Source organism: Dipodomys merriami, unplaced genomic scaffold, assembly GCF_024711535.1.
Source record: "Dipodomys merriami isolate MVZ:Mamm:240054 unplaced genomic scaffold, mDipMer1.0.p SCAF_265, whole genome shotgun sequence".
In the NCBI taxonomy this organism is placed as follows: Eukaryota; Metazoa; Chordata; class Mammalia; order Rodentia; family Heteromyidae; genus Dipodomys; species Dipodomys merriami.
In genome coordinates, this window is record NW_027204104.1 from 1157752 (window position 1) to 1301930 (window position 144179).

General features: G+C 37.1%; 1 protein-coding gene and 1 pseudogene across 1 annotated transcript in view; one reads left to right on the top strand and one right to left on the bottom strand.

Moving 5' to 3' along the window:
• The window catches only part of LOC138837178 (protein FAM114A2-like), a 49981-nt gene extending 48541 nt beyond the window's left edge, over window positions 1-1440 (top strand). The window contains exon 9 of the mRNA XM_070035955.1: window positions 504-1440. The gene's annotated coding sequence lies outside the window, so the exon portion shown is untranslated. The remainder of the gene's footprint in view (window positions 1-503) is intronic.
• Window positions 1441-40336: 38896 nt separating this feature from the next.
• LOC138837179 (zinc finger protein ZFP2-like) lies at window positions 40337-79345 on the bottom strand (annotated as a pseudogene).
• Window positions 79346-144179: the final 64834 nt, after the last annotated feature.

Here is a 144179-nt window from a genome sequence, read left to right on the forward strand (position 1 = left end):
CAGACTTTGCTTCTTTCAAAAGAGAATTTACTGGAAGTATTCAGAGTCTCTGATTCTTGCTGCATGGCATTAATAAATTGGAAGAGAGAGAGAGAACTAGACAGGATGAGGATTTTCAGGGAGAGATTCTAGGCCTCTTTGGCATGATCACAAGGAGACCCGTGAGTGAAAGTAACACATGCACAAAATTATAAAAATTCAATACCTAAGCCTATATGAAATAACACTGCAAAAATCACAGATCATGCTGTCCACATGTTCTTTTTCTTTTTCTTTTGTCACTCATGGGGCTTGAACTCTGGGCCATGTGCTGTACCTCAGCTCTTCAGTTCAAGCTAGCGCCCTACCACTTGAGACATAGCATCACTTCCAGCTTTATCTGCTTATACGGTGCAGAGAAATCAAACCCAGGGCCTCATGCATGCAAAGCAAGCACTCTACCACTGAGCCACCTTCCCAGCCCCTGTCCACATGTTCTTAATAATCTTTTATATTTACTGCAGAATGGCAAAGGAAGAATTCAAAATGGAAGATGATTTGGATGACTATGGACAATCAGCGCAACTTATTAATAAATTGTGATCGATGCACAGAAGCAATGTGAGATAGACACACTGACTGTCAGACAACCAATTTCCCCACAGAGACACATCACCGTATTCAGGTTACCTGGAAGACTTCTAAGATTTCTGTTGAGCATGTGAGTCCATGCGAGCAGAAGAGCCAGCAGCAGGACTCTCATGCTGTGGGGCTTTCTGTCTTCAGCTTCATGGTTTTGGAGGATGGTGGCTCCTTGGTTTTTATGAGAGTCTCCTGTGGGTCAATCTCCTGGATGAACCAATCAGTGCTCACCATCCAGAGGTGTTAACTCTCCCCCCTCCACACCCCATGCCAAAAAAAACGTCCTGCTTGGGACAGGTGGTCTGGAGGGAATTCCAGCTCTCTAAGCAGATGAGCAGCAAGAACATGGTGAGCTGAGTACACTTGTGTTCACTGGGAGCAGTGAACTGATTATCACTTCCATGTACACAAGTATTTATTTTCTTCAACTTGGCACTTAGTGAAATGGATGGAAGGGAAACCAAGTCTCCATTCTGGCTGAAGGTGAAATGGCAAAGCTTCCTTGCAACTGAGGTTGATTTAGCTATCAGGTGGAAGAAGTGAAGTCCTGGGGGCAGATAGCATCAGAATCAGATGGAACGTTCCAAACCAGCCCAGGCCATGTGAAAGTTCTGGACTCTTTCCTCCAGCTGACCACCCAAAGGACACAGGTACATATGTGGCTCAAGTAGTAGGGTGTTAGCAGGGAGAAAAATAATATCTAAGACACAGTATCCCAGCCCTGAGTCCATGTCCCAGGACATGTCCTAAATTAAAGGAAACCATGAACTCAATGTCTTTCTATGTCCTTTAGAGAAACAGTGATTTCTATAAATGTCTCACAGGATATTCTTTATTAGACATTCCTATGAACTGGCCACATTCCTCAAATTATAGTTGAAGGGAAATGCACCTGGTGACATTACATTTCTAACCATGGGATGAAGTTCACAGTCAACCCCAGGTAGCAGAGTCTGTAGTCCATATATGGATTATATGGGCAGAAGCAGAGGCACTGGCAGAGTGGATGTGTGCTTTTGACACAACAGGAAGAACAGCATGCACTGATGACCTTTGCACATGATTTTCTGACTGAAGAGCTTCACAGTGATATGATGGGAAGTAATAGAGTGGAGTTTTCAGATCTAAGTCACAGAAGGGCAACTCCTCTTCCTTTCCAGGAGGAATCCATCAACTACTCAGAAAAAGCCAGAAGTGGTGTTCTGTCTCAAGGGATGGAGCACCCGCCTGGAGCAAAAAGAGACTCATTGATGCAGTCCAGGCCTAAGTTCAAGTCCCACGAATGGTCAAAAAAATAATTGGGACGTGGGAATGGAATAGAGATATAGATAATTGGACTGCTGGATTGATTCACAGAAACAAGTCAATGGGGCCAAGTCTGGTCCTGTAAAAGATTAGCGGACCAGACTGGAGCAAAAAAAAACCAAGATCCACTCATGTGTTTTCTATAATACACTCAAATCATAGTCACAGATCAACACAAGTCTGAGCAAAGGGATGGAAATGAATCTTCCAGGAAAATTCATCCTGTGAGAAGGCAGGAGTATCCACCCTGTCATCTGATAAAACAGAGTTCTGATTAAAACCAATTAGAACAGACAAGATCATTACAGATAAAGGGAGTGATCAATGAAGAAACAATCACATAGGTTAATATATAGTCCCCAAACACGAAGCACTTAAACATGAAATAAATGTTTTCAGCCTCACAGAAAATGACAGACCCCAACACTCATGTTCAGGTATTCCAATACTATTGGAAGCTCTACTTCCTGACCTTCACTTTCATCGTATGGTTATTTGATGGATGAGGAGTGGAGAGATGATGATTTGGCTGGGGTGGGGGTAGTTTAATTCAAAATGAGATCATGAGATCCCCTCCTCCTGATAATAACTAGGAGCCACCAATACCTCGTCTCATAATTATATTCTTTAGCAACTTGAGAACAGTCAGCTAGTCAAAGGGTAGAATAGAGTGAAATCTCCAGCCAGTCTTGGTGTCAACTCCTACTGTGTGGAAAAATAGGGCTGTGGTTTGAAGTGGTAAATGCAGGAAAATAGGAATCCACTCCACATATCCCTTTTCCTCTCAATTGACTGGGGAAAGGAAATCCACAGTACATAACTCTGGAAAATTCAAAATACTATGACATCATAACGACTAATCCCCAAAGAAAGGTTTTTGACATCTAAAGGTGAGGACACAGAATCTCTACAAATGAGTAAACCCCAGAATAGGAAATGTCAAATACTGGATTCCTCAGGGATGGAAATGATTTTGTTTTATCATTGTTCAACTCATGGTAATATTTTTTTGTCTCAGTCTCAGTCTTATCCTCCTGGAGCATAATTTTATTTTTCAGGAGTGCTTAGGAAAAGAAAGAATTTTCTGGAAGGAATCAGTCTCAGGAACCTTAGTTGGTCCATTTGCCCACGATCCTCAACTTCATGTCTTGCACGGGGCAAGGGTGGGGGGAGATCTGTGTATGAATTCTGCCCATCCATCCCTCCTGCTCACAGATGTCTCCTGGATAATTTCAGATCTGTCCTTCAAGTCCCATCTGAGAGGTTGACAACTCATGGCTTCCTCTGTGACCAAAGATGGTCCAAGGAAATCCATGTCCACTTTGAGTAAGAATTCTATTATTATTATATTATCTATATATCTAATAGATATATCTATACATCTATTGTCTATTATATTCCTTCTTTCATTCTTTCAACAATTATGGCTGAGGGGCATCTGCATAGGTCTCACAGCTCTCTTGGCCCATTGGCCATGCTGCCGCCCAGGGTCTCTGCCCAGCTATCTCCACCCAGAGAATCTCATCAGAATCTTATCCGTATCTCCATTCTTGAGTTGTTCTCAGCCAGATGCCCTCTGCCCTCTGGCCTCATCTGTGTTATATTGAAATTCATTTGTAAGATCCAGATTGGACATATTTTGAGAGGTCAGATTAGGAGTCTTTATTAGAGTGTTCATTATTAGTCAGTAACTGCAGGCAGATACATGTCCTCAGAAAACTTGCAGCCTTGAATGCACTTTGTACCATCAGGAAACTGAGCCATGAGGATAATGAAGAACAGAAAAGCAATGTCCAACTCCAGTGAAAAGCCCAAGTGAGATGCCATGGTGATCTGAGGAGACGCAGGAAACATGAAGCATGGTGAAAAATGGTGCGTGTAATTGTTGGGGCCTAAATAGGGTCAAGATAAGGGTCACAGGAAGCTCAAGATTCAAGTTCAAGACACAGGACTGGGATGAAACTATTGTCCAAGTTCCTCTAGGAACTCAGGCACACACATCACATGGGGGTGGGACTTCCTTCTTCTAGGAACTCAGGCATGCACATCATCTGGGGGTGAGATTTCCTTTCCTCTGGGGATTCAAGCAGAGCCATCACCTGGAGGTGGCCTCTACCTTCATCCAACAAGAAGGCAAGATAGTGCCAGGTAGATCCAGTATCCTCATTTCACCTGCTTATAGACGCTTCTGATTCAAAATTGCAAATCCCCATGTCTCATACCCTACTGTATTTAAACCCTGATCCGCCTGTGCCTCCAGGCTGATGCTCCTCTCCAGCAATGATTAACTCCTAACCCCATCTATAGGAGGTATCTGCCTTTTTCTTTCCTTTTGTCTCCTTGATCTTTCCTAACAAAGTAGGGCTAGCTATATCTCTTGTTTACATTAACTTATTCCATTGTCATTATGGAGGTGATGCCCAGAGCAATTCCCATGACCTAAGTCAGGTAAGAATACATTTCCTAACTTAACCAAAGAAGTGAAGGACCTCTATATGAAAACTTGAAAAACTTGAAAAAGGATATCAAAACAGAACTTAGAAAATGGCAAAAAAAAAAATCCCAGGCTCCTGTATTGGAAAGATCAACATCATGAAAATGGCAATACATCCCAAGGCTATCTAAAAATTCAATATGATACCTATCAAAATTCCAACCTCATTCTTTAAGGAAATAGAAGAGGCAATCCAAAAATTCAGATGGAACAATAAAAGACCCCAAATAGCAAAAACGCTCCTCAACGGAAAGAACACTGATGGTGGAATATCAATACCAAATTTCAAACTCTAATATAAAGCCATAGAAATCAAAAGAGCTTGGTACTGGCACAAGAACAGACCTCAGGACCAATGGAATAGAATTGAAAACCCAGAAATGAACCTACAAACCTATAGCCATCTAATCTTCGATAAGGGAGCTAAAAAAATAGAGTGGAAGAAAGACAGCCTCTTCAGTAAATGGTGCTGGCAATATTGGTTAACTACATGTAGAAAACTAACGCTAGATCCTTATATTTCACCCTGCACCAGAATCAACTCCAAATGGTTCAAAGACCTCGGGGTCAAAGCAGACACTCTGAAAACATTAAAGGATGGAATAGGAGAAACCCTGGGTCTCCTTGGCACAGGCCGAAATTTTCTTAATAGAGACCCAGAAACACAACGAATCAAAGAAAGGTTGGGCAAATGGGATTGCATGAAGTTGCAGAGCTTCTGCATGGCAAAGAATATAGCTAGCAAGATCAATAGAAAGCCCACGGATTGGGAGATGATCTTCACTAGCCATACAATGGACAGGGGTCTCATATCTAAAATATACTTGGAAATCAAAAAATTAAATCCCCTAAAAACAAATCCTCAAAGAAACAACTGCCCAATAAATAAGTGGGCTAAAGACTTAAAGAGAAACTTCTCTGAAGGAGAAAGAAGGATGGCCAATAGACACATGAAGAAATGCTCAACCTCCCTAGTCATTAAAGAAATGCAAATCAAAACAACATTTAGATACCACCTCACCCCAGTTAGAATGGCAAAAATCAAGAACTCTAATAACAACAGATGCTACAGGGGATGTTGACAGAAGGGAACCTTACTGCATTGTTGGCAGGAGTGTAAACTTGTTCAACCATATTGTAAAGCAGTATGGAGGTTCCTGAAAAGACTTCACATAGAGCTCCCCTATGACCCAGCAATCCCACTTTTGGGCATTTACCCAAATGTTTATAAACAAGACCACACTAAAGGTACCAGCACAACTACACAACTATGTTTATTGCTGCATTATTTACTATACCTAAGATATGTAACCAACCCAGATGCCCCTCAGTAGATGAATGGATCAAGAAAATGTGGTATATATACACAATGGAATTCTATGCCTCCATCAGAAAGAATGACATTGTCTCCTTTGTTAGGAAATGCAAAAGCTTGGAAAAAATTATATTAATTGAAGCAAGCCAATCCCAAAGAAACATAGGTCCCATGGCTTCCCTTATTTGCAATATCTAGTATATGTCTATGTTAAGCAGGAAAGGTCAGATAAGGTGATGTTAGGGAAATGAACCCTAAGATATGTATTCAAATTTTTTTTCTTTCATGCGATTGTTTCTAACGCATATATAAGATTATTTCTTTTTTGCTATATATGTCCCTCCCCCATAGTATAACCCCTACTTTCACTGTATTCTATGTCGGTATAATTTTTGGAGGGGAAGGGGAAAAACAAGTCGTTTAAATAAGGATACAGGTGGACCCGTTTCAATGAGATGTACAAGTCGTTATGTCAAAAATGAATTTTACAACTTTGGTGGGAGGGGTCGGGAGGATTGGGTGGGGGGTCGTGGGTAGGATGGGAAGGGATGGGAAAGGGAAACAAAGGAGGAGGCTACAATGCTTGATAAGAAATATACTCATTATCTTGCCCATGTAATTTTAAACCCTCTGTACAGTATTTCCACAATAAAAAATAAATAAAAATTAAAATAAAATAAAAGCATACATTTCCTTTGGCACAGTGTTTTCTCTTCCCTCACTCTCTCCCTGTCCCTCCCTCCTGTCTCCACCAGAGAGTTGCAGACTTCACCTATACGTGTGCTCTTGAGCTCCACTACTGCACTTAGTCACCCTTTTTCCCTTAAGTTCTGTGCTTTCCCCCTACCAACCCAAGGATATCCACGTGGATACACAGTAAATGAGGAAAATGACGCAGAATCACTCAAAAATAAAAACATAAATCTTTAAAAATAAAAGAAAAAAGAAAAGAGTTCTCTTGTTTCCATATCTGAGAATTTCTTTATATAGGAAGGGTATGTAGGTGTCTGTGTGGTCTCTTATTCTGTAATCAAAAATGGTGGCCTGCAATAAACATAGTTGTCCTGGCAGCTTTAGTGTGGTCTTGTTTGTTAACATTTGGGTAAATGCCCAAAAGTGGGATTGCTGGGTCATAGGGGAGCTATATGTGAAGTCTTTTTAGGAACCTCCATACTGCTTTCCAAAGTGGTTGAACAAGTTTACATTCCCACCAACAATGAAGTAAGGTTCCTTTCTGTCCACATCCGCTTCAGCATCTGTTGTTGTTAGAGTTCTTGATTTTTGCCATTCTAACTGGACTGAGGTATTAACTCAATGTTGTTTTGATTTGCATTTCTTTTATGGCTAGGGATGTTGAGCATTTCTTCATGCGTCTATAGGCCATCCTTCTTTCTTCTTCAGAGAAGTTTCTCTTTAAGTCTTTAGCCTACTTAATTACATTTCCCCATTTGTTAGGAAATGGAAATTTTTGGAAAAAATTATATTAAGTGAAGTAAGCCAGGCCCAAAGAAACATAGGTCCCATGGTTTCCCTTATTTGCAATATCTAGTATATGTATGAGTCAAGCGGAAAAGGTCCGATTATGTGATGTTAAGAAAATGAACCCTTAGATATGTATTTTAATGTTTTTTCTTTAATGCATTTGTTTCTAACGCATTTAAAAGATTATCTCTTTGTTCCTTTGTATGTCCCTCCCAGCAGTATAAACCCTGCTTTCACTATATTTGATGTCAGTATAACTTGTGGGCGAGATGGGGAAAAACAAGTCGTTTAAGGATACAGTTGGACCTGTTGCAGCAATGAGAAGTACAAGTTGTCATGTTCGAAAAGACCTTTACAACGTTGGTGCTGGGGCGGGGGTGGATTGGGTGGGTGGGGGGGAGGCTGAGAAGGGATGTGAAGGGTAAACAAAGGAGGAGGCTGCAATGCTTGATAAGAAATGTACGCATTATCCTGCCCATGTAATTGTAACCCCTCTGTATGTATGTTCACAAAATAAATTAAATTAAATTAAAAAAATGGTGTCCTGTGGCTACACCTAAAGATCTCTCTGTCCGTCTGTCTGTCTGTCTATTTATCTATCCATCTATCTATCTATCTATCTATCTATCTAATATAAATATACTTCATATTAACTAGATATACATATATGTATACACATATGTATATCTAGTAAATCAATTATATATATGAATATGTATTTATATATTCATATATGTATATGCATATATATATTCATATGCATATGTATATATTCATTGACATCCTCATTCTCTCTGGCAATCCACTCTCTGTCATTTCACAGGAGTAATGACACCAGGATTCCAAATAGAAAACAAAACAAACCATACAAAATAAAACAAGAACACGAATACCTCTAACCCCTCCCCAAAACAAAACTACCAACAACACATTGTTTTCTTTCATGTATTTTGTTTTGTTTTCTATTTGGAATTCTGGTGTCATTTCTCCTGTGAAATGACCTGCAGATGCACAATGGATTGCCTGGGAGAATGAGCATTTGAATCAACAATAATATATATATATATATGTACATATATATATATATATATGTGTGTGTGTGTGTGTGTGTGTGTGTGTGTGTGTGTGTGTGTGTGTGTGTGTGTGCACGTGTATATATATGTTGGATTTTCTAAATATGCATACATGTATATATATTTATCTAGTAAATATAGTTTATATATCAGGTAAGAAGTCATTTTGTGTATTTTTTAATAATAATTTCTTAAACCGAACTGCATCTGACAGAAGTCCTGAAATCTGTGATTTGTCATAGCCCCCAATGAGGTGGAATTCTGGAAATATGGATTTGGCACCCATCTCCTCCTGCAGTGACTGGAGATGGAAGGGACAGAGCTACTGCAGGCTTTGGCCCAGAATTCCACCTTTGTGCTTGCAATGCCAGTAGGAAGGTCACTCAGATCCACCTAATTTCCCCTGCATAACTAATCCCCTTGTCAAATGTACCAGATGTCAGACACCACCCATCACCCACAACCCAAGATGTCTGAAGACACTCAGATGACAAAAGGACTTCAGACTTGCAAGAGTGGCTGCATTATGCACCAGGCCACCTAGACATAACATAAAAGGAAGGATCCACTTGGATCCTACTCACCACAGCTGTCCTTGCTCCGAGCATCTGCAGTACAGGGAGAAGCAGCAGCAGCGGCACATGCCGGATGAAGGCTCTGTTTATTGTCCTGCTATTCTGCATGGTCTATGTTGGCCCCAAGGTGCAGCAGGCTGAGGTACCATGAACAAGTTTTGCTGGCATGTTCCTCTTGCATGACTTGTGGGTGTATGTGTGTGTGTGTTTGTGTATGTGTGTATGTGTGTGTGTGTGTGTGTGTGTGTGTGTGTGAGAGAGAGAGAGAGAGAGAGAGAGAGAGAGAGACAGACAGACAGACAGACAGACAGACAGACAGACAGACAGACAGACAGACAGACAAAACAGAGAGAGAGACAGAGTCGGGTGTGTGCATGTGTGTTTATTTTTAATAAAATGTAGATTTGCATGCCTTGTTAAACAAGAAAATACCCTTGCACCTTTGAACTCCCTGTCAGGTCCTGATTGTTTCCTCTTCAGCGCAAAAGCTAAAGGCAACTAACTGCATCATGGGTCATATCAGCACTGCATTTCCTTCCTACTAAGTCTGAAGATGCAATAGTTTTCACGCAAAAGATGAGAAAGTTGCTGAGGCGTGCAATAGTCCTTTAGGTGGATGAGGAGTGGCACACCCTGGTCCTTCTCACAGACAAACTGGTGAAGATCCAGAAAGGAGGACCCTGAGACTCCTCATGTGACATCTCATAGCTATGAAGATGGTCAAGTCCTAATACCTTTTATATCATGTAAGAAAAACTCCCTCCCCTACCTCTGACCCTCAAGATAACACAGAACCATGGGCTTCTCACAGCCATGGAGACTTTGGTCTGGAAGCACCCATCTAAATGTTTATAAAAGAACATGATGAATGGTTTCCATTCATCGATTGATGATTACTGGCTATGTTGAGATCACAGAACCAGAAATTCTACACAAGCCCTCCTGTGTTCATTCCTCCACTGAATACATAGCTCATCATGGAGTGGACCATGACCACAGACCCTCCATCCACGGGGAAACTGTGTGCCTATGGTGTTTTTAATGCCAGCATCTAGTTTGATCCTTCGCTAGCTCCATGTGTGTGGCAAATGAATTTGACTTAGTTAGATTGACAAACAGCTTCCATGGAAAGCCCTCTGGATGAATCCTCTTGTCTCAACATGAACATAAAAATATTCAACCCACGGGCGGTTCCGGGAAGATGGCGGAGGAGAAGCTGGAATCTGAACAAGCTCTCGCATAGAAAGCAGTTTTAGAGTTCCAGTGAACAGTCATAAGCCAAAGAATCAAACCAAGTGTGCCATCACAGGACAGAGAGTTAGTTAAGAGAGGGGAAGCCAAGGAGACACATCTGAGCGCCTGCCAGGAGCTGCCGCTGGCAGCAGGGACGCGGCGGCGACCACCGCCGCGGGGTCATACCTGAGAAACAGAGAGTCTGGGACGAAGGAGCCAGACGCAGTGGAAGAGCGGATTCTACTCAACACCAACAAGAACCGACAAGGAGCGGACATCTTCATCCTGCAGTTTGCAGACCAGAGACGACCCAGGATCCAAGGCTCGGCGTGAGTACAAGCCCGATGTCCTCACTCCTTCTCAGGGAGCAGAGGAGGGAAGGCCACCCCTCCCCCCCCCAGCACCGGTGATCTCCATCTTGGATACCGACAAAGCTCGGAGGAGCTGCTAGCTCCAGCTCAGGCCTTGGAATAAAACGAGTCATTTAGCAGGTCACAAGAACTTAACGGCGAAGTGACCTGCCAGACTCAGCTTCATGAGGGAAAAGTCACCCAGCTCAAGTGCCAGCAATTGGAGTGGCTTGACTCACTGGGTAACCAGATCCAGAGGCTGCCCCTCCCTCTAGCAGCCACCACAATCAATTGAAAAACATAAACCCTGAGAATGGCTCCAGGCTGGGTGCTGTGAAATTTATCACAAAATAGCCCCAGGGAAAAGTTACTGTTTGTTGAAAGGCCTCAACTCTACCCAGAACCTAGCCTCATCACCGCATCCCCCTCTTTTGTGATTCTGAAAGCAGATCACCCTCCCAGAAAACTAACCTGGGAGGGGTAAAGCAGAGCATTTTTCTGCCTGTTCGAACAAACTGACTTAAGAAACCAATCAAGCCACAGGACCTCAAGCTGAGCAGAGACTCCAACAAGAGACTGGTTACAGACAAAAGGGCGATACAGGATTCTTCCAACCCCTCCCCCCCAAAAAAAAACAAAAGATTTTTTTTTCTTCTTCTTCTTTTCTTTTTTATTTGTTTTTTGTTTTTTGTTACCTTATATATATATAAAAATTTTTTTCTCTTCTAAAACTATAATTAATCTTTAATTTTTGCCTCTTCTGAAAAAATAATTGTTTTCCAGTAACTTTTTTTTCTTCTCTTATAATTTTTATTTTAGGAATATGTGAATGAGCGATTTCCTTTCTTTTTTTGTCTTCTTTCTCTTTTTCTTTCTTTCTTAATTATCTTTTTGTTTTTTGTCTAGCTCTACTGAACTTCTGATCTTTTCTTCTCCCTTTCCCATCCTTAAAGTTTTTCACATCTCCTCTATGTCCCTCCCTTTCTCTCAACATATTCACATTCCTCTCTAAATAGACGGTATTTTAATATCTATAATAACATTAATCTTCATGTTTCTATTTTTTGCTGGTCTCTTTTCATTCCCCTTTCCCTCTCTTCTTTTTCTCTTTCTCTCTACTTGCATCCTACCCAACCCATTTCCTGAATTGTGACTAGGACATAGTTAACTCTCCCTGTGCCTCCCCACACCAATCTATTCCTATTTTTTACCCACATCTCTCCCTAATCCTAATAATTTCTGGTTTTCCAAATTATTTTCTGCAGTTCGAAGTCCTTTAACATATAGTTGTTTGATGTTGAATAGATGTATCTGTTGAACTAGATTGTGTCTGTAGACTATTGACTGTACAAATGCAAACTTTGGTTGATGGTTGCCTTAAGATAGTGTTCTAGCACAAAACTGGTGCTATCTTCATCTCAATTGGGCAGAGTAAGCCAGAAAAACCCAAGAAAGATGGCAAATTCGGGTACCTCAATTCCCAATCTTGATAATCAGGGGACAGAACAGATAATGAGTAATCCAGAGGAGAGTTCCCAAATACCTCTACAAACACTACTAGCAAAAATGATAAATGAGAAGTTTGACAATGTACAAAGGACGCTGTATGAGCGTGATAGGGAGAGAGAGGAGGCATCCCAGAAGTTTATACAGGAATATCATAAGCGTTATGAAGCTACTCAAAAACTAATAGTGGATTTGTGTGAACAACTTGAGAATACTCAAAGAGAAAGGGAGGAATGGCATGAGCAGGCTGAGAACACTCAAAGAGAACTGCAGGAATCCCACGAACGCTAGGAAGCTAATCAAAGAGTAATACAGGAATTGAGAGACCAGGTAGAGAACACACAAAGATCACTAAAGGTACCCATAGAATCCATTAACAAAGAGCTGAAGGAAGTCAGGGAGACCACAAAAGGAAAGCTGAATGGAACCCAACAGAAGGAATGGGAGTCCAAAGAAACCATAACCAATCAACTAAGTGATTTGAGGACAAACACTGAACACCAAATTAAGGAAGTAAAGAGATTCATACAAGACCTAAAACAGAGCTTCAACAAAGAACTTGAAGCCATCAAAGCTGACCAATTAGAAGGAAAAGAGATAAAAAACAAAGTAGAGAGTCTTGACAGCAGGTTAGACCATGCAGAAGATCGAATCTCAGGGATTGAAGACAGCCTAGATATTATAGAGAAAGAACATACAACCATCCAAGACAATTCCAAGAAATATGAGAGATCTATTCAACACATGGAAGACACCATCAGAAGGCCTAACTTAAGGATAATGGGTGTAGAGGAGCACCTAGAAACAGAAGTTAATGGTCTAGGAAATTTGTTTAACAGGATCCTAGCAGAGAACTTCCCAAACATGCAAAAAGATAAGCCTATTCAGAAACAAGATGCCTTTAGAACCCCAAATAGACCAGACCAGAATAGGACATCCCACCATCACATTATAATCCACACAGGATCAACTCAGACCAAGGAAAAGATCCTTAAAGCTGTCAGGGAGAAAAAGGTAATCACCTATAAAGGGAAACCAATTAGAATCACCTCAGATTTCTCAGCAGAGACAATCAAAGCAAGAAGAGCCTGGAATGATGTATGCCATGCCTTAAAAAAAAAAAAAAACTATCAACCAAGAATACTGTACCCCGCTAAACTCTCCTTCATAACTGAAGGCCAAATAAAAACCTTCCATAGCAAAGAAAAATTGAAACAATACATCTCCACCAAACCAGCCCTACAAAAGATTCTTAAAGATGTCCTAGACATAGAAAACCAACAATAAATGCCAAGAAACTGCACCCAAACTGAGAATGCAAGAACCATAGGAAGAACCCAGTTTTCACAGCCCCCAAGAAGGTGGATAACATGGCAGGAACTCCCAAATACCTCTCAGTCCTATCTCTTAACGTTATCGGACTGAACTCTCCAATTAAGCGACATAGACTGTCTACTTTGATTAAAAAACAAGACCCTTCTATCTGCTGCCTGCAGGAGTCACATCTTGCCCGTAAAAACAAACACATTTTCAATGTTAAAGGCTGGAACAAAATCTACCAAGCAAACGGCCCCCATAAACAGGCGGGAGTTGCAATCCTAATATCAGATAAAATAGACTTCAAATTAAAATTCGTGAGAAGAGATAAAGAAGGTCGCTACATACTAATTAAAGGATCTCTCCTTCAGGAGGATATTACAATTCTAAATATCTATTCGACAAACAATGGAGCACCCAAATTTATCAAAGAAACACTACTTTCCCTCAAATCCCATATAGATCCAAAGACATTAATTGTTGGGAATTTTAACACACTAATCTCCCCACTAGATAGATCAACTCGGCAAAACTCAACAGAGAAACCGCAGATCTAAACAGTTGCATAGATCAACTAGACTTAACAGACATTTACTGCACATTTCACCCAGCAGCATCAGAATACACGTTCTTCTCAGCAGCACATGGAACGTTTCCTAAAATAGACCACATTTTAGGCCACAAAGCAAACTTGTCTAAATTCAGAAACATTGAAGTTATACCTTGCATTCTCTCTGACCACAAGGGAATAAAATTAGAACTCAACACCAAATGCCACTAAAGAAAGTCCGGTATCACATGGAGGCTGAACAACACACTGGTGAATCATGAGTGGGTCATGGAAAAGATTAGAAAGGAAATTCAAATGTTCATACTATTCAACAAAAATGAACACACAAATTACCAGCTCCTCTGGGACACAGCAAAGGCAGTACTTAGAGGCAAGTTTATAGCTCTGAGCTCCTACATCAACAAATTGGAGAGATCTGAAACTAACAATTTAATGACACATCTAAACCTCCTTGAAAAAGATCAGCAAGATAAACCCCAATCCAGTAGACGGAAAGAAATAATCAAAATTAAATCAGAATTAAATGAATTAGAATCCAAAAAAACTATAGAAAGAATCAACAAAACAAAGAGTTGGTTCTTTGAAAAACTTAACAAAATTGACAGACCCTTAGCAAATCTTATAAGAAAAAGAAGAGAACACACCCAAATTAATAAACTCAGAGATGAGAATGGAAACATCACCATGGAAATAACCAAGATTCAGAACGTTGTAAGGGAATACTTCTCAAAACTTTGTGCTAATAAGTTTGACAACTTGACAGAAATAGACCTCTTCCTAGCAAATATTGACATGCCAAAACTAAACCAAGATGAGTTAAACTATCTTAACAGGCCGATATCAAGCATTGAAATAGAAACAGCAATAAGAGACCTCCCAGCTAAGAAAAGTCCAGGACCAGATGGTTTTACAGCGGAATTTTACAAGGCCTGCTCACACCAATACTCCTCCAGCTCTTCCATGAAATTGAAAGAGAAAGCTCACTACCGAACACATTCTATGAAGCCATCAAAACACTCATCCCAAAACCAGGCAGGGACTCATCAAAGAAAGAGAACTATAGACCAATTTCTTTGATGAACTTTGATGCAAAACTTCTCAACAAAATTTTGGCCAATCAACTTCAACAATTGATCTATAAATCATACACCACGATCAAACAGGATTCATTTCAAGGATGCAAAGCTGGTTCAATATACGCAAATCAATTAATACTATTCATCACATAAACAGGAGCAAGGATAAGAACCACATGGTTATCTCAATAGACGCAGAAAAAGCATTCGACAAGATCCAACACCCCTTTATGATGAAGGTTTTGGAAAAATTAGGAATCCATGGAACATTCCTCAATACAATAAAGGCTGTATATGACAAACCTACAGCCAGCATTATACTCAATGGTGAAAAACTACAGCCATTTCCTCTTAACTCAGGAACAAGACAAGGATGCCAATCTCTCCACTTCTCTGCTATCTAGTATTAGAATGCCTAGCAACAGCAATAAGACAAGATGCAGACATAAATGTGATCCAAACAGGGAAAGAAGAAATAAAACTCTCCCTCTTTGCAGATGACATGATCTTGTATTTAAAGAATCCCATAGACTCCACTCCCAAATTACTCAAGTTGATTCAAAACTTTGGCATAGTAGCAGGTTATAAAATTAACCCCCCAAAATCAATGGCTTTTCTGTATGCCAACAATGAGAAAAGTGGGGCTGAAATTAGGAAATCAAATCCATTTGTAATAGCCCCACAAAAAATAAAATACCTAGGAATTAACTTAACCAAAGAAGTGAAGGACTTCTATGATGAAAACTTTAAAACCTTGGAAAAGGAAATCAACACAGAACTTAAAAAATGGCAAAACTTCCCATTCTCCTGGATTGGAAAGAATAACATCGTGAAAATGGCAATACTTCCCAAGGCTATCTTCAAATTCAAAGCAATACCTATCAAAATTCCAACCTCATTCTTCAAGGAAATAGAAGAGGCAATCCAAAAATTCATATGAAACAATAAAAGACCCCAAATAACAAAAATGCTACTCAACGGAAAGAACACTGCTGGAGGAATATCAATACCAAATTTCATACTCTACTATAAAGCCATAGTAATCAAAACAGCTGGGTATTGGCATAAGAACAGACCTCAGGACCAATGGAATAGAATTGAAAACCCAGAAATGAACCTACAGACCTATAGCCATCTAATCTTCGATAAGGAAGCTAAAACAATAGAATGGAAGAAAGACAGCCTCTTCAGTAAATGGTGCTGGCAAAATTGGTTAACTACATGTAGAAAACTAAAGCTCGATCCTTATATTTCACCCTGCACCAGAATAAACTCCAAATGGATCAAAGACCTTGAAGTCAAAGCAGACACTCTGAAAACATTACAGGATGGAATAGGAGAAACCACAGGTCTCCTTGGTTCAGGCCGAAATTTTCTGAATAGAGACCTGGAAACAGAACAAATCAAAGAAATGTTGGACAAATGGGATTGCATATAGTTGCAGAGCTTCTGCAGGGCCAAACAATGGACAAGGGTCTCATATCTAAAATATACTTGGAACTCAAAAAATTAAACCCTCCAACAACAAATCCTCAAAGAAAAAACTGCCCAATAAATATGTGGGTGAAAGCCTGAAAGAGAAACTTCTCTGAAGAAGAAAGAAGCATGGCCAATAGACACATGAAGAAATGTTCAACATCCCTAGCCATAAAAGAAATGCAAATCAAAACAACTTTGAGATATCTCCTCACTCCAGTTAGAATGGCAAAAATCAAGAACTCTAACAACAACAGATGCTGGAGGGGATGTGGACAGAAAGGAACCTTACTTCATTGTTGGTGAGAATGTAAACTTGTTCAACCACTTTGGAAAGCAGTATGGAGGTTCTTCAAATGACTTCATATAGAGCTCCCCTATGACCCAGCAATCCCACTTTTGGGCATTTTCCCAAATGTTTACAAACAAGACCACACTAAATCTACCAGCACAACTATGTTTATTGCAGCATTATTTACCATAGCTAAGATATGGAACCAACCTAGATGCCCCTCAGGAGATGAATGGATCAAGAAAATGTTTTATATATACACAATGGTATTTTATGCATCCATCAGAAAGAATGACATTGCCCCATTTGTTAGGAATTGGAAAAACTTGGAAAAAATTATATTAAGTGAAGTAAGCCAGGCCCAAAGAAACATAGGTCCCATGGTTTCCTTTATTTGCAATATCTAGTATATGTATGAGTCAAGCGGAAAAGGTCAGATAATGTGATGTCAGGAAAATGAACCTTTAGATATGTATTTTAATGTTTTTTTTCTATCATGCATGTGTTTCCAACGCATTTATAAGATTATCTCTTTGTTGCATTGTATGTCCCTCCCCCACAGTATAAACCCTGTTTCACTATATTTGATGTCAGTATAACTTGTGGAGGAGATGGGGAAAAACCAGTTGTTTAAGGATACAGGTGGACCTGTTGCAACAATGAGAAGTACAAGTTGTCATGTCCAAAACGAGCTTTACAACGTCGGTTTGGTGGGGGGGATAGGGGGGAAGGAGAAGGATTGGGATTGGGTGGGGGAGGGGAAGGCTGGGAAGGGATGTTAAGTGTAAACAAAGGAGGAGGCTGCAATGCTTGGTAAGAAATGTCCGCATTATCCTGCCCATGTAATTGTAACCCCTCTGTACAGTATGTTCACATATAAAATAAAATAAAATAAATGTACTCACTATCTTGCCCATGTAATTGTCACCCCTCTGTACAGTATTTTCACAATAAATAAAAAGAATCTGTGGTATATATACACAAAAAAAATTCTTTAGTACATTTGACTTGTATGCACTGAAGCAAAGTACACTGACAATGTTGAACATTGTGGCTTCTTGTCTGTTGATCTTATAGTAAAAGATACAGCCCCTGCCCTGATGTACTGTTAGTATAAGAGTGATGTGTTGAGTAATAAATAAGTAGTGCAGACTTTTTCTAGAAAAATTTGGTAGTATAGCAGCACTTCTATACTATTTCTGTCATGGAGGAGATGGGATAAGTACTGGTTTTTGGAGAAAGTCACAGTCAGGTGATATGAACTAAATGCTACAGAGGGTAGAACAAGCCAAGTACAGAAGTGAGCATCTAGAAGGAATTTAGGTAGACACACTTGAGTGACTGTCCGACTAAGTGATGGATTAAGACAGGCAGAGCTCAGGTTGTGAGATCCCAAGATGCTAGGTTTAGTCATTTGAAGTCTGCAGAGAATGAGGGAGACATTAACAAGGTCTCAAGGAGGAAAGCATGTCTGTGTCAGTCTCACTTAGGAATCAGTCTCAGTAGTCGCAAAGGCATTGGAGTCAGGGCCAGGTTCATGGTAGTGAGAATAGAGGCGATAAAATATGATGTATAAAGCAGAGTCCAAATCAAGTTGGAGATGCCATGGAGTAAGGAAGAGGCAAGAGCAGCCTGTCTCGTGCCTTTAATTCCCTCTTACTCCCTTGTCACATTGTCTTCTGATCATTCTGCAGTGCTTGCTAGCAGAGGCACCAACAGATGCTTAACTCATGTCAAAAGAGAGTCATGGGAGAAATCTCACAAATCTACCCGGGGGCTTTTGTTTGCCAAACAGCAATCATGCTAGGAACTGATTTTTGCAGTATGACATTGTCCAGGAGCTCTTTGCTGAGAATATAATTTTTTTAATAATTGTATTGTTATTATTAAGTTGTTAAGGGGTTATCATTTCATGAAAATGTCATTTATGCACTCAGTTATCAGGACAGAGCTAACTGGTCCCCAGAAGATATGTGTGGACTCTGCCCTCCTGAACAATAGATGGGAGCAGCTGTAGTGTTTGGATTGATTTTTGTGGCCCTTCTCCAAGCATTCTGTTCCATCCACTTCACACTGATCATTTCTGTCTAGGTGGAGTGAAGCCTGAAGGCCATGGAGATGACCATAAAATGTTCAACATGGAGTTTACCTGTGACCACTGCCAGGGTCACAGGCCGAAGAATGAACTGCAATGTGTGTGATGACTTTGATCTTTGATATGGATGCTATGCAGCAAGGAAATATTCCTATGGGTATGTCTCAGATGACTTGCACACACTTCACATCTTCTTGATGTATATCTTTGCTTAGTAAGAAGCCTGCTGTTCAGGCACCAGTGGCTCATGCCTGTAATCCTAACTACTCTGGAGACTAAGATCTGAGGATCATGGTTAGAAGCCAGACCTGGCAGGGAAGTCCATGAGACTCTTAATTCCAAAAAAAATCTAGAACTATGGCTCAAGTGGTAGAGTACTAGCTTTGAGCAAAAAGGCCCAGGCCTCTGCTGGCTGCTGGTGGCTCACATCTACAATCCTAGTTATTCAAGGAGGATGAGATCTGAAGATCATGGTTCAAAGCCAGCCCAGGAGGAAAGTCCGTGAGACTCTTACCTCAATTTCTCAAGAAAAAGCCAGAAGCGGTGCTGTGGCTCAAGTGATAGAGGGCTAGCATTGAGCAAAAGGAACTGAGACAGTGCCCCAGGCTGACAAAAAGAAAAACGAAAGAAAGGAAAAAAGCCCAGGTCTTGAATTCAAACCCCATGACCAGCACACATATGTGCACACACACACACACACACACAAACACACACACACACACACACACACACACACACACACACACACACACACACGCACGCACATGCACTAGATTTTTTTTTAAAAAGCCAAGTTCTGACCTCCACTGTCAGTTCACTTTTTCTGGGGTCTCCTATAATCCACATACCCGCACTGCACCAGTTGCTAGTGAAAAATTGTGTTTAACATGCAAATATGTTCGAAGGTGCCCCATCCTTCTTCCAGAAGCCTGTAATTTGGGTAAGCAGGCCTCAGACAAGAGTCTCACAAATTAGAGAACAGCCAGGGACATTGACTCCTGGAATACAAATCCTGAATCATTCATTCATACAACTATTCATCTTATATTTTCTGTATACCAGGCTTGGGACAAGGAGCTAGAAGAAAGAACAGTGAACCAAAAAGAAAGTCCCTGCTCTCAAGAGCCAAGAATCAACAAATAATACGAACTTTAGTATTAGGCCACGCATGGTCACATAAAGTCTATCAGGAGACAGAGGAAAAGAGGATCATGATTTGAGGCTAACTCGGGCAAAAAGCTAATGAGATTGCATCTCCAACAATAAGGTTGGTATCATGGTACACATTTGTGATCACAGTTATGTAAGAGGCTTTTAGGTAGGAAGATCACATCAGCAAAAGATGTGAGAAAAACTAAAGAAAAGAGATCTGGGGATATGGCTCAAATGGAAAAGCCCAGCAAGCATGAAGCTCTGGGTTCAAATACCAAATACTGCAAAAAATAATAATAATTAAAAAATATAGCTCTGTGGTTTCTTTTTTTCCCCCAATGATAAGAATCATACCCAGGGCCTCACATGCTACACATGTATTCTACCACTTAGTTATACACTAAGCCCTTCCTTTATTAAAGTAAGTTTTTGTTTTTAAAAAAATTTAAACCTAGCCAAAACTAGAGAGACCAGTTCACTGTCCCAATACCCAGATTCAGCAATTAGGAAGATTTTGTTATATGTTCTTAAGTTTATTTGAGTCTTTTTCCTCCATAAAGTTTTTTTTGTTTTGCTTTGCTTTTTTGGGGGGGGTACGGTTGTGGGGCCTGAACTCTGGGCCTGAGCACTGGCCCTCAGCTCTTCAGCTTAAGGCTAGCACTCTATCACTTGAACCACAGCACCACTTCCAGCTTTTTTCTTTTTGCTTATGTGGTGCTGAGGAATCGAACCTAGGGCCTCAGGCATGCAAGGCAAGTGCTCTACCACTGAGCCACCTTCCCAGCCCTTTGCTTTGCTTTTTTAAGAGAAGGTCTCATTATGTTGCCCAGTTCAACCTTGAACTCAAAATCCTCCCGCTTGAGCCTTCCAAGAACATAATTCCTTTCACTCTAGTCTCCCAAGTGCTGGGATTACAGGCTTACGCTGCTACACCTAGCTTGTTAAAAGATTTTAAACAAATTTAATATCTTAAATCATTTTGTGCTGTGTACTTTATATTTACCTCTAAGTTATGAGCATTATCTCATATTACCAAAACACTATTTGCACATCTTGCAAAATTCACAATAAGGAGTTTTTACTTAGCCTGATTTCCACAGGCAGTTTTCTATGGGGTTATGAAATCCAGAAATGGTATGCCAGTGTTGGTTCTTTGTTTCCAAGGTGCAAATCCATATCTCCCCTTAAATTTTCAATAGCAACAACTTACAGGTATTAATGTTCAGTGGCAGCCAAGCCTGGGTTCCTGTTTGGAGTGACAAATCATAATAATGTCTTGCCTTTGCAGCCATTTTCCTACCCATAGCATCACAGCCTATCCCATGGTGACCATCCAGATCAGTGGCCACCAGAGGCTCATCCAGCCATATATCCACAACTACTCCTGGCTGCTCTGTGCTGCCTTGGCTCTCTATAGTGCCCATGTGACCAGCACAGAGGACATGGATGGGGAAAAACTGGGTCCTCAGGCCTGCAGCAGTGTCGCCATCCTTCAGAGCCAGTGCATGCAGCTCGTCGGGGACTGTCTGGTGAAGGCTCACCAGGGCAAAGGAGATTGTTCTTCATGCACAGAGTAGACCCCAGCTAGTGGTGGAGGCAAAGCCCAGGCATCAGTGAAAGATGATGCTAGTCTCAGAAGCAGCAGGGTCTTGTGGCCTACAAGAGGGATTCACCCCAGCCTAGAATTTAAATCTCAGGCTCACTTGAGAGGACTATTGGTATAAAGTAACATTTAGTTTCTCAAAATGTTTACATGATGTTACAAAAATAATAAGTAGAATTCTTGAAGTCTGTGGATAGAATATTTAGTACTTGAATGTTCATAACTTTGCTTAGGAAAGCCAGATAGATATTGTTAACCTAGAGGGCAAATCTATTTCCATATGCCAGATAAGAGTTATCTATAAAGTAATTTAGCAGGCTTTGGTGTTGCACATCTGTAATCCCCACATCCCAGAGGGAGCTTCTCCTTTTCTATTTCTAAATACCCTATGTGGTTAAAATGTATCCTTCCTCCAATCTATTTAGCAAACACTGAAACTGCCCTGGAAAGGACTGAAAAACCCCTGGTAAGTATTGTACTATAGGAATGCCTATTGCAGGTAACCATAATTCCACAATCAAACACTGGAATCCAGGGATTAAAAAAAAATCTTCACTAGCTATACAACAGAAAAGGACCTCATATCTAAAATATACTTAGAGATCCAAACATACCCCCAAAACAAATCCTCAAAAAACAACCACCCCATTAATAAGTGGACTAAAGAATTAAAAAGAACTTCTCTGAAGGGGAAATAAAAATGGGCAATAGACACATGAAAAAATGTTCAACATCTCTGGCCATGAAAGAAATGCAAATCAAAACTACATTGAGATTCTACCTCACCCCAGTTAGCATGGACCATTATCAAGAAAACTAATTTGAACAGATCCTGGAGAGGGTGTGGCCAAAAGAGAACACTACTACACTGTTGGTGGGAATGTAAACTTGTTCAACCACTCTGGAAAGCAGTATGGAGGTTTCTTAAAATACTAAACATGGAGCTCCCCTATGATCCAGCAATCGCACCCCTGGACATTTACCCAAAAGACCATAAACAGCACCTATGTTTACTACATCATTATTTACCATTGCTCAGATACTGAATCAACCAAGATGCCCCTCAGTAGATTCATGGATCAAGAAAATGTAGTATATATACACAATGGAATTCTATGCTTCCATCATAAAAAATGGCATCGCTCCATTTCCATTTCCAAATGGAAAGACATGGAAGCAATCATATGAAGTGAACTAAGTCAGACCCAAAGAACATAGTCTCCATGGTTTCTCTCATTTTTAATAGTTAGTGTGTATCTAGGATAATCCTAGCAGAGGGTCGCAATAGCTCAATAGCTATGTACATATGATGCTAATCAAAATGAACTCCAAGATATGGAAATGAGGGTTTTGTTTTGTTTGTCATTTTAGTGTACTGTTTGCAGTTATTTCTTTTTTCTTTCATTTTTCCCCCCTTTGGTTTATTCCATATGGTCACTGTCTTTGATTTCATTACCCTTTGTCTTGTATATAAGTTTACCTGATTTTGTGAAGGGAAGGGAACCATAGAAACAGTGGGACAAGGGTAAACCAATGCAACATTACATGCTATGTTGGAAATGAACTTTACAACTTGGGAGGAGGGAAAGCAGGAGAAAACAAGAGAGAGAATAACACTGTTTGAAAGAAATGTACTCATTACTTTACTTATATAACTAACTCCTCTGTACATCACCATGAAAATAAAATAAATAAATTTAATTAAAAAAATAAAAATGTACTTGTAGAGTTGGGTGCCAGTGGCTCATGCCCATAATCCTAGCTAATCAGGGAGGCTGAGATCTGAGGATTTAGGTTCAAATCCAGCCAGGCAGGAAAGTCCATAAAACTCTATATCTCCAAATAATCACCAAAAACCCACAAGTGGAGCTGAGGCTCAAATGGCAGAGTACTATTCTTGAGTGGTCAAGCTAAGGGAGAGTGCCTAGGCCCTGAGTTCAAGCCCCAATTCTGACACAAAAAAATGATGAATCATGGTTGGGCGCCGGTGGCTTACACCTGTAATCCTAGCTACTCAGGAGGCTGAGATCTGAGGATCACAGTTCAAAGTCTGCCTGGCCAGGAATGTCTGTGAGACTCTTATCTCCAATAAACGACTGGAAAACTGGAAGTGCTCCTGTGGCTCAAGTGGTAGAGCGCTTGCCTTGAGTTGAAGACCTCAGGGACAGCACCCAAGCCCAGAGTTCAAGCCCATGACTAACAACAACAACAAAAAAAGATGAATCTGTGTGAAAGTCAGGCTTGGTGGCCATATCTTTTAGGAGACTGTAATAGGGAGGATTGCAGTTCTAGGCCAGCCTGACAGAATAGTTTTCTAAGGTAGTGGGCTGTAGTGGAAAATACTTGTAATTCCAGCAACAATAGGAATCCTAAAGTAAAATCTCAGCTCAAACACATACCTGGGTGAAAAATGAGAGTCTAGACTTGAGGTAACCATTGAAAAATGGTATGCTCCAGCAGTAAGGACACCTGTCTTGTCAGTACCAGGCCCTGAATTCAAATGATGGTATTATGAAAAAAGAAAGTATTAGCCATGCTTTGAGGCAAATAAAGTATCTCCAGACATAGTGGTCTTCAGATATTTTTTTCACTTGAGATATAAAGAAATGGCAACTAATGATGGTTTTTATTAAAACATGTTGGAGGGAGAAGCAAGGTCTAAAACAGGGTTTAAAACATGACACATAAAAATGGTCTCCCTTCTTATGTTCTGATGGCTAATGTCTTCAAGGTTTGTATACTCAGCACATTGGCTTCTTGTCATGTATTACCTTCTTCTTTGGAGGTGAATAGAACTACAGTACTCTTTTTAGAAGTCATTAGAATAAATCTGAATATATAGTTCAGAAAACAATTCACTTTCGGGGCTGGAAAGGTGGCTCAGTGTTAGAGCACTTGCCTTGCATGCATGAGGCCCTGGTGTCAATTCCTCAGCACCACATAAGCAAAAAGAAAAAGACGGAAGTGGTACTGTGGCTCAAGTGGTAGAGTGCTAGCCTTGAGCTGAAGAAATGAGGGACAGTGCCCAGGTCCAGAGTTCAGGCCACACGACAGGACCTTCCCCCCCAAAAAAAGAATTAACTTTCAAGAACAGCTAACATTTTAAAAAATTAACATATTGGCATATATAGTTTGTGCCAAGGAGTTTTCCAGTTTAAAGAGCTGACTGTGATCAAGTTTTGTGAACTGACAAGTCCTTCGTACACTACTTAAAGATAATAAAAAAATATTTCAAAAATCCCCCCACAAGGTCTCCCTTAACTCAAGAACAATGGATATTTAAACGTTACAGAACTCTAGACTAGGAAAACAGAAACCTGAATTTGAGACCTGATTGTAGCATGTTATCTTTTGATCTTGATAAGATCCATTCATCTCTTTAAATATCAGTGAATGAATCTCATAAATTCAAATAATAACACCTGCTTTGCCCCACTTCTCTGAATTGTCACGTGCCTATTGTAAGATGATAACATTTAAAGAAACTGAAACCGAAAAATCTTGCCAAAAGTAAATATTCTATAGATTTGTGTAATAGGAGAAACCCTAGGTCTCCTTGGCTCAGGCTGAAATTTTCTGAATAGAGACCCGGAAACACAACAAATCAAAGAAAGGTTGGACAAATGGGATTGCATAAAGTTGCAGAGCTTCTGCAGGGCAAAGGACATAGCTAGCAAGATCAATAGAAAGCCCACGGATTGGGAGAAGATCTTTACTAGCCATACAACAGACATGGTCTCATATCTAAAATATACTTGGAACTCAAAAAATTAAACTCCCCAACAACAAATCCTCAAAGAAACAACTTCCAAATAAATAAGTGGGCGAAAGACTTAAAGAGAAACTTCTCTGAAGAAGAAAGAAGGATGGTCAATAGACACATGAAGAAATGTTCAACATCCCTAGCCATAAAAGAAATGCAAATCAAAACAACATTGAGATATCACCTCACTCCAGTTAGAATGGCAAAAATCAAGAACTCTAACAACAACAGATGCTGGAGGGGATGTGGACAGAAGGGAACCTTACTTCATTGTTGGTGGGAATGTAAACTTGTTCAACCACTTTGGAAAGCAGTATGGAGGTTCCTCAAAAGACTTCACATAGAACTCCCCTATGACCCAGCAATCCCACGTTTGGGATTTACCCAAATGTTTACAAACAAGACCACACTAAAGCTACCAGCACAACTATGTTTATTGCAGCATTATTTACCATAGTTAAGATATGGAACCAACCCAGATGCCCCTCAGTAGATGAATGGATCAAGAAAATGTGGTATATATACAAAATGGAATTCTATGCCTCCATCAGAGAGAATGACATTGCCCCATTTGTTAGGAAATGGAAAAAATTATACTAAGTGAAGCAAGCCAGGCCCAAAGAAACATAGGTCCCATGGTTTCCTTATTTGTAATATCTATTAGATGTATGAGTCAAGTGGAAAAGGTCAGATAATGTGATGTCAGGAAAATGAACCTTTAGATATGTATTTTAATATTTTTTTTCTTTTATGCATGTGTTTCTAACGCATTTATAAGATTATCTCTTTGTTGCTTTGTATGTCCATCCCCCACAGTATAACCCCTGCTTTCACTATATTTGATGTCAGTATAACTTGTGGAGGAGATGGGGGAAAACCAGTTGTTTAAGGATACAGGTGGACCTGTTGCAACAATGAGAAGTACAAGTTGTCATGTCCAAAACGAACTTTACAAAGTCGTTGCGGGGGGGGCAGAAGGGGTGGAAGGAGAAGGATTAGGATTGGGATTTGGGGGGGAGGGGGGAGGCTGGGAAGGGATGTGAAGGGTAAACAAAGGAGGAGGCTGCAATGCTTGGTAAGAAATGTTCGCATTATCCTGCCCATGTAATTGTAACTCCTCAGTACAGTATGTTCACAAATAAAATAAAATAAAATTTAAAATATATATATAAGGCATGAGTTTTCTATTTTCCATATTCTAATGTATCAATGACAAACTATGAATGTGACTGAAAGCACGAAAGTGGAGATTCATGGCTCAGGGAAGGACCTTCCCCTGAGTGCTAACCAAATCATACTCCATCAACACGCTTTGGCAAGATGCTCTACACATCATTTTAGTGAGAGTTTTTCATTATTCTTTTTGCTTTTAGCATCTGTTTAACTTACGTTTCTCCCATAAGTTCCTTAATTAAATAATACATTCCTGCTTGCATAAGAAAACTGAAATGACAAGAAAAGTAACTCTGAGATATTGAATCTACTTATGGCAAAATAGAAATCATTCAGAGCACATCAGAAAGAAGTGAGAAAAATAAAGCAATGCAATAATACTAGGAGAACAAAAGAATAGACAGAAACTAAAAAGAAGGTGGGGCCAGTTGTTTTGTTTGTATAGTAACTAGAGAAATCAGCTAATAAAAGCAAATGAAGATGATCTCTGGTAGCTCATGCCTATAATCCCAGATACTCAGGATCAGAGGGATAGAGGGATGAAGTTCAAAGCTTCACCAGGCAGATAAATCTGAGACTCTTATGTTTAATTAACCACCAGAAGACCAGAAGTGGAGATTCAGCTCAAGTGATGTGGCACCAGCCTTGAGTGAAAAAAATCTAAGCTAAAGAATAAAAGCCAAACAATAGTAGAAGTCCATGATTTTGAGCCCCAATACACACACACACACACACACACACACACACACACACACACACACACACACACACACACACACACACATCAACTGAGAAAGAACAAAGGTGAAAATAAACTACGTTAGAAAACTGCAATCATTGGCTAGAATAGCCAATGTTTCCAAGGAAAAATAACTGAAAACAAGTCTTGGGGACCAAAATTTTTTTAAAAATCTAAATAGAGTCTCACATTTTAAGGCTTAAGAAAAAAAGCCCATGCACCGCCTCAATCCTATAAGGCAGGGCAGTTGTCAGGCTCTTATCTCCAATTAACCACCAGAAAACCAGAAGTGGCGCTGTGGCTTAAGTGATAGGGCACTAGCCTTAAGCTGAAGAACTCAGTGACAGTGCCCACGCCCATAGTTCAAGCCCCAATGACTGATGAAAACAAAACAAAAAAAAGAAGAAACCTCAAAATGCTATTGTTCCTATTCTCTACTCTTTATTCATAGCCTCCCTACATGCCTGGTGGGTACATTTATTTTTGGTCACTAGACACCAATCAAGTAATTCAGCTGCTGAATTCCACTAGCTGTCCTTTCATTGGCTTCACTGCTGATCATATTGATCTAGAGATAGTGTCAGATCTCCAGGTTGAGGATTTAGTCAACCCCCCAAAAGAAACTATATATATTATATATATACATATATATACATATACATGTACATATATGCACCAATACACACACACACACACACACACACACACACACACACACACACACACACACACACACACACACACACACAACGCTATTTGCAAGCCTCAGGTTATGATAACTAATTTCAGCCAAACAACTATAAATTGTGGTTTCATTGATTTATCGTTTGGCTGCTTTGCTAGAGCAACCCACAGTACTTGAGTATACACCTCACTTATGATTACATATTTATAAGAAAGGATATGACAAATGAACAGCCAAATTTAATATGGAGTGCATGAGGCAAGCTATAGTAGAAGGGTCGGGAGCTTCCATATCATTTTTCAGTATGCTCCCATCCAGGAACATCCACACAGCCATCTAGAATCTCCCTAGCAAACACTCTGTAAATTAAAGAGGCAGGGTTCACTAAGTCATAGGCTATTAGTAATCAACTCTATGTTCAACTCCTCCCACCTCCAGAGTTCAAAGTATGAAGCTGAACGTGAAATAGGCAACTTGAAAGATGCTTTTGCTGGAACATCTGAATTAACTAAACTCCCTCAACTTTGTATCTGTGCACTATGATCGGAGTTATTCCCTGCTGCAGTCACTTTACCATGCCCACCTTGCAATCTAGGAAATAGAACATTCACTGTTAAGTGTCGTGTGGAAGGCAAACTACTCCACAAGACACCCAAAAGCAAGATTCCCCAATGAGAATGAGATAACAATTCTCCAGAACTTCTCCAGAGACCTTGCTGGTGACTCAAGTCTTGGGTTAATTCTGCATTCCCCTGCCACTAGTTCTCTTTTTAACCTGAAGCCAACCTCTTTTCCTCCTAAAGATGCCTGATGATACACTTAAGTGCTTTCTTCTCATGGCTGCTATATAATAAGTATCTTTTCTCTGGTCTTCTTCATTTCTCTTTACTTGGCATATCGAACATAATTTGGGACTTCTAAATTTGGAAGAGGGAGCTTTTAGAAGACTTGAACCCCTCCCAGAAGTCATTCATTAGCATAAAAAACACTTATGAGCTGGGGATCAGTGGCTCACAGTTCCTGTTATCCTAGCCACTTAGGGGGCTGAGATCTGAGGATCAGCCTGGGCAGGAAAGTTTGTGACACTTTTATCTGCAATAAACCAGAAGAAAACTGAAAGTGGCATTGTGGCTCAAAGTGCTAGCGTGCCAGCTAGCCTTGAGTGAAAAAGCTCAGGGACAACACCCAAGCCATGAGTTCAAGCCCCACAACTGACAAAAACAAAAACAAAAACAAACAAAAAATCAAGACACTCATCACTCCAGAGTCTTCAAAGGCTTAGGGAAATGATTATAATATCTAAGTACATAATTCATAATATCATACATGGTTGAATAGAAATATCTGGATTTATTAGACACCTCATTTCAGGAAAGAATAATAATTGGAAGAAGTAAAAAAAAAAAAGGGAAAATTGCAAGTTAAAGTAATGTGCTAGTTATAAAGGTTTCCTGCAGGATACGAGTGACAGAATAGGCTAAACATTAGGACTCAAACAGACGTAAGTAATGAAGCCTCTTCCTCTTCTCTATTGAGCTATACTCATTCCTGAGACTAATGCTTTTGAAAAACTCACTTTATTCAATGACACCTTTTTAGAAAATTCACAGAATCGTTAACAGCTAGATACTTCAGGGTTTATTTGGCCATGGACTTGAATCCATTACACAGTATTACAGCTGAGGGCCAGTGGCTCACATCTGTAATGCCACACACTCAGAGGCTGAGATCTGAGGACCAAGGCTCAAAACTAGCCAGGCAGAGAAGTCAGTGAGACTCTTATCTTCAATTAAACATGAAAAAGCCAGAAGTCAAGCTGTCGCTCAGGTGTTAAGAGTGACAGCCTGGAGCAAAAATGCTAAGGGATGGTGCGCGGGCTCTAAGCTCAAGCTTGAGAACCAGCACAAAACAAAACAAAAGACAATAGCATTAAAGCCAACTAGGTGCTAAGCTTTACTAAAACACATCTAGAAGTAATATATTCACTACTTCCTGAAGAAACATAAGCTACACCTGGTGAACTCTGAATATGAGAAAAATCTTCCCTGGGTTTCAAGGTTGCTGCCCATCTAAGTGTTGTATTCTTTACTTTCTCATTCTAATATATTGAGCAAATATGAATAGAGACATCACATACTAATCTTCTAGAAACTCATCTCCCTGTTGTCCCTCATAGTAGTAACAAGAGTTCCTCATCAAGTTCCATGTACTGACATCACCACAAGTCCTGGTTTCTGTAACAAGCATGCTCCTTTCATTTTTCATCAGGAAGTAGTAAAGTAGGAATGGGATAAAGACATCCCTCAGCTTCCCAGTGTCGATGCAATTAACAAGAATTTGAGATCCAGGACCTCCCCCCCAAAATCTGTATTAATAGCTGAGAGAGAGAGAGAGAGAGAGAGAGAGAGAGAGAGAGAGAGAGAGAGAGAGAGAGAGAGAGAGAGAGAGAGAGAGAGAGAGAGAGAGAGAGAGAGAGAGAGAGAGAGAGAGAGAGAGAGAGAAAGAGAGAGAGAGAGAGAGAGAGAGCGACTCTAACAAAGTAGTTCAGCAACCATTTATTTTAGTGTAATAGGATAAAGTGCAGAAAACTAGGACAGGGAAATGAGAGTAAAGAAGACTCCAAATGTAGGTTAGTGTCTAGAGAATTTATCTGGGGGATATCATGTTGAATTCCTATCTACACACCTGCTCATCACCTAGCAACTCTTAATCATTAGAGACAATACGTTCTGGGTAGGTTTATTACATAAAACACAGCCAAAATGTTTCTTAATATACAGAAGCTGAAGATGTGGTCTCAGCTCATGAAAAACACATCAGCAAAATAGGTGCAAATTTCAGAACTTCAACTTTCAAAACTAGTCCTTCAATTTCCTGGCTATTTAAAGATTTGGCAGTTTCTTCCTATAAGTCTGTAAGGAAGCCAACTTGTCCTTTATTGTATTCTTCCTACTCTAATAACTTCCTAACATCTAAAAGGGGTGGTGAACATCAGGCTGGTGGGATATATTACATGTCTGAAATCATCTGGTACATGGCTGCCCAAGCCATCACATATATAGATAATTCTGGTTGGCCTGCAAATTCTGGATGTTACAAATATCCAAATGTGTTTGTGACTTTAACTAAGTATCACTATCCCACAATACTGTGAAATTTGTGAAATTTATATAATCACAATAAAAAATTGCAAAAAAAAGAAAGAAAGGAAAAGAACTGTCTGGATCTCCAATTCTAACGTTCAAGTTATTTTGTATATGTATGTGTTTCTGTTTCTCTCTATCTCTCTCTTTTTCTGAGTGTGTGTGTGTGTGTGTGTGTGTGTGTGTGTGTGTGTGTGTGTGTGTGTGTGTGTGTGTGTGTGTGTGTGTGTGATGTCTCCCCTGGGATTTTAAGCTCATGGAAGGCAGGAAGCATTCTTAGTTATGCCAACCCTGTCAGAACTTATCACATATTTTTACATGCAGGAGCCTGAGAATGGAGCATACAAGGTAGAGGCCAGCCAACATAGAAATGTTCAGGGACTCTATCTCAGTGGAAGAACCATGGTACATTAGTGCACATCCATCATATTATTAAGAGTAAGAATCATGAAGTAGGAGGATCCCAAATATAACCATTGCCCAAAAGGGCTTGTCATGTGCTTGAATGCCTGCCTACCATGTGCAAGGCCCTGAGTTTGAACTGTCAAAAAGGAAAACACTTGTGTGTGTGTGTGTGTGTGTAAGTGTGTGTGTATTTGTGTGTGTGTGTGATGCTTCACTTGGACTTTAGGCTCATGGAAGGCAGTTAGAATTTTTGGTTCTATTGTCACTCCCATGGCTTAACATGGTTTTACATTTAGAAAGGACAGTTAAATTTTCCACTACCATGTAACAAGCCCAAGCAAAATTTAGTGAGTTAAAACAACAGCAGGAAACATCAGTTCTCATGGTTCTGACTTTTGAGTTGTCGTTAGCTGTTCAGTTTAGCATCTGCTGAGGTCACATCTTCTAGGGTCTGCTGTGTTGCTGGCCAATTTGACTATGGTGGCATGACTTCTCTTTTTTCCTCTTCTCCCCCTCCTCCTCCTCCTTTTCTTACTTTCCTTTTCCTCCTCCTCCTCTTCCCTTCCCCTCCCTTCCTTCTTCCCTCCCTCTACCTTTCTTCTTCTCTCTACATCTCTTCTCTCTTCATTTAGCCTTCTAACCAAAAGCCTTTACATTCTGACCATTAGCATTCAAGAGCAAAACTAGAAGCTGCCATATTTTTTTACAAGTTACACTCAAAATGTCACAGCTTTGTTTCTGTCAATTTCTACTGGTCACAGAAAGATTAAAAAAAATATACAAATGGCTTTCAACTGAAAATAAGGTGTCCTACTCTTGAAAAGGTGATGGTGTCACCATCATGTTGGATCCTCAGCTTCCAACTCTCCACACAGAAATTCCAGGCACAGGCTGGCAAGGTGGCTTCGTGGTAGAGTGCTTGCATAGCATGCATGAAACCCTGGGTTCCATTCATCCATACCACATAAACAGAAAAAGCCAGAAGTGGTGCTGTGGCTCATGTGTAGAATGCTAGCCTTGAGCAAAAAGAAGCTCAAGGACAGCATCTAGGCCCTGAGTTCAAGCCCCAGGACAGGCAAAAAAAATCCAGATCCACTCATAAAAAGCAATTCAGGGCTTCACACGCATATGAGGTTGATAGGGAATTTTGACCCACACAACTTGCAGCCAAGATAAGTTGATACACCCAACCTGCCTGATGACAAAATGGGGGCAGGAGGCTGCAAAAGAAAGAAAAACGGGGAAGTAAGAAGGACAAAAGAATGAGAAAGTAAGACAGTAAATCTTTGGCATTTCAACCTCACACAAAACACAAAAGAGACCCATAAATCAGAAAGCCATCCAATTCTCAATTTAACCTGAGGCCAAACTCTGTAAGGAGGAAGACAGAACAAGACATAGGAAGACAGCTGAAGACTGTTCAAGATGGCAGATTTAGGATGAAATACTGTCTTGCCAGTGGCATAGACATGCTTCCTGCCTGCTCTCTTTCTTTATCACATTCTCTTCCAATCATTTTTTTTAATCATACTTACATACGTTTGCATCTTGCCTGAATTGTTAATTAGTTAGCTGCCCTAAAGTTTCTGGTAACAACTTTGGTGAGTTAGCCTGGAAGTTAGGAATGAAGTAAGTATGTGTCTTTTTCTATCTTGGACTCAAGAATCTCACAAAGTGGAAGTTCTGGCATGGATTTGTTTTAGTGTACCAGGATAAACCAGGAAGAAAGAAAAATAATATTGCTTCTTCTAACACAGGAAATGGGAGCTCCGGACTCAATGGTTTCTCCTGTTTGTATAGCTTTCTACTTTCTGAGCTAGTGGAACATAGGTAAAGTTCTCTAGCAAATCCTAATCCTTAGATAGTTCCTGGGTGGGTGAGACCTAACCAAAACACCAGTAAACCTCAAAACTTCTTTTGCCAGACAGGGCCTCTCTTTCATTTGGTTCCATTCATTCCTTGAATTTCCAGCTGTTTTCTATTTCAAACGGAGAAGGCAGATGTAGATAGTCCCATTTCTGTGTGTGTGTGTGTGTGTGTGTGTGTGTGTGTGTGTGTGTGTGTGTGTGTGTGTGTGTTGGGCAACCAGGTAGCAGAGAACATAATGGACTGCTTGGCAGTACCTGTCAGAGCTACTATAAATACAAATAGCAGCGAACAAAGCAAGACTGTAACTTTCTACCCACTAACAAGTTAGACATGTATGGATATTAGGTGGGTGAGCAACTATTTCTCTTCATCTCCCAGCTCTGATTAATTTTGAAAGAGCAAGCATAAAGTAACTCCATTTAGTAAGTAATCTCTTCTTACTCCTCTCCATAGTTTTCCATTTTCAGGACTAAAATTGTTCTGGTGGTCTCAATGTCTGTTGCTGGGATAGGTTGTCGTAGTTGGCATTGACTGGGTTTGAACTCAAGGTCTGGGCACTTTTCCTGAGCACTTCTGCTCAAGGCTAATGCTCTATCACCAAAGAGTTCCTTGGAGGTGAGATTCTCTTGAGCTATGTCTCCAGACTGGCTCTTGGCTGATTAGCTGGGAAATACAGTTTTAGACAGATTCTTTGTGCCCAGGATGGCTTTGAACTGTGGCAAAAGGAGTCTTTGCCATAAAAGCCCTTTATATTTCCAATTCAAGAAACAAGGAGATCAATGAGATTGAGGATACCTATAACTTGTTAATAATTAACTAACAATTTAAAACCCAGTAGATATTTTAAATTACAACTGATTGACATTCTAAGTACTGGCCCTTGCCTCTGTGCAGCTTGTTAAAAGTCATATAGCATTTAACCTTTAACAAATATACAGACCCTTTCTTGGGCTATAGCAGTATATCTTGTTTAACATTTTGGTTTGTAAACGCGTTTTTCTGGTTGACTGAGGAGCCTGATCTGTAGTGGTCCCAAAAATGCCTGCCCCTGTAGGCCTTTAGACAAATCTCACTAGTGACATAGTGTCAGGTCACAACCACTTTTCCTTAACATATAAATGAATGTGGCTGGGCCAGCTCAAAAGTCACTGCCATTTAGGACTTTGAAGCAGATACAGGGCGTTTGGGATTTCAATTATTCCTCACATTTTACAACTTTAGCTTTTAAAACCCAGTACCATAGATGACTGGCAAGTCCCTGCCACGTCAGACAGACATGGGCATTAGGCATGCCGACAAATTATCTTCCCATGACTTCTGGACTCTGATCAAGCTTTGAAGGGCCACGCAGAAGTGACTCCAGGATCTGATACCATCTCTGCCATCCAAAGAGCAGTGGCTTACTACCTCTGCATGTTCCAACATTCCCGGGGTTCCAGGAATGCCTTTCTCCGTGGTGGCATAAATACTTGTTTAGTAGTTTCCTTCATTGCTTGCTGGACTTGAACTCAGGGTTTGAGTATTGTCCCTCAGCTCTCCAGATCAAGAAATCCCAACCAACTTCGCTTTTGAGCACTCTGCTGGGAGATTTGAGATGACAATCTCACAGGCACCTTTCTCTGCACAGCCTGGCTTCACACCACTTTTCAGCTTAATTGGCTTTACTTATGGCCACATTTACCCCAAGTAAAAGCATCAAAGATGGGCACCGTAAGGAGATTTAAAAGCATGGTCTTACCTGGAATTTATTCAGGGCCAACATTACATCTGACAAACGTGTCCTCTGTCCTTTATTGTGGGCCTTTTGGAAACTGTTATAAAAAACCTATAATGGCAAAGTAGGTTAAACAATCCTTTTGGTAATCCTAATTTTTATTTTCTACTTTGAAATCAACCTTTAGTATAATTTTTCCTTTTAAACTTTACTTTGTCTGGGAGACCTGCCATTCCCCACAATGTCACAAATTTCTGACAATGGGGAGGACATTTGTAAACTTTTTTGAAAAGTCAGTTTACTTTGAATTTAAATTCCTCATTGAAACACTGGACAACACTCTTTACCTCTTTTTTTATTTTAATTTTCATTTTTTGTGAACATACTGTACAGAGGGGTTACAATTACATGGGCAAGATAATGAGTATATTTCTTATCAAGCATTGCAGCCTCCTCTTTTGTTTACCCTTCACATCCCTTCCGAGCCTCCCCCTGCCCCCCCCCCCAAACACACACACCCGCACCAAAGTTTTAAAGTTCATTTTCGACATGACAACTTCTATTTCTCATAGTTGCAACAGGTCCACCTGTATCCTTAAATCACTTGTTTTTCCCCATCTCCTCCACAAATTATACCAACATCAAATATAGTGAAAGCAGGGGTTATACTGTGGGGGATAGACATACAAAGCAACAAAGAAATAATCTTATAAATGCATTAGAAACAAATGCATGAAAGAAAAAAAACATTTAAATACATATCTATGGTTTCATTTTCCTAACATCACATTATCTGATATTTTCTGCTTGACTAATTCATATACTAGATATTGCAAATAAGGGAAACCATGGGACCTATGTTTCTGTGGGCCTGGCTTACTTCACTTAATATAATTTTTTCTAAGCCTTTCCATTTCCTAACAAATGGGGCAATGTCATTCTTTCTGATGAAGGCATAGAATTCCATTGTATATATATACCACATTTTCTTGATCCATTCATCTACTGAGGGGGTTCTGGGTTGGTTCCATATCTTAGCTATGGTAAATAATGCTGCAATAAACATAGTTGTGCTGGTAGCTTTAGTGTGGTCTTGTTTGTAAACATTTGGGAAAATGCCCAAAAGTGGGATTGCTGGCTCATAGGGGAGCTCTATGTGAAGTCCTTTGAGGAACCTCCATACTGCTTTCCAAAGTGGTTGAACAAGTTTACACTCCTACCAACAATGAAGTAATGTTCCCTTCTGTCCACATCCCCTCCAGCATCTGTTGTTGTTAGAGTTCTTGATTTTTGCCATTCTAACTGGGATGAGGTGGTATCTCAATGTTGTTTTGATTTGCATTTCTTTTATGGCTAGGGAGGTTTAGCATTTCTTCATGCGTCTATTGGCTATCCTTCTTTCTTCTTCAGAGAAGTTTCTCTTCAAGTCTTTCGCCCACTTATTTATTGGGCAGTTGTTTCTTTGAGGATTTGTTATTGGGGGATTTAATTTTTTGAGTTCCAAGTATATTTTAGATATGAGACCCTTGTCCATTGTATGGCTAGTGAAGATCTTCTCCCAGTCCGTGGGCTTTCTATTGATCTTGCTAACTATGTCCTTTGCCACGCAGAAGCTCTGCAAATTCATGCAATCCCATTTGTCCAACCTTTCTTTGATTTGTTGTGTTTCCGGGACGCTATTAGGAAAATTTCCACCTGCTCCAAGGAGACCTAGGATTTCTCCTATTCCATCCTGTAATGTTTTCAGAGTGTCTGCTTTGACTCCGAGGTCTTTGAGCCATTTGGAGTTGATTCTGGTGCAGGGTGATATATAAGGATCTAGCTTTAGTTTTCTACATGTAGTTAACCAATTTTGCCAGCACCATTTATTGAAGAGGCTGTCTTTCTTCCATTCTATTATTTTAGCTCCCTTATCAAAGATTAGTTGGCTATAGGTCTGTAGGTTCATTTCTGGGTTTTCAATTCTATTCCATTGGTCCTCAGATCTGTTCTCATGCCAGAACCAAGCTGTTTTGATTACTATGTCTTTATAATAGAATTTGAAATTTGGTATTGATATTCCACCAGCAGTGTTCTTTGCATTGAGGAGTGTTTTTGCTATTCGGGTTCTTTTTTTGTTCCATATGAATTTTTGGATTGCCTCTTCTATTTCCTTGAAGAGTGAGTTTGGAATTTTGATAGGTATCGTATTGAATTTGTAGCCATCTTCCTATAATAATCCCCCATTTACCTCTTGGCTGAAGGTTTAAACTGCCCATTTTTTTCTACAGTGTGAGTTACATTTAGGAAATCAACAGTTTATTTTAATGCAATAGCTCTGTACCAAGAATCTAGACTTAGTATCTCTTGCCCTTTAGAGATAAGTCAACTTAGATTTTTTGTTCACACACCCCTTATGGTGTAAGATGGTGGTGATTAACATTACAGAAACAAATTTCTTAACTGGCTTGTTTTTTATTCTTTTTGTACCCCAAATTCGCAGTCTTTTCATCATGTGTGTTTCAGCATGGCTGGAGTCTAGGCAAGGTATTGGCATCTCCCAGTGTGTATGGACTGTCCCATCTCTTGCTGGTTACCTGCAAAATTCTATATGCATTGGTTAAAGACCACTGGTGAAAGACCACACTGGCTTTTGCAGGCTGGTGTCACTGGTTTAGGCAGCTGTGACAACTTTGTTCTGTTACATGGGTATTTCCAATGCATAGGAGCAAACTGCATCTTGATGCATTGTGGTCCCTTGATCTTATAGGGAATTGATCATTGCACAGGGGACAAAACAGAGAATTAAAACCTGAGCCTTAGTTTACCAGTCATGGTCATAGGTACAATATTTAATCTTAGCATAGATAGACATAAGAAATAACATAAATCACAGCCAACTTAATTACCAATTTCATTGACTTGGAAAGGAAACCAGCTTTTCTAACTCCTTTCCCATGGTCTTTTAAAACTGCCTTTTTAAAAAAATTTTGGCTTATAGTCATGTCACAAAGCAATTCAGATTAAACAACAGCTTCCACTGACAAAAGATTTTTAGCAAGCAGAAAAGTTGGTAACTTTGGAACCATTACTATTTACATATTTTACATATAGAAAGACAGAGATGTTTGTGCACAGATTATAGAGCACATTAAATGCTAAAATTTGCCATTTAAAACTTTTGGAATTTTAGCAGTAATACGTTGCCTAATCATGGTAGAACCACATAGTTCACAACAAAAAATTTCCAACAACAAGTAACTTGTACTAAACAGGAATCAAGACATGAACAGACATATAGCATGACATAATGGCCCCTATCCTGGTCAGGTAAGGGGGGATGTTTATGGGACCCAAAAAACAGGCAAAGAAATTTATTCTGAAAGCAATATTCACGCCCCACCACCTCTTCACTCAGCTTCCCTCAGAGCACCTTGACTAGTTCCCTCCGCACCGACACCCCTGTCATGTTACCCCAGGGACCACAAGGATCGTTTTTGTCTGTATTTTACCCTGCCAAATATATAGCACAGTCCTTCCTCTTTCTGCTTAGCTCTATAATCCCATGGATATCTGTAAGTATTCAAGCTAGCTTTTGTCCATCATTTTCTCCATGAGTCTGGTTTTTTTAATTGCTACAGAATTAAATTTAGCAAAACCATAACATAATTTGTTATAGAACTAGAAATTTGGAACTAGAAAAAGCAATATTCTCCTCTTGAGAAATTCACTTTCACCTTCCATAACAGTGAGAAAACACAGACTCTCCACAATATCCACACTAGTGTTTTATTACTGAGAACAGTAGCATGGTCAACAAGTGAAAAATTCACAAGAGACTCAGTAGTAATTAAATATAAACAGCATGTAGTAAAATCATTTTGGCATTACTCATCCAAATCCAAATGCTTAAGAATCATGTCTTTATTTTTCCACCAAAGAAACTAGTAATAATAAAAGTTTTACAATTTCTAGTAATAGTAATAGTGACAGTGTTATAATGCATACATAGACCACACATATACTGGAAGACTTTTGGGGAGCAGTGGAGAAATTGATGCTCTCATGTCCTTGGGTTAAAGCATGACAGTACTTCCCCATCTAGCACTAACAAAACTCTCTGGATGATCTGAGTTCAATCTCCAAGTTCCAGAGCTCATATTTCTGAGAAATGTTTATAAAATTTCCTTGAACATCCATTTATTAATATAAAAGACACAAGTCAACAATTTCACTATCTTAATTCTTTGTCAAGCCTGTAAATAATTGATACCCATTCCTTTGGTCCAACCCCTGAATAATATGAAGGGGCATCATCCCTACTCTACACAATGAGAGGATGAGAAATATTGGCTCAGTGAGTGGTTTCCCCTTACACCTAGCTTAATTCTGACATGAAGGATTTCTGTATAATTTACAGAGGTTTCTGCCAAAGGTTTCCCTATGTTGGGTTTCTTTTTTGTGTGAGTGCTCTAATGCTGGCTGAAGGTTCATTTCTGCTTGAAAGACGTCCTCTAATGTTCAGTTGACATTCTATCTTGTCTCTAGGTCTCTGAAATCTATAGAGAAACCTCTGAAACTTCTGGCTAAATATTGGTCTACATTTAGTATACTCATATTTTCTCTCCTTATTATGTTCTTGGATGTACTGAGGACTGACTTCACATTAAAAATTGCATATTTGTTAGACCTGTTAGTTTTCTTTTCTCCTATGTGATTCAGTTCTCTGATGAACACTGTGCTATGCTGTCGAAATGGGGTTTTCTACATTGGTATTATTCATTCCTTGTCTTTCTTCTGTGTGCTCTATAAACACTCATTCATGCATGATTACTAAGTGAAGGACCTTTTTGATACTTGTTTCTTATTTTATTTTATTTTATTTTATTTGTGAACATACTGTACAGAGGGGTTACAATTACATGGGCAGGATAATGCATACATTTCTTACCAAGCATTGCAGCCTCCTCCTTTGTTTACCCTTCACATCCCTTCCCAGCCTCCCCCCTCCCCACCCCACCGAATCCCAATCCTCCCCCCTCCCCGCACCGACGTTGTAAAGCTCGTTTTGGACATGACAACTTGTACTTCTCATTGTTGCAACAGGTCCACCTGTTGATACTTGTTTCATTCATAATGTTTTTCTCCTGTGTGCTTTCTGTTGAAAATTTAACTATGACTTCTTGAAAACTTTCCATATTTTTTTATTAATAAGATTTTGTTCCCGTGTTCATTCAATTTGGAACCATGAGGTATGTCTTCTGGCTAAAAGGTTGCACATTTGCTACATTCACAAGGCTTCTATCAGGTTTTGGTTCTATCATGCAAATTTATTTTTCTTTCAGGTGAGACTTTCCATAGTTATCACATTCCTTAGGTTCCTCATGTGTGTGGATTCTCTTATGCTTCCTGAGGTATGAACTCCAAATGAAGGACTTTCCACATTTGTTACATTCATAAAGTTTTTCTCCTGTGTGTGTTCTCTGATGGAGATTAAGTTATGAATTAAATCTGAAATACTTTCCACATTTGTTACATTCATAAGTTTTCTCTCCTTTGTGTGTTCTCTGATGATCTAAATGTGAAATACTTCCACATTTGATATATTCATAAGGTTTCTCTCCTGTGTGTTCTCTGGTGAACAATAAGGTGTGACTTATGTCAGAAATATTTTCCACATTTTGTAGATTCATAATTTTTCTCTCCTGTGTGTATTCTCTGATGAGCAGTAAGTTGTGACTTTACTCTGAAATACTTTCCACAGTGGTTACATTTATAAGGTTTCTCTCCTGTGTGTGTTCTCTGATGAACAGTAAGGTGTGACTTATGGGTAAAAGACTTTTCACACACATTACATTCATAACGTTTTTCTTCTGTGTGTATTCTCTGATTGAGTGTAAGGTACGATCTAAGTCTGAAATACTTTCCACATTTGTTACATTTATAAGGTTGCTCTCCTGTGTGTGTTCTCTGATGAACAGTACGGTATGACTTATGGGTGAAAGACTTTCCACACACATTACATTCATAAGATTTCTCTCCTGTGTGTGTTCTCTGATGGACAGTAAGGTGTGATTTACGTCTGAAATATTTTCCACATTTTGTACATTCATAATGTTTCTCTCTTGTGTGTATTCTCTGATGAGCAGTAAGCTGTGACTTTACTGTGAAATACTTTCCATATTGGTTACATTTATAAGGTTTTTCTCCTGTTTGTGTTCTCTGATGAACAGTAAGGTGTGACTTATGGGTGAAAGACTTTTCACACCCATTACATTCATAAGGTTTTTCTCCTGTGTGTGTTCACTGATGGAGAGTAAGGCATGATCTAAGTCTGAAATACTTTCCACATTTGTTACATTTATAAGGTTTCTCTCCTGTGTGTGTTCTCTGATGAACAGTAAGGTATGACTTATAGGTGAAAGAGTTTTCACACACATTACATTCATAAGGTTTCTCCCCTGTATGTTTTCTCTGATGGAGAGTAAGGTGTGATTTTGATCTGAAATACTTTCCACATTTGTTACACTCATAAGTGTGTGTATTTTCTGATGGACAGTAAGGTCTGACTTCTGTCTGTAATACTTTCCACATTTGTTACATTCAAATAGTTTTTCTCCTGTGTTTGTTCTCTGATGAAGATGAAGGTGTGCATTACAGGTAAAAAAAAATTTCTACGTTTGTTACATTCATAAGGTTTCTCTCCTGTATGAGTTCTCTGATGTACAGTAAGGTCTGACTTCTGTCTGAAATACTTTCCACATTTGTCACGTACATAAGATTTCTCTCCTGTGTGTATTCTCTGATGCAAAGTGATGTATGACTTCATTCTGAATGATTTTCCACATTTGTTGCATTCATCAAACTTCTGTTCTGTGTCAGTTCTGTGATGCCTCCTGAGACCTGACTTTTGAGTGGAAAATTCCCTACATTCTTCCTATTCATAGGGTTTCTCTTCTGGTGTTGTTTGAGGTTGGTCAGAACTTAGTTCTGACGTCTTAGAGATTGATTTTGCATATTGCTTAATACTCATCAGACTTCTCTGGATATTTCCTCTCAGGTTTTGTAAGGTATAAATCCTTACTAAATGATTTCTCACATTCACTACCAGACTCATTGTAGGAGAGCATGTTCTGACACTGAATGAACTCATCCCTCCTCATTCTTAAGGAGTTCTCATCATTCCTATTCAGATCTGTCTTCTGTTTTGAGGTCAAGTTAGAAGTTGTCACTAATCTCACTCTTTGCTCTATTGTCTATTTGTGACAACTACGTCATACAGACATTCATCTGGACCTTCCTGGTAAGTCTCAGTCACATGCTCCATTTTTTTTAATATCTAAAATGAGTCATATAAAGAAGAAAAAAAACATACATAAGATCCAAATACTCCTTAATGAAAAGACATTTTTCCCATCTTAACTGTTACAAATTTTAAAATATTAAAGTAGAATTGATTTTTGAGAAATAAATTTCTTTCATCACAATGTATTGATTAAGAAAGTAATGCTGTTCCTTTTTTGTCATGGAGCCTGAACTCCAGTCCTGGTGTTGTCCTTCAGCTCTTCAGCTCAATGCTAGCTTTCTACCACGTGAGCCACAACACCACTCCCAATTGTTTCTGCTTATGTGGTGCTGACGAATCGAACCCAGAGCCTTAGGCATGCAAGGCAAATACACTACCACTGAGCTACTATAATCAAGAACTCTAATAAGATGTTAGAGGGGATATGGACAGAAGGAAACCCTACTGCATTGTTGGTGGGAGTGTAAACTTGTTCAACCACTTGGAAAGTAGAATGGATACTCCTCAAAAGACTCCACATAGAGCTCCCCTATAACCCAGCAATTCCATATCTAGGTATTTACGCAAATGATCACAAACAAGACCATACTAAGGCTACCAGCACAATTATCTTTATTGCCGCATTATTTACCATAACTGAGATAAGGAACCAACACAAATGCCCCTCAGTAGATGAATGGATCAAGAAAATGTGGTATATATACACAATGGAATTCCATGCATTCATTGGAAAGAATGATATGGCTCCATTTGTTAGGAAATGGAAAGACTTGGGAAAATTATATTAAATGAAGGAAGCCAGGCCCAAAGAAACATAGGTCCCATGGTTCCCCTTATTTGCAATAACTAATATATGTCTGAGACAAGCAGAAATGGTCAATAAGTTGATGTTAGGCAAAATGAACCCTAAGATAAGGACCCAAATGTTTTTGTTTCTTTCTTGCTATAGTTTCTAACTATATTTATAAGATATTTCTTTGTTGCTTTTATGTCCCTCCCCCACGGTATAACCACTGTTTTTACTGTATTTGATGTAGGTATAATTTGTGGAGGGGAAGGTGGACCCATTCCAACAATGAGATGTACAAGACGTTATGTCGAAAAACGAACTTTACAACTTTGGCGAGGGGGAGGGTGGGGGGAAGGATGGGAAGGGATGGTAACGGGAAACAAAGGAGGAGGCAAAAATGCTTGATAAGAAATGTACTCATTACCTTGCCCATGTAGTTGTAAGTTCTCTGTAGAGTATTTTCACAATAAAAAAAGAGTAAAACTGGTAGTTTATGATGGAAATTTTTTTTCTGTGTTTCAGGTTTTTCTTCTTTTTTATGTCAAAGGAATTATTTACACAATTTACTAAACTATTTACTGGTAGACTTTTAACCTGCATATTTTAATATTTAGCATTCCTCTTTTTTCCCAAAAATTGTTTTGATTGATCTTATTTTCTTAAAACAATTTTATATTGTGCTACTTTACTTCTCAAACATTAGGAGAAGAGTATTTTCTAACTTTGGAGATTGTAATATTTTTATACAAACCTTTGTCTTTCACCTAAGAATAAGGTTTTATAACCACATTTCTTCAGTTATAAGTTCTCACTGTGAATTATTTTAAGTATCTTTGGAAATTTTAAAATTTGTTCCTCTCCATCTTAGACAGAAACTCATCAGACTTTTATTTTTTTTAATTAATTAATTTATTTATTTTTTGGTCTGTCGTGGGGCTTGAACTCTGGGCCTGGGTGCTGTCCCTCAGTTCTTCAGCTCAAGGCGAGTACTCTACCACTTGAGCTACAGCGCCACTTCCAGTTTTCTGGTGGTTTATTGGAGATAGGAGTCTCACAGTCTCTCCTGCCCGGGCTGGCTTTGAACCGCGATCCTCAGATCTCAGCCTCCTGAGTAGCTAGGATTACAGGCGTGAACCACCAGCGCCCAGCTCATCAGACTTTTAAACCCTCAGACTCATGAATTAAAGCCACATCAGCTCACCACCTAGTTAATCATTCTCTCTAGACTGAAAGCTTTGGTTCTGTATCTTGGCCTCTACCTTCCTTATCCTTATCAGAGGATAGCAGCCTTGGCATAGTCATTTGCTATACCTGCCTAGTCCTAGTTTCAAAGAAAACTAAATCGCATTTTTGACATTTCTAATTTTCTTTTTTCAAAACAATTTCCACAAAGAGGAAGAATTGCTAACTTTACCTTTACTGCCATACACAGTTCAGTGGGCATCTACAAGCATTTTTGATTCACAAGTCTAATACAAAGATCACCTAGTTCTCTGCCACACATGGGACTCAGGGGAACTAGGAATATTATTGGTCAGTACAGAGCAAGATGAATTTATCAATTTGGTTCTGGATCCAAGATCACTATGCAAGATGCTTTAACTCACCTGGTAAATTCTTGTCTGAGGCTTCTGCCATATATGGCTTTTCATCTTGCTCCAGCTTGATAATCAATTGAGGTTTAGGACCGGTGTGCCCTGTTAATAAGAGTGAAGACCTATTGCTCATGCTGTGTCAAAATTGTTGTAAGATTTCAGATATCCTGTTAACAAGGTTGGTCCCAAATCTTCTTTCATTTCTCCCTGGCTCCATGGTTGACTTTCCACGAGGCTTGATTTAATTTTGCAGGTTGTGTGACTTGAACGCAATTCTGTTTCTCAAGGTTAGCATTCTATTAGTTTGAGTACTAACTCCACTTCCAGTTTAAGAGTGGTTATCTTGACATAAGAATCTCTTGGAGATTTCACTGGCAGTTTTTGCTTCAAACTGAAAGCCTCAGATTTCAGACTCCTAAGAATTACAGGCATGAACCACTGCATCTAGTACTAGGTTTGGATTATAAATAAGTACTCCCTCTAAACTAGTGATTTCCAGTTCATATTTCCAATAGTGATAAATAGGTATGTATGTATGTATGTATGTATGTATTTTCTAGATTGAATATCCACCCACAATAATCATCTCAAGTTTGGGAAGAGAGTCTTCTTTTACGGAAGAAATTTTGGAATTTTTTAATTAATTTTTTAAAATATTTTGTGAACAAACTGTACAGAGGGGTTACAATGACATGGGCAAGATAATGAGTACATTACTTATCATGCATTGCAGCCTCCTCCTTTGTTTACCCTTCACATACCTTCCGAGCCTCCCCCAGCGCCCCCACCCAATTCTCCCCCCGCACGCCCCTCCCCCCCACACCAAAGTTGAAAATTCGTTTTCGACATGAAAACTTGTACTTCTCATTGTTGCAATGGATCAACCTGTATCCTTAAACGACTTGTTTTTCCCCATCTCCTCCATAAATTATACCGACATCAAATATAGTGGAAACAGGGGTTATACTGTAGGGGACGGACATACAAAGCAACAAAGAAATAATCTTATAAATGCGTTAGAAACAAATGCATGAAAGAAAAAAAACATTTAAATACATATCTATGGGTTCATTTTCTTAACATCACATTATCTGACCTTTTCTGCTTGACTCATACATATACTAGATATTGCAAGTAAGGGATACCATGGGACCTAAGTTTCTTTGGGCCTGGCTTACTTCACTTAATATAATGTTTTCCAAGCCTTTCCATTTCCTAAAAATTGGGCAATGTCATACTTTCTGATGGAGGCATAGAATTCCATTGTGTATATATACCACATTTTCTTGATCCATTCATCTACTAAGGGGCAGCTGGTTGGTTCCATCTGGGTTGGTTCCATATCTTAGCTATGGTAAATAATGCTGCAATAAACTTAGTTGTACTGGTAGCTTTAGTGTGGTCTTGTTTGTAATCATTTGTTTACAAACATTTGTTTGTAAACAATCCCCCAAAAGTGGGATTACTGGTTCATAGGGGAGCTCTATTTGAAGTCTTTTGAGGAACCTCCATACTGCTGTCCAAAGTGGTTGAACAAGTTTACACTCCCACCAACAATGAAGTAAGGTTCCCTTCTGTCCACATCCCCTCCAGCATCTGTTGTTGTTAGAGTTCTTGATTTTGCCATTCTAACTGGGATGAGGTGGTATCTCAATGTTGTTTTGATTTGCATTTCTTTTGTGGCAAGGGAGGTTGAGCATTTCTTCATGTGTCTATTGGCCATCCTTACTTCTTCTTCAGAGAAGTTTCTCTTCAAGTCTTTAGCCCACTTATTTATTGGGCAGTTGTTTCTTTGAGGATTTGTTGTTGGGGGATTTAATTTTTTGAGTTCCAAGTATATTTTAGATATGAGACCTTTGTCCATTGTATGGCTAGTGAAGATCTTCTTCCAATTCGGGGGTTTCTATTGATCTTGCTAGCTATGTCCTTTGCCATGCAGAAGCTCTACAACTTCATGCAATCCCATTTGTCCAACCTTTCTTTGATTTGTTGTGCTTCCGGGTCTCTATTAAGAAAATATCCGCCTGCTCCAAGGAGACCTAGGGTTTCTCCTATTCCATCCTGTAATGTTTTCAGAGTGTCTTCTTTGACTCCGAGGTCTTTGAGCCATTTGGAGTTGATTCTGGTGCAGGGTGATATATAAGGATCTAGCTTTACTTTTCTACAAGTAATTAACCAATTTTTCCAGCACCATTTATTGAAGAGGCTGTCTTTCTTCCATTCTATTATTTTAGCTCCCTTATCGAATATTAGTTGGCTATAGGTCTAGAGGTTCTTTCTGGGTTTTCAATTCTATTCCTTTGGTCCTGAGTTCTGTTCTTATGCCAGTACCAAGCTGTTTTGATTACTATGGCTTTATAGTAGAGTTTGAATTTTGGTATTGATATTCCTCCACCAATGTTCTTTCCATTGAGGAGCGTTTTTTCTATTTGGGTCTTTTATTGTTCCATGTGAATGTTTGGATTGCCTCTTCTATTTCCTTGCAGGATAAGGTTGGAATTTTGATAGGGATTCATCAAAGAAAGAGAACTATGAACCCATTTCTTTGATGAACATTGATGAAAACTTCTCACCAAAATTTTTGCCAATCGACTTCAACAATTCATCCAAAAAATTATAAAACACGATCAAACAGGATTCATTTCAGGGATGCAAAGCTGGTTCAATATACGCAAATCAATTAATATTATTCATCACATAAACAGGAGCAAGGATAAGAACCACATGGTTATCTCAATAGATGCAGAAAAAGCATTTGATCCAACACCCCTTTATGATGAAGGTTTTGGAAAAATTAGGAATCCATGGAACATTCCTCAATACAATAAAGGCTGTTTATGACAAACCTATAGCCAGAATTATACTTAATGGTGAAAAACTAAAACCATTTCCTCTGAACTCAGGAACAAGACAAGGATGTCCACTCTCTCCACTTCTCTTCAATCTAGTATTACAATGCCTAGCTACAGCAATAAGACAAGATGTAGACATAAAGGAGATCCAAATAGGGAAAGAAGAAATAAAACTCTCCCTCTTTGCAGATGACATGATCTTGTAGTTAAAGAATCCCATAGACTCCACTCCCAAATTACTCAAGCTGATTCAAAACTTTGGCAAAGTAGCAAGGTATAAAATTAACCCCCAAAATCAATGGCTTTTCAGTATTTCAACAATGAGAAAAGTGTGACTGAAATTAGGAAATCAACTCCATTTGTAATAGCCCCACAAAAAATAAAATACCTAGGAATAAACTTAACCAAAGAAGTGAAGGACCTCTATGATGAAAACTTTAAAATCTTGAAAAACGAAATCAAAACAGAACTTAGAAAATGGCAAAACCACCCATGCTCCTCGATTTAGAAGATTAACATCGTGAAAATGGCAATACTTCCCAAGGCTATCTACAAATTCAATGGGATACCTATAAGTTTGGAACTTTTGTCAAACTGCTTTTTTTAATTCTTGAACAATGAAAATAAAATTGCCTCAGAATGTACATAATCTACCTGAAGATTTCATTCCAAACAAATGACATTCCCACAGACTGGAATTTTACATCCAAATAGCATTGAAATTTCGATAAATATTCACATAGCTACTGAAAACAAATCATTTTCCTGGCACCAATGGTTCATGCCTATATTCCTTGCTACTCATTAGGTTGAGATCTGAGGATTGCCATACAAAGCCAGCCCTAGTAAGAAAGCTGTGAGATACTTATCTCCAAATTAACCACCAGAAAGCTTTAAGAGGAGCTGTTGCTCAAGTGATAGAGTGCTCACCTTGAACTGAAGAGCTGAGGCACTGCACCAATGCCCAGAGGTCAAGCCCCACTTAACTTTTCAAGTTAATGTGTTATTTTTGGCTCACCTAAGGACACCAGCATGCTATAGGTTTCTAGCATCACATCTCTATACAGGGTACTCTGAGAAATATCTAATTCCTGCCACTCCTCCCAGCTAAATTCCACAGCCACATTATCAAATGACACCAGATTCTCTAAGGGCACATTCTATCAATTTATTATCCCTGAATCATGAGAACACCAAAGCTAGACTTTCATTCTTCTACATGTATGCTTTTGTATTACAGATTGTGGTTGGTACTTTCTGTGTTATGTATAAAATGAGAGAAAATATAATCAAAGTAGAAAGATTTGCCTCCATATTAACTTGGTAATTACACATACAAAGTTTTTCTAATACATCAGAACACACTTCTGGTTCCAGCAATAAAGACAAGAAAACAGTTCTAAGAAGCTAATAACCTAGCAAGACAACAATAAGTATGAGTCTGAAAGTGTGTGTTTAGCTTATTTTGGTAATATTTACTACATATCTGGGTAACAATGAAGTAAACAAATATGTTTTCTGTATTTTCATATTCTGCCTCATTAACAATATTATTTAGATTTTCTATTAAATAGTGCTCTCATAAACAGTCACAACATAGTCATTACATCATATGGAATACATAACACATTAGTAGATCTATGAAAAGCACAGCATCCAGGTGAATGTTAAAAGGAGTAAAATTACTCAAAAAATAGTAAATGAATGATTTGGCTTTCATAAGATTTGACTAAGTTCTCACAATAAAATACCCGATGTTAATCATTTTTGTTATTAAATTTCTAGATATAAAAGTATGGTCATAGATATCCATATGTTTCCTTCATATGTAAAAACGAACTTCCAGCATGAACATTTCTGAACATCGACTACTTCCTATCACATCAAATACTTACTTATTACCATAAAATGTTTCTTAATCAGCTTTGCATTTTAATAGGCCTTAATGGAAGGATGGATGTAAATGGATAAAGGCTTAAGGAATGCTCAAGATGATCCCCCAAAATGTGAAATATGACCACCACAAGAAGGATAGAGAAAAAAAACTATGAATTGGCACACGATCTAAAAAATATAAAAGTTTTAAAAATTGGAATTAAATATGGCACTAATTTGATGTACAGTGTCTAAAAGGAATACAGTCATTCTTGACAATATCAGAGGTGAATGATGACTAACACACAAAAAGAAAATATATTTATAAAGTGTTGAAAGAAAATAGACTTCAATACACAATCCATCGGGCAAAGGGCCTCTTCTAACAATATAGATTGAAGGTATTCCTAGGGAAAGATAATGCATCATTTACCCATCTTCATTTTAAGTGCTATAAAAATTATTCTGTGGGACTGGGAAGGTGGCTGGCTCAGTGATAGAGGGCTTGCCTTGCATGCCTGCGGCCCAGGGTTCGATTCCTCAGCACCACATAAGCAAAAAAGGAAAAACCGGAAGTGGCACTGTGGCTCAACTGGTAGAGCCCTAGACTTGAGCTGAAGAGCTGAGGGACAGGGCTCAGGGCCAGAGTCCAGGCCCAACAATCAGATAAAAAGAATTATTCTACATCAAGAGAAAAATTAAAATTGCTAACGTAGATCTACACAGACGACAAGATTATTAAAAAGGTAAATGTGTAGGTAAAGGAATGGTACATGCGTAGGTAAAAGAATGTATAGAAAACATTGTATGTAATTTCTCTTGTGAAAAGAAAACTTAAAGTACCATATTCATAATTCATATGGAATTCAAATTCAATATACAAACACATAAGTGTTTTAAAACAAAGTTTGTGAATCCTGTATATGTATCAATTAATATTGTACTTGCATTGCAAATATGGGGGCCTGAGTTCAAAGAATTATTTATACAAAAATTAAAAGGAGAATACATAGGTTATAAGTAGGTTATAAATTCCATTCAATTCCATTGAAAAGTAACTATATTATGCTATATGCTACTACTATGATAATATTGTAAAGTTTAATGTTCTTAGCAAAAGTGTATCCAGCAAGTTAATTCTTTGTGTTCCTAACAAAGTACCCCACAAGGTAGGAAGTTCATTTTCTTGCAGTTCTATAGTAAAAGAATTTTCCTTCACATTTTACTTCTGCTGAAGCTCTGTGCATCAGCCTGAGAATGACCTTTGTTCTTTACATGAAATGTCTGGTTATTTCTGTATGAAGAAAATTAATAAGACCCTTTTAAAAAAATCTTGCAGTCCTTGCATATTTTGAGTTGTACAAATTCAATGGAACATAGAAACAAATCTTTGAAAATGTAGGGCACCTGTATTAAGCATGCAGTCTTATTTTTATCCTGTGAACAATGCAGTATAACAACTATTTACATCAGATTTAATTTGTAATTGGTATCAGAGGTAATTCACAGTGTACAGCAGAATGCCAGCAAGTTATATGAGAGGTGGTTTACAGTGAATTTGAGATGTGTGCAGGCTATATAGAAGCAGAATAAGAAACAAATATCAGATGAGACAAACAGATATTAAATAGCAAAATGTCCATCAAAATAAGACCATACTTTAATTGTAAAGTATAGTAAATATATGAGGCACTGTCTGACATGAACAGAAGAAAGAAAACTTATTGAGCAATCCAAAGTCACGGATTAGAGAGAAATAAAAATTAAAAAAACATACAAAGATACCATGAGCAAAAGTTAATGATGAAAAATACAAATAGTGATAATATGTAGGAAATAAGTATCAGCCCAAAATATATGACCACAGATACAGATCATTGATAATAACAGACTGATGATACATTATGATAATAAAAATTTATGCTGAAAATCAAAGTGTACAAAGACATGTTTAAAAGACCATGCAGTTTTAATACTTTAATCTACCATTACTATTGCAGAACTAATTGGCCTCTTACTAATTGATATAACAACCGGACAAAAAATCAGCACGAACACACAAATGGATTCCATTATGTTAAACTTAATGCTGTTTATAAAACACTATGGTGTTACATTTATCAAGACACATATTCCAAGATTAAAAGTAAATCTGAAGACAAATGGTGTAGAAATCAATATGAGAAATTAAAGTTCTGTTATAAATACATGAAAATTAAAAGATATACTTGTAGTATTCTATGAGTGAAATAAATACAGGGAAATTACAATGGATATCAAAAAAATGTATTCCTTCATTGTGATTTATAGAATATTACATGTAGCCTCTTTCTTACTTCACCTTTGAAATAAAAACAAATAATTTGGGGCTGGGAATACTGCTAAGTGTTAGTGTATTTGCCTATCTGCATAAAGCCCTAGGTTCCATTCCTCAGCACTGCATAAACAGAAAGATTAGGAAATGGCACTGTGGCTCAGGTGGTAGAGTTGTAGACTTGAGCAAATCAAGATCGGGAATGGTGCCTAAGAAGGGCTCAAATTCAAGCTCCAGGTTTGGCAAAAAAAGGGTTTAAATATGTATGGTGTATTCACATGGACATTTTCAGAAGAGTGGGGGAAAGCCAGAGAACTAGAAGGAAATGGGGTAAAAAGAGGATCTGTGGAGGCCATTAGGCATTGATGAAAGTAAGCTATAAAAATCATGAGACAGGACGGAAGGGAAACATTGGGAGAGAGTGAGGGTATGAAAGGAAATGTACTCATTACCTGGCCCAAGGACTGGTAGTCTCCCCATACATCACCACAATAACAATAGATTCAATTAAATTTGAAACAATTTCTTCATGGAGTTGTGTGAGCATAAAGTTAGTGAAGAAAATGTACCACAGTTAGAAGAACAGCTACAATTATTAGAAATAAAATACGTCACTTATACTGGAGCTTAGCTTGAATATTAATTTTACATATGCTGTTAAAAATAATCTAATTTTATCATAGTATCCAATTAACTGTTAATGATAAATATTCAGGTAAGTAAAAACAAAACAAAACAAGTGCTTCTGGCTCAAGATGCTTATCGTACCCTAGCTACTAAGGAGGCTGGAAGCCAGACAACTGTGTAGACAACTCAAATTAAACAGCTAATCAACATATTGGAGGAGGTGTGGCTCAAGAGATAGTTCCAAAAAAGAAATTAAAGCACAGCTTAGGAAGTGGAAAAACCTACCATGCTCCCAGAATGGGAGGACCAACATCGTGAAAATGACAATACTTCCAAAGGCTATCTACAAATTCAATGCCATACCTATCAATAGTCCAACCTCATTCTTCAATGAAATAGAAAAAGCAAGCCAGAAATTTATATGGAACAATAAAAGATCCCAGATAGCAAAAATGATCCATACCAGAAAGACAATGCTAGTAGAATATCACTACCAAATTTCAAACTGTACTACAAAGCCAATGTAATCAAAACAGCTTGGTAATTGCACAAGGACAAACTTGAGGACCGAAGGAATAGGACTGAAGTCCCGGAAATGAACACACAGACCTGTATCCACTTAAACTTTGAGAAGGAAGCTAAAAAATAGAATGGAGGAAAGACAACTTCGTCAGTAAATGGTGGTGGAAAAAGTGGTTCATTACCTGTAGAAAACTAAAGCTATATCTGAATATATCACCCTGCACCAGTATCAACTCCAAATGGATGAAAAACCTCACATTCAAAGCAAACACCCTAAAAATCACTACAGAAAAGTATAGGAGAAACTCTAGGGCTCCTTGGCACCAGCCAAAATTTTATTAATAGAGACCCAGAAACACAACAAATCAAAGAAAGGTTGGACAAATGGGATTGCATGAAACCACAGAGCGTCTGCATGGCAAAGGACATTGCTAACAAGATAAATACAAAGCCCACAGATTGGGAGAAGATCTTCAGTAGGCATAAAATGAACATGGGTTTCATATCTAAAATATATTTAGAACTCAAGAAATTAAATCCCCAACAACAAATCCTCAGAGAAACAACTGCCCAATAAATAAGTAGGCTAAAGACTTAACAAGAATCTAATCTGAAGAGGAAATAAGAACGGCCAAAAGACATATTTAAAAAAATAGGCTCAACTAATAAATATGTTAGAAACAATTACAAGAAAGAAAATACATTTGAATCCTTAACGGGGTTCATTTCGCCTAAAATCAACTTATCTGACCGTTTCTGCTTGTCTCAGACGTATACTATTTATTGCATATAAGGGAAACCATGGGACTTATGTTTCTTTGGGCCTTGCTTACTTCACTTAGTATAATATTTTTTCCAAGTTTTTCTATTTCATAACAAATAGGGCAATGCCATACTAAAAAAAATACAAAAAAAACCGAAAAAGTTCAACTTCTCTAGACAAAAAGAAATGCAAATTAAGACAACCTTGAAATTCCACTTCACCCCAGATAGAATGGCTATAGTCAAGAACACTAATATCAACAGATGCTGGAGGGGATGTGGACAGAAAAGGGAACACTACTGCATTGTTGGTGGGAGTGTAAACGTGTTCAACCACTTTGGAAAGTAATATCGAGGTTCCTCAAAAGACTCCACATAGTGCTCCCCTATGACCCAGCAACCCCACTTTAGGGTATTTACCCAAACATCACAAACAAGAGTATATTAAAGCTACCAGCACACCTATGTTTATTGCAGCTTTATTTACCATAGCTAAGATATGGAACCAACCCCAATGCCCCTCAGTAGATGAGTGAATCAAGAAAATATGGTATTTACATATATATGCATATATATAATATTTATACATATATGTGTATATATATACACACACACACACACATACACACACTCACACAATGCTTTTCTATGCCTCCATCAGAAATAAAGGCATCACCCCATTTATTAGGAAATGGAAAGACTTGGAAAAACTTGGATTAAGTGAAGTACACCAGGCCTAAAGAAACATAGGTCCCATGGTCTCCCTTATTTGAAATAACTAGTACATGTCTAGGGCAAGCAGAAATGGTCAAAAGCTATGTACATATGACCATATAAGATGATATGAAGCGAAATGAGCCCTAAGACTGGAACCCAAGTGGTTTTTCTTTTTCTTGGTATTGTTTTTCAATGCACTTATAATGTACTATGTGATTTTTTTTGTTCCTTTGGTATATTCTTCCCCCAAGGTATAACCCTGTTTTCACTGTATTTGTTTGCGGTGCCCTAGATCTTTTATATACATTTTTCTAATTTGGGGATAGGACGCAAAAAAAAAAAAACCACCAAAATGCTTAAATAGGGATACAAGCTGACCCATTGTAACAATGAGATGTACAATACACTAGGTTGAAAATGACTTTACCATTTGTGTGAGGGAGGGTGGGAGGAGTTGCAGAGGTGAAGAGGAAAGAAATTGTAGGGGGAAAACAATGGAGGAAGTAACAATGCTCCATAGGAAATGCACTCATGTAACTGTAACCCCTCTGTTCACTATTTTACAATAAAAAAAGATATTTTTAAAAAAGAAGTAGTGCAAATAGTGAAGGAGGAAGCTGATTGACTGTGAGGCCTGTGAGTTCCTGTTCCAATACTAGCACAAGAAAGGCACAGTGGAGGCTGAGGTAGGTGTATCCCATTAGATTTGAATTTAGACACCAAATATGGAAACACAGCAAATCCTCATCTCAGACATAAAGAGAAAAGCAACTGATTGGGTAAGAAAAATGTCATTTCCATGAGCCATGTCAGCAAAGGAAAATTGATTAGTAAAACAAACAACTTCCCAGATACATCATTTGAAAAAAGGTGAGAGAGAGATGGAGAGAATGGGGACTGAAAGAGAAGAAGACACAGGGAGGAAAATATACAAAAAGTGAGACAAAGAGTGAAATGATGAAATCTTATGAGTAGGAAACAGAATGAAGAGAGTAAATAGAGAAAAAATCTTGCGAGGACACCTTAGGAAAAATACAGAGGGCTTTCTAGGAAGACCACACACTATATCATCAAATATTATCAGGTTTTATATGGAGAGTAATTTAATTACATATATCTTACTAAGTAATCTCTAATATTTGAAGTCGTGTGTGTCACCACACTATTTCAGAAACTCCAGTAAAACTTCTTTAACATAATTCAACATTACTCATGAGGAAATGATCTCTGACAAGTTGTCAGCAAATGTCCACTTTACATGACAAGTGACCCCTTCAATGGCATTGGATTACAAAACAAGTGTGACTACTTTATCTCACATCAGAAAACTGGAGGCAAATCTGCCCTCAACTAAGACATACTGTAACAATTTATAATCTACAAATTCTAAAAAACGTCTTCACCTCATTTAGGAGTAAGTTCTTGAAGCTGAATCTATTTTTTTTTTGTTTTTAAATCTTGGATAAACTTAGTTTCCTAAATGGAATGTAAAAATTGAGATATAAAAAGTAACTCACCAGAGATCCTCTCATTCTTTCTTGCTGTTGACTATGAAGAGAAGATTCTGATGCATGGCTTAGAGAAAAGGCAATTGACATAGTCAGGAAAGAACCTGTGTGATTATGTCCGAGATTTTCCTGCTCAAAACATTATACATGGAATGAAAAAAGCACAAAGTCTTCTTATGGGAGAAAAATCTTCGATGTCTCCAGTAGAGTATTAAATGCTCCGCTGAAGATGACTCCACAATCCATTAGTTGGTAGACAAACAGTATTCTAGGTTAATATACATGCAGAATTCATAAAAACTAAGGTTCCTAAAAATAATTGAATATTAAAACAAAAATCCACCACTTTAATACCACTAGTTATTAAGGAAATACGTTGTATGAATTATTTTTCTATTCATTAAAATGGATCCTAAGACTCCATTGAGCTTTTGGACTCTTATTCATTTATATATTTAAACTCCATGGAGAGAATATAGGTTATAACTCAATACTATCTCACCCAAAATTATACAGGGAAATGTATAATACTTATTACTTTTATTATAATATTTCAGTAATGGTTTTCAAATGGCACATTTCCCTGCATCCAAATACTTGAAGCACCCTTGAGCAATAACTTGAAATTTGTCATTTAACCTGCTTAACATAATCAGTAAAGATTATGTAAATACAGGTTTGAGAATTCCCTAATGCTCATATTCCTAAACAATTCTATGAAGAATTGTGGCCATCCTCCATGAGATAAAGGGCTTAATAAAGATGAAACATGAAATATTAGTCATAGAAGTGACAGAACACCAACCACCCAATCACAGCCAAAGAACCAGAAGATTAAAATCTTATGTTGCACAAATAATACTAACACAAAATTCTAAGCTGAGGACACCCTAAAATGCAGACTTATAAAAATAAAAAATAATTTAAATATCCATATGCTTTTCTTATATTTATTGTTTAGATTATACACAGGAATGCTACTATCCAGAGGTTTTTTTCTTATTTTTTTTTACACAACTACGTGGAATAGAAATCTTAATATAAAATAACATAAACTTTACAGTGATATGTACGAAATATGAAAATATACTCTGTAAATTTCAGTTCGGTTGTTTGTGCTAAGAAATAATATGAATTACTTAAAAGCAACATTTGTACATTCATTTTGGATTGTTCCACAAGAATGATTTCATACTTTTAAAAAGTTACAAAGAAATTTCTGTAGGCTAATTATCCATATTCCAATACTCAAAATCAAAAGTGTTGTAGATTTCAGGGTGGGATATTTTCTTTTTGTTTTGGGATTTAGAGTATCCTCCTTAAATTTAAAGTTTTCTATTCCATATTATTTTTTTACAAACATAATCTATATTTAATAGAGTTTATTGTGTAACTCGGCTCTGGTGGCTCATGGTTGTAATCTTAGCTAATCAGAAGGCTGAGATCTGAGCACCACAGATTGAAGCCAGCTGGGGCAGGAAAGTGTAAGAGACTCTAATCTCCAATAAACTACTAAAATACCTAGAAGTGGAGATGTGGTTTAAGTGGTAGAACATTAGGCTGGAACAAAAGAAGCTCAGGGTCAATGTCCAGTGCTTGAGTCCAAGAACCAGGTCTAGCACACAAAAAAAGAGCATTTTATTTTATTGTATTTAAATTCTATTGAACAATTTCTTTGGAATACAGATTTATGCAGTCTCTCATTTTAAATGATGTAAATTAGGCTCATTTATCTAGTGGAAAAATTGTAACATGTCAAGAACAGATAAGATAGAGAATACCCATGCTAGTAACATTTTAAGCTAGGAAACTCCGTAGGAAGTGCAAAGGATAAAAAGGGATCAACATGTTTCACTAACATCTTTTAAAGGAATGTTCAAGATTTATTGACTTCAATTTCCATGAAGAATTTCTTAAGTGAAATAATACTTTTTCGAGCAGATTGAGACAAAATAGAGAACATTACCTAAAACCAAGAAATTCTGAAAAACCAAAACTGATTAGGAAGCATAGAATTTACAGTTAATGCTATCCAATGTCATATGGGCAGATTTTCCACTCCTCAAAGGAGAAAAAAAACACTTTTGTTTTTGAGATGAGGAGAGAATGCGGAATATGGGAGGTGTTTGGTGGTTACATTAGTATTTTTGTTGTTATGATAAACTTTGCAATTTAACTCGGTAAAAGCCTATTACCTGCCAAAAGTGACTAAGGAACAATTTTCTAATAATGTACAATTTTCTTAGAGGAGATTCAAACTCAAAAAAATGATTTACATGAAAAATAATAGAGAAAGTAGTTGAAAAGTCCATTCAAAAATGTTTTATTCCACTCAAATGAACTTAATACATGTGTTCTTTACAATTATGCTTGGATTGTTCATGAAAATTTCAAAAGACATTAAACAAAGCAGGCCATCATCTTATTTCCCTGTTAACTAGTTTTTTTATTTTGCAACACATGTGTTTGAGGCACATAGCAAAAAAGAAAAAAATCACAGAAGGAAAAAGAATCTAAAAACAAGTTAAATACATAGAGTTTTTTTATTGTGAAAATACTGTACAGAGGGGTTCAATTACACGGGCAAGATAATGAGTACATTTCTTATCAAGCATTGTAGCCTCCTCTTTTGTTTCCCCTTCCTATTCCTTCCCATCCTCCTCCCAGCCCCCCAACCCAATCCTGCTCCCTCCCACCAAAGTTGTAAAGTTCATTTTTCCACATAACATCTTCCACATAACCGCTCATTGTTGCAATGGATCCACCTGTATCCCTATTTAAACATTTTTTTTTCCCTTCCCCTCCACAAATTATACCAACCTCAAATACAGTGAAAGCAGGGGATATACTATGGGGTAGGGACATACAAAGCAACAAAGAAATGATCTTTTAAATGTGTTAGAAACAATCATCTGAAAGAAAAAAAAACATTTGAATACATATCTTAGGGTTCATTTCCCTAACATCAACTTATCTGACCTTTTCTGCTTGACTCAGACATATACTAGTTATTGCAAATAAGGGAAACGATGGGACCTAAGTTTCTTTGGGCTTAATATAATTTTTAATATAATAACTTAACATAATTTTTTCCAAGTCTTTTCATTTCCTAAACATAGGGTTTCTTTGTTTATGGCTTTGCTGAATATACATGAATTGTCAATACCAAGCAGTTCATTTTTACTACACCTTTACTTTTACATCAGTTCTTAGGTTGTCTAAAACATTGAAATACAAATAAAACGTGTAGCAAAAATAATTTGAGCAAACAGCAGGTAATTTCACAAATAATGGAATGTGAACCATTTCTGCCCTTAATTGGGTTACAACTTTGTCTGAAAGAACACTTCTGGTGCTGTAGTCAAAGGTGTGCTCACTGAAATAGATTCTTCCACAGAATTACATAATTGCACCTTGGAATAGCCATGGAATATTTGAGCCACAGCCCTACAAGTGCTCCAAAATTTTATAATACCCACAATAACCACACCTTGACTGGAACCAATTTCCCTCTTAATCTCCACCAGGACAAATCAATATGTAGGAAGATTTCTTCGCTTAGACATGGAATCAGTTTCAACACTGGCTCTTGTGAAGTCACCATGAACCAAAGCACATGCCAAACATTTATACCTTGTTTAAAAATTCCACATCATCATACTGGCCATCTCATGATGAAAACGGATAACTCACTAAATGTTAACGGGCTTTACTCTTCTAATATGAAACAAACTAACAGAAAACACATGGGAAATACAGAAATTAAAATAGAAGTAACATAACCCACATAAAGTATAAAGTTCAGCAATGATTTCATCAAAAGCTGTCTTTTCAAGAAAAGAAACTTCCTCTGTGGAGTTCAGAATCTCATAATTGAACACTGAGAATTTAGGGGCCAGACACAATCTGATAGGATGCATTGGTTGCATTTCCTTTTTGCTGACTTAAAAAACTTCTTGGTATGCTTGGTGTGCCTGATTCACAATTCATTTCTTGTCATTACCAGCAGCAACCTCAGCCATGATATGATAGAAGTTTTTCTTTATTTTCAAATAGAAAACTTTTCTCTTTGCTTGTGGAGCATTAGGGGTCAAGAACTTTTCCAAAAGAGATAGTATATCATTGCAGATATCTCTTAGCTTGTTCTCAATTCTTCCTGTGTTCTCACACGATTTGCTGCTTTTTCTCAGAACTTTCTGTCTTTTGCTCAATACTTGAAACTACACTCCAAGATGACCTATGGGTTCCAATAAGCAGCTGAGAGAAGATTCCTTTCCTCATTAGGTAATTCAGCTTCTTGCTCATTTCCAGACTTGATGCAGGCTGCCATATCACCATATTGCTCAGCTTGCTTGGCCACTTTGGCCCTATGGCACCATCTCATTTCTATCCATGACTGCATGTCCTGTGTCCTGAATAGGTGGTGGAGGAAAGACAGGGGGTCATTGGTCTCTGGACGATGGCAGAAGCAGCGGTGAGGCTGAGATTTTGTCCCTGGATCTCACAGCTCACAGGCTCCAGCCCCTCTGCAGCCCCATTGGGCTTCTTCACATTCAATTTTATTGTTTTTCCATGTGACGAATATCCGTAATTCTCCCTGAAAATTTCAAAATTAAAGTACATTTTGCTTGCTGCTCATTTTTTGTCATGTTAAAATGATTTCATATGCAGCATTATAGTAACGTGTGATTGTGGGTTTTATTTTTTGAAACAATATGGCCTATGGCAGTGTGTATGGTGCCAGGTGTTCAATGTGCACAATCTAGGATGACCTCGCACCATGATGATATGATGAGCAAAACCTTGCCTTCTACTCCAAGTGTCACTCAGAGTCAAGAGTTTCACAATTTTGAACAGTTGGGACATGATCAAGTTTGTCTAAATTCCTGAGAAATGGGAAAAAGGAGCTATTGGTATGGAGCTATCTTCATACAGAGTTTCTGAATGCTACTTTTACACATGAGACTGCTCAATGTTACTTGATATATATTCCTCATCTTTTAAAAAATTCTGCAATATTTTACTGTTGTTTAAATGTGCAAGAAAATTCCATTAAATTACTGTTTTTATTTAAGTTCTGAGATAAAACCACTTTTTAAAACATCTTTCTAGGGCTTGGAATGTGTTTCATTGGTAGAGTGCTTGTCTTGCATGCATGAGGCCATGGGTTTGACTCAGCATCACATGAACAGAAAAAGCCAGAAGCAGTACTGTGGAACAAATAGTAGAGCATGAGCCTTGAGATGAACAGCTGAAGGACAGCACCCAGGCCCAGAGTTCATGCCCCACGATCTACAAAAATATATATGCATATTTTTTAATTTAAAATATCAAGACACATTTAATAAAAAGCAAAGTTGCTGTTCAGACAAAAATTGCTGTTATCAGCCAAGAGAGAAATAAGCCAGGAAGGTTTGATTACCAGAGGAGACATACCATGGTACCTGGCTCCTGTCATCCTGGAGGTGGGAGGTAAGACTTTTTCCACTTTAGGATTACAGTAGCCAGAGGAGGTTGCAGAGATATTTAAAGGTACCAGAGTCAACAGGTGTCATGGGTTCTTTTGGCTACTTCCTGCTGGGGAGGTGAAGGAGTCACTGGAGCTGGGGATATTAGGGTCCAGCAGGGCAATGTAAATGATGTCTCCAGTTGCCGGTAGTATTAGGATAGCCATGACTTGCTCCCAGGTGGTGTCCTGGGTTGGGACTGTTAACCTGTTAAAGGAGACTTTTGGATAGATCAGGCAAAAAGATGACAAGGTACCAAGGTCAGTTAACATGAATGGCATAGGATAACACACATTAGCCATGGGCCAGAAAAGTAATATTTGAAGCATAAGCCCCTACTAAGGGAAGTAGGGAGAAAGGGGGTGTCTAGTGTCTTTTGGACAACTAGGTAAGGGAGAAGAAAATGCACTAGTTGAGAATACCAGTCAGAGGCTACTATAAATACAAATAGCAAGTAACAAAAACAAGACTGGAACTTTCTGTCCAGATAGAAGATAGGCAGGTATGGACATTTAGGTGGGCAAGCAACTGTTTCTCTTGTTCTTCCAGTTCTGATTAATTTTGAAAGGGCAAGCACAAAGTGACTCCATTTAGGATGTCATCTCCTCTTATTGCTCTCCATGGTTTTCCATTTTCAGGACTAATTTTGTCCTAGATGGTGCAGGGCGGGGGTAGTGGAAGGGGGTGTCTTAGAGTCTGTTGCTCGGAGAGCTTCTCCTACTTGGCATTGTCTGGTTTGAACTCAAGGTCTGGGCACTCTCCCTGAGCACTTCTGCAAGGCTAGTACTCTACCACCTAAGAGAGTTGCTTGGAGGTGAGATTCTTTTGAGCCATGCCTCCAGACTGGCACATGGCTGATTAGCTGGGAAATTGAGTTTTAGAGAGATTCTTTGTGTTCAGGATGGCTTTGAACTGTGGCAAAAGGAATCTTTGTCACAAAAGCCCTTTTTATTTCCAATAAAAGCAACAAGGAAATCAACGAGATTGAGGTTACCTATAACTTGTAAACAATTGGCTAAAAATTATTTGTCAGGGTTTTGTAGTAAATCCCAGTAGATGTTTATAAACTCCATCTGATTGGCATTCTAAGTACCACCCCTTGCATCTGGGCAGCCTGTTTAAAGTCACTTATATACAACATTTAACCTTTAACAGATGTACAGACACTTTTTTAGGCTCTAGCATCATATCTTGTTTAACATTTTGGTTTGTAAAAATTTTTTCTGGTTGGATGAATAGCCTGATCTGTAATGGTTGCAGCAATGTCTGCCTCTGTAGGCAGTTAGATCTAAATGGGGACCTAATCTCAAGTCCACACAACTTTCTTTCCTTAGCAGATGAATTAATGTGGATGGGCCAGCTCAAAACTCACTGCCAATTGGGACTTTGAGCTGATACAGGTGGGTTGGGATTTAAATTATCCCTCATATTTTACATCTTTAGCTTTCACTACACACTATCATAGATGACTGGGAAGTCCATGCTGAGTTAGCCAGACATGGGCATTAAGCATGCCTACAAACTCTCTTCCCATGACCTCTGTACTCTGTTCAATCTTTGAAGAGACAAGCACAAGTGACTTCAGGATCTGATACCATCTCTGCCATCCAATGAGCAGTGGCTTACTGCCTCTGCATATTCCAACATTTTCAGGGTTCCAGGAATGCCTTTGTCTATGCTGGAATAAATGCGTCTTTGACAGTTTCCTTGGTCGGTTGGTGGACTTGAACTCAGGGTTTGAGCATTGTCCCTCAAATCTCCAGATCAAGGCTAGTACTTTGCCACTTTGAACTCCAAACCAACTCGGCTTTTGAACACTCTGCTAGCAGATTAAAGATGACAATCTCACAGGGACCTTTCTCTGCCCAGCCTAGCTTGACACCAGTGTTCAGATTAATGAATCTTTACTTGTGGGCATATTTACTCCAACTAAAAGCTGAAAGATGGTCATTGGAAGTGGATTTATAAGCATGGTCTTACCTTGAACTTATTAAGGGCCAAAATTCCATGTGACAAACTTGTCCTATATCCTTTACTGTGGGCCTTTTGGAAACTATTACAAAAATCCTATCATGGCAAACTAGGTTGAACAATAATTTGGTTATCCTAATTTATCTTTTCTACTTTGAAATAAACTTTAGGATAATTTTCCCTTTTAAACTTTTCTTTGTCTGGGAGCCCTGCCACTACCCACAACTTACCAAATTTTTCACAAAGGGTAGGCCATTTTTAATTCCTTTTTTAAAGTAAGTTTAATTTGCTTTTAAATGCTTCATTGAAACACTGGGCAACAGCCTTTACCTCTTGGCTTAAAGTTTAAACATAGTCTATGTACCTATGTATGCATTAGACAGCCACAAGGATCATTTTTACCTGTATTTTACCCTGCAAAATATCTAGGAGATTCCTGTTTTTGCTTATCTCTGTAAGTATTCTCCAAGTTCTTGTTCCTCATTTTTTGAAAGTCTACCTTTTTAAAATTGCTACACAATTAAATTTAGCAAAACCATAACTTAATTGTGATTTTTTACACCCATCTTCATGGAACTGGAAAAAGCAATATTAGTGAGAAATTCACTTTCAGCCTCCATAACAGTGAGAAAACACAGGCTCTCCACATTATCCACACTAGTGTTTTAATTATAACTCACTCAGAACAACATCATAATGGACTAAAAGTGAATCAGTCACAATTGACGCATCATCAATAATTAATTAAATATAAAAAGAAAGTACTAAAGTCATTTTTGGGTTACTCATACAAAGCCAAATGCTTATGAATCATGTTTTCATTTCCCCACCGAAGAAAATAGAAATGGAGCTGTGATTCAAGTGGTACTTGAGTAAAAGTACTTAACAGAGTGGCTAGGCTTTGAGTTCAAGCTATAAGACATCTACCCACACAAAAAGAAAATGTATTCCCAAATACGTGCTCTTTCATATTTTCTGAATGTTTCATGAACATGGGGATGAAAGATGATGAGAGAGATTTTAATCCTGTACACATTATGTAATCAACCAGGAGTGTTATCTTCCAACAGATATTCCATTCAAAAACTGAAATGGAATAGTAATAATGTTATAATGTATGGACCACACATATAATGGAAGACTTTTGGGGGAGCAGTAGAGAAGTCAGTGCTCTCATGTCCTTGGCTTCAAGCATGATAGTCTTTCCCCATCTATCACTACCAAACCACCTTTGATGATCTCAGTCAAATATCAAAGGTCCAGAGCTCTTATTTCTGAGAAGAGTTTATTAAATTTCCCCCAACAGCCATTCCTTAATATAAAAGACACAAATCAACAACTTCACTATCTTAATTATTTGTCAAGCCTGGAAGTAATTTATACCTATCACTTTTGTCCAATCTTTGAAGGTGAAAGTACATCATCCCTACACAATACAATGAAAGGATGAGAAATATTGGCTCAGTGGGTGGTTTTCCATTACACCTAGTTTAATTCTGCAATAAAGGGTTTCTGTATAAATCACACAGGTTTCTGTCAAAGGTTTTCCTACATTGGGTTTCATTTTCTGTGAGTGTTCCAATGCTGACTGAAGGGTGATTTCTGCTTGAAAGACATCCTCTAATTTTCACTAGACACTCTGTCATGTTGCCAGGTCTCTGAAACTGTAGAGACATGACTTCTGAATAAATAGTTGTCTACATTTATTATATTCACTTTTTATCTCCTGTTTATATTTTTGGATGCACTGAGGACTGACTTCACAGTAAAAGTCAATGCATATTTCTTATATTTGATAGTTTCTTTTCTCCTATGAGAGTCATTTCTCTGATGAACACTGAGGTATGACTTCAAAGTAAGATTTTCTACATTGATATTATCCATAAGTTTTCATTCTTGTGTGTGCTCTATAAATACTCATTCATGCATGACTTCCTACTGAAGGACTTTTTTGATACTGTTACATTCATAAAGTTTCTCTCCTGTGTGTTTGCTGATGAAAATTTAAGTATGATTTCTTCTTGAAAAAAATTCCACATATTTTATTCATAAGATTTTTCTCTGTGTGCATTCAAGGTTGAACACTGAGGTATTCCTTCTATGTGAAAGACTGCACATTTGCTATAATCACAAGTCTTATATCCTGTTTGGGTTCTCTGATACAAGCTGATTTTTCTTCCAGGTGAAAGATTTTCCGTATTTACCAAATTCCTAAGTTTTCTCATCTTTGTGTATTCTTTTATGCCTGCTGATCTGTGAACTCCATATGAAGGACTTGCCACACTTGTTACATTCATATGGTTTCTCTCCTGTGTGTGTTCTCTGATGGACAGTAAGGTGTGACTTACATAGAAAATACTTTCCACATTTGGTACATTCATAAGGTTTCTCTCCTGTGTGTGTACTCTGATGAATAGTAAGGTCTGATTTCTGGGTAAAAGTCTTTGCACACACATTACATTTTTAAGTTTTCTCTCCTGTGTGTGTTCTCTGATGATGACAAAGGTGTGTCCTCTGAGGAAAACACTTTCCACATTTGTTATGTTCATAAGGTTTTTCTCCTGTGTGTATTCTCTGATGGACAGTAAGGTGTAACTTACGTCTGATATACTTTCCAAATTTGTTACATTCATAAGGTTTCTCTCCTGTGTGTGTTCTCTGATGGGCAGTAAGTTGTAACTTCTATCTGTAATACTTTCTACATTTTTTACATTCATAAAGTTTCTCTCCTGTGTGGGTTCTCTGATGGACACTAAGCTTTGACTTACATCTGAAATACTTTCCATATTCATTATATTCATAAGGTTTCTGTTCTGTGTCAGTTCTCTGGTGCTTTCTGGGTCCTAACTTCAGAGTGGAAATTTTCCTACATTCTTCATATTCATAGAGTTTCTCTTCTTGTGGTGTTTTAGGTTGGCAAGTCAGTTCTGACTTCTTAGAGATATATTTTGCACATTGCTTAAACTCATCAGGCTCCTCTGGATATTTCCTCTGAGGTTTTGTAAGGTGTAAATCCTTACTGATTGAACGCTCAATTCACTACATGTATGAGGATTCTTTCCTGTGTGTCTTTTCTGATTCATAGTTTCTGTAGACCTTAAGTGGAATGTTTTTCCGCATATAGTGCTCTCAGGTGTTTTCCTCCCTCCCTGACAAATTTCTTGGGCAAGGAGTGAAGACTTAACATATTCTTCTCTATATTCATTATGGTTATAAGCAGGATCTCTGACACAAACCTAATTATGTGGAAAGAACATGGTCTCTGAGTTTAAAATCTTCCCTGCTCCATATTCAAAATACAGACGCTTATTTGGACCCTCATAATTTTGACTAAAAGGCTCCAAATATCTAAGGGATTGTTTATCTATAGGTGACAGAACAGGCGTATATGCAGCAGGCATCTCACCAGACTCGCAATAGGGGAAAATGTTCTGATGTTGAATGAACTCTACAGTCCTCACCCTTAAGGAGTTCTCGTCATTCCTATCCAGCTCTGGCTTCTGTTTTGAGGCCAAGTTAGAAGTTGTTAGTAATCCCACTCTTTGCTCCACTCTGTTACTATCCATGACAGCCACTTCACACACACACATTCATCTGAACCTTCCTGGTACGTTTTAATCAAATCCTCCATTTCTTGAACATCTAAAATGAGTCATGAAAAAAAGACAAAAACATAAATCAAATCCTTAATGTAAAGGTAAAGACATATTTCCCATACTGTTAGAGATTTTAAGATATTCAAATAGGTTTTGATTTATAGAGAGATATATTTTGTTCTCCATAATGTATTGATTAAGAAACCAATACTATTTTATGATGGAAAATGTTTTTTCTGTTTCAGTTTTCTCATCTTTTTCATATCAGAGGAATTATTTACACAAATTTCTAAACTATTTAGTGATAGCATGTTAGGCTACATACTGTCGTATTTAGTATTTTTGTTTTTTTCTGAAATACTGTTTTGTTTTTTTAGGGTTATAATTGCTTTTTGTTTTTCGCGCGGGAGGGTTCCGGTTGTGGGTCCTGAACTCTGGGCCTGGGCGCTGTTCCTTAGCTCTTCAGCTCAAGGCCAACGCGCTACCACTTGAGCCATAGCACCACTTTTGGCTTTTTTTTTCTGCTTATGTGGTGCTGAGGAATCGAACCCAGGGCCTCATGCATGCAAGGCAAGCGCTCTACCACTGAGCCACCTTCCCAACTACTCTACTTCTCAAACATTAGGAGAAGGGTATTTTCTAATTTTGGAGATTGTACCTTTTTTTTATACAAGCCTTTTGCCATTCACCTGAGGGTAAGGTTTTATACACCATCTCTTCAGTTCTAACTTACCACAATGAATTATTTTAAGTATCTTAGTAATTTTAAAATTTGTTTCTCTCCTTTTTAGACAAAGTTTCATCAAAATTTATTCCTGCCCCTCAAACCTATGGAAGCCCAAAGATTCTCCAGCTCACCACCTAGTTAATCATTCTCTCTAGACTAAAACTTTGTTTCTGTATCCCGGCCTCTCCACACCTTATCCTTATCAGAGGATAGCAGTCTTGGCCTACTCATATCCTATATCTGCCTTGTCCTAGTTTCAAAGAAAATGAAATCTCATCTTTGACATTTCTAATTTTCTTTTTTTGTCAGAACAATTTGCACACAGAGAAAGAATTGCTAAATTTAACTTTATGGCCACACACAGTTCAGTATGTATCTGCATGCATTTTTGATTCACAAATCCAACACAAAGAATCACCAAGTTCTCTGCAACACATGGGACTCGGGGGAATTAGGAATATTATTGGTCAGTACAGAGCAAGATGAATTTACCAACTCAGTTCTGGATCCAAGATCACTATGCAAGATGCTTTAACTCACCTGTGAAATTATTTTTTTTTATTGTGAAAATACTGTACAGAGGTGCTACAATTCATGGGCAAGATAATGAGTACATTTCTTATCAAGCATTGTTGCCTCCTCCTTTGTTTCCCGTTCCCATCCCTTCCCATCTCCCCACTGGCTCCCCTTCCCTAACCTCCCCCCCCCCGTTCTTTCCCCCAACCCCAAAGTTGAAAAGTTCGTTTTTAGACATAACGACTTGTACATCTCATTTTTGCAATGGGTCCACCTATATCCCTATTTAAACGATGTGTTTTTTCCCTTTCCCTCCACAAATTATATCAACATAAAAATACAGTGCAGGCAGGGGTTATACCATGGGGGAGGGACATACAAAGGAACAAAAAAAATCTTATAAATATGTTAGAAACAATTGCATGAAAGAAAAAAAAATGAATACTTATCTTGGGTTGATTCCCCTAACTTCAACTTATCTGACCTTTTCTCCTTGACTCAGACATATACTAGTTATTGCAAATATAGAAACCATGGGGCCTATGTTTCTTTGGGCCTGCCTTACTTCACTTAATATAATTTTTTTCCAAGTCTTTCCATTTCCTAACAAATGTGGCAATATCATTCTTTCTGATAAAGGCGTAGAATTCCATTGTGTATAGATACCACATTTTCTTATCCATTTTTCTACTGAGGGGCATCTGGGTTGGTCCCATATCTAAGCTATGGTAAATATACTTGTGCTGGTAGCTTTAGTGTGGTCTTGTTTGTGATCATTTGGGTAAATGTCCAAAAGTGGGTTTGCTGGGCCATAGGGGAGTGTTATGTGGAATCATTTGAGGAACCTCCATACTGCTTTCCAAAGTGGTTGAACAGGTTTACACTCCCACCAAGAATGCAGTAATATTCCCTTCTGTCCGCATCTCCTCCAGCACCTGTTGTTATTAGACCTGTGAAATTCTAGTCTGAGGCTTCTCCCATATATGGCTCATCATCTTCCTCCAGCTTGACAATCAATTGAGGTTTAGGAACACAGTGCCCTGTTAATAAGAAAGAGTGGAGACCTATTGTTCATTCTGTGTCAAAATAGCTGTAAGATCTCAGATATTCTGTTTATCAAGTTGCTCCAAATCTTCTTTCTTATTTCTCACTGGCTCCATGGTTGACTTTCCCCCAGCATTGGTTTAAACTTTGCAGGTTGTGTGGCTTGAACTCAGTTCTTTTTCTCCAGGCTAAGATTCTATTAGTTTGAGTCTAGCTCCACTTCCAGTTTATGAGTGCTTAATTTGAGATACGTGTCTCATGGAGTCTTTAGTAGCATTACTGTCTTCAAAATGAAAACCTCAGATTTCAGACTCCTAAGGAGCCTGGATTACAGGCGTGAACCACTGCACACACACACACACAACATATATAAATACACATGTATTTATATAAATATATAATTTTATATATACATATATAAATACAAATATATTTATAAATTATAAATTTATATTATAAATTATAATATATATATTTATATAATAAATATATATTATATTATAATATAAAATATAAATTATAATTATAAATTTACAATTTATAAATACATTTGTATTTATATATGTATATATGTGTATAATTTTATATATACAGATATAAATACATATGTATTTATATATTTGTGTGTGTGTGTGTGTGTGTGTGTGTGTGTGTGTGTGTGTGTGTGTGTGCATTTTCTAGATTGTATATCCACCCATGATAATCATCTCAATTTTGTGGAAACAGTCTCCTTTTAGGGAACATAGTTTGGAACTTTTGTCAAACTGCTGATTTGAATTCTTGAAGAATGAGAATTAAATTGCCTTGGAATGTATATAATCCACCTGAAGCTTTCCTTAGAAACAAATGACACTTCACACAGACTGGAATCTTACATCTAAATAGCATTGAAAGTCCAATAAATATTCACATATCTACTAAAAACAAATCATTTCTGGGCAGCAGTGGTTCACGCCTGTAATTCTAGCTACTCAGTAATCTGAGATCTGAAGATCATGGTACAAAGCCAGCCCTGGCAAGAAAGCTGTGAGACACTTATCTCCACCACACTTCCATCGTGAATCATGACTTGTATAGCTTACTTTCATCAATGCCTAATGACCTCCTAAGATCCACTTTTTTACCCTATTTCCTTCAAGTTCTCTGGCTTTCCCCCACCCTCCAGAAGATATTCATGTGAATACACTATACATATTTAAACCTTTTTTGCTATTCCTGGGGCTTGAACTGGGGGCCAGTCCTGGGTACCTTTCCTGATCTTGATTTGGTCAAGGCTACCACTCTACCACTTAAGCCCAAATGCCATTTCCTAATTTTTCTGAGGAACTGAACTTAGGGCTTCATGTATAGTAGGCAAATACTCTACCACTTAGCCATATTCCCAACCCCAATGCATTTGTTTTTATTTCCAATATGTAGTAAGAAAATGGCTACATTTAATATTTTATAAATCACAATGGTAGAATACATTTCTTTGAGATCCATTGTAATTTCCCCTGTGTTTATTTCACTCATAAAATATTACAAATATATTTTTAAATTTTCTTGTATTTATCATGTATTTTTATTTCTCATATTGAGTTCTACAAATTTGTAGATTAAAGATATTATAATTGCATGGCCCTTTAAAGATGGATTCGCATACTTTGCTTTTCACCATAAAACTTTTATTATCAAATTGTATGATATGTCAGTTATTATCAATGGTCTGTATCTGTGGTCATATATTTTGGTCTGATGTTCATATCCTTACATATTATCGCTATTTGTATTTTTCATTATTAGTTTTTGCTTATGCTATCTTTTTTTTAAATTTTTACTTCTCTCAGAAAGAGAGAAAAATAGAGAAAAAAATCTCGTGAGGACAACTAGAGAAAATACAGAGGGCTTTCCAGGAACACCATATCCTATATCATCAACTATTATCAAGTTTTATGTAGTCAGGGACCAGGAAGCAGGCCAAGAAGTATGTATGGAGAGTAATTTAATTACATATAGTTACTCAGTCATCTATAACAGTTGAAGCTGTGTGTGAGAGCACACTATTTCATAAACACTGGTAAAACTCTGCAACATAATCCAACATTACTCATAAAGAGGTGATCTCTGACAAGTTGCTGGCAAATGTTCATTTTCCATGACAAGTGACCTTCTCAATGTCACTGAATCACATAACAAGTGTAACTACTTATTCTCACATCAGAAATACTGGAAGCAAGTCTTCCCTCAATTTAGACAGACTGTAACATGTTATAATCTACTCATTCTAAAAACCATCCTTTAAAAAAAGAATGTGACAATACCGTACAGAGGAGATGCAATTACATGGGCAAGATAATGAGTACATTGTGAACCCCAAGATAAGTATTCAAGTGCTTTTTTTTTCTTTCATGCAATTGTTTCTAACATATTTATAAGATGATTTCTATGTTGCTTTGTATGTCCCTCCCCCCATGGTATAACCCCTGCTTTCACTGTCTTTGATGTTGGTATAATTTGTGGAGGGAAAGGGTAAAAACAAACGTTTACCTAGGGATACAGGTGGACCCATTGCAACAATAAGTTGTACAAGTTGTTTTCTCGAAAATCGAACTCTAAAAATCATCTTTATCTGATTTAGAAACATGTTCCTAAAGCAGAATCACTTTTTCTGTTTTTAAATCATAGACACCGTAAGCTTGCTAAAATGGAATTTGGAAAATGAGAAATAAAAATCAACTCACCACAGATCCTCTCATTCTTTCTTGTTGTTGATAATGAACAGAAGATTCTGGAAGCCTGTCTTAGAGAAAAGGCAACTGACATAGTCAGGAAAGAACCTGTGTGATTATGCTCCAGATTTTCCTGCTCAAAACATACATGGAGTGAAAAAACACAAAAGCCTTCTTATGGGACAAGAATCTTTTATATCTCAAGTAGAGTATGAAATACTCACCTGAAGTTGACTCCACAGTCCATTAGTTGATAAACAGACAGTATAAAAGCAATTCATTTCTAGGTTAATACACACACAAAATTCATTAAAACTAAGGTTCCTAAAAATAATTGAATAATTGAAACAAAAATCCACACCTTCAATAACACTAGTTATTAATACTTAGAGTTGTATGAATTATTTTTCTATTCGTTAAAATGGATTCTAGGACTCCATTGAGCTTTTGTACTCTATCTTATTCATTTACATATTTAAATTTCATGGAGAGCATATAGGTTATAACTCAATACTTTTTCACCCGTAATTATACAGGAAAATTTATACAATACATTTTACTTGCATAATATTTCAGTAGTGGTTTTCAAATGAAATACTTCCCTGTATCCAAATACTCAGAGTACCCTTGTGCAATGACTTGAAATTTGCCTTTTAACCTGCTTCACATAATCAGTAAAGATTATGTAAATAGAGGTGTGAGAAGTCCCTAATGCTTACTTCCTAAACAATCATATGAAGAATTGTGGCCATCCTGATGAAGATAAAGGACTTAATGAAGATGTAACATGAAATACTACTCATAGGATTTACACTGTCCCAACCAACAACCACAGCCAAAGAACCAGAAGATTAAAATCTTAAGTTATACCAATAATACTAACATAAAATTCCAAGCTGATGACACGCCAAAATGCAGACCAATAAAAATTTAAAAATTACATATCTATATACTTTTCCTTGTATTTGTTGGTTGGCTTATTAAACAGGAAATGCTACTATCCATCCACACAGGTTTTTTTTTAAAACAACTGCATGGAATGGATACTCTTTATATAAAATAAAATGAACTTCATAGTGATATGCATGAAAAATGAAAATCTACTCTATAAACTTCACTTAGGTCCTTTCTGCTAAGAAACACAATAGGAATCATTTAAAAGCAACATCTGCAACTTCATATTGAGTTTTTCCACTTCACAAGAATGTTTTCTCTAAAAACTTACAAAGAAATTTTATTTTTTGGATCAGTCGTGGGGCTTGAACACTGGGCTTGGGCGCTGTCCCTGTGCTCTTCAGCTCAAGACGAGCGCTCTACCACTTCAGCCACAGCACCACTTCCAGTTTTCTAGTGGTTTTATTGGAGATAAGAGTCTCACGGAATTTTCTCCCTGGGCTGGCTTTGAACCGTGATCCTCAGATCTCAGCCTCCTGAGTAGCTAGGATTACAGGTGTGAGCCACCGGTGCCCAGCACAAAGTAATTTTTATACACTAATTATCCATATTCAAATACTCAAGACCAGGAGTGTTGTAGATTTCAGTATGGGATATTTTCTTTTTGTTTTCAGATTTGGACTACACTCCTTAAAATTTAAAGTGTTTTTTTCATATTATTTTATTAGAAATATAATGTGTATTTAAAAGAGTTTATTGTAATTGGGCTGAGTTGGCTTATGATTTTAATGTTAGCTACTCAGAAGTTTGATTTCTGAGCACCACAGATTGAAACCAGCTGGGGCAGGAAAATCTAAGTGACTCTGATCTCCAATAAACTACTAAAAATACCTGGAGGTGGAGATGTCGCTCAAATGGTAGAACATTAGGCTGGAAAAAAGAAGCTCAGGGTCAGTGTCCAGTGCTTGAGCCCAGGAACCAGGATTAGCACACAAAAAAGTGCATTGTAGTGTATTTAAATTCTACTGAACAATTGTTTTGGAATACCTATTTCAACAATCTCTCATTTTAAGTGATGTAAAATAGGCTCAATATTCTAGTGGAGAAGTGGTAACTGGTTAAGAACAAATAAACTGGGGAATATCCATGCTAGTAACATTTTAATCTAGGAAAATCCATAGGAAGTGCAAAGGATAAAAGGGATCAATATGTTTCACTAAGATATTTTAAAGGAATGTTCAAGCTTCATTGACTTCAATTCCCATTAAGAAATTCTTAAGTGAAATAATACTTCTTTGAGCAGATTGACACAAAATGGAGAACACTAGCTAATACTTTGTTACACCTTCCATCTACAAAACATACAACTTTGAGCAAAACAAAGTACCTCAAGTTTCCTTCTGTAACAATCTGTGACCAACACTTTCTCAACTGCAGGTAAAAAAACAACGCTTTAAGGCTACTATCAGTATATCCACAGGTGAGACATTTGAGAGATCATGTACAAGAATTGATAGTGTGAACAGGCTGAATAAACTAGTAAGAACAGAGATAGATACTTTCAGTTGTGACAATTATTCCTCTCCTCCACAAACCACAACCCCATGTCCCTTCTGAGAACTAGGTTCTGTCTGATTCCTCAGGCAAGTTCATTTCCCCTCCTACTAGTTAGCGTTAAATTTCCAACAGCAGCTAGTGATTGGGAGTGTTAGAGGAAAGAGTACACCTGAGCCTTGTGCTCTAGGAAGTAGATTCAATTTTTGCTTAAGGCAAGAAAGTTGAAAACATTTTGTCCTTCCTTTGCCTTTCTGCCTCTGCTCTGTAGGGCTTGTCAAAGTTGACAAGGTATCCTCCTTCAAACATTGCTAAGCTTCATTGCTTAACAGAAAGAGGAAAAAAACAGGACTATCACACACTACTGTAATATCTCATGTAGACCTGTTCCTACAAAGAAGGTCTTGTACAAACACGTGTGAACTAATGGCAGGAGGGCTAAGAAATCTAACATGGGAGGCACAGAACAGAGACACCTCGACATAAACAACACAGAAACCCAAAATACAAATGCCATATAAATGGAGTCAAAACAGGCCCACACTTCACAATTTCACTAAAAATGTTACCATGCTCATCTTCCTCCTGGGCAAAGTTTAATAAAGTCACATGGGTTAAGAGCAGTGTTTCATAGTCATGGAAATAGAAATGCACAGTTCCTTGTTTTCCTTATTCGAGAGAACTACCCATCTAGCTGTCAGAGCTTTGTGAGGCAGTTTCTGGCACCTGGAGGCACAAGTGCTTTGGCAGCACAAACTCTTGAACCCTGAACAAATCATCAGCCCCATACTGGAGGAATATGTGGAGGACAGACTCCTTCTTGGGTTCTGCATCCAGCTCGCAATTTCTACCTGACATTGGTTCTGCAGTCTGAGATCCCTTCATGTTACACCTCCCAAGCTCCACTGAAGAGAAAACTTCCAGCAGCAAGGCAACGAGAAAGGAACTGGAATTTACAGGCTGAAAATACCCACATGGGGTGGGGAGGCACATGTGCAGAAGGATCGTTGCCCTGCTTTTTAAAAAGAAAAAAAGAAAAACAAAACAAAACAAAAAACAAACTATGCACTTTCAAAGGATCTGTGCTGCAATACAGACTAAAATTTCCACAATGCACTGTGCCTCCCTGGAGGAGGTGGGCTTCCACAAGTGCTAGACCCTAGTTCCCAGGACTGCATAGATGCATGGGGACCTTTTTCTCCCAAATGTGGGAACATAGGTGAGCTTTTTTTTCATGAAAAGCATTGTGTGCCTCCTGAAACATTGTTAGACCACTCAAAAAATGGAAATGTATTGGAAGCATGAGATAAGTTGGCTTTTTAATTTTTAGTTCTATTAATATAATTGAGGTTATGAGACTCTTGTGTGTTTATTTTTAACAGATAGTTTCTGTTGAATGTAAATTTTGTCTGTTCTTTACATTTTGTCATGGCCCTCTGGTCACTATAAAAAGATATTTGCAGCCACTAAACGGATTGTTGAATCGTTTTCCATGCTCTAATGTATACACAGCAATAAAGTAGCAGAATTGCGTGGTAGATATACTGCATAATCCTTGCACCAATTTAGATTTATAAAAAATCTAAACATTTCCCAGAAATGCCCAAATCCCATCTCTGAAACATTCAGGAGTTCTTGGCTATTTCCAAAATTTTCCCTTTTTAAATTTTTTTTCTTTTCTTTTCGTTGTTGTTTGTGTGGCTTGAACTTGGGGTGTCAGTATGATCATTTCTTTAATAATTTTTTCAGCTAGGTAGTGAAAAGCATCCTGTGTGGGGTGGGAGGAGCGGTCTTACATCATGGTACATCACTACCATTGCTGTTCAAAGACATAGTGGTTTGGGGAGATCCGGGGGAATGTGGGTGGGTGTGCAAGATTGAAGTGAAGGGTAGGTCAATGTGAAGCTTGATGGCTTTCCATCTGTTTTGCATGCCGTACTTGGTTTGAATTCCTACCTCTTCTATAATTCTAGGAGTTCCTCTCAGTAACTCAGTTACCTCAAACTTATCTGCCCAGATGTTACCCATTAGACTTTGGAATAAGTCTATTATCTCAGGTCCTGCATGTGGGAGCAGTCAGGGGCCTCTTCTAGAAAGCAGGCTTGTGCCATGAGCTCTGGCATTTGCAACACAGTCAGGAATAGTAAGGCATCATTGGGACAATAGAGTTCCTTTACTTATAATGCAGCTTTGACAGAGAATTCCTAAATTCTTCATGACAAGTTCTCTCAAAATATATGTGTAAACCTAATCTATACAGGTACAGTGGTACACCTATAGTCCAGCAACCTGTAAGGCTGCAAGGATCATTCAAGCTCAGGAGATGAAAGCCATTCTGGGTAACATAGGAAGATTGAGTCTCAAAGCAACACAAGTGCAACATTTCCCTACCAGAGGTTCCTGGTTTGATCCTCAGTACTAGAGAAAAAAAAACTAACCCAAAGCATAGCATTTTTTACTAATAATACATCACTTTTAATGCTGAGTGTACTATTTCCAATTTTCCTTTCTAATCATCAAATGTGAATCTTCAATTTTATGAAACTGCTAGATGACGGTAGAGGAAGAACATGCTTAGTTTCTTAGCTCTGGGTAGAACCATGGGAGTAGAAAACAATTTTCAGGCGTTTCTAACCTCGTTCCAATGACATGGAGGATACGTTGCCAGTGCTCATTGATTTTGGTAAGCTTGTCATCATCTTGACAAGTCTCATATTGCTGCTGTCCTTATCAACTGCTATCCCATTTGCTCCAACTGGGACTTGATTGCACTGAGGAAGATACTTTCCTTAATACACTCCTGCAAGAGGAATTTAAAACAGGACGCTACATTATTCTGCCAATTACTTTTTTCTTTTTTTTCAATTCCAGCCCTCCAAATGCATTTCTTCTTTACCAAAAATATATGCATGCCTCTTTTTTTTGTAATTGAAAAATTCTAATCATACTATGACTTAAATCTATTTTACAGGAAGGGGCTAAAAACTCAAGCAAGACCATGTAAGCATATTTACGATGTGTGTTTTTTTTTTAATTTTTATTTATTTTTATTGTGAAAATACTGTACAGAGGGGTTACAATTACATGGGCAAGATAATGAATACATTTCTTATCAAGCATTGTAGCTTTCTCCTTTGTTTTCCTTTCCCAACCCTTCCCATCCTCCCCTACTCCCCCCACTCAATCCTCCCCTCCAACAAAGTTGTAAATTTATTACATTATTAATGCAACAGCCTCTCTAATATCTCTACATTCTAACTTAATTGAGATCCTACAAGTGGATGGAACTCAGTTGCATTAACTATATGAATAACAGTCTTGTTCCTTACATCACATCTGGGTCCTAGTGACCACCTAAACGTAGCAAATTCATTGTAGTTTACCTCTGCCTTTGGTGGTAGCTAGAATCCTTCACATATCTGAGACATCAAGATACTTCAGGAGACACAATTCCCCTGCTCCTAACAGATTTTCCAAACCAGAGAAAGCAACTGCTCTCAATACATGCCCACCTACAAAGGGGTCATACTTTTCACCTCTTTGGACTCTTTTCTTTCCCTCAGATAGATGAAAAGTGGTTCTAAAAATTCCTCAGTTCTTACAGGAAACACCTATGTAAGGGATTTTCACCAGTGGGAATAGGGTTCTAACTATGTCCACCTGAGAATGCCTGCTGGCTCACTTTCTGAAATGTCACAACCTCTTCTTCAATGCTGAAGTCTGTTGTCTGTAGAACTGATTTCCATCTGGCACCAGGTATTTACATAGCTCCTTGTTTTCATCATTTAATTGAATCCATGTATTGAGTCTGTCTTCAATCTCTACTTTCCTGATAGTCATCTGCCTATAAAAATATATTTGGCTGCTAAACATAGTCAACATACCATTCCCTCTTAAGAAAGGGCTGTGAATTTTATTTATTTTAGTCAGCATCATTAAGGATTTTAATATCTGTTTTTTTCTGTTATGAGCCTCAGGTTAGCATTCTCAAGGGTTGGTGATGTAACACCTGTAGAAGTGCAACAAAACTGACTTTTACTCATTGTAGATCTATTACTATCACGTTATATCAAACATGACAAACAAGAAAGTCTGAATATATTAAACACCACATAAATTTCTTCTGTTTTCATTCCTTTGGATATTGAGTTTTGAATGTTGATAACCTGCTAATTTAATTCTGACCCAACCCTTTCCCCTTTTCAACTATTCAAAAACTTACATTGTTAAGACAAATTTTCCTCTCATTTGATTTATGTATAATCCTCATCATGCTGTATATCAACTATTTGTAATACAATGCACCAAGAATAATAGAGCCATATACATGATAGAGTATTGAAAGAAAAGAATGAAAAACCTAAACCAATGTCCACCAATCACTTGATTCCACACTTCACATTGTACAGTATAGCTTTTGCATGGAAATCATAGAAATGTCAACCCAATCTAGTCTACTCTATACAGGGAGATGCAAAATATCCTAGGTGTCTTTACTTACAAGCAACTCTAGGAAGCAGGCTTCAGCAAAGAATCATTCTCCTCCTAAGTTTAAATGAGTTAGTCTAATAAATTTGAGAATAAATAATGCAAACAACCAAAGGAATTCTGAAATCCTAAAAATCTTGAAATACAGTTAGTTAAAAAGGGGCTCCAGGAGGAAAGCAGCACTCTCACAGGTAGTCCCACTATGTGTCTCTGACCAAAAGAAGATCTAGGGGCACAGCCACACTAAACCTGAAGAGATTCACTCCAATCAAACCCTAAATATGTTGACTTTTCCTGCTACATGAGGATGATCCTAGTAGGCAAATAAGGAAAGCAAAAAGAGATATAGTGAACCTACCCTTGAGGTGCTCCTGCACCACAGGGCTTGGTGTGCCATGCCAGGATTTCCCAGCTGCATGCAGCCAGCCACAAGGCTTCCCACTGCCTCTGCTGCAACCAGCATGGCCCCCGCTGCCCACACCAGCCCACCAAACCAAGACCCACCCAATCCTTCTTGTGTCAGGACTCACCATGCTGCAGAGGATATCCTTAAGCTGCAGCAGATGCCACCCCCCAACCAGGACCTGCAAACACCCACACCCAACTCCATCCTGGCAGCCATAGCATAGCCATAGCATAGGTCGAGTGCACTACCAGCTACAGACCTTGTGAGTTACCCAATTGGGTCCAATCCCTGGAGGTGGCAATTCTCTGTGGGATCCCAAAGGCCTCTGACCCAAGCCCCATTCCATAATAGAGGGATGACATCAGAGCCCAACATGGACATAAGCTTCATTCCCAAGCCTCCCATGGCTAACTGGGAAAGCCTGGGAACACAGTTCCAGGCTTGCGATAGCAGTCTACAACCCTGAAACCCCCAAACTCCCTGCCACCAGTAGGCACACTCCCTCATCAAAAGGCCATCTGTTCACAATCAAGCCACAAGGAAAGTGGACTTTTGTAAGGCATACAAGGTTCTATCAGGAATCAGCTTTGAGGACTACGCAGAGACTCAAGCTCCCACAAACAACCCGAAAAACCCACTCTTTAGGATTTTTTCTTTGATTTTGTTTTGTGTGTTTGTTTTTATATTTTATCATTTGCTGTTTGTTTTATTTCTATGTATTACTTTTATGTATTGTATTTTAGGATTTGCAATTTCACTTACATCTTAGATTTTTCATTAGTATTTTGTGTTTTCTTCCACGTTCCAATTTCTTAATTTGTATTTTTTCCTCTCACTCTCCCCTTTTTATTTCCTTCCACATTATATTACTACTGCATCAGAGCTACCCTGTCTAGTTCTATACAAAAAGTAAGGCCTCCTTCTATGTGTGCAAACAATAATTACAGGAGTTATCTTAGATTAAGTGACTTTACAATAATATCTGAATAAAACTTTTTCTAATGTTAGCAACTCTCCCAAATATACTTATATATAATTCTTTCCTTATCTTCATCTAGATCCCTAAGCTATTCTCTACATAGCCTTTCTTTGAATTATTTTGTTCCTTACACTCGGAAACAAGGTCTCTATTCTCCAACTACTACAAATACATCTCCTCTAAGCTGTTTTTACCCCACAACTATCATTATACTCAATTTCTCTTCTGAACTTAACTTTATATGTCTCCAATCCTAGCCCTCCTCTTCTCCATGTTCTCCAGTCCATAGATCCCTGTTTATAGCTGATTCAATTTACAATTGGTTCTTTTTTGGCCATAAAATTGGTTCTATTTGATTATTTTGAGTACAAGGGACCCATCTTGTTAACTCTAAGGGGCAGACTATTTAACAGCCCAACCCAGATTGTCTCAAAAGTTACAATTGTACATAGTCTCATCCTCTGAGCCACAACATACCTCTCCAACCAAAGAAAAAGAGAACTAAATAGAAAAAACCCCACACATAACTCTGATACCCTCAGATCTATACATCTACAAGACACCCAGTTGGCTCCAATCCTAAAAGACTGTTCTCTTGTCTAACAGTGTGGTTCTTGTCTCCAAATGGGTAGACCTAACTGCAGAAACACAAGAAATATGTCCAATCAACTAACCCCTACACCACTTTCAAATCAACAAGCTACAGAGCAGTCCCAGAACAACCTAGAGGATAATGCTCAAGGTAGTTTAAAAACATGGCTGGTTCGGCTGGGTTGGTGGCTCAGTGCTAGGGTGCTTGCCTTGCATGCATGAGGCCCTGGGATTGATTCCTCAGCACCACAAAAGCAAAAAGAAAAAAAAGCTGGAAGTGGTGCTGTGGCACAAGTGGTAGAGCATTAGCCTTTAGCTGTAGAGCTGAGGGATATTGCCCAGGCCCAGATTTCAGGCCCCACTATCAGACCCCCCCCAAAAAAGCATGACTAGTAAATATGCTGAATGAAAAATTGAACACCCTTCATAGGGCTATAAGAGAACATGATGAGGTCGACCAGATGCTAATAGATTACTTCATAGCATCCACAAATGAAAGGATAAAGGAACTCCAGCAGAGGGAAAAAGATTCTAATGAAAAGATAGAAACCCTGATAAAGGAGTGGAAAGAGAAGTCTGCAAGCCAACTCCAGGAGGTAAGGCAATCTATTCAAGAATTAAAAGAAAACCTTAATAAGAGCTGGCCACCATTAAGTAAGACCAGCAAGAAGGAGATAAACAGTAAAGTAAAAAACCTTGAAAGCTGAATGGAGGAGGCAGAAGAAAGATTCTTGGAGGCCAAAGAGTTTAGATTCCATAGAGAAAGAAGGCACAGATATTCATAACAAAACCAAGAATCATGACAGATCACTGCAGTAAATAGAGGATACACTCAGAAAGCCTAATTAGAGATTATTAGGTATACAAGTGGGCCCAGAGAAGGAAGCCAATGGACTAGGAAATATACTCAGCAGAATCCTAGCAGAGAATTTCCCAAATATATGATAGGACAGTCCCATCTAGATAGAAGTTTTTAGAACCCCAACTAGACCAGACAAGAACAGGTCATCCCACTACCATATGATAATCTATACCAAATATATACCAACTAAGGAAAGAATTCTTACAGATACCAGTGAGAAGAGAATAATCACATATAAAGGTAACCCAATCAGAATTATCTCAGACTTCTCAGCAGACACCATAAATGCAAAGATGGCCTGGAAAGTGGTATGCCATGCCCTAAGACAAATAACTACCAACCAAGAATAATCTACATAAGTAAGCTCTCATGCACAGCAGAAGGACAATAAAATCCTTCCAGAGCAAGGAAAATCTGAAGCAATATTTTGCTACAAAACCAGTTCTACAAAAAATCCTCAAAGACATTCAACACAAAGAAAACAAACAAGAACAGGTTATAGCCAATGAAGCAGTCCGCAAACAGAAAACTATGTAATAACAACAAGAATAGACAAGGCACAGCTCCCCACCCCCAAATTATTAATGGACTTAACTCACTAATTAAATGACATAGATTTTCCAGTTGGATCAAAAATCAAGAACCGTCTATCTGCTGTCTTCAAGAGACAGACCTTGTCCATAAAAATAAACATATTCTGAAAGTGAAAGGCTGGAATAAAATCTACCAAGCAAACAGCCCCTATAAACATGAGGGAATTGCAATTCTCATACCAGATGAAATAGACTTCAAATTAAAATCAATGAGAAAAGACAAAAAAGTCACTACATACTAATTAATAGATCTCTCCTTCAGGAGGATATTACGATTCTAAATATCTACTCATCATATAACAGAGCACCTAAATTTATCCAAGAAACACTACTTTTCCTTAAATGACACATAGATCCAAAAAACAATTATTGTTGTGGACTTTAACACACCACGACCCTGCTAGATAGATCAACCCAGCAAAAACTCAACACAAAAACCGCATCTTAACATCTGCATAAATCAAATAGACAACATTTACCAAATATTTTACCCCACAGCATCAGATTACACCTTCTTCTCAACAGCACATGGAACTTTCTGCGAAATAGACCACATACTAGGCCACAAAGAAAATTTGTCTAATTTCAGAAACATTGAAATTATGCTCTGCATTCTGTCAGACTACAGGGAATAAAATTAGAATTCAACACCAAAAGCCACCAAAGGAAGTCCTTCCACACATGAAGGGTGAACAATGCACTGTTGAACCACCTATGGGTCATGGAAGAGATTCAAAAGAAAATTCAAATGTTCATGATAGTTAACAAAAATCAACACACAAACTCTCAGCTCCTCTGGGAAACAGAATAGCAGTACTCAGAGGCAAGTTTCTAGCTCTGAGTTCCTACGTTAACAAATTGGAGAGATCTTAAACCAATTTAATGAGGCAATTAAAGCTCCTTGAAAAAGAGCAACAAGCTAAGCCCCCAAAGAGTAGATGGAAACAAAGAATTAAAATTTAATCAGAATTAAATGAATTAGAGCCCAAAATCACTCTATGAGAAGAATTAACAAAACAGAGATGGTTATTTGAAAAAATTACTAAAATTGACAGACCCTTAGTAAATCTTACCAGAAAAAATAGAACACACCCAAATAAATAAACTAAGAGATGAGAATAGAAACATCACTAGAGAAAAAACCATGAGTCAGAATATAATAAGGAGATACTTCTCAAATCTTTATGCTAATAAGTTCAAGAGTCTGAAAAATATGGATGATTTTTAGCACTTATTAACATCCCCAAAATAAACCAAGATGACTTAAACAACTTAATAGACCCATATCAAGCATTGAAATAGAAACTACAATAAAAGTCCTCTCACCCAAGAAAAGCCCAGGACCAGATGTATTTACAGTGGAATTCTACAAAGCCTTCAAAGCAGACCTCACACCAATACTTCTCCAACTCTTCAATGAAGATGAAAATGAAGTGCACTACAAAACCCTTTTGTATGAATCCAGCATAACCCTCATTCACAAACCTTGCAGGGACTCATCAAAGAAAGAGAACTATATACCCATTTCTCTGATATATATATATATATATATATATATATATATATATATATATATATATATATGAATTCTATGCCTCCATCAGAAAAGATTATGTTGCCCATTTGTTAGGAAATGAAAAGACTTGGAAAATATTATATTAAGTGAAGTAAGCCAGGATGCAAGAACCATAAGTCCAATATTTCCCTTATTTGCAATAACTAGTATATGTCTACAAAAACCAGAAATTGTCAAAAGCTATGTACATATGACCATATAAGATGATGTTAAGAGAAATGAACACAAGAAAGGGACACCAGTGTTTTCTTTTCCTACTTGCTATTGTTAACATACTTATAATGCATTATGTGATTCTTTTGTTTCTGTTGTATGTTCTTTCCCATAGTAAAACCCCTGTTTTCACTGGATCTGATTCCAGTGTCCTGCATCTTGTATATATATTTTATCATTTGTGCTGGGGAAGGTATATAATAAAATACTTAAATAAGGATACAGGTAGTACAAGACACTATGTTGAAAATGAACTTTACAATTTTAGGGTGGGGCGGGAGGAGTTGGGGAAGTGGTGAGGAAGGGATAGTAAAGGAAAATCAAAGGAGGATGTAACAATGCTCAATAGGAAATGTACTCATTACACTACTCATGTAACTGTCTCCCCTCCATACCCTGTTTTTAAATTGAAAAATATATAGGAAAAAATAGAATGGAAGAATCCTCTTCATTAAATAGTGCTAGCAAAATTGATTAAAAACTTCAAAAACTAAAGCTAGATCCTTACATAACACCTTGCAGCAGAAGCACCTCCAAATGAGTTAAAGACCTGGAAGCAAAAGCTCACAGCATAAAAACATTACAGGATGGAACATGAGAAACTCTAGGGTTCCTTGCCACAGGTTGAACTTTTCTCATACAGACACAGAAACAGAAGAAATCAAAGAAAGATTGTACAAATGGTATTGCATGAAACCACATAGTTTCTTCATGTTAAAGGACATAGCCATCAAGATCAATATTAAGCCCACAAATTGGGTGAAGATCTTCAGTAGCCATACAACAGACAAGGGCTTCATATCTACTCCAGTGCTGACTACAGTTCGCATATTGTGCTGTGCCACTCTGGAGGAAGTGAGGTTGTTGCAAGGGTTCGACCAGTGTCAAACCCTAGGTTCCAGGAGTGTGTGTATGCATGGGGATATTGCTCTCCCAACTGCAGAAGCCGAGATTGCCAGAGCCTGCTGGCAATGAAAGTAATCCTGAATGAGGAGGTGAGGATGCAGAAAAATAAGGACATAAGACAAAGGATGGGGTCAGGAGATCTGCAGCTCAAGACTGCAGCACCGTTTATTTTTAACTTTCCCTATTATATACTATTAGAAGTCAAGAGGTAACATCAGGTTACCATACTGCAGAAAAACAAGGAAAATTTTAATAAAAACAGAGTGTAGTAAAAATAAGACAAGGTCAACTGGCAGAAAGTAAAACAAACTCTGCAGATATAGCAAAGCAATCCCAGGCACCTGGTGTTTTTCATGAAAGCCAGTTCCTTGTATGTGCCTTCAAGTGAGCACAGAGGTCAAGATGACCTTAGAGCTTTACTGTCAGCTCCCAACATCTCCCCTGTCTGTGTTTGAAGAAGCGAACCCACCTGTCTTAGTTTGGGTGGATCACCTTGTCTGCCTTACCCATCATCGGGAACTTCTTCAGAGAGAAGTTGAATGCCCTGTCTTAGGTTGGTCAGACTGGCACCCCCTTTTACCCATCTGTAGCTGCAGTTCCTCTCGGGGGGGAATTCACTTATTTGGAGCTTGATCTTATGTAGCTGGCTGGCTAAACTCATAAGAGAGTTTTGCAGTGCACGTATAATACAAGAAAGCCATAGAAAAACCATTAATAAAAATAGACTGGCGCCAAGGAATGTCATTAACAATCCTTTAACATTAGTCAGGGAAGGGATATAGTGTTGAAATTGTTCAAACAGCTCTTTAGCAATTTTAGCCACTTCAGAGTCCAGCGATGGGGCTTGTTGTAATCTAGCTATTTGCCTGTGAATTTGAAAAAGATCTAAAAACAAGTTATTATGGTGCCAAATACCATTGAGATATGCTACAACCTTTTTCCATGAGTGATTTGATTCATTATATATATGAGGGGTCACACAAATAAAATCAAACCTGGCATGACAGCGCACTCGCTGTAAAGTTTGCAGAGCGTGAACTTGTTCTCCTAAAGATAATACTGACTCATATAATGCTTCTAGTTTTTGTTCTACCTTGTCATCAATCTGATCTTGAAAGTGGAGAGCTTGTGTAGTATTATGAGCAAGCTGATTAAGATAATGGGCAGTTTGTACATTTCGAGTTAGTGCCTCAGCGGCAGCTAATGAAATAAAGGCCAGAACACCAGCTATAAGTAGCCCAACAAATCTACGAGGGCACATTATTTCTTTCAAATGTTTCAACACCTGAATACCAGAATCTTCACACCAAGTTTCAGAACTATTTACAGGTACAGGAAGCACAACAAAAGGTGGTGTCTAACAATAAGTATGGATTCAGTTATGCTGCTATATAAGCAATTAGTAAAAGAACATTTAGAACAGGTAACATTAAAATAATTAGCTCCTATAGAAATATTAAATGGTCCATACATAATGACATGGGGTGAGGATACACAACTCATAATATTTTTTAAAAGGGATTAATTGGGCCAGGTTATATTATTGAGTGCAGCCACCAGCATCCAAACATGATGTTGAGGATGCCCATTCATCCACCACAATCCAGGATTGAACTGATTAGTAAGATTAGCTCCAGACCAATCCATTAATTGAGAATTAGTTCCAGAAATATTGGTAACAACTGGCTGCACATGCCTGCACCTTATTGAATGAGGCTTTCCTGGAGATTCTACTATTTGTGAAGAATTAATGCAATGGGGTATCCTATAGGATAGAGTAGAATTTGCATAAACTAGGTGCCCAGTTGTCAAAGATGTCATCTGTATATTGAACATTTGATTTGTGTCTGTGATCCAAATTTTATGAGTTATGGATCGCATAAAAGTACAGTCTGGAATGGAGCTTTAAAAATTGGTGGTAAAGCATAAAGGATTCCAATATCTGAAGCTGAGAAATCTCCCATCTTGGTCTAATGGATGAAAGGATTGGGGGCTGTACCATATGTTGATCCATTTACATTTATGAGTACTTCAACTCCCTCCCAGGTGGCTGGGTGCACAATCGGGGAATCCGGCATGTAAGCCCAATGTGTCAGCGTTTGTGTCATTTGAGTGAGCCTCCACAATCCTAACACAACGCTCAGGCAACCAGCGGGCATCATTTTCTTCCTGCGAGAAAACACAAACATGTCCTCGACCCCATGTTAAAACCTGATCGGGTCCGTGCCAAGCACCTGTTAAAGGATCCTTCCACTTAACTTGAGCCAAAGCTCTTTGCTCTCTTTTTTCCCAAAATGGCTCTTCTGTGGAAAGGCCATTAACAATTTAGTTAAAAAAATTTAGTACAAACAAAGCATAAGAAAGAATATTAACAAGAGAGAAGGGGTATAAATCCCTACCTTTTAATTTAAAATTTTGGTGTTTGAGCAAACCATTAGCTCGTTCAACAATTCCTTGACCTTGAGGATTATAGGGAATATCTGTAGTGTGAATAACCTGATAATATTTACAAAAATTTTGAAAAGCTTTTCCGACATATCCTGGACCATTGTCAGTTTTAATATATTTAGAAAGTCCCATAGTGGCAAAGCAATGCAGAGAGTGGGAAATACAATGTTTGCTAGTCTCCCCAGCCAGGGCAGTAGCCATAATAAAATTAGAATAAGTATCTATAGTAACATGGACAATGTGAAGCCATCCAAAGGATGAAATATGAGTAATATCCATTTACCACATGTGATTGGCAACTAAATCTCGAGGGTTAATTCCAATGGAGGGCTCTGGTAAGAAAGTAGTACAACTAGGGCAGATCTTCACAATTTGACGAGCCACCTCATGAGTGATTTGGAATTGTCCGCGTAAAGCACGACTGTTTTGATGATGGGTGGCATGTGATTGTTTTGCCAAATCAATTTGAGTAAGAAAAACCTGAGTAGCCTTGTCCGTAATAGCATTGCCCTTACTTAATGGACCAGGAAGCTTAGTATGGGCACGTATAAATCCAAAATAGCGTGGACAAGTGCGAGAGTGAAGAAGAAGCTGTATTTAGCGAAAAAGAGTTTAAATAGTGGAATTTGCTGTTCTGAGAAAGGGGACAGTCTCAATAACCTGAAGGGCTCAAATAACATAATGAGTATCTGAATATAAATTGAAAGCACTAGTAGCCAGAAGTGTAAGGGCCTATAAAACTGTTTGAAGCTCAACTTCCTGGGCTGAAGAAAGACCAGTATCCCAGGACGAAGTATTCCCATCAATAGTAAGAGCGGCCATTCCATTAGAAGATCCATCTGTAAACACCAGGGAAGCCATAGAAAGAGGTGATAAAGATACCACCCGAGGATATATGAAAGTGTAAGAAGAGGCAAAATGAAGCAATTTGTTAGAGGGATGGCCATAGGGGAGGGCAAACCTGGTTGTAACAGCCCCATAAGTTCCATAGTAGCATTTACTCACCAGAGATCCTGAAGAAGTCTCCATTTTCCAGATTTTTTTTTGATAACAAAAATAGATGAATTCCATGGGGAAGTAGAAGGATTTATGTGGCCCAATTCCAGCTGTTCCTGCACCAGCTGCTGGGAAAGAATAATCTTTTCAATTGATAGGGGCCACTGATCCACCCACACCGGAGTTTTTGATAACCATGTAATAGGATCGGTGTGAGGGGCAGGATGAGCAGCAGCCCCGCTAAAAAATATTCTAAACCTTGTCTATGGGGTCGAGGCTGTGGCTGAATGTGTTCTCGAATGCCTTGCTGACCAATCCCCAATCCCCCTGAAGGTAGTAGTCCTTGATTTAAAAGTTGTCCAGTGACTACATTATTTGGGCTAAGCAAATAAACCCCCATTTTTCCATAATATCTCTCCCCCACAAAGTAATGGGCAAGTGATCCAGCACATAAGACTGAAAAGTTCCAGAATGGCCCTCATCATCTTTCCAATTGAGAATAGCACTGCTTTGCTGTGGATCTGTAGCATGGCCAATTCCTTGTAAGGATGTAAGAGGCAGTAAAGGGCCAGTGAGAAGACCAATATTTTTTTGCTATTACAGATACATCTGCTCCAGTATCCAATATGCCTCGAAAAGGCTTTTGTTGAATATAATTTATAAGTTCAAGCCTTCCTTGTTTGCTATTTTCAATCCAGAATACAACCGAGGACCCCAAACGTTTTGCGCCTGTGGGGGCAGAAGTAACAGAATTTCCAACAGAGATCGAAGGAACTAGGACCAGCTGAGCAATTCTTTGCCCAGCAGAAATAGATATAACTCAGTAGGCACTGAGGCCATGATTTTTATCTCTCCAGTATAGTATTGATCTATCACTCCTGGAGTAACATATAGGCCTCTCAATGCCAAGCTACTGCGGCCTAATAATATACTAACAGATCTTTTTGAAGGGGGCCAATTATGCCCGCAGGGAGAGCTTGAACTCCCACTTCAGGAGTCAATACTGTATAGGTGGAGGAACAGAGGTCCAATCCTGCACTTCCTGGGGTTGCTGTGAGGAGACTGGAAACCGTTTGTTGTTGTTGATGGTTGCTAGTGGGTAGGCTTGAAGCCTTGCAAAGGACAGGGCTGCCCCATTATTTGTTGAGGGGCCAGGGGCTGGCCCCTTTGCCAGTTTTCCTAAATAAGATGGCAGCACTATCAAAAGTAGATCTACAATCTCTGGCCCAATGTTTTCCCTTTTTACATTGGGGGCATTTCCCTAGTATAATTCCCTTTTTCTGATTAGGATATTGAGTTATTAGATGGCCTATTTAGCCACAAGCAAAAACGCTGCCAGGAGGTCCAGCAACTCGGGGACGTTTTCCTCCTTTTTTTGCTTCCTCAGGAAGTGCGGAGGAATTCAGTTATGGTTTGTCCCTGAAGTGCAGCAGCCAGTGTGAGGCCCTGCATATATGATGGGCCAATGTTGGCACAGAGCCGAATATAATCAGTTATTCCTCCTTTTTTCTAAATGGTCTAATGGCTGCTTGGCAAGCTGTATTAGCATTTTCATATGCCAATTGTTGTAGAAGAACCATACCGGCATCCCCATCTTCGATCAGATGGCCGGTTGCCTCTAGTAACTAAGAGAAAAAATCTTGATAAAGTTCATCTGGTCCCTGTCTAATTTTAGAAAGATCCTCATTCTTACTAAAGTTAGGAAGCTTTTTTCAGGCAAGCCTAGCAGCGGCATTAACCTGAACATATGTGTCCAAAGGGTAATTTAACTGGGTATGGGTGTTATTATAAGCACCTTCCCCAGCAAGCTCTGCAAATGTAGTAGGTATATTATTAGCGCTATTAACCTCTGCTGTGGCCTGACACTGTTCCACAAATTCAGACTTCCACAACAAGTAATCTCCTCCACTAAGACAAGCTCTAGCTAATTGTTTCCAATCATTGGGCATAAAGCATCAGTGAACAATGTTTCCCAAATTACCTGAGTAAATGGAGCTGTAGGTCCATATTGAGCGCAAGCATTTTTCAAGTCTCTTATTTGTTTAAATTGAATGGGCTGGTGAGTTCTTTGTTGGTTTTGGTCCTCCATTACAGGAAAAAAATGAAAACCAGAAATATCCTCCCCTCTTTGAGCATCCTGTGCTAGTGAGAGCTGCAAGGCACTAAGCCTGGGAGGTCCCAAGAGAGAATTCATTATTAGAAGGACTAGATAACTTCAAAGGCCTGGGCCGACTAGGCTGAGCAGACTGAGTAGACAGTGCCAGGGGAATAACAGGCAGAAGGGGTGGCGGAAAGAAATCTGAGTCCCCTAGAGCTGTTAAGGAGGGCTCACAAACATTCACCCTTAATGAGGGTCGTTGCTTTGTTTGAAGCTGTGACAATTTATTTATAACTGAATTCAACATTTCCTCAACATGGAGCACTGTATCCTCAGTAAGACCATCATATATTTTTTCCTCAGCATCTGAGTCATCTGACTTTTCTTGAGCATCCAAGCCATCTGAATTTTCCTCATCGTCTGACCCAATAGATTCAACTTTTATTAATTTATTTGATTTTTCTTGGGCAGCAGTATGCGCTCCTGGAGCAGGGTGAGACTCACCCTGTTCAACTTCCCCAATCAACTGATTAAATTTCATTTGTTCATGCCTGGGGTCCAGATAGTCTCAAACCAAATTCCAAAGAGTAAAAGCATCCACTGGGGTTTTTTTTCAGGGTCACTTGCTTCATAATATTCCTGAATCCTTTTTCCTATTTTTTGCCAACTTTCTAAACTAATGTTCCTTCCTCTGGGAACCAGCGGCATACTTCCTCGACAAAGTGAAAGAAACTTTCTAACTGACTCTGTCCAACTTTCACTTCTCGAACTTGAAACATGCCCTTAAGAGCCTGCACATATAACATATGGCTGTTACCTTGCCCCATAATTTCTTACTCCTGACTATACTCTCACCCGCTCTCTTTTTCCGGACACGTCCTCTTACCTTAGCGGGGTCCTCTGCTGTGATCCCAGGTTTTCAGGTCCCTGTTGAGTCACCACTTGCCGGAGCCTGCCGGCAACTAAAGGGAATCATGAATTAGGGGGCGAGGATAAAGAAAAATATAGACATAAGACAAAGGATGGGGTTGGGAGGTCTGCAGCTCAAGACTGCAGCACCGTTTATTTTTAACTTTCCTTATTATATACTATTAGAAGTCAAGAGGTAACATAAGGTTACCATACAGCAGAAAAACAAGGAAAATTTTAATAAAAACAGAGTGCAGTAAATGTAAGACAAGGTCAACTGGTAGAAATTAAAACAAACTCTACAGACATAGCAAAGCAATCCCGGGCACCTGGTGTTTTTCATGAAAGTCAGTTCCTTGTATGTGCCTTCAAGCGAGCACAAGGGTCAAGATGACCTTGGAGCTTTACTGTCAGTTCCCTACAGAATTGTTTACCTTGTATTTATTCCTGGAACCAGAAATGTGTTCTAATGTATTAGGAAAACTTTGTATTTGTAATTACCAAGTTACTATGGAGGAAAACACTTATCTCATTGTATAAATTATGCAGAACTTTCCAAACACATTCGGTTAGACAAAAGCCTACATGTAGAAGAATGAAATTCCAGCCTTGGGGTTCTCATGACTCATGGATAATAAATTGATGGAATATGTCCTTACAGAAGCTGGTGTCATTTGATGATGGGGCTGTGTAATTCAGTTGGGAGGAGTGGCAGGAATTGGATATTTCTTAGCGGACCCTGTATAAAGATGTGATGCTGGAAACCCATTGCATCCTGCTATCCTATTTTTTGTTTTGTTTTGTTTTGTTGTTTTTGGGTCCAGTCGTGGGGCATGAATTTTGGGCCTGGGCGCTGTCCTCAGCTCTTCAGCTCAAGGCTAGCCCTCTACGAATTGAGCCATAGCACCACTTCTGGCTTTTTTCTTTTTGCTTATGTGGTGCTGAGGAATCGAACCCAGGGTCTCAGGCATGCAAGGCAAGTGTTCTATCACTGAGCCACCTTCCCAGCCCCACCTCCTGCTATCTTTAGGTGAGCCAAAAATATCACATTAACTTGAAACATCAAATGATTTTTTTCTCTTTTTTATTGTGAAAATACTGTACAGAGTGGTTACAATTACATGGGCAAGATAGTGAGTACATTTCTTATCAAGCATTGTAGCCTCCTCTTTTGTTTACCCTTCCCATCCCTTCCCATCCTCCCACCCCCTACCAAGACTCCCCCCCAAGTTGTAAAGTTCGTTTTTGACATGACAACTTATACTTCTCATTGTTGCAACAGATCCACCTGTATCCTTATTTAAACGACTTGTTTTTCCCCTTCACCTCCACAAATTATACCGACATCAAATACAGTGAAAGCAGTGGTTATAATGTTGGGGAGGGACATACAAAGCAACAAAGAAACAATCTTATAATTGAGTTAGAAACAATCGCATGAAAGAAAAAAAATACATATCTAAGGGTTCATTTTCCTAACATTACCTTATCTGACCTTTTCTGCTTGACTCATACATATACTAGATATTGCAAATAAGGGAAATCAGGGGACCTATGTTTGTTTGGAGTTGGCTTACTTCACTTAATCTAATTTTTCCAAGTCTTTCAATTTCCTAACAAATGGAGCAATGCCATTTTTTTCTGATGGAGGCATAGAATTCCATTGTGTATATATACCACATTTTCTTGATTTATTCATCTACTGAGGCGCATCTGGTTTGGTTCCATATCTTAACTATAGTAAATAATGCTGCAATAAATATAGTTGTGCTGGTAGCTTTAGTGTGGTTTTGTTTGTGATCATTTGGGTAAATGCCCAAAAGTGGGATTGCTGGGTCATAGGGGACCTCTATGTGAAGTCTTTTGAGGAACCTCCATACTACTTTCCAAAGTGGTTGAACAAGTTAACACTTCCACCAACAATGTAGTATGGTTCCCTTCTGTCCACATCCCCTCCAGCATCCGTTGTTATTATAGTTTTTGATTATAGCCATTTTAACTGGGGTGAGATGCTATCTCAATATTGTTTTGATTTGCATTTCTTTTATGGATAGAGAGGTAGAGCATTTCTTCATGTGTCTATTGGCCATCTTTCTTTCCTCTTCAGAGAAGTTTCTCTTTAGGTCTTTAGCCAACTTATTTATTGGGCAGTTGTTTCTTTGAGGATTTGTTGGGGATTAAATTTTTTGAGTTCCAGGTATATTTTAGATATGAGACCCTTGTCTGTTGTATGGCTAGTGAAGATCTTCTCCCAATCCGTTTGTTTTTATTTCCTCTTTCAGTTTTTTAATGTTTTCATCATAGATGTGCTTCACTTGTTTGGTTACATTAATTCTTAGGCACTTTATTTTTTGTGGGGCTGTTATGAATGAAATTCCTTCCTGATTTCAACCATGCTTTTCTCATTGTTGGCATACAGAAAAACCATTGATTTTTGAGGGTTAATTTTATACCCTGCTACTCTGCCAAAGTTCTGAATTAGCTTGAGTAATTTGGGAGTGGAATCCTTGGGATTCTTTAAATAAAAGATCATATCATCTGTAAAGAGGGAGAGTTTTACTTCATCTTTCCCTATTTGGATCCCATTTATGTTTGCATCTTGTTTTATTGCTGTAGCTCGGTAATCTAATACTAAATTGAAGAGCAGTGGAGAAAGTGGACATCCTTGTTTTATTCCTGAGTTTAGAGAATATGGTGTTAGTTTTTCATCACTGAGTATAATGCTGGCTGTAGGTTTGTCATATACAGCCTTTATTGTATTGAGGAATGTTCCCTGAAGTCCTAGATTTTTCTAGAGCCTTCATCATAGAGGTGTTGGATCTTGCCAAATCCCTTTTCTGCATCTATTGAGATAACCATGTGGTTTTTATCCTTGCTTTTGTTGATGTGATGAATTATATTAATTGATTCACGTATATTGAACAGGCTTTGCATCCCTGAAATGAATCCTGTTTGGTTGTAGTTTATGATTTTTTGGATGAGTTTTTGAAGTTGATTGGCCAAAATTTTGTTGAACATGCAACCATGTTTATCAAAGACATGGATCTATAGTTCTCTTTCTTTGATGAGTCCCTGCCTGGTTTTGGGATGAGGGTTAAGATGGCTTCATAGAAAGAGTTTGGTAGTGAATTTATTCTTTCAATTTCAATGAAGAGTTAAAGGAGTATTGGTGTGAGTTTTCAAGGCCTTGTACAATTCCAGTATAAATCCTTCTAGTCTGGGTTTTTCTTAAATGGGAGGTCTCTTATTGCTGCTTCTATTTTAGTGCTTGATATGGGCCTGTCGTGTTGGTTTAGTTTTGGCATGTTGATATTTGCCAGGAAGTCGTCTAATCTTCCAAGTTCATAAAAGTTAAAAACAATCTAAGCTAACCAGGAATGAAATAATTGTGGATAACTATAAATATATGTATATTCTCATAGAAAAGGACATATTTAGAATATAATAAACAGAAATTCTGAAGACGCCCAAAATAAATATCAAAATGTAGGTTTAACAGAAAAGTGGACCAAACTGAGAATAAGATTAGAACATCAGAATAAAGGTGAAAATTATATGGGTGAAAATATATTGAATAGAAGGAGAACTATTAAAGACATGTTGATAAACTTAAAGTTTCTGAATACAGTTGTTTCTCAGATTTCAATAGGGACTTAAAATAAACATCTATGTCAAAAATATTGTCATTGTCCCGAGGTTCCTTGGCTTATTATGATGTTACCTGAAAATAAAGCAATGATCAAAATCAAGAACTATAAATTGAAATATTGGAATTCATTGATTATTATTCTGCATACTAGGAATCCTAGAAGAAATGGAAAAGAATTGATATGAAGCAATGTTTGAATACACAAAATTTAATCATGGTCCCAAATCCATTCATATATTAGTCATATAATCATGTTATAAACACAAAGTACAATTAAGACCAAATGAAAACGAAAAATTACTACTCCTATGGGTTTACTAATTCAAATGCTTTAAAGTAAACATATGGGAAAGAAAGCAAGTCATGTTCCCTTTAAAGACGCAATGATGTGCTAATAGTCCAGGTTAGAGCTTGAACATATGCTTTCTCAGAAATTTCTTGTGGATATGAATCACATTGTGATCGTGTTGAGAGTGGGGATTAATGACATACAAAAGCACTAGAGAGAAGTGGCTTATGCACATTCTTTTATCCCCCATACTGTGATTATGTGCACAATTGATGTTTGTCCCCTTCAAGGACACGGTCTTATAGGTTCAATTTGAAAACAGAGAAAAGGGGGGGGAGAAGAGAGAAAGAGAGAGAGAGAGAGGAGGGGAGAGAGAGACTCTCATCTGACACTAAAACGGCCAGCACCATGCTTTTGCTAGTCATCACTTCTAGATCTGTGAGGATTAAATTTCTATTCCTCATAAATTGTGTAGCCTCATATAACTTTGCATAGTAGCATAACCAGGCAAAATATTCAACAAACCATTAGGAACTATGACTAGAAGAAGATAGTCTTTACTGAAAGCTACTAAAACCTAGGATTCTATTCGAAAGGGAAGCAAACCATACAAATGAAGATACAATAAAATGTTCAGATGAAAACTGAGAAAATTTGTCACTAGAAACATTACTCTAAAAGAAGCAGTAACATCAACTTCCTACCAAACAATTCAAAAGGAAATCATAAGTCGAGGTATAAAAAAGTAACTTTATTGCCCATAGTCTCTGAATACATTCAACTATGGCACAGCCTTATCATATCTCTAGGAGTTCACAGTTCAAAACAACTTCTCAGTTGTATTGCACTAAGTCTAATCAATAAAAGTTCTCTATCCACTCATTTCCTCAATAAAATGTATTTTTTATTATTTTTACTTGGATCTTGAACATTTTAAAACTTAAGTAGGGTGCATGTTATAACTAAATAAGTTCATATTGTTTTGTTAAGATTAATTTACAGTCTAATAGTCTTTGTTGAGAGCTGATCACAGACTTTTTTAATTTTTCTAAAACACTTAGTTAAACTTCAATATTAATTCAACCTAAAATAGCATGACTACTTATTGTAGAGTAAATGTGGTGATTTATCAGCCATGAATTATGATGTACACTAGAACTTGTTGCTAAGTAACAAGTACTTATTATCAAGAGCATGATATTACATCAATGGAACACAGACAGAACCAGGAAATGGTCTTGGAAGGAAGAGACCATTCTATCACAAGACTCCCAGTATAGACTACAGGAAAATTAATGGTTCAGGTTTTCTGCCATTAAGGCATCCCTATTTTCTGGAAAACATGCATTTCAATTTTATCTACTCTAAATCTCCATTGCACTTTAAAAGATTAATATCAGATCTACAGCAAAGCACTTTAGAAAGAAAATATTCCTTTTGCAGGTGCATCCTGTTAAGTTGCTAACATTTAGATACGTTTTCACAGTGCTCAGAAAACTTCCTGGGAAAATGAAGCCTGTAATTGTGGTAGTCACCTGAAGACATGCTTTGAATAATCTTCAGAGCCATGGCCAGTTTTGTTGTAGATTACTTATGATAACCAGTTCTAAGATATATACACGGTCAAATATCTACTGATATAAATAAGCAAGACTTATCTGAATCTCTTTTTCATGGAAGCTATTTTATGCTAGTAAGCTCAAATATACTTAAAATTACTTTTATTACTGTCTATGAAAATGTACGACTTTTATATAAATAAATGATAAGCTAGGCTCAATCCTCTAATATTAGCCATTTGGAGGGCAAAGGCTGGGAGATTACACTTCAAGCAGCTTCAGAAAAAAATTAGCTCACAAGAATCCATCTGAACCAATGTCTGGGTGTGGTGGTCTTGCCCATTATCCTGGAGGAAAATGTACAAAGGCTGGGCACAGTACTTGCATGCCGATTGTTTCTAGTTCGATGGAGAGGCACAAGCAGGATGTTGACAAAGCAAGTAGAACTGAGCATGAATTGAAGCCCTACCTTGAAAAATAGCCAAAATGTAAAAGTGTCTGAAGTGCCTTCCTAGCAAGAAAAAGCTGTGCACTTAAATCTAAACTCACCTGAGCAGGGAGGGGGGATCAAAGTTATGTGTCCTGTAATACACCCTCAACATTGTTTTCACCCTAATGGCTTCTAAATCATCTTCTCAATTGATTGTTTCCTTAATGTGAAATATTGTGTGTCTCAAGGCACAGACAGGGATTTTATTTTTGTTGTGTGTTTTGTACCATAATTAGGGCATGAAATCAGAGCCTGGTTTTCTAACACCTTAGCCACACTTCCTCTTCCAACTTTTGCTGGGTAGTTGGAGAGAAAATTGTCAGGACTTTCTTGTTCCTGCGGGATTTCAGCGCTAATCTTCAGATTCATTATCCTGAGTATCTAGAATTTCAGGTGTGAGCCACTAGTACCAGCCAAGGCACAGTTGTTTTTGTTTTTTTTTTTTTTTTTGATTGGGTTTATTGGTTGTAGGGCTTGAACTCAGTGCTTGGGTGACATTCTTGATTTTTTTTTGTGATCAAGGCTTGAGCCACAGTGCTACTTCTGATTTTTGAGTGGTTAATTGGAGATAAGTAAGAGTTTCATGGGGACTTTTTTGCCCAGGCTGACTTCTAACTATGATCCTCAGATTTCAACCTCCTGAACAGCTAAGATTGTAAGCATGAGCCACTGTGTCTGACTAAAGGCACACTTTTTGAACATAAAGGATAACAACATTCCTGCCACAAATGTGACTATTATTATTATTATTATTATTATTATTATTATTATTATTATTATTAATGTGGAAATAGTAGAAATTTTCCTTAGGAATGTTAACAAAACTAAGTAATATTATTAGTTATACTTAACATGATATTACAATTATTAGCCAGTGGAAAAAATGCCAGAACATGTCATAAAACATATCAAGATGGAAAAGAAACTCAAATATGACTTACTACAACTTGTCAAATTAACACTAGGCAAACTGTCAGCTTAATCTCTGACTATTTATTAGAGAAAATGGTCACCCCAATAATAGTGTTTGCTATACGTTTGTCACAAAAGAAACATACAAACCAAAAAGTTCAGAGACATAAATCTTAAAATATAATTCATGATCATAAAGAATTAAAATATCAATAAAAAATGTAGTACATGCAATATATTTTTACAGAAAATATAAAATATTAAAAAGCGATGAAGGAATTCCTACTTAAATTTTATGATAAATTATGCACATGAATAGGGCCAATAATATACAGGTATAAATTGTGTCCAAATTTATAGGTAAAATTATTATTGTTTGAACTAGCCTATTAAAGGGTTCCATGGGCATACCTATCAATAGTAATATTTATGATCAATAGTAATATTTATCTAATAGAGGAAATGAAGTAATACATTTTTTTGGGGGGGTCCGGTCGTGGGGCCTGAACTCTGTGCCTGGGCGCTGTCCCTCAGCTCTTCAGCTCAAGGCTAATGCTCTACCACTTGAGCCACAGCGCCACTTCTGGCTTTTTTCTTTTTGCTTATGTGGTGCTGAGGAATTGAAACTAGGGCCTCAGGCATGCAAGGCAAGCACTCTACCATTGAGGCACCTACCCAGCCACCAGTACTGAAATATTCTTGACTAAGAAATGAAGACAGAATCAGCCCCAGGGACTCACACCTGTAATCCTAGCTAATCAGGCGTCAGATTTGAGGATCAAAGCAGCCCTGGCAGAAAACTCTCACAGACTTCTGTCTCTAATTAACCAGAAAAAAAGAAATAAACATAAGCTGAAGTATATCATCACAAAGATATTTGATTTATTTATTACAAATCATGATAAATTTCCTGATAAGAAACATGGTAGTTTTTGAGTAGGGAACAGTTTACCAGATTGAGATAATTCAGAGGCTAGAAATAATTCTTGAGTGTTCAGACCTCAGTACCTTTGCAGATCTCTCTGGAAAAATAAATTATTACTATAAAGATAGAAGAATAATCAATCATTTTGTGTGAGCAAAAGGAAAAGAGAATAAAATGACCCTTCATCTGAAATGCAGACATTAATTCATAAGAAATTGAATAGAAGCCAGGTACTGGTTGCTCAAGCCTGTAATACTAGCTACTCAGGAAGCTGAGATCTGAGGATTGCGGTTCAAAGCCAGCGTGGGCAGGAAAGTCGTGAGACTCTTATCTCCAATAAAAACTACTAGAAAACAGTAAGTGGTGCTGTGGTAGAATGTTCACCTTGAGCTGAGTGCTGCAGGGACAGCACCCAAGCCCAGAGTTCAAGCCGCAAAACCGACCAAAAAAAAAAAAAAGGAATTGAATACATAAATGAGTTTTATAAAAAGAAAATCCCAGTTATCATAAAATTCTCTTGGTTTTCATGCTAGAGCCTTGTATGATTCAGATAGTACACATCAACATCAGTCTTGTTCCATACAGGTAACATAATGTTGCTTGTGGAAAGATATAGGGATGCTACTCATCCCATGACTGATGTGTGTAATTCTAAAATAATGACGAGACTGAAAACAGAGGCCTGAATGGTTAGACAAACCTGATAGGTTCTCATCTCCAATTCACCAACAAAATATAGAGGTGGAAGCATAGAGTGATGATGAGAACACCAGCTGTGAGCAATAGTCCAAGGCTCTGAGTTCAAGCCTCAATACTAGCACAAATAAAGGGGAAAAAGTATAGGTGTCGGTATCTTAAGAGATGAGTAAGCTGAAAAAGGAAACTTACAAATATATATCACTAATAAAGGATTAAGGGATTAGTCCCTAAAGTGTGTATTTTATGTATATAGTGTCTATAAGCATGAAATATACAGACAAAGCCACTGAAAGGTATAATATATAAATATTTTATAAAAGGAGACCTAAGATGCTGAAACATCTCTGGGAAACTCCAGAACTTGGCCATATGCATGAGTATGAAATTTCAGGATTTGGTGTGACACCCCTTTGTAAACAGTAGGTGGCCCATAATGAACATTTATCAAAATGAAATATTTATCAAAATGAATATTTATCAACATTCCTACCTAACTTTGAAGGCTGTTTTTAAAGTTACCTTTCAGGAGACTATTTAGAACTCCGAAAATGGTATAATGATGACTAAGCAAAGAGCTGTTCTTTAAGCAAAGAGACTTACTTCTTCTTTCCCTTTGTTTAATTATGTATATATAAATTTAACCATTTGTTGAACTACACCTTTTGCTAGTTTCAGTATATACATACACCTATTTTACTCCTGTATATCTGTCTTTCATCAGTATAACTGGTAGTTCCCCAATTGCATACATATATAGGAAAAGAGAAAGATTCTTACTCTGCCACATCTCATAAACTTAATATTACCTCATTTTTCAGCTGTGCCTAATAATTGGAAAGTATATGTTCATTATGCAATTACCATTCCACTTAAAAGAATGTATCTTCTACTCACTTGCTTGCAACTATTTCTTCAAATTGGAGCTCAGTTCATTTCAGTTGATAGACAATTATGCTTCTTCATTTCTTAATGGATAGTTATTCTTCGGAAAGAGAAAGCATGGGATGTGCTTCATTTCTCTAGCTTTCTTTATTAAATTTCATGTTCTGGTATTCTTTCCTGTGTGGACTTCATCACCCATATTTGGGAGCATATATATAGTTTGTATGTACATCTTCATTTAGCATGTGTTCTGGGTCTCATCCATGAAGATAAGGATGTTTACAGTTGGCTAAAGCAATGTCCTTGTTTTGAGAAAAACCATTGTGCAATATTTTTTCAATATATACAGCAAATGGAATACTTTTTTTCTGAGTAAATATAGCAATGTGTTACACTTTGTGATATTTGAGATTAAATGATGAACAATTCTCCCTTTGGAAAAAGAGATTTGTCGAAGCAGATGTTATTGAAACAGACTTTGAAATATCTGTAGGCTTTAACAGGAGACTAGAATCAATTTGTCTCTCTCAACAGTGCCTGCTCTAAGACTAACACTTTAGGCATATGAGAGATTCAGTGCTGCTCAGTTTCTTTTTTTTTTTTTGGGGGGGGGGTCCGGTAGTGGGGCCTGAACTCTGGGCCAGGGCGCTATCCCTCAGCTCTTCAGCTCAAGGATAGCACTCTACCACTTGAGCCACAGCACCACTTCCGGCTTTTATCTTTTTGCTTATGTGGTACTGAGGAATCGAACCCAGGGCCTCATGCATGCAAGGCAAGCACTCTACCACTGAGCCACCTTCCCAGCCCTCAGTTTCTGTCTTCTGATCAGTAGATTATTTCATGTTTCATTTTATCTGGAAAATAAATGATTCCAAAACCATTTTATTAATACTTTGGGGGTTTTGGTGACTGTACTAGGGCTTTAGATTAGGTTCTGGATAATGTCCCTTAGCTTTTTCACTCAAAGCTAGTGCTCTACCACTTGAACCATAGCTCTATTTCTGTCCTTCGCTGCTTGATTGAGAAATTCCAGTAAAGTCTCTTATCTCAAGTTAAACACTCAGAAACTGCAAGTGGAGCTAGGAATCAACTTAATTAAATCCTAGCCTTGAGTAAAAAAATTGAGTTCAAAGCACACAACCTGCAAAGTTAATCCAAAGCTGGGAGAAATTCAACCATGGAGCCAGTGAGAAATGAGAAAGAAGATTTAGGAGCAACGTGGTAAACAGGATATCTGAGAACTTAGAACACTTTTGACACAGTATGAGCAATAGGTCTACACTCTTTCAGGTTAACAAGGCACTGTGTTCCTAAACCTCAATTGATTGTCAAGCTGGAGCAAGATGAAGAGCCATATATGGGAGAAACCTTAGACAAGAATTTCACAAGTGAGTTAAAGCATCCAATAGTCATCTTGGATCCAGAACCCAGTTGGTAAGTTCATCTTGCTCCGTACTGACCAATAATATTCCTAGTTCCGCTGAGTCCCACGTGTGGCAGAGAACTAGGGGATCCGTTGTGTTAGATTTGTGAATCAAAATACATGTAGATGTATACTGAACTGTGTATGTCAGTAAAGTGAAAGTTAGCAACTCTTTGTCTTTGTGGAAATTTTTCTGACAAAAAAAAATTAGAAATGTCAAAAAAGAGATTTAGTTTTCCTTGAAACTAGGACTAGGTAGTTATAGCAAATGAGTATGCCAATGCTGCTATCCTCTGATGAGAATAAGCTGGGTATAGGCTGGGATACAGAACCAAAGCTTTTAGTCTACAGGGAATGACTAACTAGGTGGTTAGCTGGTGTGGCTTTGGTCTTCAAGGAGTCTGAGGGGCAGGAGTATCAGAAAAATAATTTTGATGAGACTTTTTCTAAGATGGAGAAAAATCAATTTTAAAATTCTACAGATATTTAAAGTAATTAACAGTGAGAACGTAGAACTGAAGTGATGTAGTTATAAAAGCATATTCTCAGGTGAAAGGCAAAAGTTTTTTTTTTAATAAAAAAGGTACAATCTCCAAAGTTAGAAAATACTCTTCAACTAATGTTTGAGAAGTAAAGTATCACAATATATAAATTATTTTAAGAAAATGAAACAAAGCATCTATTTCCCTAAGATCAAACAGAACAATATTTGGAAAAAAACCCAAGAACACTAAATACTAAAGTATACAGGTGAAAACGCTAGCAGTAAATAGCTTAGTAATTTGTGTAATTTATTCCTCTGATATAAAACAGAAGAAAAAACTGAAACACAGAAAAACATTTTCCATCATAAAATACCAGTATTACTTTCCTAATTAATACATTGTGGTGAATGAAATTTATTTCTCATCAATCAATTCCTACTTTAATATTTTAAGATCTGTAACAGTTAAGATGGGAAAAATGTCTTTACCTTTACATAGAAGAGTATTTGGATCTCATTTATGTTTTTTTCCTTCGTTTAATGATTCAATTTAGATGTGAAACAAATATAGCATGTGATTAAGATTTACCAGGGAGATCTAGACAGATGTCTGGGTGAAGTAGCTGTCACAGATATTAACACAGTGGACCAAAGAGTGCGATTAGTACCAACTTCTAACTTACCCTCAAAACAGAAGCTAGAACTAAATAGAAATGATGAGAATTCCTTAAGGATTAGGACTGTGGAGTTCAGTCAGTGTCAGAACATGCCACCTGGTGAGATGCCGGATGCATATATGCCTGGTGTGCCTCCTGTAGTTAAACAGTCCCTTAGATATTCTGATCCTTTTAGTCAAAATTATGAGGGACCAAATGAGCTTCTATATTTTGAATATGGAGGAGGGAAGATATTAAACTCAGAGACTATATTCTTTCAACATAATTGGGCTTGTGTCAGAGATGCCACCTATATCATAATGAATAGAGAAGAATATGATAACTCTGCTCTCCTTGCCCAAGAAATTTGTCAGGGAGGGAGGAAAACACCTGAGAGAACTATATGTGAAAAAACATTCAGAATGAACTCATACATCCCTTTGCATCAGAGAATACACACAGGAGAGAAATCTTATGTATGTTACAAATGTGGAAAGTATTTCAGACAGAAGTCAGACCTTACTCTTCATCAGAGAACACATACAGGAGAGAAACCTTATGAATGTAACAAATGTGAAAAGTTTTTAAAATGTAACTCATACCTTCATCTTCATCAGAGAGCACATATAAATGTGTTCATGTAAATGTAATTCATGTGGAAAGTCTTTCACCCAGAAGTCACACATTAATATGAATGTAAGAGGGGCTGGGAAGGTGGCTCAGTGGTAGAGTGCTTGCCTTGCATGCATGAGGCCCTGGGTTGGATTCCTTAGCACCACATAACTAATACGAAAAAAGGTCAGAAGTGGCGCTGAGGCTCAAGTGGTAGAGCACTAGCCTTTAGCTGAAGAACTGAGGGAGAGCTCCCAGGCCCAGAGTTCAGGCCCCATGACCGGACCCTCACCCCCCCACAAAGACACAGATGAAGTAAGAAATTTAAAAATTCCTTCACCCAAAAATCAAACCTCAACACATAAGAGAATTCACACATGTGAGGAACCTCGGTACGTAACAAATATGAAAAAATTTTTACCTATATGGTACACCTTCATCTTCATCAGAGCACACGCACAGGAGAAAAACCTTATGAATGTAACACATGTGGAAAGGTTTTTATTCATATGTCACACCTTTGTCGTCATCAGAGAACACACAGGACAGAAACCTTGTGAATGTACGAAATATGAAATATGTTTAACCAGTAGGACACAACTTAATCTAAATCAGAGAACACACACAAGAGAAAAACCTTATAAATGTAACAAATGTGGAAAGTATTTCAGACAGAAGACATACATTACTGTCCATCAGAGAATACATGATCTGTTTGAATAGCAATAATAGTGAGCTGCCACGCTCTAAGACCACTCCTCCCACCCACAGGATGCTTTTCACTATTTAAATGAAGAAACTATTAAAGAAAAGATAATGTCAACACCATGAGTTCAAGCCACAAGAGCAACAATGAACATCAAAAGAAAGAAAGAAAGAAAGAAAGAAAGAAAGAAAGAAAGAAAGAAAGAAAGAAAGAAAGAAAGAAAGAAAGAAGGAAGGAAAGAAAGAAAAGAAAAGAAACGAATGGAAAAGAAGAAAAAGCTGTAAAGGAAGGGAAAAATTTGGAAACAGCCAAGAACTCCTTAAGATTTCATAAATAGAATTTGGGCATTTCTCAGAAATTGTTAGATTTTTGAAAAATTTAACTGGTGCAAGGATTATGCTGTATATCTAGCAATTCTGCTACTTTATTGTAGTGGATACATTAATGCATGAAAAATGATAGAAGAATGAGTTTAGTTCCTGTGAATAGCTTTTTATAATCAGCAGGGAGCTATTCCAAAATGTAAACAAATCAAATACAGTTTACATTTAACAGAACTTATCTGTTAAACACAAACAAAAACAAAAGTCTCATAACCTCAATTACATTAGTAGATCTGAGAATTAAAAAGCCGACTTATTTCATGCTTACAATACATGTCCATTTCAACAACATTTTCTTTATTGAGTTCTTAAAGTTCTTTTATTTACAAAATAGTTTATTACTAAATGGTAAACATACATGGATAACTATTACTTTATGTTTGGAAACTTTTTTAAGGACATCATTTGTATTATACAGTATAATGAAATAATCATCAGATTTTTACAATTTTTCTGGTTTATAAATGTAAATTCAAAGCCAGGTGCTGGTGGCTCCAGCCTGTGATCTTAGCTACTCAGGAGGCTGAGATCTGAGGATCACGGTTTAAAGCCAGCCCAGGCAGAAAAGTCCATGAAACTCTGATCTCCAATAAAAACAACTAGAAAACCGGAGGTGGTGCTGTGGCTCAAGAGGTAGAGTGCTTGCTTTGAGCTGAGGAGCACAGGGACAGCACCCAAGCCCAGAGTTCAAGGCCCATGAATGACAAAAAACAAATAAATTTAAATTCATGTGAATTTTTGGATCAATTCTTCTATTTCATTGAAAAATGACGTTGAGATATTGACAGGTATCACATTGAATTTATAGGTAGCCTTTGGCAGTATTGTCATTTTCACAATGTGAATCCTCCCAATCCAGGAACATGAGATTTTTTTCTACTTCCTTAGTTCTGCTTTAATTTCCGTTTTCAGGTATTTAAAGTTTTCATCATGGAGGCCCTTCACTTCTTTAGTTAACTCCTATGCATTTTATTTTTTGTAGAGTTATTACAAAAGGAGTTGTTTTCCTGATTTCAACCACGGTCTTCTCATTATTGGCAAACAGAAAAGCTATTATTTTTTGAGGGTTAATTTTATACCCTGCTATTTTGCCAAAGTTTCAGATCAGTTCAAGTAACTTGGGAGAGGAATCCGTGGGGTTCTTTAAATACAAGGTCATGTCATCTGCAAAGAGGGAGAGTTTTCTTCATCTTTCCTTATTTGGATCCCCTGTATGTTTGCATCTTGCCTTATTGCTCTAGCTAGGCATTCAAATACTAAATTGAATAGTAGTGGAGAGTGTTAGGTAAAGACTTACAGAGAGACTTCTCTGAAGAGGAAATAAGAGTGGCCAATATACACATGAAGAAATATTCAATTTCTCTATCCATAAAAGAAATCCAAATCAAAACAACATTGAGATTCCGCCTAATCCCAGTTAGAATGACTATAATCAAGAAATCTAATAACAACAGAGGCTGGAGTGGATGTGGCCAAATGGGAACCCTACCACATTGTTGGTGGGAGTGTAAACTTGTTCAACCACTCTGGAAAATATTATAGAGATTCCTCAAAATACTACACAGAGAGTTCCCTTATGACCCAGCAATCCCACTTTTGGGCATTTACCCAAATGATCACAAACAAGGCCACACTAAAGCTACCAGTACAACTATGTTTATTGCAGCTTTATTCACCATAGCTATGATATGGAACAAACCCAGATGTCCCGCATTAGATGAATGGATATTCACACACACACACACACACACACACACACACACACACACACGATGAAATTTTATGTCTTCAAGAAGGACATCGCCCCATTTGTTAGAAGTTAAGTACAGGTAAGAGGCTAAAATTATGAATATGTGTTAAGTACAATCTGTCAACTTCACTAAATATAAAACAAAAATTCTAAATCATGTATTGAGATCAAGTTACATTTTCAGTTTCTTTTGTAGTGCCATGCAAAACAATGATGTAATTTATATTTGATGTTGATTTAGAGTAGATAAAATTTAATATTATTGGGTAAATGATACTATTATGTGCAAAGTGCCCTTGCTACTGTAGAAAAGAATTACTCTTACCAAATACATAGTAGAAGCTATACATATGTAATGTGGTGCTCTGCATTGAGTCACAATATAACATACTGGCTACATCTAGATTAGATGGATTGAATTCTCTCCTCTTCTGTTTTTGCAGCTGTGGTACCTTGGAATGTTACTTAATTTCATTTTTCAGTTTCTCAATTCTTTAAGGAACATAATAATGTAACTTATCATAAAGTATAGAAGTAAATGGAGTTCATTTACATTAAAGTATTTCTGGTGATCTATGAACTTACAAATAAATGTTACTTGATCTATGGGTTTTCATTGGAGATTATCAATGCATAGTTTCCCTGTAGTCTTTCATTTGGATAAAATGTTTCTTATAATTAGGCCAAAGAAGGGAAGTAAATGTATTTTCAGTGCCTACCATTTTTGAAATTATAATTGACACAAAGTGGTTAAAGGTACTCACAAGAACTATACATGCACATGTAAAGTCTCTATAGGCAAAATTACCATCTGTGAATTTTGTGAGTACCGATCATTCATCATTGCCTCTTGGAGCAATATCTTTGCATATCTTTTTCTGTGTGACCTCTTCTTCCTTGCTTAAGGTCTGCTAATAAGTCATTCACAATTACATTTTAGGCAAAAGTTAAGAAAAAGAAAACATAAAATAAATCTTTGCATTCCTAAACGGAAGAAAATATTGAGTCCTTCTCAAATAGAGACAGTGAATTAGACAACCTTACAGGTAAATATTTTTTCCTGATTTTAATAAAAAAAATTCAGTTTTCCTGCTGTTGTATGGGCAATCCACATTCAGAAGGGCATTTATTGTTTCAGGAGAAAGATGGTGCTTCCGCTTCTGTTTAGTAATTCAGTCAGGAAAATTGTATCTTTGTGTGTGTGTGTGTGTGTGTGTGTGTGTGTGTGTGTGTGAATCCTTATGTGAGATAAATAACCTTGCCACTTTTCATTCAAACTGCATTGCTTCTATTCTGCTTTCTCTTCCAGAATTCTTTTACTACTTGTTATTTACATCTTTCAGCTATTTGCGGATCATTTTCTTTTTTTTTTTAATTTAATTTTATTTTATTTGTGAACATACTGTACAGAGGAGTTACAATTACATGGGCAGGATAATGCGTACATTTCTTACCAAGCATTGCAGCCTCCTCCTTTGTTTACCCTTCACATCCCTTCCCAGCCTCCCCCCTCCCCCTCAATCCCAATCCTTCTCCTTCCCCCCTTCCCCCCCCCCGCACCGACGTTGTAAAGCTTGTTTTGGACATGACAACTTGTACTTCTCATTGTTGCAACAGGTCCACCTGTATCCTTAAACAACTGGTTTTTCCCCATCTCCTCCACAAGTTATACTGACATCAATATGTCCCTCCCCCACAGTATAACCCCTGCTTGCGGATCATTTTCATATTCCTTTATAGAGCTATAAACATCATGTTGCTTTAATCTCTCCCTACAAATCAGACAATCCTTTACCTTATTAAGGTTTTCTTTTTCTTTTTCTCTGACATCTCTCTAGCATTCCTATATCTATCTGCCTGGTATTGAATCTCTAAATTAACAGCACACTTTAGCTGCACTCTTTCTAATGATACCATTAATTCCATGCTAAATACATGATCTCTCTCTCTCTCTCTCTCTCTCTCTCTCTCTCTCTCTCTCTCTCTCTCTCTCTCTCTCTCTCTCTCTCTCTCTCTCTCTCTCTCTCTCTGTTGCTATATTTGTGAACATTGTTTCTTTACTTGACAGGGGCACACCACCTTTCTTGATGAAATTATTATAATTAACCCAATGTGTCTATATACCATCACTTTTAGATGCTTTTATTTCTCTAAGGAAAACATAATTTTGGTCATATTTGGTTGTGAGGGCTTTTTCCCCCAAGAAACTCTGTCCTTATGTATCACACTACTATCATTCCATTACTATTTTTTTCTCTTAGAGAACCAGGAATTAATATGGAATGTAAAATAATTATCTACAAATAGATATTTCTTTAAGAAGAATTTATTATTGTTAACTTTATTAAGATGTTCATTAAAAGTCAAAGAAGAAAAAGACTCATTCTCATAATTGAGAATACATGGAAGTAGAATTTTGAAATGTGTACATAGTGACATGGTACCTTGGTTCTATTTGTTGGTTACTTGTTTCTATACTAGTTTTCTTTTATTTCTTTTTTAAATTATTATTGTGAAAATACCGTACAGAGGAGTTACAATTACATGAGCAAGGTAATGGGTACATTTCTTATCAAGCATTGTTGCCTCCTCCTTTGTTACTCCTTCCCATCCCTTCCCATCTACACCCCTCCCCCACCCCCTTCTCCCCCAACCCCTCTTCCCGCGCCAAAGTTGTAAAGTTCGTTTTTTCGACATAATGACTTGTGCATCTCATTGTTGCAATGGGCCCACCTGTATCCCTCGTTAAAAATTTTGTTTTTTCCCTTATCCTCCATAAATTATACCAACATCAAATACAGTGAAAACAGGGATTATACCGTGGGGGGAGTGACATGCAAAACAACAAAGAAATCATCTTATAAATATGTTAGAAACAATAGCAAGAAAGAAAAATCATTTGACTCCTTATCTTGGGGTTCATTTCACCTAACATCAACTTATCTGACAGTTTCTGCTTGTCCCAGACATATACTTGTTATTGCAAATATGGGAAACCATGTGACCTATGTTTCTTTGGGCCTGGCTTACTTCACTTAATATAATTTTTTTCAAGTCTGTATTTTGTAACAAATGGAGCAATGTCATTCTTTCTGATGGAGGGCATAGAATTCCATTGTGTTTGTACACCACATTTTCTTGATCCATTCACCTACAACTATTCTTTTATTTCTTATAAATATTTCTATTTCATTTAAGATGTCATATGTTGGTTTTCAAGTTGGATTTTGAATAATCTTCCATAGTGTAAGTACCAGAAAATTATGAACTTCCTAAAACATACTACATAACCTCCTGTTTGCTGATGTAATGTTGTGCCTCCAGCTCCCAAGGTTCTATCTCTATTACAATATTTGTGCTAAATTATATATATATGTATATGTATATATATATGTATATATATATATATGTATATATATATATATATATATATACATATACATATATATATTAAGGTATTCTCTTCGTCTTTCCACAGAGAAGTCTGAATAAAATGAGTAACACTCCATTTAAAATTTTCTCTAATAAATTTAATGTATATCAGAAGCGCAAAGTATGACTATAAAGTTAACCACAAAATTGACAAGATATATGATGAAAATACTAAATAGAACATACACGCAGAAAAACTCTTAAAATAATGTATTTTTGGCACATCGATTTTGGTTAGATGAACTGTTTGTAGAATTGAGATGCATTCAGGAATAAGTCCAAGAGTCAGGCTTGTCATTTCTCCAGCCAACTTCCCCTTAGCTTGTAGTACATGGGTGTTTTGACAGAGATTTCTGTAAAGCTGTGGAGACAAAAATGGATTAAACCAAATAAATAGCAAAACCTTATCTTTCCTAATCAAATTGTTGATTGCAAATTGACTTAATGTTAACTGAATTTTTTTCTTATTGCTGACTGAAAGCTTTATTTTTAGTAGACAATTGAATTAACTCAAATGTTCATTAACAAGTGAAAGGTACACAAAATTTACCTATTAACTTGGGAGAATAATGCTAAAGGAAGTAAACATACAAAAATATACAAAAGCACAACCAACCTGGTGATTTACTAAATAATTTTACCAACTTATAGATGGCAAAACAGGTGATATACTATATTATTTTGTATATAAAACTCTAGAAACTGAAAACTAATCTGTTTTCAATGTAGGCCAAGAATAGAGAGACATTGCTTCTTCTAAAGGACACAGGAAGCATTCAAGAATGGCAGGAGTATAATTTTGTTTAATATCTTAATATTTGGGACACTTTCCTAGGTATAACATTATGTAAAATCTATGCAAATGTGTATATATACATATCCACACCAGTATGAGTATGTATTATACATGTCTATGTACAAATATCTCTTTGTGTGTGTGTTTATATATATATATATATATATATATATGTATATATATATACATATATATGTTATTTTATATTAGTGTTGTATAACACTTTCCCATTAAATTACTCTCTTTAGCCAGGCACTTGTGGGATCATATCTGTAATCCCAGATATTCAGGAGGCTTGGATATGAGGATCTATGTTAAAAGCCAGCCAATAAATTCCATGATACTCTTATTTCCAATTAACCAGCTATGGCTCAAGTGATAAAGTGTCAGCCTTGAACAACACCAACAAACAGATTATCCTTAATTCTTCATCCATTGGTTTTGATAAAGTATCTAAGATGAAACACTGTGTAAAAGTTTCATTTGGATTAAGAACTTTTAAATCAGAATTTGCTTTTGAACAATGGAATCCCCTAAAAACAACAGGACATTTTTATTCTAATATAAAATACAGATGGTAGACAATAATGACATAACAATTTAGCTACACATACCAAGATTATATCAAAATATTAGAACTCAAAGGAGATGGTTAAAATTCTTAGGCCATTTTATCTCTTTTTGTATACTCTTCAAAATACAGTCAAGTAGAGCCAGTATTGTATAAAATTAAGTATGGTTAAACCCATGATAACATTATTTGAGTCATAATATAGACTTCAAAATTTTTCCATATTTCTGGATAAAACTCAAAGAAAATTAACAGAAAATGTAGTGGCATTGTGATTAATTTTTACCGAATTCTCACTTTTAATTTGCCAGTTTCATGTCCTAGACATCATGTTCATGTAAATTTCTTGTTAAAGGCTGTCAGTTTACCATTTGAACCACAGTCCATATCAACTTTGTGATGGTTATTTTGGAGATAGAGTCTTAAAGTGGTCTTTACCTGGGCTTCCAGATACTCCAGATCTATCTCCCGAATAACTAAAAATATAAGTTTAAAACTCTAGCACTTGGCTCAAATATTTTATGCTTACTGAAATATATTTCTGTTTGTTAATTTTTATTATTCTAAATTACACTATAATTTAGTAATTCATTGAAATAAATGAATGTCTTGAGACACCTGAATATATGAGTGTTCATACATATGTAATCTATATTATGTATGCAAACTATACTTAGCAATTGCTTAACTAACAGCCTATATATAACTATACAAAAACATAGTTATAAATAGCACATTAATTTACAGTAGTTTAACACTGTAGCACTATATGTTAACTATATTTGCATTGAAATATGTAAATATTTAGTCAAATTGGAGGAAGCTTAAAAATCATAGCATAGGAAATGACCCTATACTATGCTTTAGGAATTAAAATATGCTTCTATATATTGTAGGTAAATTAGCCCTCTTAATAATTCCATGGTGTCTACTAGTGAAGATAATAAGCTGGGAGCTAGTGTCTAAAAATTGTAATCTTAGCTACTCAGGAAGTTGAGATCTGAGTATACTGGTTCAAATTCAGCCTGGACAGAAAAATCCATCAGTGTCTTATCTCCAATTAATCAGCAAAATGCTGAAAGTGGAGGTTTGTCTCAAGTGGTAAAATGCTAGCCTTGAGGGAAAAAACTAAGCAAAATCACCATGACCTGACAGGCACAAGAATGAAAATAAAAAGAAAGAAGATAGGCAGAGAGAAAGAAAGAAAGATAGAAAGAAGGAAAGAAAGAAAGACACAGAAAGAAAGAGAGAGAGAGAGAGAGAGAGAGAGAGAGAGGGAGGGAGGGAGGGAGGAAGAAAGGAAGGAAGGAAGGAAGAAAGGAGGGAAGGAAGGAAGGAAAGAAAGAAGGAAAAAGAAAAAAGAACTTGAACATATATATATATATATATATATATATATAAGTAGCAAATTAAGTCACTAAAATTGAAAATTATTTACTAACTGAATCTGTAACTATCTACTGATAGTTTTATGAATCTATTATTCGTTATGAATTTTGCTATATTTTATGAATCTATTAATTTTAATTATGTCGATGTAAATGATTATGCTACAAACTCAGATATCAAATATTTCTTACATATTTGAACATCTATATTTTAATTTCCTTCTTATAAAAATCTTGTGATGAGTGGCTGGGAAGGTGGCTCAGTGGTAGAGCACTTGTCTTGCATGCATGAGGACCTGGGTTTGATTCCTCAGCACCAAATAAGCAGAAAAAGCCGGAAGTGGTGCTGTGGCTCAAGTGGTAGCTCTAGCCTTGAGTTCAGGCCCCACAACCGACAAAAAAAAATTGTGGTGAGGTTATCATTTTAGTGTCAGTTTTCTATGTGTTTTGATAAACCTCTGTTTGTACACTCTGTTCAATTACCAAGGAATTATCAAATTCTGAGAACTTTTTTTCATTCAGTTCTGACTTTCTCTCAACTGATTCCAAATCTGCTTATTTTAAATGCTTGCAAAATGAATGAAAATCTGCTGAATGCTTAGAACTTTGCTTGTGGAATTAAATGTGAAATAACTGCCAAGCATCACAAATATTCTGTCATTATTTTACTTAATAAGCAGCCCTTTCTCATAGATTTTTCATAGTTTTTATCTAAATTAACTGAGTATGAGCCAGTCTAATTTAGATTCATCTGAAGTAATCAATGACAAAAATGGAGGTTTTTTTTCTGTAGACAAACATGAAATTAAATTGTGAAAAAAAAAGAAGAAATATTACAAATAAAAACTACCTTTGGGAAAAGATCTCGAGGCCACTATTAAAAGTTGAACAAAAGTAAAAACACACTGGAAGGTTGACAAAATTTTGTCAAAGGAATATTTCTCAATAAACATGTGGTTATATTCAGTTAATATAATAATATCCTTTAACCACAGTCTCAATTTAAATTAATAAATGCTGGAACAACTTCTTGTATCATTTAAATGATTTACTTTTCAAGTATTCTCTGAATTGTTTCCATAGTGCTATTAGCCACTTCCAGAGTAACTATTAGTAAAAAAGTCATTTAATCTTTATCTTATTGACATCAAACCTATTAACATTATTGGCTGTAAAGTTCTCCAAACTATAAACTTTTAAGTTTCCCAAGCCAAATTTCTTCCTGTGCCTTAACAGATTATTTCTTCCAGGTTTTATACACCTTGAATTCTCTGTGAAAAGAAGAGATCTATGTATCTAATATATGTTATAGGTAGTATATATGTAAGTGTGTGTGTGTCAGTGTTCTTAAACAAAATATAAGTGAATATGTCTTCCATTTCCTAGACAGAAATGATTAATGGTACAAAAGAAATACAGGTGGATCAGGCCATCATGGGTACTGAGTATTAACAGATAAGGGAATTCCCCAGGCAATAGTGTGGAATGTGGGATGTGATTGTGACAGTGTGTGAAGGAAAGTCTGTGAGACTCTTTCTGCAACAAACCACTAGAAAACGAGATGTGATGCTGTGGTTCAAGCGGTAGAGTGCTCACCTTGAGCTGAAGAGCACAGGGACAACGCCCAGGCCCAGAGTTCAAGCCCCTCAAATGACAATCATAATAATAATAGTAATAATTATTATTATTATAAAGGAAATTAGACTAAGTCCACAACTTAATTGTCCAGTAATGTAAAATAACGCATAATACATTTAGCAATAAGTGCCATAAAAATTAGATCAAATTATTACAAATTCATATTTTATATGTATATAAATTTTTCAGAAGGATTTAAGAGTGGAAGCAGTGACATTGATCAATATCAATGGACTCATAAACTGACATATAGAATTGAAAAAAAAACAAATGAAAAGTGTGCTTCAGAAAATAAATATATATATAAATAAATAAAACCAATACTCAATCACTAAGAAAAATTATATATATATACTAATTTAAATGTTTATTGTTCCAATGTATATACATTTTCTAGTGTCATATTTGACTACATGTGGTTTATATAATTATTTTTAAATATTTCCTTTTTGTTGATCAAAAGCGAATATCCAGCTTTCAAATTATATGGCATTTTTCTTTTTTCTTTTTGATGTATTTTCATTTTGGAGATAATTTGAACCTGTTACAGACCATTTTAACTTTTGGGAAAGCTGTAATCATACTGGATTAGCAGGAAAATGTGCCCTGTTCATCTGTAATGCCCTCAGAGAAAACCATTCTCAGTGTCTAAATCAAAAAGTTAGTTGCTACCTACTGAAGACTAGCTTGTTGTCTTTGTTTTTCTTTATTAAACCATCTGCATTAGAAATTCGGAGAAAAATAACTGTATACAAAACTAGTTGTGTGTGTGTGTGTGTGTGTGTGTGTGTGTGTGTGTGTGTGTGTGTGTGTGTGTGTGTGTGTACATGGGCCTGTCTTGGGGGCATGAACTCAAGACCTCGGTGCTGTCTCTGAGCTTTTTTGTTCAATGTTGCCACTTAAGCCATAAATCTACTTTCAGCTTTTTGCTGGTTATTTGGAGATTAGAGTTTTGTGGAGTTTCCTGCTGGCTTTACACTACAATCCTCAGATCTCAATTACTTGAGTATCTCGTATTACTGGTGTGAGCAACCAGAGCTCAGATTGAAGGCTATTTTTGTCTACTATTAGGGTTTATAATTGTCTTCACCCTAGCCTACCCTTCTTCCTAAGGTGTCACCAAAGCATTACGTGCTCTTCTCTTACATCATATTTCCTTTCCTTCACTGAATTCTTGCCTTTTCTCCCAGCTTCCACCTAACAATACTGGGCTCATATACAAATCATTTTAGCCAAGTGAACTGTCTTCACATTTTATTTCTATTGTTTGCATTTTCCTGGCTATGTTTGTTGCATTCCTTATAACTCCTCACCATAATCATGTTCTTTGAATTATTTTTCTAGAATATCATATATAATAACTTTTGATTCATTTAAGTGGTTTCTGATTTAGAACATGTGGCTATGGACAAATAAGAAGATACAGGAATATATGAGACTAAAACTAGAAACTAGTACACATCTTTCTCCTCCTCCTCCTCCTCCTCCTCTTCTTCCTCCTCCTCCACTTCCAACTCCTCCTCTTTATTCTTTCCTTTTCCTCCTCCTCCTCTTATTTTAATATGGATTCAATCATAAGTTTTCTTCAACAAACGTGCTCCCCAAATCCATGACACTTTCTCTAAGTTTCAATAGCCTTTCCTTCCCTCATATTTTTATTTGCATCAATTGCTTGTCTTGAACAAGAGAGTTTCAGAGTGACATGTACGAATATAATTCACCTGGCTCTGACTTGGTTCATCCTAAATCATGCTACTGGTTTCATCGACTTTGTGGTTACAATATCATGGGTGTACTTAGGGAATCAGAGGATTTCACCCCATTGTCTTCACTTTTGAAAAGATGATTTATTGAAGGGAAGATTATCCTCCACATTTATTTTTCCTTAAAGGAAGTGAATAATAGGAAACATTTATCTGTGGAAAAGAGAAAGGGAAATCAACAAAGTTGAAATGTTCTGTGCTTGAGAACTCTTATATACTACACATACATGCTTTTTTATGACTATTTGATATTTTGACTCTCCATTCATTGATTGATTTCATTACTTGGTAGGAAATTTACGTTGTCCAAGATGTCTCTGAAGGTTTTCCACAGCAGGTCCCTGGGAATTTCAGCCATGGAAGATAAGAAGCACACACTTCACAGTAAGCTGGAAATATAATAGAGATCATTCTTTCTTAATACAGTATTTCAGTGAGTTTTTTATACTGAAAATGAAGAAGTTTAATTGTAACAAACGTGGTAACGAATTGACAGGCATTCTCTGTATACTTTGCATATATATATATATATATATATATATATATATGTATATATGCCTCTATTTTAAAAGAATGACTCAGTTTCCAAAAACTTCTGCAAGGGCTGGGATGTAGCTCAGTGGCAAAGTGCTAGCCTAGCAAGTGCAACGTCCTGGGTTCTATCCCTAGTACCCCCCCAAAAAAATACAAAACTTCTGGAGAAAAGTTTCTTAGGTGTAAGAGCACTAGTAGGTGCCTTTGCAGTAACAGCTCAGAAGGAAACCAAATTAGTGCCAGGGGGACTTTTGTTCTAACTGAAGAGAAGCATTACTGTTGGAGAGAGTCAATCTGAGACTAATTTTTAAAAGATTAAAACAGTTAAGCATTTCAGATTGTACTTCTGTGTTATAAAAGATATTATCTTGAATAAAATGTATCTATTATATGGATTAGTTTTAGAAACGGGCAGTAAGGTCTGCCTGGAAACTACATTATGCTTTTTCTCTCTTCTTAAAATGAGGAAAGACGTGTGTGCAGGGATTGCTGGCACAATTACCTCTTCGACACTTTGTACCATGGATCAGTAACTAGATAGCACATTGATTTTTAGTATACTTTTCATTTCAAACAACAGCTTCTACTTTAAACTGGTTTGTGATTCCTCAAGGATTAGTGAGCAAGAAAAACATATAATAATCACATTGCTACAAGTATGTCTATGTATGCAACATAGTCAGGGATCATGGGAAACTGCACTAATGATATAAATCAGGTAAAATGGCCAATTTAACTTTGGAGATAAGGAAAATGCGTTTGAAAAATAACCAGTTTTGCCAGGCACCAGTGACTCACACCTGTAATCCTTGCTACTCAGGAGGCTGAGATATGAGGATAGTAGTTCAAAGCCAGCCTGGGAAGCAAAGTCCCTGAGACTCTTATCTCCAAGAAACTACCAAAAATTCTGGAAATGTAGCGCAAATGATAGAGCACTAGCCTTGGGCAAAAGAAGCCCAGTGACTGTGCCTAAGTCTTGAGTTTAAGCTCCAGGACCAACACACACACACACACACACACACACACACACACACACACACACACACACACACACACATACACACACACACACACAAATAGCGTTCAATCCACGTTTTCAGAAGTCTTTTGCAAACATATTTTAGAAAAGTATTTAAGTCTTTCCATTTCCTAACAAATGGGGCAATGTCATTCTTTCTGATGGAGGCGTAGAATTCTATTGTGCGTATATATACTACATTTTCTTGAACTATTCATCTACTGAGGGGCATCTGGTTGGTTCCATATTTTAGCTATGGTAAATAATGCTGCAGTAAACATAGATGTGCTAGTAGCTTTAGTATGGTCTTGTTTGTGATCATTCGGGTAAATGCCCAAAAGTGGAATTGCTGGGTCATTGGGAAGCTCTATGTGGAGTCTTTTGAGGAACCTCCATACTACTTTCCTAAGTGAAGTAAGCCAGGCCCAAAGAAACATAGGTCCCATGGTTTCCCTCATTTACAATAACTAGTATATGTATGAGACAAGAAGAAAAGAACAGATAATTTTATGTTAGGCGAAACGATCCCCAAGGTAAGGACTCAAGTGGTTTTTCTTTCTTGCTATTGTTTCTAACATATTTATAAGGTGATTTTTTTGTTGCTTTGTATGCCCCTCCCCTATGGTATAACCCCTGTTTTCACTGTATTTGATGTTAGCATAATTTGGGGAGGGGAAGGGAATAAAAACACATTTTTTAAATAGGGTTACAGGTGGACCCATTTTAACAATGAGATCTAGAAGACACTATGTTGAAAAACAAACTTTAAAATTTAGGCTGGGGGTGGAGTAGGGGGTTGGGAGGGACTGTAGTTGTGGGGTGGGAGGGAAGGGATGGTAGGGGAAACAAAGGAGGAGGCAATAATGCTTGATAAAAAATGTACTCATTACTTTGCTCATGGAACTGTAACCCCTCTGTACAGTATTTTCACAATAAAAAACTGATTAAGAAAAAGCATTGTAAGCTTTACATTCCTTTGCTAAGGCTTTCAAATGAAATACCACACACAAGGTGAACTATAACTGAATTATTTGTTTATTCTCACACTTAGAGAGGCTGGAAGTCAAGCTGATGCTGGTGTTGGAAGCATCCTCCCCTCCCTTCCATGGGGGTCCTGTCTCCTCCCTTGCACTTGTTTTCCTGCTACTTTTTTCCTTGGGCTTGTTTCTCTACTATATTTCCTTGTCAATAATGGATCATAGTTCATTTTCACTGTGTTATCCCCTAAAGGCCTCATTTTAACTTTTTCCTTGGTGCAAAATCTCTATTGTAAGTATCATATTCCTGGGTATGAGGGATGAGGGCTGAAAAAGTAAAGTTGGTGGAGGGTCACACTTCAGCCCAGGCACAGATATAGGTTCCTTTGGATGCCATCACTTGCATTCATAAACTTACTCTCACAGTAATCTTCAGGGGATCTCACATACTCGAATTTGTATTTAATCCACTGTAATTTAATCGATACCTATCTGTGTCACTTCATAAAAATATAGTGATTAGTGTAAAAATTTAGAGGGTAAGAAATGAAAAATGTAAGAAAGAGAAAATAAAATTTTCCTGGCTAAGGATACAAATGTTTCACATAATGTAAACAGTGTCACAACCATTGACTCTTGTCAGTACTTGCAAGTTTTGTTGTCTGTGTGCTGATTGTAAAAGAAATCTTCCATGTTTTGAACTTTTTAAAATTGATTAGGGCAATTAAACCCACAAAAACCCAGAAACAAGACCAAAATATGAATCACTAAATTTGCATATCCTGATTTCCAATTATGTGCCTAGTAATATGCAAATAAGCATTAATTCCTTTTGAATAAGAATTTGAAATTGGATGGTTGCAATCCATCTCCCCAAATTATATGCCTAATGATTTTTAGAATTTTTGAGAACTACTGTGAGATCCCAAATGCTCATATGCAACTATAATAGAATGAAAAAGTATTTGCTCATTTTCATCCAACAACCTTGCTTTGCTATATTTATTCATGCACATGCATAAACATATAGGTACATGTGTGAACGATCATTCTCATAATACCTAGATAATACATAAACATGTTCTCACAAAATCTAGATAATTCAAAGTACAACTAATATAGAAAGAATGGTTAGTTTGCTGACAAATGGTGATGTGATTATGACTTGAATTATTGTACCATGTACTTAAATACTTTAAGAAGTAAAGATAATGTGTCTGATAGATATTTCCTATTCAATTGTTCTTTAGTAGAACGTAAAATTTATTTGCAAACTATTAGAAATTTAATACTTTTATCCTTCTAGGCACTGGTGGTTCACATCTGCAATCCTAGATACTTAAGAGGTTGCGAGCTCAGAAAGAAGTTCTAAGCCAGTCAAGGCAGACAAATCCAAGAGACTCTTGTCACCAAGTAATCAGCAAAATTCAGGAGTGGAGTCCCAACTTAAGTGGTATAGCATAAGTTCTGAGTGGTAAAATACAAGTGAGTCTGGAACCCTGAGGTCAAGTCCAGTAGTAATTTTTATGACTATCATCACTAACAGCCATTGTTTACATAAATGTATAGACTAGTTTATTAATTTTTATGTCCAAGATCAGGACAGTCATTGGCTGGAGCTTTACTAATTGAGTCACCTTTCCAAAGCCTAGTATGTTAATTTTTATAAACATTTTAAAAGATGTTTTGTTGTCTGTGTGTTGATTGGAAAAGAAATTTTCTGTGTTTGCAACCTTTTAAAATCTTTCAAGGCAATTAAACCCACCAACACCCAGAAACCATGCCAAAACATGGAGTGCTTTATTTGCATATCTGAATTTCAAATCATATACCTAGTAATATGTAAATAGCTTAGTTCCTCTTGAATAAGAATTTGATGATTGCAATCCTTCCCCCCAAACTATGAGCCTTATGATTTTTGGATATTTGAATGAGATTTTTTTATTCTCATGTGTCAATACTTTAATGTTTTGCACTAATTTCCTATTGGACAATTTCACCTATGAAGTGTTTGGCTAAGGATTATTTTTTATCATAAATTGACATAATGTGGCAAAATTATAATGCCATACAAAACATACATACTGAAAATTTCATTAGGACTGGGTAATTATAACTACTTAGGGGCTGAGATCTGCAGGATGGTGATTTAAATGCAACTAAACAAAGAAATCCTCCAAAGAGCGACAAAATATCATCTAATATAATCTATGACATGCTGAATATATTGTATATGTGAGCACAAATGTTATCCTTTATACTCTTTTAATAAGTAATAGTATTCCCATTTTACAAAAAAAAAATAATGCTTGACAAAGAGAATTAAGTTCCCCATTAAATCAGTCTATAAATAAATGAAAGTCCAGAAAGTCATCAGATTTGAGACCCATTGTTGGCATTTCAAAGCACAAAACTATTCAGTGGAGTTTATCTTTGGACTAATATACTTGGATACTGAGATTGAAATACTTCCACGGATGCTCTTTTCCTCCCATTCATAATCAAAATGGCTGTACAACACTTTCAATAAGTAACCAGAGCATTTCACTCTGTACTGTGAGGTCCATTCATAGACGTGGCATCTCATTGCTTAGTCACTTTTGTAATTTAAAAATATTTTAATTTTATAGTCATATTACTGGAATATATGCCATTGACCTGTAATGAATAACTATATATCTCTATACATAAAAATGTTGATTTTGTATTTTTTTAAGTTTGAGTGAATCTATTTCGAAAATGTATGGGTGACAATGAAATGACTCAATTATAGATGAAGAGTTAAAAGTCTAGTAATAGACTATTCAGATAAATGTGACATTGAGAGAAATATTGTGGATTCCAGAACAACAGCACATAAGTTACAGCACAGATATGTCTTGCAAAACCATAGCAGATTCATATACAATGAATTTATTGACTGCAAAAAATAAACAAAAAGGGATAATGGCATAAAAATTTAGTACTTTTTATATGTTAAACAGTTGACTAATTCTGTTAGATCTAATGAATATTTCTAGGAGACAAATTAGTTGTTTTTGCTTTGTTTTGGTGTTTGTCAGTATTGAGACTTGAATTCATGGACTCATGTTGCATATTGTCACTCATGCAGGTGCTCTACCTTGAGCTACATACTTTCAGCTCTTTGGTAAGAATATTGTCTTGGATTTGTCTGCTCAGGCTGGCTTCAAACCAAGATCCTAAAATCTCAGCCTCCTGAGTATCTAGGTTTAGAGGCAGCATGAGCCATTGAACCTGGCTTTGGAATTTAAAAAATTAAAACAGAAATAAGGATTTGCATTCATTGTTTGCGTTCATTGCATTCATAGTGACAATATCCTACTTGAATTCAATTCAACCAGTATGTAGTGCATATTAACATGAAAAATGTGAGTAATTCAAAGCCTGGAAAAATTATTTAAGGACATAAAACTTTTGCTGATTTCATACTATAAAGAGACAAATACTGTAAGCACAATGATTTAATAAGCTATGCTAAACACTGAGATTGTTAACTGATGTATCATGTGAGGATAACAAATCAGATGCAGTAGGTAGATTGTTTAAACAAGACAGATAAATTTTACTTTTATGAAATTATATTGAATCTGGCATTTTGTACAAATGATTAACTCATTGTTGAGGAATTTAGTACTTAAACATTATAAGAAATGTCCAGCAGAAGATACTGTTAGAGAAATGCTATTGTGAGTCTGAGGGCATCAGCTTATAACCAAGTTTGTTTCTCCAGAGGTATTAAATTAACTTTTGAATGATATAACTAAAGGCAAGCAATAGTTTATATAGCTCAACTGGGACACAAATGCTCACTTAAGCTGAAACCTAGAAATAAACTTTTGGATGAACTGCATAACTCCTTGCTAGAATAAACAATTGGTACTGGATTAGTGAAGAGAAACACTGTATATTTCTGGCAAACTAACAAAGACAAGGCATTTTTTATTGCCTGTACAAAGGGATTTCAAGTCAACATGTCAGCCTATGAGTATAATACATCTTGATTCATGTCATTCCTTCCACCATTCCCACTCCCATCTCTCCCAACTCTACCCATTCCTAAGCTTACATGATTTCATTTTCATATATGTGCATTGAATATAATGTCTATATCTGTTCAACTTTCTTCTTTCCATTTATCTGCCACTGCCTTTGAACAATTCCTCCAGACACCCTACAAAGCTGGTCTCTGAACTTTCTGGTTTTCATTTTGTGAAACTGTTTGCTAGTGTTCCAAGGAGTTATATCACTAAAATCCTCCCCCAAGGATTCTGTGCTGTAGACAATTTTGGGGGGGGGTATGTTACATGACTCCTACATATTTTTGAATAGGTTTATAATTTAATTTATAAACACATGAGAAAAAGCATTCGCTCCTTGGCTGTCTCAGCTGGTTTTACTTCACTTAACATGATGTTTTCCAGGTTCAATCATTTCTTTTCACTAGTTGAGCAAATTCCATTGAAACTATGCACCACAGTTTTTTGCTTCCACTGATCCATTTAAAGACATTTGTGCTGTTTGCATAACTTGGCTATAGTGAATAATGAGCAATTAACATGGTTGTACGTGGCTTTGCTGTGTACTGGCTTGTAATATTCTGGGTAGATGACCAAGAGCTGGATTGTAAGGGAACCCTAGGTTTCTTTCTTTTTCTTTTACTTTTTTTTGAAGAATCTCCAAAAGTGGCTTCCAGAGTGGTTTTGCTAATTTATATTCCTCCCAGCAGTGTATTAGGCTTCAAGCTCTCACATGGCTTCTTCAATCAAAGCCAAAAAAACCACACTTCCACTTCCATATTTTCTCTAGTTAATTATATCTAAGAGACCCATGGATTTTTTTTTCCTGGCTTTGAAACTATTTCCTCAGATCTCAGCCTTCTGAATAGCTAGAATTATAGGCATCAACCCCAGCACCTGGCTAATACCCATTTACTTGCACCATAGAACTCAATATTTATTAAATATACATAAATCATATGACTGTAAAAAATCTATTTTCAAAATAACAACAATATATACAGTGTAATTTAAAATTTTATAAGCCAAATGTTAACCATATGTTCTATAAACAATAAACAATTACAAAGTGAAGAAATATTGCTTTAAACTACATATTCATCCTTTCAGTTTTACAAGAAAATACGCTATATCTTCTTAAGTTGTTCTTTAGCATAATACATGCATGCAATGTTTATTCAGAAATGACTTAGCCTAGTCAACATGATTGATACTGCTTAAATTAATTGGACAAGCTTTCCTGTATGATGAGATTGCATGTTTTAAATACATTAGGTGTAAAACAAAAGACACACTGAAGATTGGAAAAAGTTAAGTAACCATAATAAATTTTGTGAAGATTATTGGAAACCATTATGTGCCTTACATACTAGTTTGCAGCTCTTATTTTGCAAGAAGAAAATCCTGTAGCTGAGTGACCTTATGTTAAATGGAATCTGTTTGTCAATGGAGAGCCAAAGCTTCTGGTTGAAAGATATGAAGAAAGAGACAATAATCAATGGAAAATTGAAAGAGAACTTTTTAGAATATGAGGATGTAAGTAAACTCTATACTTTAAATAAACACATCCTCTAATATTTTAAAATTTTATTTAATTTGATATTTCTTATGAGCATATATGAGTAGTTAAATGTAGTATGATTTCATGATTCTGCAGGTGAGTGTGGATATTGTGGCTTGAACAAATTAATAAAATTTAGCATCTATTCTCTTCATTCTAAATATTAACACTGTAGATATTCCACCATCTAAAATAGAATATGCTCAAAGTACATCTAAACTAAGTTTGCTTGTCAAATTAGTATCTAAGAGAAACCTAACAGCAATCTCATTAAGGAGATCATTTAGGACATGATTAGGAATTGTGTTAAAAATGGGGCTGGGATGTACTTTATTGGCAAAGTGCTCGCCTAGCAAGGGCAAAGTCCTGGATTGAATCCCCAGTACCAAAAAAGAAAAAGCCAAAAAAGATATATAGTTATCCAGGTGCTGGTGGCTCATTCCTGTAATCCTAACTCTTCAGGAGGCTGAGATATGAGGATTCAATTCAAAGCCAGACCACACAAGAAAATTCCATGTGACTCTTAATTCCAATTAACCACCAGAACTGGAGCTGTGACTCCAAGTGGTAGAGCTCTAGCCTTGAGCAAAATTGCTCAGGGACAGTGCCCATTCCTGAGTTCAAGTCCCACAACCAAAAGAAAAAAAAAGTTTGGAGAATGTTCTTCATAGAGCAACTCACTTAAATTGTAGCTCTACATATTGTATGTTTACTTATACATCACATATATTGACTGATCTGCATTAACTTCAGAAACAAAGTTTGAGAATTTGATTCAAGTATAAAGATTATTGATATTCAAACCTGATCTTTGCAGTTTGACCATTGACAGATGGTTCCCTTGGCTTCGCTTCTAATTTAAGCAATTCAGGAGTCTGAAATCCAGACAATCATAGTTCAAAGCCAGTAAAGTCCATGATACTCTGTCACCAATAGAACCAACAAAAAAGTCAGGCTGGAGTGTGATTTAACTGCTAGGGTACACTGTGCAAATAAGCCAAAAGAGTAAGAAGCATTGAGCTCAAAACTCAATATAAATAACACTCTTCACACAATGCAATAGTAATAATAATAATTAATATATGACACTGACATGCTGTAGTACAGTATCCTTATACTTATATCCAGTGTCCCTGCTGATTAAGACTCCATTACAGTCTTATCCTAAGCACCTCAACATAGATAAATAAACAAAAAATAAACAAATAAACAAAACTCTGGTACTTAATATAAATTTAACAGGTAGATTTTGTAAGAGATTATATATTCCAGAAGCAATATATCCACAGTAAAATATCTACATTGTAACATTCAGGCAAAAATGATGGGAAAACAATGCAACAAGAGCCAAATGTAACTAGGAGGATAAGTTATAAAACATAAAAGGTTGAATGCGCACAAATACAACAGCGAGGGTGATTAAAGGTGAGAATCACAGGGAAAACAACTGAAAATTTTTCAAATTTGGTCAGGGATGTTAGGTCTCACCTGGAAGAACTAACTACAAATACCATATAGCTATAGTTTGTTTTTCATCATCTAATCACTAATATGTAAAGACAAATAGGGCATCCTAAAATGGGCAGTTTGAGGTGCCCATTTATTTCAAAGTAAAAAAGACCATAATATCTCAAAGCACTTTTTAGACATGATGAAAACAGAGGAAATGGCTACAATTCTAACCTTCTATTACCATCCTTAGAACTAAAATACATGTTTTTATCAGGAAAAACATAGATAAACCATCACTAGCTAAATGTCAGTAAAAGTAGTTAAGGAGACAGGAGCAAAGTTATCCAAGCAGAAAGCAGAGAAGGGAAGAAAAGACAAGTAAGAGATTAAATTTAAAGGAAAATTAATTGCATGAACTAATGGTCACAATGTGTTTGGAAGCTGAAAATATATTTAAAGTTTTAAGACATCAACACAAGTTCCAAAACTCGAGATAATAAAATAGACATAAATATTAAATGAAGCAAGCATGCTGCTCAATAAATTGTTGAAATTTGCCGGGTGCTGGTGGCTCACGCCTGTAATCTTAGCTACTCAGGAGGCTGAGATCTGAGGATCGCGGTTCAAAGCCAACCTGGGCAGGAGAGTCCGTGAGACTCCTATCTCCAATAAACCACCAGAAAACTGTAAGTGGCGCTGTAGCTCAAATGGTAGAGTGCTCTCCTTGAGCTGAAGAGCTGAGGGACAGCGCCCAGGCCCATAGTTCAAGCCTCACCACCGACAAAAATAAATAAATAAATAGTTGAAATTTATACATGTTGATAATTGACACTATTTATTGTGAATTGGCAAATGTGTTCCTGAAAAAAATGCTGGAAGAAAGAAACATATTTTTAATGTAATGCTACATTTAGTTATTCAGAAATCATATAGGGAATTTTAATTATGGCCTCAAATCAATGGGAAACATCATATATCAGAATGGATAGATATTCTAAGATAATGTGTCCATACATCTATATGAATGTGTCTATATTTTATAGTTCAGCGCTTTTTTCAGCTAAGACAAATGTCCTTAATCATAAACACATTTTATCAGTGCTGTCTAGTAGAATGCATGAAAATTTATTTTGAAATGATTTATGTTTCTCAAGCAGCCTTCACAATGGCTTGTCACTCTCCAGTCACAGCAGGGTATACTTTCGAATCTGTATATTTTATAGTCAGAGAACTTCACATGAATTATTGAAAAGCCAATAGTCTGGCAAAGTCCATGTATCTAATTGAACATTCTATGCACTATTTTAGCATATATATTTCTGCTTTATTTTAGAGTAATTGGTGCTCTAAGATTCCAATCTTGATAAACCAAGAATTGCCAGTTATTTTCTTTTACAATTATAACCAAAGAATCAAAGCCTTTGTCAACTGACTTATTTCCAATGTGAAAAATGCATCATAATAATTAATTCACTTTGAAGCACATAGATCATGCAATTTAAGCTACACACATTAGAATCCACACCACATTTCTCCAATATTTATTTGCATTTAACAATGAGATCACTCTGTTTTCAACATGGAGATAATTATAAGCTTTGAACAACCATTGAACAACTTGACCCTATCTTACAACTCTGCATCTTAAAATGAAACATTTCTAAAACCTAAAACATTTCTTATTTACTTTGCTTTTAATAACTTATAGATATTCAGATTTTTGAACACATGTATGTAATTTTTGTGTGTGTGGTTGAATGACAGATTTGATAGTCAAATGATTAGTACAACAAGACAAGCAAGGAATAATAATAATTAGTTGAGATATGCAGCTGTTAAATCTATGTCTCCCAGGCTGTTAGGGAAACGTGATCCAGTTTCCATAATGTCTTATGACATGAGAGAGTGAATATCAGTCAGATGAACAAATACAGCTTCCTAAGCCTAAACTTAGTTTGACTATAGAAAGTGATTATTTCAACTGCACCATGGAGTGCATGAGATTTAGCACAAACAAAAGTGAGATTCGGGGAAAAGAAATGCAAGCTTACTAAACTGGTCTTAAATGTTTTGAAAGAGCTACATTCTAGCTTCCATTTTATAAGGTTTCAAAATTTAAGTAATTAACTATGGAATTAATTATTTAACCAGGTAATTAGTTAACTAATTGTTTGTTTGTTCATGCCAGTAGTAGAGCTTCTTGAAGTCAGGGCCTCACACTCTCATTTGGCATTTTCAATCCATTTGGCACTTTACCACTTGAGCCACAGTTCCAGTACCCTAACTTGGGGTTTTGTTGTGGATAATGGAGAATAGTCCAGGGTAAAATTGCCTGAAAAGTGTAAGATGTTTCTGTAGATTGGATCTCTCTCTGGTTCCAGAAAGGCTCTCAAACCTACTTATCCTCTCTATTAGATGCAGAGAATAAAACAGAAATATACAAGCTGGGAACCTGTGGCTTATGCTTGTAATCGTAGCTACTATGGAGGCTGAGATATAAGCATTGTGGTTGGAAGCCTTCCAGCGCAGAAAAGTCCATGAGACTCTTACCTCCCTTTAACCACCGAAACCCAGAAGTGGCACTGTAGTTAATGTAGTAGAGGGCTAGCCTGGTGCGTAGGCCCTGAGTTCAAACCCAACGACTGATAGGAAAAGGGTAAATTATAGAAGAATAGAGTGATAATTATCTACATGCAAACAGAGAAATAGAACGAGAAAGAGAGCAAGAATGCATGACAAAAAATAGCCATTGATTATTGAATATACATAGAAAAATGTATATTTACTCATATATATAAATAACATTTCAATACCTAAATTTAGATTTTATTCTCTGATCTAGGAAAATGGCTGACTCATAAGTCTCAGTCATACTGATCAAGAAATAGTGGTAATAATGACTTAATCAAATCTGTGAAGACAAATTTAACTTCATTTGTAAAAAAATCCATGAATCCAGAAATGCATACTACTTCTATCCAACTCACTGCTAAATGTTCCCAAGGAAAAGAGGTTTAATCAATTTAGCACACTATAGGTTTGGTGGTCATGAGTGGTTACTTATCACCAACCCTAGTTTTATTCTTCCATTCTAATAAAAGGCTTCAATCCACAAAACCACTTGAATATGGCACATAAAACACGTGCTCTGAATTGATCTAGGGCACACAAAAAATCACTAAATAATAGACAAAAATAGAAACGACTCTAGACAAAAAGACTGTTCATAAACAAATATCTATGAAATCAGTAAAACATATATCATACTAGAAATAAATTATGGTATGGAATAAATGTGGTGTTTAAATTTTGAGGTCCAGTGAGGATGAAGTTTCAGTGAGAGATGCCATACTCAAGGCAGTCCTCATTAAGAAAGTGAGATCTAAGCAAGGAATTGAAGAATCAAAATTGGTAGCTAGCCTGGGAGTTGCTGCTAAGTGGTAGAAGTCTATCCTACCAATGGTAAGGCCATGCATGCAAGCCCCAGTACTACCAAATTGATAGCTAGGATAAGAATATTCTAAAAAGATGGGCTGGGAGACAGTAAAGGAGTCAGTCTTGTTCAGTAAACAATATGGAAGTTAAAGTTTTTGAAGTCATAAAATATAAGAATAAGAGAAAACATGTCAAAGAAGTAGGGATGGTTATGAAACTTATGTAAGACCAACTTACCTATAATTCTACATGCATGAGAAGCCACAGAATGGTTTTGAGTAGAAGGGAAAATTGGCAGAATTACAATATAGAAGTTTCTGTTTGTTTTGTTGAATTTATAAAAGTATGAGAAACAATACAAAGAACTTATTGAACTCTATTGCAATAATTCAAGTAAGAGAGGTTCTGGCTTCAACATACATGTAGCACTAAAGGTGACAGAAGTAATTAGACTTAGTGTACAGTTTGAAAAAACTGCCAAGAGGATTTTTTATGGATTAGAAAAGAGGAACGGTTCCACTGTTTCTAGATTGGACTATTGAAATTCAGAGAGGATGAACCATGATACTCATTTGCAGATTTTAAAGCATTAATAAAATCAGACTGCTTTCTTTCAAAACATCAGAAAAAATGTTACGTTTTTTACTTATTCTTGCCAGTTTTATTTTGGATCGCCATTATTTTCAGGTAAATTTAATCTTTAGTGATATATATATATATATATTTAAAACAAAGTACATCTAAGAATGAATTGTTTATTTTTTGTCATAATGAGAAATGAAATATCCATTTTCTGCTCAAATCAACTTAGAATATGAGTTAATGTCTGATATCTCATTAAGTAAAAATATTTATTTCTTCTTTGCATTTGGGAAAGAAATAATAGCTCTCTTAACTGTAGTTTAACAAATCATAAAGAAATGTAATAAGTAAAGAGCCAAGTACCATCAAAAGTTTTAAGATGTACTGAGATTATTTTCTTTAATATATACAATTTGGCCATATGAATATTAGCATGGAATCTACTCTGCTTTATAAGTAATAGAACCTGTCATGGTGTGGCAACAATGAACTCTTCAATGTCTTCTAAGTTGTTTCTTAAACCATAGGCAAATAAAATCACAGGCTTTTATTTAAAAATCACAAAGGAATAAAGTTTAGAGTTTTGCAAAGATGATATTTGTTGTAAATGAAAAGACACATACATAATTGCCTGTGATTTGTGAAGACAGCTGTAAATACAAGATGTTGCTGATACACCTGACAGTGGAAAAACAAAGTTTACGCAGGGGCTGTGATTTTTCTTTAAACTTCTTCCAAAGATAAATGAGATCCACTGGGAAGAAAAGCTACTAGACAATTAATAACATTACTTTTCATCTCAGTACTTTACTTTTATTGCCTCATTCTTTATAATTTCATGGGTTTGATATTGCCACTCTAATCTTTCCCTCTTGCAATTTTGGGTGGATTTAATATTGTCTTTCCTGTGGCTTATTATTATTATTCACTTATTATTGGACGGATTAGTTCTTCTTGTTTGCCTAGCATTTTATTCCTCTAAATCATGGCTTTATTTAAGAGTTTTAAAAAGTATGTAGTACAATTGAAATATGTTTGTAAAAATGAAGGAAAGGCTCCGTGGTAATATTTTAAGAAGCTTAACCATGCTAACAGTGTCAGCGATTATCAAGGGTTCATTTTGCTTGTCAATGCTGCTCCTACATCTCTATGTAAAGACTCCAGATGAGAGGTCGCTTCCAAGGTCAGATACTTATACTGCCAGTCAAAAGCATGAAGAGATTTATTAGGTAACAACATGTGTCTATGCATGCATCTATGCATTTTGCCCTTCTCCAATATAAACACTAAGGAGATGTTTGAAGCTGTGTGTGATTTAATGAATGATAAATGATGATACACTGCTTGATTTCAAACTGATGAGCTCTTCACATGCCACCATTTTTCTACAGAGGGCTACCTTTGGTTACCACTGTCTTTCACGTTTTTAAATGCATGATGAATTATGCAAAACTGGTATTAACGTGAATCAATACACAACAAAGAGAAGAATGCAATATAAATATCAAAGTACTCGCATACCTGTGCAAACACAACTCACACATGCTCAAGAATACTATTTATCTAGATTTATATATTCCTATGAAAGTTGATGGTCCAATCAAGGATATGTTTAGTTTGATTAAAATGATTATTTTTATTATTGTTTTAAACTTTTGAATGACTTGTTTCAAAACTTTCAAAATTTGAATATCTAAGAGCTGTACTATTTACATAAACTTATTAATGATTTTGAATGTGGGCATTTCATTAATATAACCAAAGTGTTATTTTATGATTTTAAGATGTATATATTCTTATTTAGCTTCTTCCAAGGAAATGTAAAGGAGATACTATATAGTATCAATTTTTTGCACACTATATAAACTACAGAGAAATTCAATATCACTGCATTATTGGTTTCAAGCTGTGTTTAGGAGTTACAATGATTATTACCTCTTATGAAGCATAAATTTTATGAAATTCCACTATTATCACATTTTCTTCCAAAATTTTCCACATTTGTTGAGGAGAAATAATAATAATAATATATGTCTACCAGTCACAGGTAAATTAATTAAGGCATTAACTATATCAAGGTATGATTAATGTCTCCTAGCAGATAGCAAGTGCCTAGAATACCTGTTTTTTTTATAAAATGGATACTTTTTTAATTTAAAGTATGTTAAAAATTTAAAAAGTATGTTAAATGCTTCTCACATGAGATAATATTTTCAACATTAATGGAAGAGCAGAAAGCAATGTGTGTGTGTGTGTGTGTGTGTGTGTGTGTGTGTGTGTGTGTGTGTGTGTGTGTATGTTTGTGTGTGTGTTTGTGTGTGTTGATCATGGGGCTTGAACTAACAGCCTGGGATGTTGTCCTTGAGTTATGTATGTACTTATTTATTCTTTCTCAAGTCTAATGTTCTGTCACTTGAGCCATTTCTCCACTTTAGGCTTTTTGATGGTTAATTTGGATGTAAGAGTCTCATAGATGATTTTTTGCCTGTTGGCTTTAAATCACAATCTTCTGATCTCAGCATACTTCATTGTTAGGATTACATTGTGAGCCACTGGCACCTGGCGATCAATACGTTTATAGTTCATTTATATTTACTGCTATATCATGGAAAAGGGACACATTAAATTTCAGGAAGGTTAAGAAGAGCTAGTGAATAGATGTTTTTATGTTTGCTTTATACTGAATACAATGGCTAGAATGGTTTAACTTTTTATTGTCATAAGGGGATGTACACGGGGGTTACAGTTACGTAAGTCAGGTAAAGAGTTCATTTCTTTTTTGACAATATCACTCCTTCCCTCACTCTCTTTTTTAAGAATATTTTTATTTTATTTATTTTATTGTGAAAATATAATACAGAGGGGTAACAATTACATGAGCAAAGTAATGAGTACGTTTCTTATCAAGCATTGTTGCCTCTAATAGAATACGTTTTAAGGGTAAATTCAAGCTGTTCTCTTTAGAATTTCATCTATTCACGTGGGCATTTGTGAAAAACTTTACATACTATATTTCTCTGTATTTCAACCTGTTGAATTGTTATCTGTTTATTTATTTTCTATGTTGCTAAGAAATTTCAAATTTAGAAAAAGAACTTGTAACATCCCCATTGACTTCGAAATGTTTAACTTTAAAGATCAATACGCTGATTGCTCAGATTTGATTGTCTAATGATGGAACAAGTCAAAACATATTATATCCTGGTGAGCCTCCACAGTGCGAGTGTGAGGCTCAGAGTTCAATACCAGAAATGCAGAAAGCAAAGCAAAGCTAGAATAAAACAGCTCATTATTCATCTAACGTATATAGAATTGTGATGTGTCAATCAAAAACACTTTAAGAAGAAAAGATAATATGAAAAGAAAAAAGATCTAATTTTTATTTTGTTAAAAGCCCTTATCTAGCAATCTATCCTCAATCGAGAAAAATTTTCTTTGTGATGTTGTCAGAATCTTAGTCATTGTAAGCCATGACAGAACAGTATTATTGTTGAAAGGTCATCGTGGGGAATAAAGGTACAAGTGAAGGAAGGCCAAGACTGAGAATGAGAAGGGTAGACTCTTTTTTCTAGATATATTCTTAAATTTCCTGGTTCTTCTCATAAAACTTCTAATTATGATATGACAGTGATATTTCTACTCATGTGAAAAAAATCTCAATGACTAGTCTTGTTCTCAGATGAGAAACCAGAAAAATCATAATAACAAATATAGTAAAAATTAATAATTATCATGGGACATGGATATAAAAGGGGGTAATATATAAATATATAATTACAATATTGTATTTTTAATATAATATATATTTGTATTATATTCACATATAGGTATATATTTGCATATGGACATTTCTAGGTATATATGAGGGTACATACATATACACATATCTACATATATATGTGTAAACAATATAAATATATCCACTAAGCACAGTTTAAAAAGCTAGAAAGAAGAAAGGGAACATAGGAAGATGTTGGAGAGAGCAAACTTATTCAGAAATAGATTGTTAATATGTGTACAATTCTCATATTTAAAATCTCAATATAACTAATGCATAATGACTTGAATTATGAAACAGAATTATGTAAAGCCATTACATTTGGTCATGTTAATATAAATATTGTTACATGTACTTAAATTCTTTTCCTCTTTCATACACAAATTAATATCCAGAAAATATTTAAAGGTGAAGACAATGCTTTCTAAGAGTCATAGTTTAAAATATGGACTTTTAGTTTAATTTAGGGATTATGGACAAACGTATACACTTAGTTGTTATATATATATGTATATATGTAATTACAGACATTATTCTCTATATATTGCACAACTATGTATGTATATTTTTATCTATCCATGTATATATATATATATATATTTATATATAGATATATTTATATATCTATAAAACCTTTTTTGTGTGTATAGAACAATACACTTTTTCTGCTTTAATTTTTTTCTTTACAGTCTTTTCTGCCAAATGATTTTACATTCAAGTGAATTTCAAGAATCCAGAATTGTGATTCTTTAATTTTTTCGTATTAGGGTTTGAACTCAGAGCCATGCTTCCTTGCTCCACTTTAACTGGATAGAGCTATACCACTTGAGCCACACACCTACTTATATTTTTGCTGATAGTTTTGCAGAGAGGCAGGACATTTCTGCCAAAGTTAGCCTCAATCCTCAGTTCTCTAGATCTTAGCCTCAAGTGTGGTTAGATATTTCAGGTGAGAAACCCTGAAAACTAGCTAAAAATTATAGATGCTGTAAATTCAGGCTTACTTTAACGTGTAATGGGTTCTAGATATCATGCCTGTCATAAATTTCAAATTTAGCTGTTTCTTTTTCAATATTTTTCTTACTGTACTCCATAAACTTAGAAAGGTCCCTGTTTCTTCTTTAGGTGTGAGCTCATTCCTCACTTCCCTTTGTTGAAATGTTTCTTCCATCATTTGATTTCAGAAAAAAAAAGAAATTTATGCCACAATTGCAAACTAGAACTACTCATCCAAGACAAGAGTTTTAAGTGAATCAGTCAAGAACATTTGTTAGATTCATGCTTAGTTTGATTTTACAAGTATATTTGATTATCTACCCCTTTAGTCTATACTGTGTAAATATATTGTCCATTGTTTGGAAAACAGATGTTGAAATGCCTTGAATGTAGACAGAGAAAACAAGCAGATAAGGGAGGAAGTGGCACTGTGGCTCAAATGGTAGAGCACTAGCCTTGAGCTGAAGAGCTGAGGGACAGTGCCCAGGCCCAGAGTTCAAGACTCACGATGGACCAAAAAAAGGAAAAAAGGAAAAAGGAAAAGAAAAGAAGACAAAGGAAGGAGACATACAATATTTCAACACTTTAACCCAGGAAATTAGAATGGTTCCTGTAGTTTATGGAAGGTTTTAAATACTTAGTGCACACATGAAGTGGACTAGGGAATGGTGTACTTGGTAAGCAGCAGCAAAAATCTACTGAAGAGTAATCTTTGTTTTAATAAGACCAAGACAGCACAGGATGAGCAATTTCCATCTGTAATGTACTGCCCAGGGTAGAACTCAGAAAGAAATCACATTTAAATGAGATAAGACTTTGTAAGGCAATTACACTAAAGAAAGCAAGAGCAAATCTGGGTGCTGGTGGCTTACACCTCATATCCTAGCTATTCAGGAGGCTGAGATCTGAGGATCAATGTTTAGCTTCAAACCATTATCCAAACCATAATCTTCAGAGTTCAGGGCCATAGGAGCCCAGATTTAGGAATTTTTTTAAATCCACATGTAATGTCCAAGAGTTGGAGTTCATTCACAGATATGAGATGTCACCAGTGCTGCCCAGCCCCCACCTTGTTGCAGCTGAGTAGCAGGACAATCATATCCCCTAATAGAGTTCCTCACCATCCCAGAGAGAATGAAGATTGCAGACTATCCCCCAGAATGCTCCAGTGTCAAAACAAAATAGTCAAAATATTAACCCAGATAAAATAGACACACAGAAGTAAAGGAGATCTCACCAAGGCAGTTTAGTTCTGTGAGGAAGGGAGCCTAGACATTCTACCCAGAGTCAAGCAGGCATGCCAGGCAGGGTGGCCCTTGAGCTTTTTATCTTAACACAAGGAGTGGTGATGTCTCTGAGACACAGTAGTTGTTGGGCTCACATTTTTTGCTTGACTTTCAGGGGCTGATTTAAGGAATGTGCGAAGCACATTCTGTTCTTTTAACTCCATTGGTAAGGACTTCATAGCCTTGACACCGCTGGCTGGTTATGAACAATATAGCTGATGGTTACAGTTTGAAGTTAAGATATGAATTATTCCAGTAAGTGTGTGTTAACAGATGGTAACTTGCTGCAAGTTGGAGACACTTTGGTTTGACAGAATAGATCGCTTTTTGTCAAAATAGCATCAAGAAAAAGCAGATTACAAATGCTCTATAACTCAAGAACTGGGTAACTTTATTTCACAAAATTTTAGGAGAGTCTATTTCTGGTAATCAAACACACATAAACAAAAAAGACCAGGATTAAATGAGATATTATTCTATGCAAACTACTCACAGATTATTTTTTGTATTTTGTTGTGTTCTTGCTTGTGAGGCTTGAATTTAGAGCCTGGGCACTCTCCCTGGGTTCATTTTGCTCAAGGATGGTGCTCTAAAACCAAAGTAGTGATTTTCTGGTGGGTTATTGGAGATAAGAGTGTCTTGGACTTTCCTGTCTGTGCTGGCTTCGAACGGAGATCCTCAGAATTCAGCCTCCTGAGTAGCTAGGATTATTAGGCATGAGCCATCAGTACCCATCTTATTTTTGTATTTTCTAACTTACACTCAAACCTGCAACAAGAAGACGCATTTTAGTATCAGCTAATTGTGCTTAATCATCCTTTTATATGGAGTAGGAAATTAATGAAATATCTAAGCCTGCTCTATATGATAGCCACTAGTGAATCATACATAGTTATTAGACATGTAAAAATGTGGTTAGTACACAGGACTACTAGAAGAAAATCTTGAAGAAAGCTGAGACAGTTGGCTGCAGTTGGGGCCAGGTGAGACAGAGGAGCACAAGTATACTGTGTATTAGAGAAGGTCCCTGGCAACTTTCCTGTTCTGATGTCAAGACAAAGGCTGTTATTAGAGTTCTTGATTATAGCCATTCTAACTAGGGTGAGGTGGAATCTCAATGTTGTTTTGATTTGTATTTCGATTATGGCTAGGGAATTTGAGCATTTCTTCATGTTTCTATTAGCCATCCTTCTTTCCACTTCAGAGAAGTTTCTCTTCAAGTCTTTAGCCCACTTATTTATTGGGCAGTTGTTTCTTTGAGGATTTGTTGTTGGGGGATTTAATTTTTTGAGTTCCAATTATATTTTAGATATGAGAACCCTTGGCCGTTGTATGGGTAGTGAAGATCTTCTCCCAATCCATGGGCTTTCTATTGATCTTGCTAGCTATGTCCTTTGCCATGCAGATGCTCTGCAATTTCATGCAATCCCATTTGTCCAACATTTCTTTGATTTCTTGTGTTTCTTGGTCTCTATTAAGAAAATTTTGGCCTACTCCAAGGAGACCTAGAGTTTCTCCTATTCCATCCTATAATGTTTTCAGAGTGTCTGCTTTGACTCCAAGGTCTTTAATCCATTTGGAGTTGATTCTGTTGCAGGGTAATATATAAAGATCTAACTTAATTTTTCTACAAGTGATTAACCAGTTTTGCCACTTACTGAAGAGACTGTCTTTCTTCCATTCTACTTTTTTAGCTCACTTATCGGAGATTAGATGGCTATGGTCTGTAGGTTCATTTCTGTGTTTTCAATTCTATTCCATTGGTCCTGAGGTCTGTTCTTGTGCCAGTACCAAGCTGTGGAGGGGATGTGGACAGAAGGGTACCCTACAGAATTTTTGGTGGGAGTGTAAACTTGTTCAACAACTTTGGAAAGTAGTATTAAGGTTCTTCAAAAGACTCCAGTTAGAGCTCTCCTATGACCCAGCAATCCAAATATAGGGCATTTACCCAAATGATCACAAACAAGACCATATTAACGTTCCCAGCACAACTATGTTTATTGCAGCATTATTTACCATAGCTAAGATATCGAACCAACCCAGATGCCCCTCAGTAGATGAATGGATCAAGAAAATGTGGTATATATACACAATGGAATTCTATGTCTCCATCAGAAAGAATGACATTTCCTCATTTGTTAGGAAATGGAAAGACTTGGAAACAATTATATGAAGTGAAGTAAGCCAGGCCCAAAGAAACATAGGTCCCATGTTTTGCTTTATTTGCAATAACTAGTATATTTCTAAGACAAGCAGAAAAGATCAGATAAGTTGATGTTAGGTGAAATGAACCCCAAGATAATTATTGAAATGTTTTTTTCTTTCTTGTGATTGATTGTAACATATTTATAAGATGATTTCTTTATTGGTTTATATGTCCCTCCCCCACGGTATAACCCCTGCTTTGATTGTAATTGATGTTGGTATAATTTGTGGAGGGGAAGGGCAAAAACAAACCGTTTAAATAGGAATACAGGTGGACCCATTGCAACAATGAGATGTATAAGTCGTTATGTTGAAAAACGAACTTTACAACTTTGGCCGGGCAGGATGGGGGTGGGGGAAGATGGGAAGGGATTGGAAGGGGAAATAAAGGAGGAGGCAACAATTCTTGATAAGAAATGTACTCATTACCTTGCACATGTAATTGTAACCCCTCTGTATGGTATTTTCACAATAAAAATTTTTAAAAATAAGTCAAATGGGGAAAATGGTACACTACGTGTGGGATAGAGACCTGGGAGGTAGGGGGAACACATTCAGAACCAGATTAGAAACTTGCAGTAAGGAGTGAGTGAATTGTGGCACTTGCACAATCTGGCAGTCTGGAGGACTGGATGGAAATTATTTGAACGGTATTTCTGCGATGTAAAATATGTGGACCAAGTTGTTATATGAGGAAACAGATCATAAAATGATGCAGTATCCAGCATCCCTACTGTCTGTCACTCACTCATCCCCTAAGCTCTGGGGTCTAATCCCTCCATAGTCCCAGCATAAGAGGGACTATGACAGTGGTCTGAGAGCAACCACTCAGGATAACTTGGTGATTGTAATTATGGGATGAAAGACATTGTCTTGAGCAGTCTCCAGTACAACTAGAGTTAATCCTAGTTAATCAGCCCAAGTGGGCAGGTTAGATGGGGAGGGCAAACAGGAGCTGGTGCTGCCCTGCTCCCCAAATAGGTATGTGGATGGGGGAGGACTGTAGGAGCAGGTCTCATGGTGACTCTATCCACTGTGTCTGGATTACAATGATCCCACAATGCAAATCTGTTTCTAGCTGACCAATAAGATACAAGAATCAAGGCCACACCCACATTATGTGCTTCCTAGCACCACTGGCATTTCCCTCTATTGGCTCATACCACTACCGGCAGGTGAAGGAAGGTGGTGACTGAGTGAATTTCAGAGATCCTGTAGGAAGTGGGTGATTGCAAGAATAGAGGTGATTTCAGAAAGCCTGGGAATATGGTCCTTCCACCATCCCTATCCCAGTGCTGGGATATCTATCCAAACCAGACACACATGCACAATAAAATTTTCTTTAGGCAAGAAACTACAGAAAGAGTATCTGGAGAGAAATTTTCCTGGTGGACCAACTGAAACCAAAAAAAGAAAACTAAAAACAGAGGTAACCTCAAAACAAACATTACTGGGGACTGTAAATCAGCTAAGGGTGAGACCAAAGACCATGCATACCTGGAATTTTCCTCTGATTCCTTTCCTGCTAGTGTACTTTCCACTAACACTGGAATCACTAACAATATGTCAGAAAGCCTAATTCACCCCAAGAGAGTAACCAAAATATAAACAAAGGTAATAGGAGAGAAGGCATGGGTGGAGATAAAGCTAGAGACCATGAAAGAATTAATGACCAAATTAAGGCTAGAGAGAGACATGTTGCAGGGGACTTGAAGTTGGAGAAGTCCATGAGGAAAGACAAAAGGCTCAACAGATGAACCAACTGAGAGATGAGAAAGAGCAATGGTGCGATAAGTGTTTGACCTAGAGACCAACATGGTGGAATTTCAAAGGCAGTTGGCAGAGCTTCCCTCCAAGCAGCAGCATGGAGGACCAACTCAGACCAATCTACAGCTGCCAGCCAAGACCTATTAGTCGCAGAAGTAACAACAGAAATGGGAGAAGAAGTGTTACATTCAAAGGTGGGAAAACTAGAGCCTCAGTCTCCAGAATCTTTAGCAGCAGGAGTGGCTGTGGTAACTGGAGCAGCAGGGAAAGACCTGGGATCTGCATGAGTTCTTCAAGACAATGGGAAGATTACACAAACATGAGGCCATGAGATGCACAATTTTTCATAACCTAGAGATCAAAGAGCAGCTGGGCCAGGTATAGGATGCCTTTCATAGGCTAAGAAAGAGGAGAAGGTCTCTACTTTGCTGCACTCACAGCTGCAGGTGAAAGAAGAAGCTGGACCAGCAAGAGGAGAAGTTAGAAGAATGGAAAAAGATGGCTGAGTTAAGGAGCCAAGTGGCTCAACATGAACAGCTGCAGGAGCTCAGAGCTACCTGTGAACAGCACAGGGCCTACAAACTGCAGCTGACCTTAAAGAATGAGGCCTTGCCACAGTACCTGCAGAAGTACACACAACTGCTGGACTAAGTTGGAGGACCAAGAAGGTCCATCAAAAATTACACAACAATTTTGATATGCCTTAAAACACCAGACAGAAACAGGACCAGCTGTGGGCCCCAGCTGAGCTTTTTGGCTTTCACTAGAGAAGGAAGAGTCAGCAAAAAGAAAAGGGGAGACTCTACTTGTTGTGACTGTCCTAGAAGACAGACAACCCAAAGACCAGGTGGGATTTTTATCTTTATCCATTGGTGAATTAAAGAAGGCGAAGCTCAGCCAGCAGCTGCAGGAGCAACATACCTACTGTGGGTGCCTGACCAATCTGGTAGTCAAGAGCCACAGAAAGCTGAAGCAGTAGGGTTTCTTCTTCAGGAGTTGAAACCATGGGATAGAAAGCAGGACACACAAATGCCCAAGAAGACCCTGAAATTCTGCTTCATCCACAAGCTGCCTAAAAAAGGTGGGCTTCCAGAAGCAAGTGGATAAACTCCAACATCGATGCAGCCAGCTGTCAAAAAGCACCATTGAATAGTCCCTAGAATTCTATAAAGAACAGACAGAAGTACTGGATGAGCTATATCAGAAGAAAGATGAGTGTGTCAACCAGCTCTCCCAGGAGGAGAGGGAGAAGAAGAAGGAGCTGCAGGAGCTACTACTGCTTCTTGCAAATGAAGGCACCTGAGATTCAGGACAAGTTCCTGGCAGCCATCCAAACCCCTGCTGATGAGGGCCCCTCAGACCTATCAGGCTCCAAGAAGAGGGAAGTTATCAAGGAGCAACATGATTTTGAAGAGTTAAAGCTTGAAGACTATGTGGAGCCTGCCCAAGGAGAGGCTGGGGTACCTTCGCATCTCAAGGACCTCTACTACAGAGCAGATTGTGCTACAACAGCTTGCTATTCAAGCACCTACATGAGCTTGCAGGCTAGGGCAATGAAGGCTGCAGGACTGAGACAAATGACAACTTTGAGATGATTTCTGCATGAATACCTGGAGGCGTCCAGCTGGGGAACAGGGCTCTTGTCCTCTAACTTACTTTGTTGCATGAGGACTAGTTGGAATTCTTTCATGCCTAATTATAAGGGATGAGAGAGGGGAGGAGCCAAACATACCAGTGGCTTCTGGGAGGTGGCCCAAATTCTGGAGACATTTAACAGTCCGTTCATTACCAGGAAAGGGGCTCAGGTGTAGGTTTCGACAAAGTGTAAATTCTTTACAAAGCAAGTTGGAGAGTGATGGCATGGTTTTATATTACTATATTATAGTAATAATGGAAAATGTTTGATGTCACAGTTTAATAATAGTGTATTTTAATTTTATGACATTACATATTCTTAATTTTTATGCAATATTTTGATATTACTTTATTGTATACATTATATCAATCATTTCATGATGTATGTTGTATGTCACTAGCATTACTTGGATTTTTGAAAATGTAAAGAATGCTGAGTTGGGCAATAGTGAATTTTCTTTTTTGTATGTTAAAAAGTTACAATGGTGATAGTGAGATGAAAAAATAATAAAAACCACAGAAAAAAGAAAACATTAATGCTGAAATCCTGGAACAAACAAAGATGTGAGATGAACAATTGGAAGTCTAACACAAGACACATGGATTACAGAAATGTAATCCAAAAATAAGAATATAGAATTATGAAATATCTATGGATATTGCATATCTTAATAAATTTTCAGTGGAACCTATTGAAATGATATATGTTGAATATTATTTTTGAACTAAAAAATAAAATTCAAACTAGTATGTTACTTAGTCTTTGTAAAGTGGATTAGATTCTGCAGGTGTAATGATATACCTTTGACTCAGGTAATAAATTGAAAATTCAGAAACATGTATTCAGTATTTAAATAAAAAAGTAATTACACAAATTGATCTAAATGCCAAATGTATCATCTGTCTTAGATCTGTGTATTAACTTAAAATCACATTCCTTATGAAGCAGAATAAATAGCTGAACTAATATTAATGTCTCTAAAGTATTTTCTTAATTAAAAAAATTCCCACAAGAAAAAGGTTAGTGTAAAAATCACCTTTGAGCATACTCTACAACTCTGGTGTGAAAAATTAAACAAAAGTAATGAATTATATATAGCTCCATATTCATAGCTTTTATGAAATTTTAATGAATTACTTTAAAATGTCCTTCATTTTTGAAATCAGTTCAGAATTCTTGCATAAATTAAAATTGGAGAACTACATTACCAATAGAAAATGAATACAGTATTTTTTATGAGATTAGAAGGCCAATGAGAATAGAAAGATTGAAATGGCTCAAGTGGTGAAGCACCTGACAAGCAGGAGGCATGACAATTTCCAAATAAAAAACTTGGGTGATAATCTAATAACTCCACAATGTAAGCTCAGCTAATTTTCAAAACCACAAGATACAAAGTCACCTACATTCTGGTGGAAAAGTATTTAATGCATAGTACGAAAATAAAAGATACAAAAAGGTAAGGAAAAAAAAGGTTTTCCAATCCTGTATAAATTTAACCTGCACCTAACCAAAATACACAGCACTTGTCACTGTCTAAGAAAATTGTAAGAGGCATTTCCTTGAAAGAGGAAGTTAAAGGTGTGGTTGCCAGGATGGAAATTCCAACTCCAAATGATATGTAAATCAACCTCCCTAAATGAGAACTCAGGTACACACCCTTTTCTAGGCCCACTGCCCTGAATCAAAGGACCTTTTACTCCTCCTTTTGTGAAAGGGAACTTTCTTTACACTTTTTTTTTTACCACCTGCCGATTGCTGACACATTATATAGAGGAGTCACTGGGCCAGGGTGTGGTGTTTCTTTATCTTGACCATGGCAGTGTGAGTTTTTGGAATGTGTTTAAGAGTTCCCTTCTCTGGAGATATCCCATTGGCTATTTCCAATTTGCTCTCAGACCCTTTTTCTCCAATGATAAACCATTATTAGTGAAGATTCTATATGTTGGGAACTCTATAGCAGAGAACCTTCCTCAAATGAAGCAAACCATTAATACTGTACTAATTTGAATTTCTTTGCACAGTAATCCCATTTTGTTATGAAATATGGAGGTAACATATAATAAAATATAAAATGTAAAAAATAATGAAGATAAGATAAAGTAGCAACAATGCAACAAGAGAGCAAAAAACTATTTAAAAATTGCTATAAAAATAAACCCATGCAAAAATGAGTCCCCAGTGATTGCTTTTCACCATGAAAGAAGGTGAATCTCAGAATAACAGCAAAAAACAAAACAAAACAAAACAAAAACCATTTAATTCAGTGGGCATTTTTGTTTTCCCAGTAATCCTTGCTACTCAGCAGGCTGAGCAGGATGGCAGTTCATAGCCAGTTCATATAGGAAAGTCCAAAAGACTCATCTTCAATTAACCACCAAAGTGGAGCTGTGGTCCAAGTAGTAGGAGAAAAAAAAAGCAAAGCAAACAACAACCAAAAAAAAACCCT